The 144,179-nt window shown below is 38.7% G+C and overlaps 6 protein-coding genes and 1 pseudogene across 6 annotated transcripts; 2 read left to right on the forward strand and 5 right to left on the reverse strand.

The window, feature by feature from the left end:
• Positions 1–590: 590 nt before the first annotated feature.
• On the reverse strand, positions 591–45,113 carry LOC134802733 (angiotensin-converting enzyme). The gene is made up of 17 exons (XM_063775401.1): positions 44,797–45,113; positions 18,950–19,026; positions 18,484–18,703; positions 17,994–18,113; positions 17,028–17,247; positions 12,413–12,495; positions 11,298–11,406; positions 10,520–10,634; positions 10,007–10,159; positions 8,992–9,116; positions 8,026–8,110; positions 6,334–6,427; positions 5,580–5,654; positions 4,522–4,596; positions 3,678–3,811; positions 2,066–2,164; positions 591–772 (listed from the first exon to the last, which is right to left on the reverse strand). The coding sequence occupies exons 1-17, from the start codon at positions 44,866–44,868 to the stop codon at positions 595–597; spliced, it is 2,034 nt and encodes a 677-aa protein (XP_063631471.1). The 5' UTR covers positions 44,869–45,113; the 3' UTR covers positions 591–594.
• On the forward strand, positions 29,255–31,847 carry LOC134802614 (uncharacterized; annotated as a pseudogene).
• Positions 45,114–52,631: 7,518 nt separating the features above from the next.
• LOC134802615 (solute carrier family 22 member 1-like) lies at positions 52,632–62,018 on the forward strand. The gene is made up of 6 exons (XM_063775250.1): positions 52,632–52,773; positions 53,182–53,282; positions 53,387–53,538; positions 55,331–55,936; positions 56,687–56,868; positions 61,860–62,018. Exons 2-6 carry the CDS (start codon positions 53,227–53,229, stop codon positions 62,016–62,018), a joined length of 1,155 nt encoding a protein of 384 aa, XP_063631320.1. The 5' UTR covers positions 52,632–52,773; positions 53,182–53,226.
• Positions 62,019–62,971: 953 nt separating this feature from the next.
• On the reverse strand, positions 62,972–74,019 carry LOC134802616 (zinc finger protein 271-like). The gene is made up of 6 exons (XM_063775252.1): positions 73,920–74,019; positions 73,103–73,345; positions 68,727–68,843; positions 67,938–68,180; positions 66,750–67,073; positions 62,972–64,578 (listed from the first exon to the last, which is right to left on the reverse strand). Exons 1-6 carry the CDS (start codon positions 74,017–74,019, stop codon positions 63,344–63,346), a joined length of 2,262 nt encoding a protein of 753 aa, XP_063631322.1. The 3' UTR covers positions 62,972–63,343.
• A 29,650-nt stretch (positions 74,020–103,669) lies between these two features.
• On the reverse strand, positions 103,670–104,767 carry LOC134803007 (uncharacterized). The gene has a single exon (XM_063775734.1). The coding sequence runs from the start codon at positions 104,645–104,647 to the stop codon at positions 103,691–103,693; it is 957 nt and encodes a 318-aa protein (XP_063631804.1). The 5' UTR covers positions 104,648–104,767; the 3' UTR covers positions 103,670–103,690.
• Positions 104,768–107,151: 2,384 nt separating this feature from the next.
• LOC134802902 (uncharacterized) lies at positions 107,152–108,637 on the reverse strand. The gene has a single exon (XM_063775621.1). The coding sequence runs from the start codon at positions 108,602–108,604 to the stop codon at positions 107,486–107,488; it is 1,119 nt and encodes a 372-aa protein (XP_063631691.1). The 5' UTR covers positions 108,605–108,637; the 3' UTR covers positions 107,152–107,485.
• Positions 108,638–128,289: 19,652 nt separating this feature from the next.
• Positions 128,290–132,247, reverse strand: LOC134802617 (uncharacterized). The gene is made up of 3 exons (XM_063775253.1): positions 131,824–132,247; positions 130,398–131,406; positions 128,290–128,589 (listed from the first exon to the last, which is right to left on the reverse strand). Exons 1-2 carry the CDS (start codon positions 132,179–132,181, stop codon positions 130,409–130,411), a joined length of 1,356 nt encoding a protein of 451 aa, XP_063631323.1. The 5' UTR covers positions 132,182–132,247; the 3' UTR covers positions 128,290–128,589; positions 130,398–130,408.
• Between the last annotated feature and the right edge of the window lie 11,932 nt (positions 132,248–144,179).

The raw sequence follows: 144,179 nt of genomic DNA on the forward strand, positions 1-144,179 counted from the left end.
ACATAGAGTGCTCACTCCATACATCAGTTTTGGTAGCAAAAATATTAGTATTTTCATAGTCAACATCTAGCATCGAGTAGCGGAATTATCAGTACGTTAAGTAGCAGTAGTAGTACTGTCCAGTGACAATAGATGTAGCACCGGCCGGAAACTATAATCTCAACAACATAATTAAGACTTTCCGGTCGGTGCTACATCTATTGTCACTTGCCAGTACTACTACTACTACTACTTAAAGTACTGATAATTCCGCTACTCGATGCTAGATGTCGACTATGAAAATACTATTTTTTTGGGTACCAAAACTGATGTATGGAATGAGCACTCTTGTCTTACTATATTTCTCTATGATAGAGTGTTCACTCCATACATCAGTTTTTGTACCAAAACGACTATTATTTTCGCAGTCGACATCTAGTATCGAGTAGCGGAATTATCAGTACCGCTACTCGATACTAGATGTCTCTCGTGTCGTGGCGTGGCGACTCACGTTACATGAACAACAATTTAGGTACAACTAATATTAGAAGCAGAAGGAGTTGAACAAGGTATTTAGAGTATCCAAATAAAAATACAGTTTAATACAAACAGATTTTATTTAAAGAAACATAATATAACCACGAGCAACATTAACACATTCGACGCCCCGGTGCGTTCTGTGGCGTCTCGGAGCGGCGCGAAGAGCGCGACGTCGTGATAGTTGGAGCTCCAGCCAATGAGAGGCTCGTCCCGGTTTTGGACCCGCAGCCACAGCTCTAGAGGTCGGAAGTACCTGTGGAAAGAACCATTTGTTTAACCAGGCCCCGTAGACAACACGTCAATCGCTAACGCTTCGTAGCGAACGAAACGCAACTGTCACTGTCACGCTAATATAAAAGAGTGATCTTCTTCTTCTTCGTTACATTCTTAACAGAGTGATCGTGGCCATTATGTAGACTTTTGACCGACTTGTTTAACGACACGTCGCCATTCCTCCCGTAGAGCTGCTTTCCGTGAGCATTCGCTTACTGTGGATTTCGAGATAATCACAAGATCTTGAGACGATTTAGAGATCAACTAGATCTACATTCGATATCGACTAGATGTGACTTGGATATCTAAGTCATAACTTGTCGAAATCGTTCAAGAGGACCTCCGGAAATGCTCCGGAATCGCGGAAACGTCAATTTTGACATATATCTATCTTACAAATATCTTTAAATTATCCGTATCGTAACTTGTTGAAGTCTAGTTAAAATCTAATTAATTTTCCGAATCGAGCCGACTGGCTTTGATTTGGTCGGTCCAAAAGAGAGAGTCCGGAAAGAGTGATAGAGAGACACAAAGCGATTCGATGGCGAAGCGCTAGCGATCGTCACCTTGGCTATAGAGGATCATTTATTAGGGTTCCGTACCCAAAGGGTAAAACGGGATCCTATTACTAAGACTCCGCTGTCCGTCCGTCCGTCCGTCCGTCTGTCACCAGGCTGTATCTCACGAACCGTGATAGCTAGACAGTTGAAATTTTCACAGATGATGTATTTCTGTTGCCGCTATAACAACAAATACTAAAAAGTACGGAACCCTCGGTGGGCGAGTCCGACTCGCACTTGTCCGGTTTTTTTAACCTCTATCATCCCACGGTCCTAATATCAGTGCAAATTACCCCCGATGAAATTTGAATCATGAAGTAATGGAACAGAGTTGCTTTTGATTTGTTTAGTTCAATTTTAAAAGCCTGCAATGCAAAGTAACGCGCAAGTTACGAGATGCCCTAAATATTTTATTTATCTTATAATTCAAATATTTTATGTGTATAATATTTAAAACGTTCGCGTTTTGAACACATATTAACTCACATTTAGAGATAGATATAGATCTTTATTTGCATACCAGTACAGATTTTACATACATGGACCCTGGAAAATTTATAGACGGGTCTATTGCGAAACCTCTGTCTCCTCACCTGTCACCTGTGTGTGTGTCTGTGGGTCTGTGTCGAAACGTCAGTAAATAAACCTAACAAAATAAATTCGCGATAGACCCGTCTATAAATGTGAGTTAACATTTTAAGTGTAGTAATTACTTGACTAAAGACTCAGGTGATATCCTGTTGGTCTTCCCTCTAGTCATGGCTCTGATGACATCTGAAGTTGGCTTCGAGGCTCCAGGCTGCATCAGCTCACTGGTGACAAAAAAATACAAGCTTTTATTTAACTTGCCCTGTATGCTAGTAATGGGTCAAATCTTGGAAGCTAAATTTGACCCACTTACTGATTTCCGATTGAGCTGAAAAAATCGAATGAAAATGCAATATTATGATGACATGGGGCTGATCTAATGATGGAGACAGGAGGTGGCCATGGGAACTCTATGATAAAACAACGCGAACTAATTGGGTTTGGGGTTATTAGAATTGTCTCGATGTGTATTAGTCGCATGTGGAAAGAAAAGTACATTCAGCAATAAAAGTCTTTACCAAAAATGACATATTTGCCAAAAACTTATTCCAAAAGGAAAGCCGTTTCATCATGATCATTTCATCATCGATAAAACAGACTCTCGTAATCAGTATGATTATTGCTTTCATAGGTTATACAAGTATATTTTATTGGTTCAGCTATTTTTGATACAGAGCAGAATTTGATGGGTCAAACAGATCACTGTGTTATGTCTTTCCTGTAGACACACACAAGAGTTAAGGGCTATAAAGGTTAATTTTCTTATTTAACCCTTATCCACGTGAAAAGGTCCTCCTTTTATTTAAAGAACTATGATAAAATCATTACTTACATGCCCACAAGCTGTTAACTATTGCCCACAGGAGAGAAAACTAGTGTGTTATCGCGAACAGCACATTTTTCTCTCCTGTGGGCAATAGTTAACAGCTTGTGGGCATGTAAGCAATGATTTTATCATAGTTCTCTAAATAAAAGGAGGACCTTTTCACGTGGATAAGGGTTAAATAAGAAAATTAACCTTTATAGCCCTTAACTCTTGTGTATGTCTACAGGAAAGACATAACACAGTGATCTGTTTGACCCTGATATAGAGGCCAACGAACTAGAAATTCCGTCGCTGCTAGACGTCGACTACGAAAATAATAAGCGTTGTAACAAAACTGATGTATGGAATGAGCACTCTATGCTTACTTAATTCTCTATGCCCATGCACATCGCAACACCAGACGGGTTGTAACTTGTAAGCGGATAATATCGTCGGGTGACAAGCAAAACTCACTAAGTACTATCAAAAAATTAAAGTAACAATGCACTTTATTACACTTGTAACACGGTTTATTGTCCAATAATTTCAATGATGTTAGTTAGTGACTTTTGCTTCTCACCCGACAATATAAGTAGATGGTCAAGCAAATCTTGTCAGTAGAAAAAGGTGCGAAATTCAAATTTTCTATGAGACGACATCCCTTCGCGCTTACATTTTTCAAATGGGGTTGGCAACTGTCAAAGGTTTGCATAGATGGCGCCATCATAGCTTGCCCCTTTTTCTATGAGATTTGGCTTAAAGCGCTGGCATCCAGGGAATTAAAAAAACAAATATTTGACGCAATCCTAGGGATTGACAGGGCAAGCTATGATGGCGCCATCTGCCAAATACTATGACCGGCCGACCCCATTTGCCGACTTTTTCTACTGACAAGATCTGCTTGACCAACTTTATATGGTAACTGGACTCACCTGAGTACCCGGCCGGCCTCCCGGCTCCTATACACGTCACACTCGTGTAAATGCCCTGAATGGCCGGCGGCCACGCAGAGTTGCTCGAATATCTGGAACTCTAGGATCGTGGCTAGGAAGTATTTGATGTATTCCTGTAGGCAAATATACATTTTATACAACGTGTACCATCAATAAATTAGAATATTACAGAAACACCACGCTGCGCTCTAAAACCCGCATTGTTGACGTAGGCGAGAAAACCTCTAGGCTCAAATGGGACTGGGTCGGTCACGTCTACCGCATGCATCCGGAGAGGTGGGCTAGCTTAGCCACCAAGTGGATGCCGGTAGAGGGACGTGGACGCGGCAGGCCCAAATGGAGATGGCGAGATGACCTGGACAGCTTCCTGAACAACTGGCCGGAGGAAGCACCAAATCGGGAGTCATGGAAATTAAGGGGAGACGCCTTTGCCCAGCAGTGGGACGCTCAAATAGGCTAGGAAAAAACAAAATACAGATACTATTAAGATGACTCTACTAAGAGAATTGAATACGAATGGTAAGTACCTACCACACCATTTTCAATTTCTATATACCAGTTGCATTTCAAATTGCACCTTTTTTTATAGATTTTGGAGTGAGAGCGTCATTTATTTGTTAGACAATTGACAGGTGTGAGATAGTTTTAAATTGTTGCTCACGAAAGTAAACAATCGTAATAAAACAAATGCAGTGATATACACTCATCAGCTGCCATTAATGTATTAGACAAATTTTAATATAAAATTACTATAATTTTTACTTTTTTGCCAATTTCCATAACACGCACTGCACATAACGGTGTATATATAAACATGACTTACTTGGTCTGAAATGATGTGGTATTTAGATCCAGGGTCAAAATCGGCTTCTGATCTCGATATAGGAGGAACCACGCCCTGAAATATAAATAATAAAAAATCCGCAATGAATTTATCACGACATTAATCGTGCTTTCAAACTGTGGTCGTCGGTTCAAACTAGAGTTGTGCCCTTCTCGAGAACGTTCCCTGTTTTGTATGGGAAATGTTCTCACTCGAAAATATTACTCATAGGAAACGGAGAACGTTCTCGAGAACTTCACAACTGTAGTTCAAACCCTGGCATGAAACCAGATGAAGCGAATTCATGAATTGAATACATTTCATTTATTTCCTTTTCGACGTCGTGTCAAACACAAAAGCTGTCGGACGCCACGTCATCACCAAAGTGTCATAACTGAAATTGAACTTTATAAGTAACAGGTAGCAGGTAGGTCTATGTTGCTCTGTGGTTAGTGACGGATTAATCCGTCTATGGCGTTGGACCTACGGTGCGGATATCCGCCATTGGCGTCCAAAAAGTTAATGTTGAAATGTGCACCCAGTGGTAGTACGTATAACTAAAACCAGGTATTATTCAGTCAGTAGTGATTGTATTTACAAAAGTTTACTTAGCAAAAATCGAACAAGAGCATTGGTACTAGATGATACAGGGTGGCTAAAAAAAATTCTGCATTCCTGTTGCTAGGGAGGTTTTGGGATTATATACTGAGCAACTTTTACTATGGGACCAATACGCCCCGAATACGTGAAAAAAAATTTGGCTGTTTCATACATTTTGGCTATTCCATTTTCTATGGCAGAGTAATTTTTTTTACGCGATTTCGGAGTTGTCCCATAGTAAAAAGTTGCTCAGTATAATCCCAAAACCTCCCTGGCAACGGGAATGCAGTTATTTTTTAGCTACCCGGTATATTATTAGTAGTCATAGTCAATGAGGCACATTTCAAGATAAAAGAAAATTAATATAAATGTTAACTAATTAAACGTAGTAAAAGTAAAAATAACATCAATGCGGTATTTCTTTTTAATGTGTGAAAATTGTTGTAAGTCTTAGGTACCTGGTATCGTAGTTTCATTTGCCACCATCTTGAATTCATATTTTGCACACCATCTTCGAACACCGACCAGCGCCACTGCAAATAATAATTAGTCAGGTTATTCGAGTCCACCTTGTATAATTACTGATACCAATTTGTTAATAAAAAAAAAAGTATGTATATTTATTTCATAAATTAATATTACAAGAATTGTTATACATCATACAGTTCATCATATACTTAGTTGTGATTTAAAAGACATCGTGCATCTTAGTTTGCAGCTGAAATAGATGGCCCTATACTGCGCCTTGTGCTCACTGAATGTTCATACGTCAACTTTTGACACTCAGAGCTACCGCACAATGTCTATAGCGCCAACTACATCAGCTGCCTATTGGATGCACGAATTTCATTAAATGATTGAAATCAGTGTATACAGGGTGCTTCCCATAACACGAACAATAAATTAAATTACAGACTCCTTATTTATATACATACTTTAAGAATCATTTGTAATGAAACCCACGTACCAAGATATCCCGGTACCAAGACATTTAACCACAGAACCGCAATGTGAATATCCATTGCTTATAAAACTTTGATTTAAATTATTATTTTTTTCTAAACAAATAATCTTAAATCATCGGGACCACTTGGTGGTAACTTTGGATACTCCAAGGTATCTCCAGTTTGATTTATTGCTCGTGTTATATGAAACACTCTGTATAAGTACTTACATATTTACAATATTTACATAGGTATTATAAATGTTTACCTGGTCCACCATAAATGCGAAGGGTAGATACGCAACTTTTTCTAAAGCCATTGTCATTAGGAAGTTCATGCTCACTTCATAGGGGTCGTGGGACCTGTGGACATTACATTATAATACAACACAAGTAAGGCCCCATTCGCACGACAGCTTAAAAAGCGTTGCGTTAAAACCCGACGTTGGCGCTTTTTTACCGTTTCCAATATTTGTGTTCATATGAACGCTTAAAAATCACTTGTGAGTTGCACTGCCACGTACGCATCTCAGCAAAGCCATACTTTATTTGCTATTACGACGTATTATTTGAATATAGCTTGAATATTTCAGGAATTTGTAAGCAAAAGTTGACATTTTTAAGGTGAAACTAATAATAATCTTGACGATTGACACCAAAAATTGACACTTGACAGCCAACTGACAGCAGCGCCGGCGCTTTTTTAACGCTTGTGAGAACAGATACACGGAGTTCCGTATGCTCTATTCAATTTGACGTCAACGCTCAACGCCGAAAATCGAACAGTGCTCGATAAAAAAGCGCCGCGCTTAAAAACCGCCTTCGTGTGAATACATACATGGTTATCCATTTGCGTCATTCAAACGCTTTTTTAACGCGCGTTGAAAAAGCTGCCGTGCGAACGGGGCCTAACTGTCGGCAAAAAACCGGGCAAGTGCGAGTCGGACTCGCGCACGAAGGGTTCCGTACCATAATGCAAAAAACGGCAAAAAAAACGGTCACCCATCCAAGTACTGACCCCGCCCGACGTTGCTTAACTTCGGTCAAAAATCATGTTTGTTGTATGGGAGCCCCACTTAAATCTTTATTTTATCCTGTTTTTAGTATTTGTTGTTATAGCGGCAACAGAAATACATCATCTGTGAAAATTTCTGTCTAACTGTCTAGCTATCACGGTTCGTGAAATACAGCCTGGTGACAGACGGACGGACGGACGGACAGCGGAGTCTTAGTAATAGGGTCCCGTTTTACCCTTTGGGTACGGAACCCTAAAAATTAGCCACAATCTATCTAGAATTTAGCATTGCAACAAGGAGAACTTTTTGGAGTTGCCAAATTTCTGTAAAAAAGTTCTCAGAAGCAAACAATGAAAACATGACTAGACCTTACTAGATAAAGGCTTATATGTAATTAAATATTCCTCCTGCCGGTCTAATTAATAAATTAATAATAAAACAAATCATGGTCAAATTCAATAATGTTCACTAAAGTGTTTCGTAAAGGCTAGTCCAGACGGGATGATCAAATCGACCGATTTACTCAGAAAAAAAATGACAATCTCCAATTTAATCACCAATTTTAGATTAGGTGATAACTGAGCGCTCTAAATTAAAAGCAAATGCTCCAAACGCGAATACTAGCGTCACAAATTGGTATTCTTGCGTTCGCACCTGCATTTTATCTGTAATATTGGTCATAATCGGCGAGCCAAATTGGCGTTTGCGTCCACACCACCTGATTTGATCAGACAATTTAAGCAGATTTGTGAAAAATAGTTCCAGTCTGGAATGGCAAACGTGTAGAGTCAGACCAAAAAATGTATGCAGCGGATTTGATAGCCCCCGCAGTGCACGTGTTATTTTAAACGTCATACTTCTATGAATTTATGACGTATAAATAACACTTACACTGCGTGGTCCGCTGCAGAATTTTCTTGGTACTAGAAATTTTGTTTGTCTCACTTATTCTGGTACAGTCCGACGCGCTGTAAGTGAGGCAAGTTGTACACGGAGAGCGTGGCTGCGTTGGCCACCGCCTCGTGGAAAGCTGGAACAATAGCGTATATATACAGTAAACTACACAGATAACTGTAGTTTTAGTATTTGTTGTTATAGCGGCAACGCTGGAAATACATCATCTGTGAAAATTTCAACTGCCTAGCTATCACGGTTCATGAGATCCTGGTGACAGACAGACGGACAGTGGAGTTTTAGTATTAGGGTCCCGTTTTTACCCTTTGGGTACAGAACCCTAAAAATTGATTAAGAAGGAACCATTAAAATAAAACTAAGTTTAAGTAGTATAATATTTTTCTCAAAAATGGACGGCAAAGTCGACTTTGCCGTTTAAAAAATAGGTTGCGAAGCGCGTAGTTTATGGTCAGTCAAAAATTAAAAAGTTAAAAACATTGCAGTCTCGATTTTGGGACTGCAATGTTGCATACAAATTCCATTATTTGTCGAGTTCCAAACTTTTTAAAAGTTGAAATGGCCATATCAAATGAAGGCACAGGCCCATTAAACAGCCAAACAGATGATTAGTACCGCGACTATTTAGCTGTCTCAAATAGGTTGGCGTATTTTCGGCAGAAAAATACACTTCTATTTTTTTATTAAAAAAATAAAAAGGCGGCAAAGCTAATTTTTTCAATTGTTTCTACTTTTTTCTGTGAAAATATATAAGAACGTAAGAAAGTTGCTTTTGTAAAATATTTCTATGATATTTATATTTCTTGCACCATTTTTGAGAAAAGCACTATATATGACTCGGCTGGAAGGCTACTTGCTGGCTTCGGATTCAATTACTCCCAAGGTCGTCCGTTTAAAACGAATCCTCAGCCTGCAAGTAGCTACTTCCGAGCCTCGACAATAATGTACTATATACTACAGCGCAGTAATTTTATGAAACATGGCATTAGTATGACATACCAGGATTAGCGCCATCTCTGAATAATTGCGGCTGGTCGGCGTACTGAAGGTAGTATTGAATGTGCGCCATCTCGTGGTGCGTCGAGATCAGGTCTTGCATGGTTACCTCCGTACATTGTTTGATACTGTAACCAAAAATAAACAAAAAAATTTATTATTCATTTCATCTTAGTCACTTTAGTTATCACAGTCACTTAACTCACTTTAGTCATTTTAGTCACTTCAATGGCTTTAGTCACCTTAGCTATTTTAGACTCTATAGTCTGTATCTTTAGGTATTTAAATAAAAGTAAATAAAATCTACCCTCAAATTGCTCCTTAAGCCAGTTGAGGGTAGATAAAAACATTACATGATCAAATAATGTAGGTTAAAGTCAGGTCGTTCAGTGTCTGATCAAGGCGGTTTTGTATTTGGTTGGTTAACCAATCAATGTTATAACTACCCGAAAATGTACAAATTGTTTGTTTACTTTTATTTAAATACCTAAAGATACAGACTATAGTCACTTCTGACATTTGAGATACTTATGAGTAATTTCAGACATTAGTCATTTTAACTAATACCACCACTAATGTCACCATACACCTTATTCACTTATGTCACAATAGTTAACATCAGTCTGTCTGGTAGTTTGCCACAATTCAGCGGCGCTGGTTTCAGTCTCGACCTGTCTCTACTAACGTCACTCTAGTTACCTTAGGCCCACTTGCACCATTCCACTAACCCGGGATTAAGCGGTTAAACCGTTAACCTAATGTCAAATTGTACTGGTAACTATGGTAACGCCAGGCTTAACCGGTTAACCCCTGGTTAGTGGGATGGTGCTAGTGGCGCTATGGTTACTATGGTTACCATGGTTACCAGTACAATTTGACACTGGGTTAACGGTTTAAAAGGTTAACCCCGGGTTAGTGAGATGGTACAAGTCGCCCTTAGGCACTTTAGTAAACTTGGTCACTTTAGTCACTTCAGCCGCGCTAGTTACCTTACTCTGTGTGGTTATTTGCCACTCACCGATAATCTATCCTGTTACAAAAGTCCCAAGCACTAGCGGTGCACTGTACACTTCTTTGCGGTGGTCGCACCAGCATCGATCCACGCCAGAATTCAGGGGGTGCGGGTTTGAGTCCCATCGAGGTGTAGAACTCTTCGGCCATTTGGAACATCCTGTAATATACGAAAGTGTTTTCTAAGTACAAGCCTTGTTTAAGTAAATTGTGACATCCCACGGGTAAAGGTACCTTATGGCGGTTAGCGCTCACGCTATTACTAACGCCACTCCAATACTAATGCGGTACTATGCGACGTAAGCGCCACCCGCCATTAGGTACCTTTATACCATTTTAAATTCTTGCGTTTTGTACACATATTATTTATGTGGTCTTTCCGTGACCACAGCTGGTGCAACTCAGATGAAACGTCGGAATTTAAGGTAAAAACAATGAAATTATATCGCGGTAGACCCGTTTGTGTAATTAAATATGTGTACAAAACGCGAGAGTTTAAAGTAGTAAGTATTTAGCGAACCTTAGTGGAGTGAAGCCCTGTCTCAGCATCTCAGCTGTTACATCAATATTGGGAGATTGTGGAAACGGCATCACCAGGTCCATGATGGACTTCCAATTTTGCGCCCACATGTTGCCTGGAACACATAACAATTTCATTATATAAACTCCTGTATATAAAAAAAATTACAATGTAATTTTGCTTTTTGCCATGTTGCCATGTGCATAAGGGTCCTTCTCTGGTGGAAAGCCACATATGTTTACAACGAATCAATCTCACAATTTAATCGATTATCGCTCGACATGTTTTAAAATTCGATTTCGATTCGATTCGATTGCGAAATAATGGTCTGTTTGACAGCTGGAAATAATAGGGACCGTGCGCGTTGGAGGGTCTGCCACCTTGTGGCCTGAATCGGAAACATGTGCACATATACTACATTGCCAAAGCAAGTGCTACCATCTACCGTTCTCGTCGGTATGTTTCCTTGTGCGTAGTAGGTTCTGCCATCTTGTGGTCTACTTCGGAAGCATACTTAAACGACACATTTAAGCCTCGCGCCAAAAATCTGACGGCTCCTATGCTGCCCCCTATCGTTCATGCACGGGGCCTATTGGCATTGTACGGCTTGTTTTGTGGTCACCGGATTGTCAAACGCCAATGATGAAAACTGGAGTTAACAATGTAGTCGCGGAGTCGTACAGGGCCATCGACATCAGCTGTCAAAGTCTGTTACACGTCTAATATAATCAGTGTCATCTTCAGTAGAAGTGTTTTAAATGGTGGTATTATTATGTACCTAGTAGATGTGAAGGTATGGGCCCATCAGAGCGTACTGTGGTCTCCCCGTATCTCTGCACCAGTCGTCTGCGCACGTATGTGAACAGCTGCTTGTACAGTGGCGCTACCTGTGACGTATATTAGTTATTAGGATAGTTGTGACACTTGTGACCCTGCTTAAAATCCGGAATTTTTCGAATTTTTAGAAACACAACACTGATTTATTCACGATTTTTACACGTTATTAAATTGTACAACGGAACTTAATCGCATGTTTAAGATCTTCTCCGAGACCACGGGGACAACGCCGTCCTCGAAACGTCAGAGGTAAATCTTAAAACCTAAATATGCGATTAAGTCCCGTTGTACAATTTTAGAATCACGTTCGGTAAAATAAAATAAAAAAAATTACGTAACGTTACCATGGAGATCTGTCCACAACGTTCCCATGGAGATCTGTCCACAACGTGACATTTTTTCGTGCATGCTACCGGTGTTCATCGATTTATAAGACGTTATCACGTCAAAAAATGTTTCAAGGTAAAAAATAATGCGATTTTGACGTGATAACGTCTTATAAACCGACTTTACAGACAACCATTTTTTTAATGATGGAAAAGAGCAGCCGAATCCCCTGATGGTAAGCAATTACCGTTGCTCATAGGCACCTTGCGTCACCGGAGGGGTTGCAAGTACGTAGCTAGCCTTTGAGAAAGGAGTACGCTCATCTTGAAGGTTTGAATGTCGCATCAATAGGGAATATTACGCAAAACTCTGCGTAGGGGGCGCCACTACCACTATCCATCACAATCTGTGGGTCTACCGCGAAACAAGAACATCGAAATTCCGTTATCTAATCTCTCTATCACTCTTGCATATTCGAGCGATAAAGAGGCAGAGGAGAGAGAGGGAGAGAGGAGAGGGAGAGGGAGAGGAGGAATTTCGATTTTCCCGTTTCCCGGTCAGCCCTTGTTAACAAACCGCCTTGATGCATCAATGTCATATTTTATTGTCTGTGAAAACTTGTCAAAAAAAAAAACAGTTTAAGGCACAGTATGTATAAGTTACTAGATAGCTTAGTGCTGCACTCTGGCGGCAGTACATTGCAGTAATACTCCCTATAGAGAAGTATACCTGATTGTATGTTTCTTCTACGCTGGCTCTGAAAGATGGATCGTCGTATGCTGCTCTCATCTGCTCACCGGCGTCTCTGTATCCTGAAAAAGAAAATATAAATGTTATTTTCTTCAGAACTGGTTGTCGACTATAGTTAACAGCTATACTCTGTATCTTTAGGTATTTAAATAAAAGTAAATAAAATCTACCCTCAAATGGCTCCTTAAGCCAGTTGAGGGTAGATGAAAACATTACATGATCAAATAATGTAGGTTAAAGTCAGGTCGTTCAGTGACAGATCCAGGCGGTTTTGTATTTGGTTGGTTAACCTATAAATGTTATAACTACCCGAAAATTTACAAATAGTTTGTTTACTTTTATTTAAATGCCTAAAGTACAGAGTATAAGTTACAAGAACTTAAACACTGACATCGAAGACTGACTCTCACTTTAATCCGACACGCTGAAATGGTGTATTGATGTACCCATTTGTCCCCGCCCCACGTGACCGCTGCCATATATGAGGCGGGGAGCAGGAACAAATGGGATTGATTTATATGCAGCGCCTGTTCCCACTGTGCCCGGGCGGGGACAAATGGGAATACGCCGCAGAAATAACAAGAAACATATGGCATGACATTAAAGTAGTTAAACATACTTTATGTTTTATATGTGGGATTAACTAGTTTTCGTCGCAATTTCTAAATTGTAACAAGTACAAAGAAACGTTACACTTGTATAAGGTCGTTTTTCAAAAAGTTGGCACCGCCAGGTTAAAATTTATGTTTTTCAAAAATTTTGCATTTTCGCATTTTTTTTTATTGGGATCGTTAAAAGGCAACTTAAACTATTAGAAAATGTGGAAGGGAAGCAATTCCTTCAATTAGTTTAGAAGATATAGGCGTTTGAAATTCAGGTGAATGATATCAAGGACAGGTGAAAGATATTTTGTGTCCAGGTTATCGATAGTAGAAGCAGGTTATCGAGAAATAAGTACAAATTCCAATGAAAATATTGACAGGTTATCGAGAGGCGTCATTAACCTGTGTCCGTTGCCGTTAACCTGGTTTCTTGTCATCATTCACCTGAAATGAGTGTCATCCACCTGTCCACCACATCATTTTCAACGTCTTCTAAAAATAATCGAAAAATGTGTCATTTTCTATAAAAAGGGACCTTATAGTCCACTACGATGATTAAAATTTTGGATTCTGACCCACCTCACCTTCGATTCGATTCCCAATTTAACAACAAGTTTCTGTGCATAAGTAAACATTCAATCTTGCTGTCTATTCACCCTGGCAGTACCTAGTGGAACTCAGGTTTGGTGCAACATAGGCACATGCTGTTTTGGTCATTCGATAAGTCTTGATGAGGAATTGGGTGGGCGGTACCCAAGATAGAGCTGATGCTGAATCCTCGGAGTACCTAGTGGAACTCAGGTTTGGGGCAACACAGACACACACTGTTTTGGTCATCCAACACGTCTTGATGAGCACTTGGAAGAGCAGTACCCAAGATAGAGCTGATGCTGAACCCTCGCAGTACCTAGTGGAACTCAGGTTTGGTGCAACATAGACACACGCTGTTTTGGTCATTCGACACGTCTTGATGAGCACTTGGAAAAGTGGTACCCAAGATAGAGCTGATGCTGAACCCTCGCAGTACCTACTGGAACTCAGGTTTGATGCAACATAGACACACGCTGTTTTGGTCATTCGACACGTCTTGATGAGAACTTGGGAGGGCAGTACCCAAGATAGAGCTGATGCTGAACTCTCGTAGTACCTAGTGGAACTCAGGTTTGATGCAACATAGACACATGCTGTTTTGGTCATTCGACACGTCTTGATGAGCACTTGGGAGAGCAGTACCCAAGATAGAGCTGATGCTGAACCCTCGTAGTACCTAGTGGAATTCAGGTTTGGTGCAACATAGGCACACGCTGTTTTGGTCATCTGACACGTCTTGATGAGCACTTGGGAGAGCAGTACCCAAGATAGAGCTGATGATGAACCCTCGCAGTACCTAGTGGAACTCAGGTTTGATGCAACATAGACACATGCTGTTTTGGTCATTCGACACGTCTTGATGAGCACTTGGGAGAGCAGTACCCAAGATAGAGCTGATGCTGAACCCTCGCAGTACCTACTGGAACTCAGGTTTGATGCAACATAGACACACGCTGTTTTGGTCATTCGACACGTCTTGATGAGGACTTGGGAGGGCAGTACCCAAGATAGAGCTGATGCTGAACCCTGGCAGTACCTAGTGGAGCTCGGGTTTGGTGCAACATAGACACACGGTGTTTTGGCCATCCAACACGTCTTGATGAGCACTTGGAAAAGTGGTACCCAAGATAGAGCTGATGCTGAACCCTCGCAATACCTAGTGGAACTCAGGTTTGGTGCAACATAGACACACGCTGTTTTGGTCATTCGACACGTCTTGATGAGCACTTGGGAGAGCAGTACCCAAGATAGAGCTGATGATGAACCCTCGCAGTACCTACTGGAACTCAGGTTTGATGCAACATAGACACATGTTGTTTTGGTCATTCGACACGTCTTGATGAGCACTTGGGAAAGCAGTACCCAAGATAGAACTGAAGCTGAACCCTCGCAGTACCTAGTGGAATTCAGGTTTGGTGCATAGGCACACGCTGTTTTGGTCATCTGACACGTCTTGATGAGCACTTGGGAGAGCAGAACCCAAGATAGAGCTGATGATGAACCCTCGCAGTACCTAGTGGAACTCAGGTTTAGTGCAACATAGGCACACGCTGTTTTGGTCATCCAACACATCTTAACGAGCACTTGGGAGCGCAGTACCCAAGATAGAGCTGATGCTGAACCCTCGTAGTACGAGTGGAATAGACTTGGTTCATCATAGGCATACGCTGTTTTGGTCATCCAGCACGTGCTGGGAGAGCAGTAGGTACCCTAGATAGAGAAATCCTTGAAGAGTTCCGTTCTGATCTTCATCAGCAGTTCCACTTCATCAAATGTCACTTTTGTGTATGTATATGCTTGATTTGTAAATAAAAACACAAAAATCACTATATGTATGCCTTTAAGATTTGAGGAGTTCCCTCGATTCTTCATGGATCCCATCATCAGAGCTGGGTTTTGACAAAAACGGGACCAATCTGTATGCATATACATACAATCAAAAAAAGAATTTTCAAAATCGGTCAGGTAAACAAACGTTAAGCATTGAGGTTTCAGATTATCATCATCATTCACTTGCTCTTGCCCCATTCATTTGGGGTCGACGCAGCATGTCTTTTTCTTTTCATCCATCACAAATCTACTTACGACATTAGTGTAACAAAATTTTTTTTCAAAAAAAAATCCAGGGAGGAAAATGGGGTCTACGTTTGTATAGAGAAACAGTTATCCACTAACGACTTAATAAACATAATCACTGTTTGAGTATCTGTAACGTGGATTTCAAATAGTTATCGTTCACCTGTCATATGGCAGGTGAATGACGCTTCATTCACCTGCCAGTGCATCATTCACCTGACTTTTTTGGACAGGTTAACGAGACTTAAGACAAAAGTACACAAATTTGAATAATATACAGCTTTAACCGACAGAATAGTTTTTATTCCTAAATTAACACACAAAAGCGATATAACCGCTATATAATTATATAGTTACGAATATTAGTTGTGGTATCAGTGACATTAACCTGCCGCAAAATCTCATCCACCTGGCAGTTTTAGCCAGGTGGACGATATGCAGGTGATGGGGAAAATGGCAGTTATATCGTGAATATACAAAATGTATTAGCTTGATGAACTCCATACTTAGGAATATAAAACTAAACTATTGATTACGTTACATATCTTAATAGTAATGCGATAGGTTACACAATTAGCAAGATATCGACGCCAGGATAAAGAGTACTTATCCATTACAAACTCCAATTTCCGATACTTTGTCGTTTGTGTTTTATTTGCGAAGCACAATAACCACGTCTTCGTGCTACCAGGTGATAGCTGATGAGTGACGGCTTCGGCTCGTGCGGAGTGAGACGGGATAGGTGCGGTGGGGGTTATACAATCGTCGTGAACGTGACGCGCCAGGTGAATGTTAAAAATTGCCTTGGACAAACTTTGAAGCCGAATAACTTAAAATATAAGTATAATATTGTTATGCGATAGTAATACTTTAAAAGTTAAGGATATATGTTAATAAAATACGGTAATGACGTTAAATTAAGTTAATAATTTGTGTGGTTTTCATAGCTCGGAACATCAGTACCTCGCGTTAGGACACGGCAGGTTAACGGATAAACGTAGTTACAATATTTTTTTTTGTAATCAATTTTTATTAAATCCTTTTTAAAGTATTAGGCCTCTGTGTAAAAAGTCTCTCTAAATATGTGTTAAAATTTTATATATAAAAATTATACATAATGAAAAAAAGTTTTAACATTAACCTATTTACAGGTGGCGGTGCCAACTTTTTGAGAAATGACCATAAGTAACTTCGTAGCGTAATGTAGGAATATCACGTTCGGTACAGCGCCATCTAACGTTGTCTTTGGGAGTTTGGCAGCAGTGAGTAAAAGAGATAGTGAAACAGAGCAAACGTGACTAATAGTGTGCGAGAAAGAGACAGACCTGTGGCTATCGCAGCCTGGTTAGCCAACTGCACGTATCTCATGAACCGGTTCTTCAGCTTCGGGCCGGTTTTGTCCCGGAAGCTCCTCCACACGTACAGCAGTTCCGATTCGATCCGGGAATGCGCCAGGATCCGGGATATCTCAGGGTCTAGCTGCATGTCGCAGTAGGAGGGGGTCTCTTCGTAGTACGGTTGGGTGTAGGAGGATGTCATTTGATCCTGGAAGCCATGACATATTTTACTGAGGAAAAAGTGTCCCCAAATTTTTTGGTCCGTTTGGTTAGGGTTTTCAATACAATACAACCTTCTATGACCGTAACAAAATGAACAAAATTTGTTTTATGAAAAATTGGGGACACTTTTTCTTGATTCTAAGTGGAAATATTTAAAAAAATCCAAAATCTAAAGTCAAGTTGAGGGTAGGTAAAGTAAACGTACTGGTGCTCGACGCGGTCCCATGTCATGTCATCTTGAAACTTAAGTCATTGTAAATAGAGGTGACAGCAAGGTGTCAACTATTGGGCATTAGCATGTCGAGCATTAGTACGTTTACCTTAGGCCTTTTTAAAATAGAAATGCCCAATAGGTTCTCTAAGATCCCATCATTTCATTAGATCCCTACCCAATAATAATTTGACTAGCCTGCTAGCAATAGCACCTATTCGAGCAATAAGGACCGTGCGCGTTGGAGGGTCTGCCATCTTGTGGCCTGAATCGGAAACATATTTGCACATGTACATTTCCAAAGCAAGTGCTACCATCTACCGTTCTCGTCAGTACGTTTCTTTGTGCATAGTAAGTTCTGCCATCTTGTGGGCTACATCGGAAGCATAAACGACACATTTACGCCTCGCGCCAAAAATCTGACGGCTCCTATGCTGCCCTCTATGGTTCATGCACGGGGCCTATCCCAAAGATTAGAGAATCTGGTCTTTCGAAATCATTAAGTCTGGTAAATAATTTACCTGGTATCCTGTGCTTGGGTACTGTATCCTTGGCACGTGGGGGTCATAAGGTTTCTGGCCGTAAGGACAGATCTTGGCCGAGTTGTATATTTCCTTCATCTCTGCGATTAACTGTTGAATCTGGAACAGGCATTAGAAATTCAGAATCATTTATCTAACACACATTCTAGACAGGCAACGTTAAACAACCCCAACCAGTAGGGCTAATATGGTCGGCGCTTTATCATTTGTCACCATACCTGTCACGTTCAAACAAAACTCCTTAACTGGCTCCAGTTGAGGGTAGATGAAACCATTAGATGATCAAATAATGTAGGTAAAGTCAGGTCGTTCAGTGACTGATCCAGGCGGTTTTTGTATTTGGTAGGTTAACCAATAAATGTTATAAAAACCCGAAAATGTACAAATTATTTGGTTACTTTTTTTAAATACCTAAAGATACAGAGTATAGGTGTAGTAGGCTGGACTGGAAATGAGACAATCTGCTTACCTCAGCAAACTTATCATCTGGTAGCGCAGCTCTGCTACTCTGCACTATCTTGCTCAACTGCCGCCTGCCCTGAGCATCTGGCAGTCGACTGCCATCGAAGGCTGCAGCCTTCCTCCACGAAAGCCGTTCGAACTTGGAGCTGATTGCCAACTCTTCGAGCATACGCCGCCGGTTCATCTCCGTTATGTTGGTGACGAACTTCCATTGGGATATCGTTACTCTGAAATATAAAAAGTTTTTAATCATTTAATTTTTGTCGTCTTGGCTAAGCCTGCAGCTCGGGAAGGCTCCTTTTAAGAATATTTTTGACGGACCTCTTAGAGACTGTTTCTTAAATCCAACTTGTATACCTACTCCAAAATCAGGCAATCTTATCTATCCTGTATCTGGCCGGATATTAAAATAATGACTGGATAAGCCGGATACTGGATAGTAACCGAATATCCGGTGCATTTCTAGTTGTTACCTGTAGCACATCCCTGACGCTTCTCGGTCGTATTCTCTTAGGAACTGCTGGGCCTCTGCTGCGTTGCTGTTTGAACCCTGGAACAGAATTGTATTTGCTTTATTTTTAACAAAATCTTCCTCGCGTTGTCCCGGCATTTTGCCACGGCTCATGGGAGCCTGGGGTCCGCTTGGCAACTAATCCCAAGAATTGGTGTAGACACTAGTTTTTACGAAAGCGACTGCCATCTGACCTTTCAACCCAGAGGGTAAACTAGGCATATGGGGATTTGATGGTTTCCTTACGCTGTTTTCCTATACCGAAAAACGACTGGTGAATATCAAATGATATTTTGTACATGAGTTCCGAAAAACTAATTGGTGCGACCCGCGACCCGCGACCTCTGGATTGTAAGTCGTACGCTCTTACCGCTAGGCCACCATTCAAATATTATTCTGATTTCAGGTTACGTTCGAATTGGCCTGTTATGCCGGCTACATACGTAACGATAAATCGTTGCGATAAAACTGTGCAGTCCGACTGTGCAGATAAATCGAACCGTGTGTATGACAAATCGTTACGATAAATCGTTGATCGGTGGCAGTTGCAAATTATATCAGAAAAATCGTTGTCGAAGCGAACTGCACAGTTTTATCGTTGCGTGTGGATGGCGACCGTTCATTTCGGCAGTACTTCACGTCGCTCGCTTGTGTGCGCACGTGGGTTACCTATTATTCAAGTAAGTACATTAATGAAAAAAATAAACTTTAGAATTTGGAAAGTAAAGAAAGTGAATTAAACTAACATTTATTATGTGTAATCAAATATATGTCGGAGAATGGCTGAAATGTGCCATCTATCGCCTTCAAGAGGCGTTTTGTCATGCAAACCTTGACAAATAGAGCAAACTAGGGTGTTACGTACACTTGAGTGGCGTTCGACGCAGTTCCGCCAAGACGTCATAGAGTGCGCTCTTAAAACAATTGAAGTCCAGAACAATTGAAGTTATGCTGTCAATCAATCTTCAGAAGGAGAACGATGAGAACGAACGGGGGAAGATGACGTCTGTGGCGGCTCCTGGGTCTAATCCACTAGTTTGCTTAAGATAAGAAACGTAACGCGTGCTGTGATTTGTAATGAGTCTTGTGCAGTAAAGATTGTGAGTTGAACATCGTATTTCATTGAAGGCCCTCGTCATCCACGATTGAAGGTTCTGATGTGCTGCCGATAGTATGATACGCCCACAATTCCCGACATCAGAAGTGTGGCCGAACACAGGGAATTCGCTACGGAATTCCTCTTGAAAGCTCAAATTTGCCAAATGAAGGTGGACTGAAGGTCCCAAAAATCTACCCTGATTTTGAAAATCCCTGGCATTCTTAATTCAAGAATTTTAAAGGCCTTAGAAAATGAAGAAATCTCATGCTATCGCTGGTGGAAAATAAAGAAGTATCGTGATGGAAAATATTTGAAGTGAAATGACAGTTGACATATTTGATATTTTATAAATTGTGATCCAGTTTTTGCATTGCTTTTTATGTTATGTTGTGTGAAATTTTCGTGAATGTTGTTAATGTTGTAACTCTAAGTAATACGTTTACAGTCCTTTGCACCATGAAGAATGAAGATAGTTGCTGCGAGATCTCCCATCTCGCACGGGTTGGAGCTGCGGTTGCAGAAACGTGGGTGCCTTAGTTTGTTTACAGAAGCTGAGAGGAGCTGCATATTTACTGGTTGCCAGACTGTCGCTGGAAGTTGGAAATCGCGTGAGTTGCGTCCATTGTTTTATGATTTGTAACTGTGTTGAGTGTACCTCACAAAGCCGGCGTGATGGGTTCTAGTTAGGAAAATATGAGAACAGATACCTACCTACGAGATATCTACTCTAGCCTTTAATGGTCAGAATCAGAATGTATGTAAAAAAACTTTTGGTACGTGGACTTGTAATCTGCTGTTAAGACGATGTAAGGCTGTTTAACGATTTTCTGAGCACTATGGCATGTAATACCGTCACAACTTGAATAGCTTCTAGCAAAATGCACCTTAATTTTTTTTGTGTGGAGACGTACTATTTCAAATTGTGTCGTGGACCAAATAATATTATCGTGAGAAGCGTCACGAGTGGTTGATGCCATTATTCGATCAGACTGTGAATATACAATTCTCACCTTTAAGTATGATTTCTATTTTGCTAGCTTGTGCCTATGATGGTGGTAAGTATGTGCGTGATATTTTTTTGATATGAAAAGTAAACCGAGAACTTAGTGGTAAAGTTCATGACCGTTGACGGATAGTTCTGACTTAGTTTTAATCATGTGCAATTGTGCATTCCTTTGATTACTTAAAATGACTTCACATCCAAAATTAACTAGTCAAAACGAAACGTAAACGTAATGAGTGAAAATTGTGTGTTCCTATTTGAAGAACCTAAATGGTGATTATTTTAACCGCATCGAAGCCGAAGGAATCCTTTTGTGGTCATTTTTGCAGTCAGATTTTGGAGTTTACAGTACCTACAGAACAATTTTAAATTTGGACCCGACATTTAATTTTTCAATAATTCTGTGATTCAGTGATATGTTGTTTGCGATGTGTATCTGTCAAAGGGCCATTATGATTATCAAATTGAATTTGATGAACAATGATAAAATAATTTAAAATTAATTGATTAACTTTGGAGGATTCGATTTGACACTTGATTTGACTTTTATCACTCAATGGGTTAAGATAATTTTGCATATTGCATGAATAATAATAGCTGAGTAAGCAGTTTGAGAAGGATATTATTCATTGATTTATTAAAACACTACCTATTTAAAGGGACACATTTTGGGATTAGATTTCTCTACGTAGGTATACCACTTTCCGCGTTGGTTTTATGACATTGTCGTAAGAAACGAAACGTGAAGTTCATGCCTCTTTGAGGATAGTTTATTTGAGAGGTTCATCACTTGAGTTGGCGGTCGCAACCGGAACCTGAGTTGTCCAGAGGGCGTTTGAGGGCTGGGTGCTGGAGGGCACAGTCCTATTCGTAACTGCAATTCATGGGGGTTTCGGACCGGGCGATGAGGCTAGCTGTGTGTTGGAACCAAGCTGTTGTAAAGCCAAGGTGTTGGCACTGTTATTTGGAAGTTGGTGTTGACTTGTAGGCATTGGTTGATGTATGTGAAAAGAAAGTATTAATGATAAATTATGTGTGTATGCCAAAGAAAAAAAAAACGTGTCAATGATTATGTGCAGATAGACACATTTTTAGTTTTTCGCTCGACACTCAAAGCTGTGCGCGCGTGCGTCCATCAGGGACAAAACACACGCAACGTGATTTAAAACAAATTTTAAAATTCCTCATATTATGGTTAAAATTATTGTTCCCCTTTAATGTGAAGGCAAATGACAGAACGGTTTTGGCATGCTATTTTAGTATTTTTCGGTAGAAAGCAGCAAAAATGAGACTTGAAAAAAAAGGGAAAATAACGCTTTGTCTATTACACTTATTATCCAAAATTATTAAAGTATGTTACTACGTACGCTATTACGCACGTTATGGAACTAGTACAAAAAGTTGTTCGTACTCCTTACAGTAATTATAATGTTCCTTATGATCTTTTACGAAACTAGTAGTCGATGTTTAGCGAATAGAGTCGAACGCATTTATTTTCTGTTTGATCGATAAAGAAGTTAGCAAAATTTGAGTACCTACAGCGGTTTGATTTAGAATAGAAATTCTGCCACTAATACCTGTTACGCTAGATCGTTCGTTGTTAAACGAGTTGTGAACTTCTTTATTAATTTCATGCATGTTCAACCTTTTTGAACCTCTTTGAGAGCTATTTGGTTTTTGAAGTATTGTGTCAGTCAGCTAAAGACAAGTCGTGTCAGTGTGTAAATATCACATAATGATCAAGTTTTCTTGCCTTTTTCTTAATAAAAATTATGAAAGCGATAAAAAAAAATACAATTTGGTTTTCGTAGAAAGTATAATACTGGACTTACCTGATAATATATCAAGTTTTGAAAATTTCTCAAGCTGTCTTGTAAATGTGTTGTCCGTACAGAAGGAATAAAATAGAGAAGTCGGTTTAAACTGAACTGAACGCAATTTTGGTACGTGTTTAAACTATTTAATATGAGAATCGAATAAGTAAACTGTCGTAGTCCTATTCCGAAACTTAAAATTACGTGTCGATTAATTACAATATGCTTCTTTTTGTTTATGGAATTAATGATTGTGTTTAGGAATACACAAATAATTAATGGTGCCAAAATTTAATCAAAATATTCAGGGTATGGTAGAAAGCTGGTTTGAAATCAATTGACCTGGCTCAATCTTTTTATACTTAGGCGGGTGATCGAACGAGCGAGCGAAGCGAAGTGAAGTTCTTACATTCAACTTGGAACACACGGCTGGCTAGGGGCACGTCCCGGCATTTCGATGTTTTTAAGCTGAGCTATCAGAGGATAGTTTGATACACAATAACTTAAGTAAATTTGTTCTAATTTAAATGAAATTGGGTAAACGTGTAGTTGAGGGCATTGTATTTTAGTCATTAAATTATGAGCAGGCTCGATCAAGGTGTTATTGAGTTAGAAGAGCTTAAAAGGCTAGAAAGCTATTTGTGAGGGGTCTTGCTTTTCTGGTCATCTTATTTGCAAGAAAGTATGGTCGAGTTTGGTATCAAATGAAAGTGCTCGGAAATAGATATTTGACATTTGACAAGAAAGATAACGGCTTACCACAGATACAGTTTATTTTAATCTCTATGGTGTTGTGATGGGCTCCGCAGACCTTGCAATAAATCACATGCGGTTTTCGATCCTTTGCCGACTAAGTAGTAGGTTCATTAAATTGATCTAACTTTTTGGCGAACCGCGAGTTCTCAGTTCGGGGCGAACTACTAGTTTAAATCAAACTTACTAAACATTTTAACCATGAGATAACGGAGATGATACACGCGTCTTGGGTGAGAGGCCATTGTGTGCGTGCTGCCAAGTATCTTTCAAACGGATAAACTAATTTCATCGCTGTTTTCTGTGATCCTAGCTAACATTTTGAGGTAATGATTAAAATGGCAAATAGATCTGGATCAAGGTATCAATGAAATCAAATAAGAAAATCTATTAGTGGGAACACTAAACTTTTAGGGAATACTAAACGTTTAAGTAAAGAATAGGTGCGCAGATAATGTTCATAAAATCAGTTAAATATGGAAAACCATTTATTTTAGAGAACTCAATACAAGATGTGTTTCAACTGAGGGGAATCTCTGTGGTGAGGTTCATTTAAAAGCTAGTTTGTATTGTATCTTTATGGTGATATTATTTTCACGCTGTTTGGATTATGGTGATATTATTTTCACGCTGTTGCATTTTAAGTCTCTTAATGAATTGTTCGAAATGTATCTCTACCCCATTTCCGTTGAAATATGGCCTGATTGAATATCGTGATGCTACTGATGCTAAACTTGTTCATTCACAACAATGATCTATGTGCGTGTTATTGAAAGAGTTGAGTTGAGTTGCCTGTCAGTATCCAAAAGTTATGGAGGAACTTACTTTGGTCAGGTAGGCCGAGCAATGAGCTTAGATACCTCAGATTGTTGTATTCTGTCCGCAGATGTATGCAGTGATGCATACAATGTCAGGATGCCGTGGTGGTGCAGATGATCTGCTGCGCTCTACAGTCTCTTTTGGGAGAAGAAGATCTCATCTTCGCTCTAGTCTACCAGTGAAAATCATAAAGGGGGATGGATAACGTACGGAGGGACCCGTACAATGTCAGATTGGCCGTGTCGGAGAATGGCTGAAATGTGCCATCTATCGCCTTCAAGAGGCGTTTTGTCATGCAAACCTTGACAAATAGAGCAAACTAGGGTGTTACGTACACTTGAGTGGCGTTCGACGCAGTTCCGCCAAGACGTCATAGAGTGCGCTCTTAAAACAATTGAAGTCCAGAACAATTGAAGTTATGCTGTCAATCAATCTTCAGAAGGAGAACGATGAGAACGAACGGGGGAAGATGACGTCTGTGGCGGCTCCTGGGTCTAATCCACTAGTTTGCTTAAGATAAGAAACGTAACGCGTGCTGTGATTTGTAATGAGTCTTGTGCAGTAAAGATTGTGAGTTGAACATCGTATTTCATTGAAGGCCCTCGTCATCCACGATTGAAGGTTCTGATGTGCTGCCGATAGTATGATACGCCCACAATTCCCGACATATATATACTGTTACTGTCTATCCTTCGGGGCCCCCTGAGGAACGGGGCCCTGTGTGCACGGGCCCCGTGTGCCCTTATGGTCAAGACGGTACTGCATTTAGTGCCAGTGACCAGATAGTAGGGTTCTCTGTTCGTAGTCGCTGTTTTTACAAGCTTTTATTTAGTTTCACCTGACTGTTGTCTGTCTGTTTGTCGGTCTGTAATCAAATCTAGCAAGTTAAATTTGATCCACTTTCCGGTTTCCGATTGAGCTGATTTTTTTTTTGTATTTGCATTGTATTTGTAATTTGCATGTATAAATCGGATGACAATCCAATATTATGGCACCATTGAGCTGATCTGAGGATGGAGACAGGAGGTGGCCATAGGAACTCTGTGATGAAACAACGCAACCTAATAGTGTTAGGGGTTTTTATAATTGTCTTGATGAGTATTAGTTGTCTGTTGTAAGAAAAGTACAGTCAGCAATAAAAGCTTGTACCAAAAATGAAATTTTTGGCAAAAACTTATTTATGTACTTACGGGATTTTTCATGTTTTCCTACGCTCATACTATAATTTTATTTAATCGTATGGCTTTACCTACATTATACATCTGTATAATAGAGAAATCATAAATCTAACTCCAAAGCAGTGCCATTGTGGATATGTTGTTTCTGATGAGCTTTGCGGAGAACTGACGATCGGCTCCGATATCGGAGGCGTGTGGAGGCACTAGGAACGTTCGATTTATCGCACAGTCGGACTGCACAGTTTTATCGCAACGATTTATCGTTACGTATGTAGCCGGCAAGTCTCAAGTCTCAAACAACAATTTAAAACGTGATACACGTGATGAAAGTGTGAAATGCGTTTAATAAGCGCCGAAGCATAACTAATAGAGACAATAATTGTTTCTCATCCTGTATGCAAATCTATGACAGATTCAGACACAAGACACAAACCGGCCAAGTGCTTGTCGGACCATGCATACTTATGGGCCATTTTGTTTAATGGTATACTATTTTTTTTAAGAGCTCGTAGCCTAGCGGTAAGAGCGTGCGACTTGCAATCCGGAGGTCGCGGGTTCAATCCCCGGTTCGTACCAATGAGTTTTTTGGAACTTATGTACGGAATATCATTTGATATTTACCAGTCGCTTTTCGGTGAAGGAAAACATCGTAAGGAAACCGGACTAATCCCAACAAGGCCTAGTTTCCCCTCTGGGTTGGAAGGTCAGATGGGAGTCGTTTTCGTAAAAATAAGACTTAAACGCGTATGTTGCATATATATTTTAAATCGTCTTTCAAGGCTCTTCGTTTTGAGACCCCACTCGATAGGTTTGCAAGATTTTTTTTTTCTAAACGTGACGCAATTTTGTGTATTACGTCCGCCATATTGGTTTTATAATGACGTCACATAGCCTATGTCACCCGGGATGACGTAAGGATTCTAATGATTATCATACATCTAAATCGGTTAAGGCATTCAGAAGTTATGGTGGAATAAAGAAACTCACATAAATAAATAAATATATACATACAAACATGAACGCTGAAAACAATACACTCTTTTTTTTTTGGGCAGTCGTGTAAAAACTAGTGCCTACGTCATTTCTGGGGATTAGTTGGCAAGCGGACCCCAGGCTCCCATGAGCCGTGGCAAAAATGCCGGAATAACGCGAGGAAGATGATGATGACTATATACTTTTTTTATCATTTCGGAATTGGTTGTCCGTTCTTAGAACCACGAGCTCTCTCTATCGTAATAATAGAAAGAAGTATAAAAGATGTGTGCAACAGGTTGGCCAAATTTTAATAGGTACCTATTTATTTTTCGGGAATAAATAGGTTTACGACACGACCACGATACCACAATTTTGTCCTAAATATGAAATTAATTTTAGGCAAGTTTCGTGTTAAAACGACCCTATTCTTCAACGCATTTTTACTATGTTAGTAGCTCTAAAAAACAATGTCGAACATCACACTTGCTCATTTAAGTCGCTTTCAGTCACGCTATGTTCTTAAATGACAGGATGCGAATTAAAGAAATGACGCCTTTATTATAACGTAATTGAGTTGACGACCTTGCTGACATGATTTGTAAAGGACAAAATGGATCTGGGACAAACCATCAGCAGGCGTGGCTCACTCCGCGACTTCGTCGCTTTGCAACAGGTAGCTACAAGTACATTCGTTCCACACCCATTTTGGTGGCTAGCCATAAGCCGCGCGTGGCGCTGTCGCCACCTAGCGGTTATATCTGCCCTAATCGTAACAGACTCGTCTAGTTAGAGAGTGAATCTTCTGTACCTATTACTACTTGTATTATTTATTCTGTGCCATCAGTCAGTACACCTTTTAACACAAAGTCCCCCGCCGCGTCTGTCTGTTTGTGTGTATGTATGTTCGCGATAAAATCAAAAACTACTGATCGGATTTTCATGCAGTTTTCACCTGTCGATAGAGTGGTTTTTGAGGAAGGTTTATAGCTGTATAAAATGTTAACCCGTGTGAAGCCGGGGTGGGTCGCTAGTGATAAAATAAAAAGCATTTATATTTTGCCATTTCATATATAACCGCTTTATGACGATATTTTGTTTTCACACTAATAGCGCAATAGCCTTAGAAATCTTTAATAATTAAGTGTGTCCCAGCCATTATTCGGGGCCACTATGTATAAATTAATATTTCGTATTTATACTCTGTCAAGCCATTTCCGTGAGTAGAAAAAGCGGCAAATTTAAACAATATAGGCGCAAAGGGTTGTCTCATAGAAAATCAGAATTTCGCGCCTTTTTCTACAGACAAAGTTGTTTGACTGACTATATGACAAACTTTTACTTAATTTGCATTGTATGTACTATGTACCTATAATCCAGCCTATATACGTCCCACTGCTGGGCACAGGCCTCCTCTCAAGCGCGAGAGGGCTTGGGCTATAGTCCCCACGCTAGCCCAATGCGGATTGGGGACTTCACATACACCTTCACGATGCTGGCAACCCCAGGCTAGCATACACAAAGTACTAGGAGCTCTACGACTTTTTATTCGAAATCAATATGTAAAATCATATAATAAACAGTGTTGGTGTATTCAAAAGCTTCAATAGCCAAAGGACCTCAATTTAATAATGATTAAACATCTAGCTGAGACGGATTAACATCAAAATTATATCCCGGCGACACTCAGAACTTCCAACTGTCCCAACGGCGGTTTCAAAATTCCTGCATCATGACCAGCGACAGCTTAGAACAAATCGGCGCTCTATTAGATGTTAAGCTTAGAAATAACAACATTTCAATTATAAATGAACTGAAGGGGATAATTATATCAGAAATAAACACTACAATCAGTCAGCTCAAGCACGAATTCAACCAACAGAGCTCACAGCTTACTAGTCGCCAAGATCTTCTAGAACTGCAATTGCAAGAAACAACCGCTCAAATTGATATGTTAAAACAGGAAAATAAAGTAATTAAAACACAGCTACAAGATTTACAAACACGTCTGGATCAAACGATTAATGTAAATTATAATAAAAATCACAGGACAATCGTTTTATACGGCTTGGATGAGTTTTATAATGAAAACGAGGATGACATATGTTACCGACTCAATAACATGTTTTACGACTTCTTAAATGTTAACATAAACGGGTTTATTGAAAGTGTAAAGCGAATCGGAAAACGAGGAAGCCGTCGTCCTCTTGTCATCGAGCTGATTAGCAGACGCATGAAAAATTACATCATGAAAAATTCTAGCGCATTTAGAAATACAGGATATTCTATTTCGGAAGTCCTAGATGGACACGCCCTAAAGTATAGACAACAACTAAAAGACTGTCTCCGCAATGCCCGCGAAAGCGGAAAATACGCTGTCATCCGCAATAATAAACTATTTATTGATGGTAAAGAATTCATACCTCCAGTGCAATTAACAGCAACACCTACGACGCTCAACCACATAGTTCAACCTTCGTTAGTCAAACGCCCATCGGAAGAGGAAAATATCATAATTCATCAGACGTCTGAGCTAGAAGGAAACGTAGAACACACCACTATCACAGTTCACCACACACCTGTAGGAGAGGACAGCACAGAACACATTTCGGTCAACAATCAAGCAAACAATCAGGGCGCAACCGGCGGAAACGATAATCTTTTTCGTGTATAACACTGTATATATACTCCACCAAAATATAAACGGCCTTATAAATAAGGCGGATATGTTAACTGTTCATTTACAATCATTAATGGAATCGAAAAGGCTTGTAGACGTACTATGCATTACTGAACATAATATGAAATCTGGTGACGAGGTACATCTCGCTGTTTGTAATTATCAATTAGCTGCACATTACTCAAGACATAACAGGAATGGAGGGTCATGCATACTAGTTAGAAATACCCATAAATATGTAGTTTTACCAGATATTGCCCAAGCCTCCATCTCAAATATTATTGAATGTTCGGGTATAGAACTAGTAGAACATAAGATCATAGTAATTTGTGTATATAGAATACCTAATAATAATTTGTCAAGATTAGACGTTTTTCTGAATAAATTACATAATATTCTAACCAAAGTTTGTTACAAAAACAAAAAAGTAATCGTCTGTGGCGATTTTAATATAGATTTGTTACAAAGAACGAAACACTCTATTTTATTTAAAAGCCTCATAGAGAGCTTCAATCTTAAAATAGGAGTACTAGAGCCGACACGTCTTGGTAGTAACACCTGTATAGATAATATTCTACACAATGTACCCGGAAGTAAAACAGAGGTGTTAGAATTGGCTATTTCTGATCACACAGCACAGTTAATGCGATGCCCGGTCAAAAAAACATGTAGGTTTTCTCACTGGTATGTTGTGAAAAGAGATTATAGCGAGGAAAATATGTCTAAGTTTTGTAGACTGCTTAGAAAAACTCAGTTTTAATGACGTTTATATGACAGATGATCCCAACATAGCATTTAATTATTTCATGGACGAATTCACTCTATTTTATAATATGTGTTTTCCTTTCAAAAAAATTAAAGTAACTTCGCACAATCGCCCTAGATGGATAAGTAAAGGTATAAAAAAATGTTGTAAAAAAAAGCGAGATCTCCTCTGGAAATATAGATTGCAACCAGACATAAACAATAAAAATAACTTTCAGCGTTACTCCCGTCGTTTGAGGAACATCATATTGTTAACACAAAAATCGCAAAACGACCATTACATAAATAATTCTGCAAATAAATCAAAAGCAACCTGGCACATTATCAACAACCCTAAAACGAGACGCCCAAAAGAGACTATCGAAAAGATAAAAGTTGACGGCAAAGTTATCACAAATCCGAAAGATCTAGCTGAAGCGTTTAATAGTAATTTTATCAAGCAAACATCTTTGAATAGTAAATTAGTAATAATGACAATAATAAAGGCAGATGCAGAAGGCGGTGATCTTGGACACGGCGCGGATAGTCCGCCGGTTCCTCTCTCTGCGGCCCTGACCACCGGTAGCTTGGGCCTTGCCCCGCTGCTGGCGGCACCCTAGGTTAGGTTTTTTTATAATGTGTTTATATGTATTTTTTATCGTTTTGTAAGTGTTTTTATATTTTACTTTTATATTCATATTATAAATAACCTAACTTGAGATGAAAAATAAATAAAGAGCACAATAATAATAAATATAATAGCAAAATTAACAATACAATGACATTTAATTCAATTAATTCAATATTCATGGCACCAACAACATGCGATGACATCCGTATTATTATAGATTTATTAAAAAATACACATAGTACAGGAATCGATGGACTATCAACCAAGGTCATTAAAAGAGCAAAGCATATTATTTCGAAACCTTTGACTTTCATAATAAACTTATGCATTGAAAAGGGAGTATTTCCAGACCGGCTGAAAACATCTATCATTAAACCCCTCTATAAGACAGGTGATAAACTGGAAATGAATAATTATCGACCGATAGCGTTATTACCAATATTTTCAAAAGTTTTTGAAAAATTTATTTATAATAATATTAGCTCGTACTTTGAAAAGAATGACTTATTTGCCAAAGAACAGAAAGGGTTTCGTAAAAACAAATCAATAAATATGGCTATATATGAATTACTACAGACAATCATGGCAAAATTAGACAAAGTAATACCGGTATGCGCAGTATACATGGATATGACGAAGGCTTTTGACTTCGTCGACCATGAATTATTGTTAAATAAGCTATACAGATATGGTATACGAGGTAACACCCACGATTTGATTAAATCCTATTTAAGAAATCGGAAACAAATTACTCAAGTGAACAGGATATGCTTAGACAGTAAAACTGAATTCACGTTCTCATCTGGTATACAAGAAATAATACGCGGGGTACCACAGGGTAGCGTTTTAGGTCCTTTACTGTTCAACGTATATATTAATGACCTCCCACTTGCCGTTGAATATCCTATGATACTCTTTGCTGATGACAGCACAGTAATTATCTCAGGAGAAGATTCAGATTTAGAGACATACCAATTGAACATTAATAGAACGCTTGTACGAATAATTGAATGGATGGACAAAAACAATTTAAAAATTAATTTATCTAAAACAAAAATAATGAATTTTAGGCAAAGAGTTAATAAGACAAGTGATCTAAATATTAATTATAAGAATACACAGATTGACGAAACTGAAATGACGCGCTTCTTAGCAGGGCCGGATTAAGCATGTCGGGGCCCCTAGGCAGTGCGAGGCTCGGGGCCCCCTACAGTCAATTCTGCACACAGCATATTCAGTACAGGGAAATAATTAGTTTGCGTTTTTAATTTCAATCTTCAGGCGTCAGCCCAGCCGTCCAGCCGATCCGAATCGAACGATGTCTTTTTCGCTCTTATTGCGTGGACGTATAAAGCTTTATTCTATTGGTTTTTGCCGATTCCGTCGCGTCAAGTGTGGGGAGAACCATTTAGGCTTAAGGCCAATTCCCAGTGGAATACCAAAGATGTGAGCTTCAGCGTCACTTTCCTATCTACCTCTAATGGCAAATTTTAAGCTCAACTAGTGCCGCAAAGTTGATTTTCTCAATAGTTAATATTTTGCGAGGCTGAACAGCGATTGTCCGACCATAAGACCAAACGCCGAGCCACATGATTAGAATCAACTTAATAAGTAATAGTAAAGAATTTCCATATGTTAAAATTATTAAAATTACTAGAATTAGGCCAAGATAAGCCTGCAAAAATTTTGATAGCACTCGCAGTGCAAGTGTTATTTTAAACGTCAAAACTTCTATGAAATTATGACGTATAAATAACACTTGCACTGCGAGTGCTATCAAAATTGTTATGCCATAATTATAATTTATATATAATTAATTAATATATTGCGTATGCTATAAATATCATTGCAGACTTTTCTTGGTCTAACTCTATTCATTCACCAGTCAAGCTAATATGTAGATGATACAGGGTCAACTAAAGAATCAAAAATAAACGCGAGCGCAGCGAGCGCGAAATTTTTTGCTAACAATATCGCAAATTGTGAAAGCGTGTTAAAAGGCCGGGTACCTATCGATCTTCATCTGGGCCTAAAAGTCCGAAGTGCGCCAGTGAGGCGAGCTTTCATGCGAAGTCAAAGCCGTGCTTCATCAGGCTTCAGAATAAATAGTTGAGCACAGACACGAACCAATGTCCATTGTATTAAAAAGCGAGACCGCAGGCTGAGCTTGGCGCAGCGAGGCCAAAGGCTAAAGGTGGGATCAGACGGTTCACTCGGCACTCGGATGAATGTTCACTCGAGTGAATGTATAATTTTCCTTTCATTTCACGTTCACACGGCTGCTGGAAGGACTATTCATTTTTTTCTTTTCTTTCACTATGGCGTCGAATGAAGTTGTACGTCTTGGTATAAGAAAGTTTAATTTGTGATCATTTAATAAAGATTTTAACAAACAAGAAGCAAAGAAAACACTTTAATGAGAGACAGTCATGAGACAGACACCTAGCCGAATAAAACTCCAAATTGTACTGCGATATCTTACTACTGGCGATTGTTTTGGAACTCTGGAATATTTATACAGTACCTAGAAAAACTATATCCTATAGAAGTTTAAGTTTAAATCACTAATTAGAGATTTTATACAATTGATCTGTCTTTATACTATACTCATCAATTTTGTGGTTCCAGAGACATTTATTTTGTTCGTTCCACTTGAACGCCATTTTTTGCTGTTACGTTATCTTTGTCTAGATAACCACAGGATTCGAGAAAAATATGCAAAATCCGAATGAACGTTCATTTATGTGTTCACACTGTTCATTTTTTGTTCATTCGGAGTGCGAGTGAATGATGCCGAATGAAAATATCCAACATTGTTGGATTCTTTCACTAATGAATTCATTTTTCATTTTTGGTTCATTTTGTGTTTAGTCGTGTCACTTTGAGTGAAAGATGAATAATGAAACTAGAAAATGAACAAAACATGAACCGTCTGATCCCACCTTAAGCTGAAGTAGAGGAGATGTGGAACACAAACCAATGGTAAATTGAGGTCGAGCATTCCTATGAAAAACTAGGGACACTTTCGTCTTCTTCCCCCTTTCAATTTTGACCCTATGAAACAAGATTTTATTAGGTGCGCGCTGAGCCGCCGGGGCCCCCTAGCCGAGGCGGGGCCCCTAGGCAGTTGCCTACTTTGACTTAGGGTTAATCCGGCCCTGCTTCTTAGGATTACATTTAGACAGTAAATTGACATGGAAAAATCAAATCGATATAGTATGTAGTAAACTAGACCAATACTCCTACGCTTTATATAACTTAAGGAAAGTAGCTAATCAGGCAACTGTGCTTACAGCGTATCACGCATATGTAACGTCCACTTTACGGTATGGAGTTATATTCTGGGGAAACTCCACAGATAGAGAAAGAGCATTCAGATCACAAAAGAAATGTCTTCGAGCAGCATGTTATGAAAAATCTTTAGAGTCTTGTAAACCCCTGTACACAAAACATCAAATACTAACTTTGCCTTGCCATCATCTATGAAGTAGCTATGTTACACGTGAAACTAAACATAGGTCAATTTACAAAACTTAATAGCATTAGACATCAAGGAGAAATATACGCAAAACCATTCAAAACGGCCTTACTTTCCAAAAGTGTATTCGGAATGGCACCTAAATTATATAATAACCTCCCAAAACCCATTTTAAACTGTAATAATCTACAACATTTTAAGAAAATTTTGCATGACTTTTTATCAAAAAAAGCATACTACCCCATTCAAGAGTACCTCTGTAACAAATCTTAACATTATCGCCGTAATTAATATTAGATATGAGACCGCTTCTGTTAAATCATAAATTTGTAAATAATATTGTAATTTGCATTTGCGTGACTTATGTTTTAAGTAGTAGTAAGTAGTTATAAGTGTGACTGTTTGTACGCCTTTTGGCAAGACCATGGTGATTCCATATTAAATCATGTTCCATCATTGTATATACCCATGTTCTACAGACAATAAACGAATTATGAATTATGAACCTTTGAATTTCTTCGCAGATGTATGCAGGTTTCCTCACGATGTTTTTTCCTTCACCGAAAAGCTAGTGGTAAATATCAAATGATATTTCGTACATAAGTTCCTGTTGCATATGAGTTAAAAACTCATTGGTAAGAGCCAGGATTTGAACCCACGACCTCCGGATTGAAAGTCGGACGTCATATCCACTCGACCACCACCGCTTATTACTACCCAAGTAACACACAAGCAGGATAATAGAGTAAAATTATCATCTTATTCAAATTATGATAACATAAATTTTGTGTATAAGCGGTGGAAATTACTAAATTCGGAATAAAGAAATATGTGGGCCTAGTGGGGCCTATATACCAATTAATGCTGAATAAATTTTGCATAGTATCGGTTTTGCATATTAAAACTGAATATTACTTATTTCTTACACAGTTAGTCGGACATTATTCAGCTTAAAGCATTTGTGGTTACTAAAACCTGCATAATAGCGGCATTCGCAGCAATTAGCTGTATATATTCTGTGTTGTGAGATATTAAGCAGACACATATTAAGAAAAATGTGATAGTGGCTACTAAATGCTGAAAAGAAGCGTCGGTGGAGACTTTCAACTGTATAAAAGCGGTTGCAGTTTCTGTTTTAATGCTAGTTTTTGAATAAAGGTGGACGCTATTACTGGAAGCTGTAATGAAATCCAAATCTTATTTGTTATTCAGTAGCTGCATATATGGGTTAATTATGGCTTTTATAGACATAACGTCTGAATAATAAATACTAAAACAACACTTATACTTAAGTTATAGCGATTTTAGTACACATGTACTATCTTTTCTTGCTTAAAGCTGCAAATGAACGCAATGACAAACGCTATTCAAACTACTGCTTAGTATATCAACAAGTGCGCGGTGGAGAGGGTTCCGTAGCTTTATACACGGTCAACGGTGCTACTTGAGCCTGATTGCCTTGAGCTTGAGCTTGTTTTTATTTTATTTTGAACGCATCTTGCGTATTTATTCTTTAATCCAATCATTATTAAAAAAATCGAGGTTTAGTTTTCTTAACAATTCTTTTCGATTGGTTATTTTACGTAACAATTACTAGCTTCCATCGTAAATACTGTTAACGGACCATTTGCATACCTTACTGCAACGAGATAAGGTTTACCAATGGCCATTTAAGGTTGTTGCTAGTTGGCAAACAAGGTGTCAAATGCTAGTTATTGATATTGTTGCATTAAAAACTTGTAGACTGGACTGGGTATGTAAAAAATAAAATAATCACCCCCATTAAAATATAGCGAAATCGGTTCTTCTGTCGATTTTGAACGGACTGTTTTTAGGTTTCAAGTGGGTCTACTCGTCTAGCTACAAAAGTAGCTGAATATTGTTTGAATAATAGAGCATGCCGTACTGAATGCTGAATAAGGTAGCTGTATATCTTCTGTATAAGCGCTATTACAGACGTTATACAGAAGGTTTGGGCGCAAAGTGGGCATGCCCACGCCGCTTAATACTGAATATGTATAAGCTGTATAAGTGTGTGCCCACACATTGGATCGCTGAATAACACTTGTATAGAGGCTGTCAAAAGCTTCTATACCGCTTTTAAACCAAAGTTATCCAGCTTTGTATAGAATGACTCAGTTAGTCACACGTTATGCAGCTTTTGGTTCAAAAGTGCATTGTTATAGAAAATATATTCAGCTATTTGTGTATGATTTGTCTTCCATTTTAGTTTGTGAACTCGTGTCAAAGTGTAGTTTCTGAAGTGAATACAAAATAAGGAGGACATTACCCATATATTGATTTGATGTTTACATAACATCAATTTAATTGCGCATGCGACTTTACTGTAAATATATATATACATTTTATTAAAAATTTTAAAGCGCCGCGTAAATAATGCACTGTTTAGAAAGTAAATATAGAAAATTTAGTACTCCACTTTTAAATTTGTAATTTTTTTGCGGTGTTTAGATGTTTTAGTGATAGAAAATGTACTTTAACAAGTTATGCTACGATAAAACTAGTTTTATAAATGAATATAAATGGGTTTTTCAGTTCATTTTAAATTCCTATTTAATTGTAGAGGTTAGAATATGAGCAACCGTAATGGCGTCCGACTGTGCTGAATATAAGCTGCTGCCACAGCTATTATGTGCTAAATTTCTGAATAGGCATTAACATTATTCGCGTTACTAAGCTACATGTTAGATAATAATGGTTTTAGAACAACAAGTTTTGAATAACATCAGTATAATAGTAATCGTTTTCTCAATCTTAAAGCCTATTAGGGTTCTATACACAAATGGTAAAAACCACATAGATCCTCACTAGTTTGATGAGAAACATTATAGGTATGTAACACGGGCAATATTCAATCCTACTTCCTACTAATATTATAAACGCAATATAATATTTAAGTTATATGATAAATCTGGGGGCACGGCAGATTACACAGTTATTTTTTCCGTTATCAGTTCCGACAAATATGTAGTAGGTAAAGGTACACGCAAAGATGTACGACGTGAGTACGAAGATGTATATAGTATGAGTATGGTATGGTTACGAGTATGGTATGAATATAAATATGGTTTAGGTGCGAAGGTGCGGGTATATTAGTAGCGGGTATCACGGGTATGAGTACAAGTGTAGTTTGGTATGGGCAGTATTGTTTAGGTATGAGTACGAGTATAGTGTGGGATGGGTATGAGTAAACCCACTTGAAACCTAAAAACAGTCCGTTCAAAATCGACAGAAGAACCGATTTCGCTATATTGTAATGGGGGTGATTATTTTATTTTTCACATACCCAGTCCAGTCTACAAGTTTTTAATGCAACAATATCAATAACTAGCATTTGACACCTTGTTTGCCAACTAGCAACAACCTTAAATGGCCATTGGTAAACCTTATCTCGTTGCAGTAAGATATGCAAATGGTCCGTTAACAGTATTTACGATGGAAGCTAGTAATTGTTAACGTAAAATAACCAATCGAAAAGAATTGTTAAGAAAACTAAACCTTGATTTTTTTAATAATGATTGGATTAAAGAATAAATACGCAAGATGCGTTCAAAATAAAATAAAAACAAGCTCAAGCTCAAGGCAATCAGGTTCAAGTAGCACCGTTGACCGTGTATAAAGCTACGGAACCCTCTCCACCGCGCACTTGTTGATATACTAAGCAGTAGTTTGAATAGCGTTTGTCATTGCGTTCATTTTGCAGCTTTTAGCAAGAAAAGATAGTACTAAAATCGCTATAACTTAAGTATAAGTGTTGTTTTAGTATTTATTATTCAGACGTTATGTCTATAAAAGCCATAATTAACCCATATATGCAGCTACTGAATAACAAATAAGATTTGGATTTCATTACAGCTTCCAGTAATAGCGTCCACCTTTATTCAAAAACTAGCATTAAAACAGAAACTGCAACCGCTTTTATACAGTTGAAAGTCTCCACCGACGCTTCTTTTCAGCATTTAGTAGCCACTATCACATTTTTCTTAATATTGTCTGCTTAATATCTCACAACACAGAATATATACAGCTAATTGCTGCGAATGCCGCTATTATGCAGGTTTTAGTAACCACAAATGCTTTAAGCTGAATAATGTCCGACTAACTGTGTCAGAAATAAGTAATATTCAGTTTTAATATGCAAAACCGATACTATATGCAAAATTTATTCAGCATTAATTGGTATATAGGCCCCACTAGGCCAACATATTTCTTTATTCCGAATTTAGTCATTTCCACCGCTTATACACAAAATTTATGCAATCATAATTTGAATAAGATGACAATTTTACTCTATTATCCTGCTTGTGTGTTACTTGGGAAGTACAGTCAGCGATAAAAGCTTGTACCAAAAATATATTTTTTGCCAAAAACATATTTTTACAGTCAGTTAAATATGAAGACATGTCGTGACCGTGCAAGGTTGTACATATTTAATTCAGCTACGCAATTTGGCAAGTCGGTCAACTTACTTCTATCCACCTATATGTGCTTCGCTGCTCCACCAGCATAATTTAGGTCCGTAGCTGTGTAGAGCCCCTTTATTTTTAAAACTTTACGGGCCTGATTTAGTTAAATTGTTTTATCCCTTTCTTACAAATACATAAGTTAAAATGACAGATAAAGACAAACGATTATTAGCTAATTGAGGTTTGTAGCGCGTTTATGAATAAGAGCGTTTTCACGTTGTCCGATCCGATGTCGGATGTCGGAAGGAAGTAAAATGTAAGTAAACGTGTTTCTCTGTATTTATTTATGCATTTAATAAATCATTATTACTAAAAAACGATAAATAACGCAAAAAGGCGGTCTTAATGCCAATGGCACTCTACTGCAGCTGTTTTTGTAATAGGTGCCTTCCGACATCCGATATCGGTGCGGCGCTTCCGATAAATTCAGCTATGTCGGAGCCCCCCGTCAGCTGTCGGATCGATAATATTTGTTTGTGTGCGTATGTGTAGGCATAATGTTTATTGTAGTGTGTGTGACCGCGCCCCCGCGGCCTGACTACGCGTATGTAGGATCCTACATCCGATATCGGATCGGACAATGAGAAAACGCTCTAAAGGGGCCCACAGATTACCAGTTCGCCGGACGATATCAGCCTGTCAGTTGTTCGGAGCTGTCAAATTTTGCGTTTAACTGACAGGCTGATATCGTCCGGCGAACTGGTAATCAGTGGGCCCCTTAAGGGGGGCAGAGTGCAAGTAAGACTGGTCAAATGTTTGGTGGATGTATGATGTATGGCCGTACACCGTGAAGGTTGGAAACAGTGTCGTGTGACATTTAGTGGGTACAGTACCGTGACTTGAAACGTTATTGTTATTATAAGAGGCCATGGTACCTTTTGGCGAAGAATATTAAGTAGGTAGGTAGGTAGTCAGCATCCAATATATTATAGCTGCAAAAGTGGTCAAATTGTTCGTTAGTCACACCATACATAGGGTGGCCAAAAAATAACTGCATTTCCGTTGCCAGGGAGGTTTGGGATTATACTGAGCAACTTTTACTATGGGACCAACCCCGAATTAACGAAAAAAAAAATTGTATGCCATGACGTATGTATGCCATCAAAATCTTGCAGACTTTTCTTGGTCTAACTCTATGTACAGTCGCCATCAGATAAATCGGAGCGGCCAAGACGCTCACAAATATCTGAACACGCCTCTATTGTCAGGGCGTTAGAGTGCGTGTTCAGATATTTTTGAACACCTCAGCCGCTCCGATATATCTGATGGCGACTGTACATATCAAGCTAAAGGCAAATTAAGGTACTCCACCTTTACAGCGCTGGTGGCCTAGCGGTAAGAGCTTGCGACTTGCAATCCGGAGGTCGCGGGTTCAAACCCCGGCTCGTACCAATGAGTATTTCGGAACTTATGTACGGCTAAGGGAAATAGTAGTTTGTGTTACAAGGGATCAAAATGATATATTTCCGTCAAGGGCGTACATTGAATCCTGAGCGTGATGAGGGATTCAAGTGTTAACGCCCAAGACGAAATAATTTTGATACCGTGTGACACATACTGCTTTTCACATCAACTATGAGGACATTGTTATGTTTCAAAATATGTATTATTTGACAAAAAAAAATAGAGTACAAGAAAGAAAAAATCGTGTCCTAGAACAGAAAAGTACAACTTTGATCCCTCCTAGCAGGGAAGAAAAGTGCCACTTTGATCCCTCCTAGCGGGGATAAAAAAGCCCTTTTTACCCGACTACGGCAACGCAAAAGGAGGGTTATGATTTTGACCGGTATGTTTGTGGGTATGTATGTATGTTCACCTGTTCCCTCATAACTTCTAAAGTACTCATTGAAATTTGACAAACGACGTGTCGTTCGAATCGTCTTAATCGTCCGCTGGTTATAGGCTATATGACGTCACAAAAAAATTAACACGGCGCCCTCTAGTCACGAACCAAAAAAATAAAAATAAGTAATAATGACGTGTTGTATATCATTTGAAAGAGCTCAATTAGCACATTTCAAATATATACATATTGTTAGCTTTTGCACCCGGCTTTGCTTGCATGCACCCGATAAAACATTAATTTATCTGGTAGGTAATTCGAACTACGAATCCACAATCGCTCTGGATTCTATCTATCCCCGTGTTACGCGACTACGGCGATACAAGAAGGATTTTTCAAAAGAAATTAGTTTGGCCGCTATATACATGGTGTTTTTTAATGATCTGCAATATTCTATAACGTGAATAGGTATAGAAGTCCAGATCAGCAAATTTTTTTACGAGATCGGGTTTGGTCCCATGGTAAAAGTTGCTTAGTAATCTTAGTATATTCACCTCGTTAAAATTCGCAGTGGTCAGGCGAAGCATACTGAAACGTACCTATGTGACGCACCGGACTCGGTCCGAAAGGCGATACTAAAAGGGTCAGGCGTAGGCTTGTGCCTGCTCGGTCACTACAGAGAGCGCTCCGCTCTCGGTCAATCGGTCAAACGAACTAGTTCGGTCTTTTAGTTCCTTTAGTTCAGTTCGGTCTTTGAGAGCTGGGAATGTATGAATCGATTTTACAGTAGTTTTTTCCTAAATCTTTGGCAACTGAATTACGATTCAAGTTGTACGATACTAGGTATATGACGATTAAACATCAAAAAGCTAGACATAATAAAATAATATAAAAAATACAGAAAAAATATTTGATTTTTCTTCATACTTTTCAGGTTTAGGACTGTTTGTCACTCTTTTATCTCGTTCGCACTCGTGCCAGCGTCATTGTGAACCATTTCGTTCAGTCTATTTTCTGTTTCACTCATGTCAAGCGCTCACCAATCCCACTGAACTAAAGGACCTAAAGACCGATTAAGAGCGTACAAAAAGATTTAGTTCCTTTCGGTCCTTGATGGGATTTCATTCTTAACAGTTCTTAGTTCATGACCGACACAAGCCTAGTCAGGCGTAGCCCGATGTACGTGGCGCGCTGTTCGCGGTCCAAAGCCGGGCGCCTTCGGCGCCCTCATACTAAAAGAGTCGGGCGTAGCCCGACGTACGAGGCACGATGTACGCGTTCCAAAGCCGGGCGCCTTCGGCGCCCTCATACTAAAAGAGTCGGGCATAGCCCGACGTACGAGGCTCGCTGTACGCGTTCCAAAGCCGGGCGCCTTCGGCGCCCTCATACTAAAAGAGTCGGGCGTAGCCCGACGTACGAAGCTTCGCTGTATGCGTTCCAAAGCCGGGCGTAGCCCGACGTACGAAGGCTCGCTGTACGCGTTCCAAAGCCGGGCGCCTTCGGCACCTACATACTAAAAGAGTCGGCCGTAGCCCGACGTACGAAGCACGATGTACGCGTTCCAAAGCCGGGCGCCTTCGGCGCCCTCATACTAAAAGAGTCGGGCGTAGCCCGACGTACGAGGCTCGCTGTACGCGTTCCAAAGCCGAGCGCCTTCGGCGCCCACATACTAAAAGAGTCGGCCGTAGCCCGACGTACGAAGCACGATGTACGCGTTCCAAAGCCGGGCGCCTTCGGCGCCCTCATACTAAAAGAGTCGGGCGTAGCCCGACGTACTAGGCTCGCTGTACGCGTTCCAAAGCCGGGCGGGCGCCTTCGGCGCGCTCATACTAAAAGAGTCGGGCGTAGCCCGACGTACGAGGCACGATGTACGCCTTCCAAAGCCGGGCGCCTTCAAGGCGCCCTCATACTAAAAGAGTCGGGCGTAGCCCGACGTACGAGGCTCGCTGTACGCGTTCCAAAGCCAGGCGCCGAAGGCGCCTTCATGCCAAAGGTTGTCGGGCGTAGTCCGATATAAGCGGCGCTCTGCGTGCATTTCTGTACTGAGGACACCCTCGCAAAAGTAATATAAAGTGACTTCAAATATTATTAGTAAGTAACGAAATCCTGACCCCAAACTTAATTAAATAAAAAATAAGTTCAAAAACTAAAACCCGACTACTGCAAATCGCGCTCTAAAAAGTATGAAACAAGATAGAATTCTTATCTGAAATTATCATATAGGAAAATTATAAGAGTTATCATTTTTTATATATTTACAGAGATTCAGAGGATATCCGTGGTCGTATGCCACTTTACTTTTTTTCGAATAGGTGATGTGAAATATGTTTTTACAATATAAAAGAACATTTTGATATATGCTCCTAATTGCTCCTAAATAATAAAAGCAAAAGAAAGGTAAATTGATATTCTTTTTATTTTATAATACTGGTATTTTGCCACCGGTTTTTTTTAATTTTTTTTGATAATTATAATTACTATGTTACTACTATTTTATACTGTTTATATTTAATTATTTTTATTTTAATAGTTTCAAGCTTGACATGTTATATTTCTTTGACGGTTTTATGTCAATTAATATGCTCGTGTAAAAATGTAAATACCAATTTTAACTTAAGTATATAATATGTCTTGAGTTAACATTGTCATGTGGTATGTGAATTAAAATGTTCTAGATGTATGTATAGTGTAAATTTTTGAATGCCTATATAGGGGCTATTCATAAATTACGTCATTTCAAATTAGGGGGGGGGGGGTCTGGACATCGGATGACGGTAGCATGATGTAGGAGGAAACGGGGTCATTCGAAGCATGAGTTTTGGATGATTTTAGGGGGGGTCAAAAATCGTTAAAAAACGATGACGTAATTTATGGACAGCCCCATAGTGGTGAATTATGTTGAACTACCAAATCAATGTCCACCATCTACAATGTACCACAATTGGCACAATTCTAGCAAATAAATACTATGACTATGAAATACGAGTATCCTTTGATATTTACCAGTTGCTTTTCGGTGAAGGAAAACATCGTGAGGAAACCGGACTAATCCCAATAAGGCCTAGTTTACCCTCTGGGTTGGAAGGTCAGATGGCAGTCCCTTTCGTAAAAATTAGTGCCTACGCCAATTCTTGGGAATAGTTGTCAATCGAACCCCAGGCTCCCATGAGCCGTGGCAAAATGTTATTACTTTCATTTATTCGTTAACTTTGTACATTACATATTTAAAATACTTGAAACTGATCTACAATATCTAATCTAAGTACAAGTTTTCTGTTTGTCCCAATGGTTGATTGGTAGAGAATGCCTTAAGGCATCAAATCCGCCATTTGTACATTTTTCTATGGTTCAATAAAGTATAAATAATAAATAAATATCCTGAGTGAAACATGTCGAGCGTTTTTCGACTTAAAATACGTGAGTGACCCGTTCTTAATACAGTGAAACCTGGTTAAGTGGGACCTGGATAAGTGAGAAACCTCTATAGCTGGGACTCATGGTGCGGTCCCGACACTTTAGCACTGAATTACCTCTATTAGTGAGATAAGACGAACCTCTATAACTGGGATTAGTTGTTGTGATTTTATAGTCACATTTACCTCTATAATTGAGACAGAGAGTGTATTTTACCTCTTTTACTGAGACTATATTTATAAGATTACATTTTCCTAATTGCTTTTTAAGAAGTTTATAGGAATTGACCTCTGTATCTGAGATAACGTGAATCTATGACCTCTCTAACTTGGACTTTATTGATCAATTTCCGTCTTCTTACTAACTCTTGGTCTATCCACAAATTCTGCATTTGCTTAATTGTGTCTTTAATAGAAACGACTTCAAGTTTCATTTAGTTACTTAGTTAAAACTATCGACACGAAAGCTGAAATCTTGATAAGTAACACGAATAAACAAATTTTCATTTAATAAATGTCTAAGACGCAACGAAGTCCGTATCAAACTTAATTGAAAAAATATATCCTTTGGAGAATCATTCAAAATAAATTCAAAGAAATATTTAAACAGACTTAAAAAATGTTTAGGGACAAGGATTATTTTACCTTATTTATTTTTGAAGATAATTACAAAATACCTTATTAAACGCCTCTATAACTGAAATATCCTCTATTTTCACCTCTATTAATGGGACCCTCTGTAAATGAGACAGAAATTTATTTGTACCTGGCTAACTGAGAGCCTGGGTAAGTGGAATACCTCTTTAAGTGAGACAAATCTGCTCGTCCCTTGAAGTCTCACTTATCCAGGTTTCACTGTATATTTAATAAATATCCTGTGCGTGTAACTTCTCACGTGTAAAGAAACGCATTAACTTTTTAATCTAGATATCAAGATAAATTTCTCTATGCTCACCATCCTAAAGTACTCCTGTGCTCTCGCATGCCATGTGCAGAAAGCAAAAAGCAACACCACTCTGCCATCCATGATTGAAAAACTTCACAAATTACGACATTAACAACAACTTTCGTTCATAAATCATTTATGTTCATCAACACTTAATTTAAAACTTTAATCGTGTGCGCGCGGCAAATTTGACAGTTTAACTTTTTAATTCTCGACGCGGGCTATGATTTTCGCGCGTTCAGCCAAGTTTTGGAGCGGATGAGTTTTCGTAACGGGTTTTTGGTTAGAAAACTGTCTCGCATTATTTCTTGTCGTCGACTGGAGGCATATTTCCGTTGCTTTTGTTTTCTACATGGTTTGGTGAGCACGAGGGAGTGGCGGGGAGCGAATACGGCGGCGGACGAGTCTTAAGACATGACGAAGTGTTTTGTTAGTAGGTATCTAATCATTTTTAGGGTTCCGTACCCAAAGGATAAAATCGGGACCCTATTAATCACTGTCCGTCTGTCTGTCTGTCCGTCTGTCTGTCACCAGGCTGTATCTCATTAACCGTGATAGCTAGAGAGTTCAAATTTTCACTGTAGATGTATTTCTGTTGCCGCTATAACAAGTTAACAACATATACTAAAGAGTACGGAACCCTCGGTGGGCGAGTCCGACTCGCACTTGTCCGGTGTTTTTAATATTTTTATACAGAGTTATGAATGAAAGAGTTTATACAGGATAGTTTTGTTGTGAACTCTGAATAAATATTATCACCATTGCGAAAAAGATCCCTCGTTCGATAAACCATAACTAATAACATTATATACGATTCGTTAAAATATTTTTATCAAACAGCACATTTTTGAAGTTGGGATATAAAGGGTTCAGCTCATACAACAAATCTCGAATAAGTATATTAAGTATATTTAAATATACCTAAGTACCTAGAAAAACTTTGCAGTCCGCGGAAAAAAGTTTTTTCTTTTTACATTGGTATCCAAAGTAGTAGTAACATTTCACCGTAAATTTAAAAAAAGTGTATATTATGCCTACATCTCAAAAGATATCTCAAGACACATCCCTACTCTACAATGCGATGCGCGCGCGCCGGTCGTCGCGCCATCGCGTGCCTTACCGGCACGCGCCATAGAATAAACGCCATAGACTAGACAGCGCCAGTAGAGAATAAGCATTAAGTTGGAGTAACGTTGCCGCTCTTCTCAAACAGAGACGCTGGCTGTGGCTGGGGCATGTGCACCGGATGGAACCCTCTAGAATACCTCAACGTGTCTTGCTTGTTGCAGTTGCGTATACTAAAAGGAACGTGGGAAGACCGATGCTGCACTTTAAAGACTGTGTTAAGCGAGACATGTCTGCATTTGAAATCGACCACCATGCCTGGGAAGCCTTAGCAGAAGACCGTGATGGATGGAGCAAGCGTGTTGTGGAGGGGAGAAGGCTATGGGACCAAGCCTGGTTTAATGCTTTAGATAGCAGAAGGTGTCGCAGAAAGAACTGGGACTGGAACCTCAGGTGGCATGAGCTTTCTCTATAGCACTTTAAAAAACTCTCGCGTTTTGTACACATTTTTAATTACACAAACGGGTCGGGGTATGAGCTTTCTCTGCCAAAAATGTGGGAGGTCGTGCCGCTCACGCATCGGCCTCCACAGTCACCAAACCCGTTGTCTAAACAGCAATGCATACATCGTCTGATGATGATGATGTAGGCACCAGTTATTTAATGACACAATTTCTAATTAAAAAATCAAATAGAACTAAAAAAGACTTGACCGTGACGTCACTTGTTCTGTTTTCCTATAATATCCATAGTAGCTAATCTTTTTGACAGCTCAAATAAAGAAACTGACTTTTAATTTTTTTTAAAGTCTAACTTTAAAATGTAAAAGTTAATTTGAATTGACCACTCTACCGCGACTTTTCTTTAGCATTATTTAAATGACGTCTATCATGTATTTGACGCTGGCAGTGAAGAACTAAGATTTATATTAGAGCGATAGATTTTCTTTTTTACTTTAATTCCAATGTAATAAACCTTTAATTAGAGTTAGACCAAGAAAAGTCTGCAGCGATTTTGATAGCCGACGCAGTGCAAGTGTTATTTATATGTCATAATTCCATAGAAGTTTGACGTTTAAAATAACACTTGCAATGCGTGGGCTATCAAAATCGCTGCAGACTTTTCTTGGTCTAACTCTAATAGTACTTTATTACTACTTAATAATAACTTGTAAATGATCTAACAGTTGATATAAATAGGAGAAAGCCACAATTTCATATTATTTTTTATTGCAGGTAGTTGCGTAACTACAAGTGCCTACGCCAATTCTTGGGATTCCTTGTCAAGCGGAAGCCTAGGCTCCCATGAGCCGTGGCAAAAATGCCGTGATAACGCGAGCAAGATGATGATAAGGTACCTTGCAGGAGTTGCAAGTAACAACAGTCTATTTGTTTGTCATTTAATATTATTTCGATAGCTTTTATGCCCCATCACTCTGTAATTGATCCTAACAGCAAAACGACACATGTCCGGGTTGTTTTCGACGCAGGCGGTGTCATAAAAAAAAAAAAAGGTTTGTGCATAAATGGCATTTTATTAAATGGTCCGGTTGTTAAAATTCTGATTCCATTCTCGTTTCCTTTCACAAGCACTTGCCCTGTTAATTTGTTAGTGTGGGTCAAATCTTGGAAGCTTAATTAGACTCACTTCCCGTTTTCCGATTGAGCTGAAATTTTGCATACATGTGTGTAAATCGGATGACAATGCAACATTATGATGACATGGAGCTGATCTGATGATGGAGACAGGAGGTGGCTATGGGAACTCTGTGATAAAACATCGCAAACTAATTGTGTTTAGGATTGTAGGAATTGTCTCGATGAGTATTAGTTGTCTGTGATAAAAGCTTGTACCAAAAGTGAAATTTTTGCCAAAATTCTGTTTTCTTTGAGATTCTAAGGAATGTCCCCATTGGTGCTAGAAAGTAAAATTAAACAGTGGACTTGCTAAATTTTACAACTAAGGACCAAGTAGGAGGACTCGTACGCATCCTGGCCAGTGTAACATGAATATTGAGACAGGATTGGACAATAGTAACTCGAGCGTTCCGCTCCGAATACTGCGCATTGTCTCATCGTCGTGTGCGCAGCACAGATAAATACCGCAGCAGATATGCCACTTAAGGCACCTGACACACAGCCGTCCCCAAAAAGACGCGCGAACGACGAGGTGGGGCGCGACCAGATACAGCCTCCGCAGCTGGAAAGCGGAAGAGGCCACTCACACCCTCCCAAAAGAGGGTGTCGAATGACATCCACGGTCACTTAAGGCCAGTCGCCAGTTCAGACGAGACGGGATGATCAAATAGGCCGATTTGATCAATCAATTTAAATTTAACAATAAGCTTATTTTACACTAAAACCCTAAATCATTTAATTTTTTTAGAGTACCATTATTTGGTATATTTCATAATTCCTAGTTTATTATATGTATGCATTGTAACGTAATTTAAGTGGCATATCTGCAATAGAATCGTATAATCTATGTTGAGACTTGAGAAAGAACAATTATATAATGTAATTGTTAAAGTGTTTTAATAAACCGAATGGAATGTACTATTAAAAGTTCCAACCCATTCACTGGTAACAACTTGGTGGTAACAAGTGAGATTAACCCAAAATTACTACACCTTATAAAACTAAGTCCCCCGCCGCGTCTGTCTGTTTGTGTGTATGTATGTTCGCGATAAACTCAAAAACTTTTGAACGGATTTTGATGCAGTTTTCACCTAGGTATCAATAGAGTGATTCTAGAGGAAGGTTTAGGTGTATAATAGGGTATTTGACTGTATTTAAAATAAATTATTTTACACCATGCATGAAATAAAGCACCAGAAGATTAATATATAGAGAAACGTAGAGAGCAGTTATTTTTAGACACAATTTCTATTTTAAAACCCGTATAAAACTATAAAGAGTAGGTAATTTGATTGTGACGTCACGTGCTAGTGTTTCATATAAATTCCATAGTAACAATAATCGTTTTGCCAGTTCGAAAAAAGAAACTGATTTGATTGGTAGTCAAATACCCTATTTGTTAAAAGGTTTTGTGTAGGTATCCCGTCCGAAGACGGGGCGGATCGCTAGTTGTACGTATGACCAGGCGTGGCTCACTCCGCGATTTCGACGCTTTGCTACAGGTAGTTAAAAGTCCGTTCCACACCAATTTTGGTGGCTAGCCATAAGCCGCACGTGGCGCTGTCGCCACCTAGCGGCCATATCCGTCCTGATCGTAACAGACGCGTTTTGTTAGAGAGTGAGTCTTCTGTACCTAGCTAGTACTATTATTTATTCTGTGGTATGACTCAGAGAGCATATATGCTAAAACGTGTTTATCAACTAAGGATGAAGTAATGACCGATGGCCTACCGCGAACTACGTTCGACGTGTTGCCTCCCAGTCACACTTACGTGCGAATTTACAAGTGCGACAGAGAGGCAGCACGTCGAACTTGGTTCGCGGTAGGCCCTCTGCCTCTGGTATTCCCCGCTACATCTGTTATTTGTCTTATTTATTTACCTTTTAGTGATAGCTAATGGCTTGAATACAGCAGTCGCGTGGATATAACGTTTAGCCGCCCAGTGACCCATAAAAAGGCCTCCCGCTCCATTGTAATTTGAATCGTATTTCGATACAATTAAAATTGAATTTGTCTTGGCAAGTTTTGATATCTAAGCGGCTAGGGATCAAGATTTTTTGTCTAAACAAAAAACCCTATATTTTAATATTATAAGAATAGTGTCTAAAACCAACTTGAGCTGAAATGCGGCACGGATATTGTTTAGTTAAACATGTCTGTGTTGTGATTCTGAGTGTATTATTAAACCTAACGAGTGAATTGTAAAAAAATGTACATAATTTTAACCGTAGTTAAGAAACAGTGTTAATAACATAACATCCGTGAGACAGACAATATATTAAAGAGCGTTCGAGCGTTTTTCGACTTAAAATACGTGAGTGACCTGTTCTTAATATATTTAAGAAGCAGTGAGTAGTCTTAAGTTAATCGATTCATTTGTGTTACGAAATTTAACCATGTAAATTGTATTGTATTGTATTTATTTCATACACATCTAAGTCTATAGCATACGCTAACACACTTTCATGCATATAACTTAAATAGAAATGGCTTAATTGTCGTAACACAATGGAATCAATTAACTTTTGACTAATTAACTATATGCTATTATTTGGTAAAGGTCGCGGGAGTCCGCTGGATGCGGGTGGCGCAAGACCGGTCATTGTGGCACTCTTTGTGGGAGGCCTATATCCAGCAGTGGACGTCGTCTGGCTGATATGATGATGATGAATTAACTATGTACAATTTTTTGCAATTCACTTTAACGATTAATTATCACTTTGGCAGAAGCATGAGTAAAATACTTAGGGCATACTGAAAATTCTTGGAACTGGCCACTTAGAAAAAATAAGTTGTCTCATATATCAGAATCCAGAAAATTTCAGTATGGCCCACGTATCAGATCCAGTGCATCTAGACGATATTCTGCTTAAATTCAGTGTGTTCGGACGTTACCATGCTGTAGCGTCAGTATGTCTTACTCTTGTGAACGTGTTTGAAATCATAGCCTACAATAATTATGTGTTCATCACTGAGGAGGTCAAATACAGGTAAATATTACCACAAAGGTTGTCTAGAAAATACCACTTGTGCTTTAAATCACGCTTTAACCTCCTAAGGCACAGCCAAAATTTGTCAAACTACAAATGAAAAATCCAGAATTTGTCACTGAAATTTGAACCTGTAGTGCAGGGAATAGAGTTGATTTTGGTTTTGTTTGAAAATTGAACGAAACAAAACAAATGCGACTCTATTACAATTGAATATGATTTAAATTTCATCGAACTGAATTAGTACTATAGGTAGGACCTTGGGCCTTAGGAGGCTATAATAAGAGAGATTAAAGAAGTATTATAAGTACCATATACTTTGGGTTTCTGTTTAACGCAGTGGTGGGCAAACTTTCTTCATGTAGGGCCAGAAAGTTTAGGAAATTTAAGTGGAGGGCCAGAATTGTAGCCAATTTTTTTTATATTTGTGATAATCGTGAGCCAATGCCATATAGCCCATATACTAATTATTTCATAGGACCGGCGGCGGGCCGGATAAAATCCATTCGCGGGCCGCAGATGGCCCGCGGGCCGTACTTTGCCCACCACTGGTTTAAGGTATATGAACTGGTTAAGATTGGATCGGATGATAACATTTGCAATTTCCTTTAACGTATGAGCGTATGACGTAAGAACTCGGCGCTGCCGACTTTTTCCTCGTACAATGGCCCTAGGGTTGCCAGATAATCGGGATTTGGCGGGATTCTCCCGATTTTTTGCATGTGTTCCCGATTCCCAACAAAGTGAAAATCGTCCCGAAAAACAGCTTCAGGTTATAAAACAATAATTTCAAGTTCCAAACTGTCGTCGAGCGAGCGAGCGACTCGCGTTGATAATATAGGTAGATAATGAATGAGAAGACTTTTTGTTTGTTCAAGATCTCAAAGAATGTTATACTATTTTTATATAAAAACGTCTATTGGGCAGAGCAGCTGACGTGCCAATAATGTAAAATATCGTTGTTTTTAATACAATTACTTTAATTTGAATGTTTTTTTTCCCGACTTAAGTCCCAAAATCCCGAAAAATTGATATTTTTTCCCGATAATAGCGCCATTCGATCTGGCAACCCTAAATGGCCCACACTGTTAACTGACCATCGATCGGTAAACCTTATTACAAATTCAATTCAAATTCAAATTCAAATTCAAACAGAAGAGTAAGAGTGTTCCTGTTGTACGATTGTGTTATCCGATTTCTAAAAAGCATCTTCACATATTTTATGTAGTCTCAAGTACATAGGTAGGTAAAAAAAACAACGGGTTGCACTCCGGCAGTGCCGGCAGAAGTGAAAACTCAATGACATTGTAGCAGTTTTTCGATCAGGTCACGTGTCCGTCTTACGAAGCGTCTTACGTCTTACGCCGTCGCGAGTTTAACATTTTTTTCCCATCACAAAAAGTGCACAGCGCCGCTAAAGAAGTTTTCACTTTCAAAAATTATCCCGCTTGTAAGAGTCGAGCTCTAGAATTAGCTGTTTGCTTCTCCTTACTGCAATGTCTACAAAAAAACCGGGCAAGTGCGAGTCGGACTCGCGCACGAAGGGTTCCGTACCATAATGCAAAAAACGGCATAAAAAAAAACGGTCACCTATCCAAGTACTGACCCCGCCCGACGTTGCTTAACTTCGGTCAAAAATCACGTTTGTTGTATGGGAGCCCCACTTAAATCTTTATTTTATTCGGTTTTTAGTATTTGTTGTTATAGCGGCAACAGAAATACATCTGTGAAAATTTCAACTGTCAGCTAGCTATCACGGTTCGTGAGATACAGCCTGGTGACGGACGGACGGACGGACAGACGGACGGACGGACGGACAGCGAAGTCTTAGTAATAGGGTCCCGTTTTACCCTTTGGGTACGGAACCCTAAAAAGACGCAAACGAGTTAACCATACCTACTAAATAAAAGGTCATTGACCTACTCGTGCAATATCAATGACTTTGTAATGTCTACAGAAAAGACGCAAACGAATTAAAACCCGTACAATATAAATGTGTATGAACTGGTTAAAACTTTGACAGATTTTTTGACGTGATAACGTCTTATAAATCGATGAACACCGGTAGCATGCACGAAAAAGTGTCACGTTCTGGACAGATCTCCATGGTAACGTTGTGCGTAAACCGACTTTACAGACAACCATTTTTTTTTATTGCAGATGTGTTTCTAATTCATACGAGTATAATGGGTCAAATAGAAGCCAACTCAACAGCTCAGTGCTTGCTGGAGACTGCACCGCAGACTCTTGCGCCCAGTGGGTTTATGATGACCCCCATAGTTTTGTTGCAGAGGTAGGTAATCGTTCACATTGAAAGAGATTAAGGCCCGTTTTAATTTAGGTTACTTCCGTGACCACAGCTGGTGTAAAGGACGACTCACGTTAGACCGGGCGGTGTTGCGATGCGCCGGAAACTCCGGCCCGGACACGGCCCGGTCTAACGTGAGTCATCCCAGTTGAAAGGTCGGACAAGGTAAAAATAATGAAATTATATCGCGTTAAAATCATTAAATATAATATGTGACTTTCAGCTAATTTTACGGTTTCACTCACGTATTTTTAGTCACTCGCGCGACTTGTTTCGGAGAGCCTGGGTCTCCATTTTCAAGCACTAACATTGCAAAAGTAGTGGTCACTACGGGCGGGCGTCTCGACCGTACTGCAGCGCGCAGCGCGCTTATAATATGTGTTTTTTTTACAGTTTGAGCTGGCGTGCCAGGAATGGAAGCGGACTCTAGTGGGCAGCATGCACAGCTTCGGATGCATGCTGGGGCTGGTCATCGTGGGGCCGCTGTCAGATAGGTAAATAATTAATAAATACACTCAAATAGGTAAGTAGTAGAAAAAGGCGCGAAATTCAATTTTTCTATGGGAGGATATGCTCATCTTAACCTCATTGATTCCAGGTTAGGACGGAAGACGCTAACGGTGGCGACATGCGTGCTGGGCAGCGTGCTCGGTCTGGCGCGGAGTTTCACGACAAGCTATTGGCTGTACGTGGCCCTCGAGTTTCTGGAGGCCGTGGTAGGAGATCCTACCTCTTCCTCCTTTACTCTATGTATGTACTCTATACCTAGGTAACTAGCTATGTGTGATGGGATACGTCGTTACCATGAGTTTCACTACGAGCTATTGGCTGTACGCGGCCCTCGAGTTTTGTGGAGACCGTGGAGATCCTACCTCTTCCTCCTTTACTCTATGTATGTACTCTATACCTAGGACCTAGGTAACTATGTGTGATGGGATGCGTCATTACCATGAGTTTCACGAAAAGCTATTGGCTGTACGTGGCCCTCGAGTTTCTGGAGGCTGTGGTAGGAGATCCTACTTCAACGTCATTCACTCTGTGTATGTTGATGGCTAATAAATTGGATAAGGATGCAAATTTTCTTGTTGCATTTAAGCGGTTAGTTATACTGGGCATTTTCCGCAAGTCGACAACCATTGTGCGTATTTTGCGTGATAACGAGGTAGCGCTACTCTAGCCACCCCAGGTTGCTACTGCCTCCTTCAGTGTGCACGGATTCGGGATTCCCTAGGTATTGGTTCCTGTATACTTCTACCTGTTTTGCATTTAAGCGGTTATTAGATCCACACTTGCGAAAGGGGTCCGATATCGGATCCGATGACTTCTTGCAAGAGCGAGTCATCGGGATCCGTGCGGAAGTGCCCCTGCAACCGTGTGAATTTAACCTTTTCATCGGCGGAAAACCTTGCCAAGGTCGCCAACGACGGCTACAGCCGTCAGCTTCGGATCTATATCTGAATCCCTAAAATCTTTTCTCCTATCTTTGCATTCCCTCCCTAATATTGTTTGTCATAATGATTAGATGTCCTAACACGCGTATATATACCCTAATTTTGGTTTCCCTATTATCGAATGGCCGATTTTTTTTTGTCCTAATATGTTTTTCCCTAATGACACTTTCCATATTGAGTATTTATCCTAATGTTATGTAGAATAATTATTTTTTTGCCTAATTATTGTTAGGCCTAAAAATTATATATCCTAACCATCACGTTAACTAATTTTACTTATCCTATCGTTGCTTGACCTAACACTAGTATGCCCTAATTTTGATTTCCCTATTGCGTTTCGTTTTTACAATGGTCGCAGTTCTAACCTAACCTAACCCACTTTTGTGGCAACAGTTCGTTTTTACAATGGTCGCAGTTCTAACGTAACCTAACCCACTTTTGTGGCAGCAGTTCGTTTTGCGAGGGTCACGGTTCTAACCTAACCTAACCCACATTTGTGGCAACAGTTCGTTACCATTCATTATGGAAAGTAATTGTTATGATAATTGATCAATAGGAAAAGTAACTGTTATGTCAATTGATCATTAGGGCAATAGCCATTGGGTCAAAACAGTTAGAACATGTTATTTTATGCCAAACATTGTTAGGGATTTCGAAGAATATGGTAAAAAACATTAGGGATCTTGATAGTTATGGTACAAATGTTTAGGGAAAATGAGTCTTAGGCTAACCATTACATTGTGGAAAATAATCGTTATGACAATTGATCGTTAGGGCATGTGCCCATTAGGACAAACCAGTTAGGGCAACTGACTTTAGGACAAACGTTGTTAGGGATTCAGAAGGACACCCGTCAGCTTCGCCAATGCAATAGGGACTTCCGCGGGACTCCGTAAAGTTCAATTTCGCTTAAATAATCGCGATCGCCTGGTGTCTGGGACACGGCATGTTATTTCGCCGTTTGGCGTTCAAAAGGTTAATAATAAGCCCTTACCTTACATGTACCGTTCCGTTCTTCATATCCTAAATACTTAAAGTCTTGAAAGAAGGTATATGTAATCCTCACATTCATTATATCTTTATTATTCCAGGTATAGAAATGGTGGCTACAGAAAAACGCGTTCTGTACACATCCATCAGCGGTTTTGGCTACACAATCGGCGGGATCTTATACCCTTTACTATACTGGCTTGTACCTTATTGGAGAAATTTCCTTCGAACGGTCTACACACCTGGTCTTCTCTTCATTTTCTACATTTATCTCATAGACGAAAGCCCTAGGTGGCTATTGACTAAAAGAAAGAAGAAGAAAGCAGTGACCATTATAGATAACGCTGCTAAATCGAATAAGATGCAGTTAGAAATGGATCTAAATAAGATTTCGTATGAAGAAGACAAAGGAGCAAAATTCTCTAAAGCCCTGCTTGATACCTTTAAATCTAAATCTCTATTGCTGCGGTTCTTCGTCTGCTCCGTATGGTGGATAGCTTCGACGTTCGTGTATCATGGACTGACGATCAATTCCATCTTTTTACAAGGGAATAAGTATGTGAACTATGGTCTGATGTATATAGTTGATGTACCTGTGCTTATCGCTGTGGTGTTTATCTTGAAAAGATTCAGGAGGAAGATGCCGCTGATAATTACTTTCGTCGCGTGCGCTGTTCTGTGTGTTGCTCAACCATTTGTTCCACGCGGTAAGCTTTTTTTACCCTTTAAAATAATTATTGCAGGCATTTAAGGGGTCGGCCAACCGCAGTAGTACGCGGCCCGCATGCGGCTTTTTGAAAATACCATATACTCAAAATAAAAAGACTTAATGATGACTCACGTTAGACCGGGCCGTGTCCGGGCCGGAGCTTCCGGCGCTTACTTTTCTATGACATGACAGGCGCTCACGTGATGCTTTCCATAGAAAACGATGCGCCGGAAGCTCCGGCCCGAATACGGCCTGGTCTAACGTGACATCCTTAAATGATGACTCACGCTAGACCGGGCCGAGCCTGGGTTGAGGCGTCCGTCTCATTTTCTATGACAGCTGACCGGGATCATGTGGTGCGTCCATAGAAATCGATGCAGAAAAGAACAGTTACGGCTCTTTTAGACACCTTAAATTAAACTGGAGATTTCTACTACGATTGGCTCTTACTCTCAAGAGTTTTCCGGTCCATAGCTAGCTAGTCCTATCCCTTATTGTTAGATTAAACAATTTTGGTATTCATGTGCAACTTTCTTTAAAACTATACTGACAAGGTCGAAGATAGGAGAGGAAGAGGCAAACCAGGAGGAGCAAGCTATACACAACAACTAAAAGCAAAAGCAAATGTCGTGGCTTACAGGGATCTAACGAACCTGGCCAAGAACCGCGAAAACTGGCGCATACTCCACCGACAAGAGCCATGCTCTTAAATTATGATGACAATGATAATGTGCAACTTTATTTTCAGAACATCCCTGGCTCTCAATAACCGTGTACTTATCCGGCAAGCTAATGTCCTCCTTCTACTTATCCATCACTTACATCTTCACGTCCGAGCTGTTCCCTACCAGCACCAGGAACTCCATGCACGCTCTGTGTTCGTCTGTGGGAAGGCTAGGCTCCGTCGTAGCCCCGCAGATGCCTTTACTGGTGAGTCCAACTTGCCCATGAGGTACATTTGCGTCGGGTTTACCAGCACCCCAAAGTCTCTGTTCCTCGGTAGAGAGGATAGGCTCCGTCGTAGCCCCGCAGATGCCTTTACTGGTGAGTCCTACTTGCCCATGCGGTACATTTGCGTCGGGTTTCCCACCAGCACCCCAAAGTCTCTCTGTTCCTCGGTATAGGATAGGCTCCGTCGTAGCCCCGCAGATGCCTTTACTTGTGTGTCCTACTTGCTCATGACACAGAATTAATAATAGTACTACCGTACAGAAAGGAAACTTCCTACAAACCGAAGTTTGACAGCGGTTCAGGGTCCAATCATGCTGTCCCTTTTTAGGGTTCCGTACCCAAAGGGTAAAACGGGACCCTATTACTAAGACTTCGCTGTCCGTCCGTCCGTCCGTCCGTCCTTCCGTCCGTCCGTCCGTCTGTCACCAGGCTGTATCTCACGAACCGTGATAGCTAGACAGTTGAAATTTTCACAGATGATGTATTTCTGTTGCCGCTATAACAACAAATACTAAAAACAGAATAAAATAAAGATTTAAATGGGGCTCCCATACAACAAACGTGATTTTTGACCAAAGTTAATTAAGCAACGTCGGGAGTGGTCAGTACTTGGATGGGTGACCGTTTTTTTTTTTTGCTTTTTTTTTTTCGTTTCTTTTTTATTATTTATTTTGATTTATTTACATCGATACAGCTTGAATAAAGAATAACGTTCGTAAGCGACATCAGTAGGAAAGTAGTCGATTCAGCAACTATAGGCCTTTTGGATTATAGCTGCTTTGTTACTGCACACCGTTGTATGGGGACCTTGCACTTTGAGACTATGCGCTGAAACTTGGCACAGTTGATTCTTAGCTGGTCTTGAGCAGATACAGACCGGGAGCCGTCGAGAGCCACCTCTCATTTAGTGAGGGGGGATGGGGAAAGTTCGACGCTGCCGCGCTTCACTTGGAGCAACATTTCTCTAAAACTATACCTATAAGGGAATGTAATATATCATTTTCGGATAAATTAAGGATGAGGAATTTTTTTTTGGAACCAAAACAATGCACTTTCTAACAAAAAAAAAACGCGGCGGCGTCGAACTTCCCCCCCTCCCCCCCACTAAATGAGACGTGGCTCTCGAGGTCTCCCGGTCTGTATCTGCTCATGACCAGCTAAGAATCAACTGTGCCAAGTTTCAGCGCATAGTCACAAAGTGCAAGGTGTCGTGCACTAACAAACTAGCTATTAGAAAGGAAACGTTCCGAATAAACGACCGTTTTTTAGGGTTCCGTACCCAAAGGTTAAAACGGGACCCTATTACTAAGACTTCGCTGTCCGTCCGTCCGTCCGTCCGTCCGTCCGTCCGTCCGTCTGTCTGTCACCAGGCTGTATCTCACGAACCGTGATAGACAGTTGAAATTTTCACAGATGATGTATTTCTGTTGCCGCTATAACAACAAATACTAAAAACAGAATAAAATAAAGATTTAAGTGGGGCTCCCAAACAAGGGGCCGGTATATGAGGTTTTCGATTTAGATCTCACTTTGTAACCATAATTCGTTCAATAAATGTTTAATAATTGCATTAAATTACACGTAAATTTGTTCACGAAGAAACCGAGTACCGACTCTTCATGCCATTATATTATTAATTTGCTGTTATTCTCTACAATTACAGTCGAATTTAAGTATTATGTTCCTTCAAAACTCGCTTAAAATGAAAAAAGTTTAAAGACTCATCTTTAGTTATGTATACCTATGTATCAAATGTTTTATAAATTAAAATTAAAATGTTTTATTTCGATTAGGTCTACATTTTGTGCATATTGCATATCTGAAGTATTTTCGTACTAAACTTGAAACTTTCGTTGAAACTAAATAAAATAATTATTCCAAATGTACAGTCGCCTGCAATTTATGTTACACAACGAAGGCCGCAAAAATATCTGACACGATCTTATTTGTAGAACCATAAGACCATGTCACATATTTTTGCGGCCTTCGAAGAGTAATAGGTACCGTCATTACCACCAACTTTGCCCGCTTTTTTTTTAAAACGAATTTCTCAAAAAACTTCACATCATATGACTTTTTTTGCTCAGCACGTCCATTGTGATTAAACGCATCAGTTTATTTGAAAAAAAAAATGTTATCTTGTTTTTACCCATTTTTTTGCGTTTTAGAGGGCGGGCAAAGATATCCGGGGTTTTTGCCAACATTGCCCACGTCAATTTGGTATTCAAATACAGCTCGTATGATGATGATGTCTAAGGATCACTTAAAGGTTTTGGGCAATCCTACCATTCCCTGTTAATAACTTAGCACATAAGTGTAAAAACTTTTAAATAAATTTGCTGGGCAATGTTGCCTACCCGTTTTTGCCCATTTCCAAATAAGGCTCGCCTAAGCATTTTACAAAGGCTAGGGTTGTCACTTTTGAGAAAATCTGTTACAATAGTTTAATAATATGATTTTTGTTGTGTTTTTCATTCGTTAACGGGATAAAACATCTAAATAAAGGATAATAAGACAAATAAATACAGTATATATTTATAAACTTATTTTAGTGTACAAACATAACCTTCTTTTACTTGCGAAGTTGGGTAAATTAGATGAAAGTGACAACCCTAATCCGTTTTTGGTGGTGGGCAATGTTGGTATGGATGCCAAATTACCGGATTAATTTGCCCACCGCGAAAACTTTTGTGTATTTAGGCCTTTTTAGTTTAAATCTCAATAGACATAATGTATGCTTCATGTGTTATAACTCAAACCCGGAAATATTTGTCAAAGGGTTCTCAATTTTTTCTACTTGCATTCATTATTTATAAATTTTTTGCCCGCCGAAATATACCCTATATTAGGCAACTCGCTCAAACTCAAAATTCCCAAGTCAAGTTATGCACAAGTTTGGTATATAGTTTTGTCAGAAATATAACCTATTTTCTACTAAAAATAGCAGGGTGGCCATAACTATTATAATTTTTTCTACATTAACGAATTTGATAAAAATTGTCGTTTTGGGCAAAGTTTCCCTGGAGGCAAAGTTGGCGCTAATGACGTAACATATTATTGCAGGTGACTGTACATAAATGTTTCGGTGATTTTGAGATTATTTTCCAGGTTAGTTTACTAACAATCAAGTTATGCAGATACCGCCGATTTCGTGAACGTATAAGTAGTTTAGTACCGCTATTGTTTAGCGATACCGATTATTTTTGAAGGTAAAACTGTACCGGTTGAAATATAAAGATATTAAAATTACAGCAGGGACAACCATTTTTTATAGGTGTACCTAAACCATAATTGGCCGAGCGTTAGCAAAGGTCTCCGTTTCAGCTTGGGCAAAAATGCTTTTGTATGTTCTCCTTTGCAGATCACATTTCTCAACTGATTCTCGTGAAAATTTGTAAGCAGGTTCGATAGAACTATTCTGTTTCGCTTTATCCGCCAAAATGGAATTGCCACCCTGCTGAAACTTTATTTATTTAAATTCCTATTGAATGGATTTTGCACCTTATGAAAAACCGTATAGAGTAGTAAATAACATTTTACATCTGACTTAATGACATCTTGTTTTATTCGCTTTAATTGTACAAAACGCGTATCTCGACAAAGCAATATTAGGTAATAAAACAGTCAACAATCAAATGAATTAAATAGGTACGTCACGTGTGACATGAACAGACAAGGAAAGCAAGATTAAATGCATTGTTTCTCTTTCATCTTTCAATGGGACGCTTTTACCCTCAAAGGAGGCTAGTGGTCAATACTAAACTAAAACCCAATCTTAAAAAAACGTGATGGGTCACTGACCTGTCCCAGTAAAGTGAGGTAGTGTGCGTGTATTGCGCTTGTGTGTGAAATGGGGTAAATTGACAGAATCTGAAATTTTACCCACCGCTACCGTCGCCTTAAGCAACGTCGGGCGGGGTCAGTACTTGGATGGGTGACCGTTTTTATAGATAATGGTACGGAACCCTTCGTTCGCGAGTCCGACTCGCACTTGGCCGGTTTTTTAATATAGGGCACTATACCATTCGGCTATTTAGGGTTGTAAAAACTGAAGTCATTATCTGTGGTCGTGCACGCAAAGGTAGGTCAAGTTGTGCCAACCCTAATAATTGATCGGAGCAATGCTGAGGCGAACGGAGTCGAGTTTGCCCGAAGCGAGGAGTTTCGCATCCCTGCTCATGACGTAGGGGAGGTACGGGACCATAAAGTCGAGAGGCTCGGGCACCCCTTTGTAAATCGTCCTGATTTCCCGTCCCCTGCATTTGCGTTGGGGTCTCCAATACCAAATGTCATTTGTGGTATTCTAGAGGCCAAGACGCGAAGGCCGATTTTGATGATTCTTAACATGAATGAATATGACTTGGGCCACTTGCACCATCCCACTAACCCGGGGTTAAACGGTTAAACCGTTAACCCAGTGTCAGAATTGTACTGTTAACCATGGTAACTCCAGGTTTAACCGGTTAACCCCGATTTATTTAGTGAATGGTGTTAAGTGGCCCTAAACAATTATGTCTTCAATTATCCAGGATATCTTTTTTACATGGATTTGTAAATCATTTTTATAGTTTTCATTGATCGTATTTATTTTATTGATCATTTTTAATGACCATTTAATATCTAAACTTCTAAAGTTGATAAGCAACAATTAATACTCACCCTACCTATACTCTGTATCTTTAGGTATTTAAATAAAAGTAAACAAAATCTACCCTCAAATGGCTCCTTAAGCCAACTGGCTCAACTGAGGGTAGATGAAAACATTTAATCATGTAATGTATAATCTAGGTTAAAGTCAGGTCGTTCAGTGACTGATCCAGGCGGTTTTGTATTTGGTTGGTTAACCAATAAATGTTATAGCTACCCGAGAATGTCCAAATCGTTTGTTTACTTTTATTTAAATACCTAAAGATACATACTATAAATAGTACACTACCTACATAGTTTTCTGTATACAGTGTGTTTGTCAGATGGCGTACTGGTCCGGGCTCCCTGCGGTCATCTTCGGCCTGGTGTCTCTGACGGCCGGCATACTCACGCTGCTGGTGCCCGACACGGCGGAGGACTCATTACCAGACACCGTACGGCAGGCAGAGAACATTGGAAAACTTGACGAAAACGAACTATGATATAGGGTATTTGACTGTATTTAAAACAAATTATTTTACACCATGCAACAAATAAAGCACCAGAAGATTAATAGAGAAACGTAGACAGTAGTTATTTTTAAACACAGTTTCTAGTTAAAAACCCGTATAAAACTATAAAGAGTAGGTAATTTGATCGTGACGTCACTTGCTAGTAGTTTATATAAATTCCATAGTAGTAAATCGTTTTGACAGTTCGAAAAAAGAAACTGATTTGACTAGTAATCAAGTACCCTATACAAAACATATCAAAATTCATGAAATAAAAAAACCGGGCAAGTGCGTGTCGGACTCGCGCACGAAGGGTAAAAAAAAGCAAAAAAAAAAACGGTCACCCATCCAAGTACTGACCACTCCCGACGTTGCTTAACTTTGGTCAAAAATCACGTTTGTTGTATGGGAGCCCCATTTAAATCTTTATTTTATTCTGTTTTTAGTATTTGTTGTTATAGCGGCAACAGAAATACATCATCTGTGAAAATTTCAACTGTCTAGCTATCACGGTTCGGGAGATACAGCCTGGTGACAGACAGACAGACGGACGGACGGACGGAAGGACGGACGGACGGACGGACGGACGGACGGACAGCGAAGTCTTAGTAATAGGGTCCCGTTTTACCCTTTGGGTACGGAACCCTAAAAAACTATTGAAACGGATTATATCGCGTATATTGAATTCATACTGCATCCCAATGCGGTTTACTTTACTACCGTTTCAGTAACGCAGAACCGCGATTTTCATTCCTATAACTGGTACCCGAAAATTCGCGTATTCAATATTCGCGATATAATCCGTTTCAATCGTTTTATTTATTTAGTATATTTATTTCGGATAACAAGATCCATACAATAATTACATTAAATACATAATTAATACAATAAATTATATTATTTCATGAGTATCTGACTAACTATCGCGGTAACCATAGACAATATCAAATCAAAATTCTTTATTTACTTCAAAACCAGTACAAAATCTTACAATGGCTGATGTCTCCTTGAAAGTTACTTACAAATAAACCTGTGCCGGGAGGCACCACTCTTCTATACCTACAATTTATATTCCATATTTACAATCATCTTCCTTGCGCTATCTTGGCTTTTTGCCACGGCGCCTGGGGTCCGCATGGTAACCATTCCCAAGAATTGAAAACGCTTTTTAAATATGTCACAGGAAAACAGCTTTTCTTCAGTATTTGTTAATTCATGCGGGTGAAGCTTGACAGATGCGTGAAACGTTTGTTGCATATTTTGCATGTGTATGGTTTTTCGCCTCTTTGAACCCCTGCATGATCTATAAAATGTTTTCAAGTTCTAATTCGTTTATCAGATACGTCACGCGAATATGGTCCGATGTCCGTGTGAGTCCGTAAATGACTATTCAACCCGCCTCTAGTTGGGAAACGCTTTCCACATGTTTCACAATAGTATGGTCTTATGGCGGTGTGAGTTCGTATATGTGCATTCAGTCCACTATTAGATGCGAAACTCTTTCCACATATCTTGCATGTGTATGGTTTTTCCCCAGTATGAATCCGTGTATGTTTTTTTAAATCACACCCAGTTCTAAATAGTTTTTTACATACGTGACACAAATATGGTCTTATGTCACCATGAATCCGTATATGACGTTTTAAATGATTCGAATATCTAAATCGTTTTTTACATACGTCACACGAATATGGTCTTATGTCACCATGAATCTGTGTATGACTTTTTAAATAAGTCGAACACCTAAATCGTTTTTTACATAAGTCACACGAATATGGTCTTAAGTCACTATGAATCCGTGTATGACGTTTTAAATTAGTCGAATATCTGAATCGTTTTTTACATACGTCACACGAATATGGTCTTAAGTCACTATGAATCCGTGTATGTCCTTTTAAGCACTTCACAGTTTTAAATCGTTTTTTACATACGTCACAAGAATATGCTCTTATGTCGGTGTGAATTCGTATATGTGCATTCAACCGATATCCAGCTGGGAAACGCTTTCCACATGTTTCGCAGCAGTATGATTTCTCTCCTATGTTATTGCATTTAAAAACCTTAGACTTTGACAGGATCGAGTGCGTTTTAATATGATGTTTTAAGCTATTTTTTCGCTGAAATATTTTACCGCAAATGTCACACTCATAAGCATGAATTTCTGAATGTTCATACATTTGTTTAGTGCGACCTACGTACATATTCTCACAGTCAATATCGATGTTTTTCTCTTCAGTATCTGATTCCCTATCAGTACGCGCTTGTGGATGGTGTGTGGTAGGTACATGGATATGAATCATGATATGTTTCTTCAAATCGGATTTCAGTGCAAAACTTTCTCCGCAAAGATCACGTGTCGGTTTCTCATAGTCAAATCTAGTGTGTACTTCCTCTGTATCTGATTCCGTGTCAGTTTGAGTTATGTATTGTGTATCGTTGGTGGCGAGAGCCTCGTGGTGTTGGAGGCGTCCGAGGCGCACGCAGCAGTCCCGAATATCGTGTTTGCGGCACAGGGCGCGCTCCTGCTCCTGCGTCCATTGACCATCAAATGCTGAAACATTGTTACACTGTCTTAACAAGAGGCTAAAGAAATCACTCATGGACAGAGTCGAGCAGAATAACTGACTCAAACATAAATACCTATGCTGTAAACAATGTTCACTTACCTATTATAATGTAATTTAAAAGAAAATAAAATAAAAAAAAACGTAAGTAGTTAGCTAAAATGTGAATTTGTTGCTTCAATTTACCGATATAATAGCACAATACTAGGTGTATGTAGGTACTATCGAGCAGCTGGATTCCCGTCCCAGTGTGGAACTTTTTCACATTAACTACGTAGATTTAAAAAGTAAAATTATTATGACACTTTCTGTGAGAACATTCTATGGTGGGCCCACGGACCGGTTTGCTTGGTTGTACTTATAGTGTTAGGTTATTGTTAACCTGAAATATATGTAATACAATGACCTGTGTTCAATAACAGACCCCACTCGTATGTAAGTTAAGGTACATAAAAAAGACTTCTGTATTAATATTTATAATACTAGCAAAAACAATCCTCAAATACTACCAATATTAAAAAAAACTATTCCCATAACGAATGAAACGCAAATGAACTTAATGCCAAAATGACCCGTTCTCGATTTGCACTTTCCCCAATATGGGCCAATTCCAAATGGACTGAAGCTCATAAAAACCGATACACAGAAGGCTCTTTTCCCAAAATACCCTAAATTTGAAATGCGGGAAAGTATCAGAACACCTAATTTCGATAATGATTGATTCACAAAACGGCCTGTTCCCAAAATACACCAAATCCTCGATTGTCATACTGTATACACGGTACGTTGCTTTTTAGGATTCCGTACAAAATATGTATCTTATACCTTTAAACGACTTATACTTTTACTCTTATACTTTTAAATTATTTTTATACGAGCAATTCTTGTATATTTATTTATTTATATTATATATTTCGGGGATCTTGGAAACGGCTCTGACGATTTCGATTAAATTTGCTATATGGGGGTTTTCGGGGGCGAAAAACCGATCTAGCTAGGTCTTAAAACAATACCTGTACCTAAAGGGTTAAAAACAATGCCTGTATAAATGTAGTATATTTACATATGTAAGTACAATTAACCTAGTTTATAAGTAACAGACTAACAAATGTGGACTGTATTTGTCTGAATAAAGAAATTATTTATTTATTTATTTATTTATCTCTGGGAAAACGCACATTTTCGAGTTTTTATATGTTTCAATAAAAATAATTTCTCTGCTAGAACTCCTCTCGGCCATTGCGAATCTCAAGAAACAATAAATGATGACATCGATTCCTTTTACGTCTAATATTGACACTTCATTTTTAAGTGGCCAATGTTAAGACAGCATCTGTAGTGGCAGTTTACACGAGGTTTTATTATATTAAAACATGACATCAAGAATTTGGTGTATTTTGGGAAAAGGCCGTTTTGTGAATCAATCATTATGGAAATCGGGTGTTCTGCGATTAAGATTTAGGGTATTTTGGGAAAAGAGCCTTCTGTCAATCGTTTTTTATGAGCTTCAGTCCATTTGGAATTGGCCCATATTGGGGAAAGTGCAAATCGAGAACGGGTCATTTTGGCATTAAGTTCATTTGCGTTTCATTTGTTATGGGAATAGTTTTTTTTTAATATTGGTAGTATTTTAGGATTGGTGTATTTTGAGTTTAGTGTCGCATGCACCGGAAAGGTGTACGTATGGTGGAGGGTAAACTTAGTTTTTCTGCCAACAAACTGTTCTGCAGTTTGGCAGATAAGTGCGATAATTACATTGTAATTTTTTTATGGATTAAATAAAACAAAAAAAAAACATGTTATAAGACCACACAGATGGTTTCAACGAATTATCACGTTGACTAGGTAGACTAAAAATACTTCCAAAGTCATTAAATTGCTTGTAAATTAAACCTTTCTTTGCTATACCGCCTAGTAACATGTACGGGACATCGGCGACAGATGTTAAAGTTGTTGGTGGATGCACCAAAAGTAGAAAATAAGGAAATAAGAAGAATGAGTTTTTATTCTAGTCCGGTCTAGCCTTTTAAATAAGTATAGATGCACTTATACATGTCAAACTCTTAATGTATTCGTGTGTCTATAGGTACTACGTTGCTATTTATTGCTGCGTCCTCAGATTTTGACCGCGACTATACAAATAACTGAATAAACTCACCATAACTGTGCCCTCTCCCTTCCTGCTCCGCGCTTGAAGGGCTGTGGATATGATCCATGACGTGTTTCAATAAATCTGACTTTAGACTGAAGCTTTCACCACAAAGATCACATATCGGTTCTTTCTCTCTAGCGTATAGTTCGTCAGTATCAGACTCTGTGTCAGTATATGTTGTGTCGTGGGTCTGGCGATTGGCGCCGTATATTTTTTTGTCATCAGATTCCGTATCAGTATGAGTTGTGTCTTGGCGCTTGGCGAGCGTCTCGACGTGTGGGAGGCGTTCGAGTGTCACGCAGCAATCTCGGAGCACAGAGCCAACGCGACCTGGTCACAATGGACATTAAACTATGGACAATAAACTATAGTCTTACAAACCAATTAGTCAGTAGATACGGCGCTAAATTCGACCTTACGCTTTTACATTTTTCAAATATGTGGACATTTTCTATCGAAATTCAAACAAGTAGGCCTCAAGGACTCTCTTTATCGTTTTTTTTTTAATAAATAAATAAATAATAAATATTATAGGACATTTTTACACAAATTGACTAAGCCCCACGGTAAGCTCAAGAAGGCTTGTGTTGTGGGTACTCAGACAACGATATATATAATATATAAATACTTAAATACATAGAAATACTTAAACAACCATGACTCAGGAACAAATATCTGTATCATCATACAAATAACTGCCCTTACCAGGATTCGAACCCGGGACCCGGGTCACTACCCGCTAGGCCAGACCGGTCGTCAAGAATCGATTATAGGCCTTCCGCGTGCTGTCCCGTACAAACTCATTTTATTTTGTGTACTTATTAGAATTTCTGCGTTTGTTTCTTTTTCTGGGTTTATTTTTGATCATTTGTCACAGGAAAATAAACTCTTATGCCTGCAAATCCTCAGAAAATTTGCGTTTGTGCGGGACAACAGTAGGCAACCTCATGGAATGCTGCAAATTAGTTTGTCAGATGGTATTCATTTTTATTTCAGGGCTTAGTGGCTAAGTACACTTGTATCCAAAATTAACAAGAGTCCGACAGTTGCGAGCATGTATTTCGTGAGAATACCACGTTACAATATAAATCTTATACTTTTAATGACTTAAAGTTACATTTATTTCACTTTTCTTTTGCTAATCATGGTTATTAATATAGTGAGCCCTTCATTATATAACACTTCAGAACTTACCATTAACTACTAGAGTGACGTCAGGTCGATATGGACACTCCTGTCCCAGAACAAGCTCATCTTTTACTTCATGGTCTGTGTACAGGCCGGCCAGCATGGCTGCCTCGCTCACACCACACCCACTGTCGGAGCATGAGAGGTCTTCCTTGACTTCATTTTCACACTCTGTCTCTTGCTTGACACACTCTGCCTCCTTCAGACTGTCTGAATGATGCCCATTTCGTAATTCCTCTTTGATGTGCACTGCTAAATAAAAAACTGGTTAGTAAAATGTGCAATAATCAATACTTAAGTAACAATAGCTAGGGAAAATAACAATAACCTCACATGTTATAGTGAAATTTTTGCATGACTCAATTGGGGAGACTAGGATATACTGGGCAACTTGGAAATTCATTGTGTCTGGATTGTAACGATAATTGATACTCCTTTATGACTCTAACAGCTTTAAAAACCTAGTCTGGATTCTGGATTCTAAATCTGGTCCAAACTTGTACATATCTGGGTCCAAACTTGTACATATCTGGGGAGACACAGATGGATAGCAGGAGCCTCCACACCGCAGCGAACTTTTGTGGAGCAACACTGAGCAACAGTAAGTAAATAGGTAAGTTACCTAATGTTACCGTGTCGCTCCACATAATTTAACTGCAGTGTGCATACATCTTACAGAGATGGACAAAATGCGGTAACATTAGGTAACTTAACTAGATTAGTACTGTTGCGCAGTGCTCCACATAAGGTAACTGCAGTGTAGATGCACCTTACCATCAACGTTCGCCGACTCACCTGGCGCCGCGTGGGGCGGCGGGTGCTCGGGCTCCGCTTCTGGCTCGGCGGGCTCCTCCTTCACGCGCACACACTCAGACAGTCCGCTGGAACCTTCCATTCTAGACAACAGGACAACTTTAAATAGTAACAACAACAACGAACTAATGCGATGATCAAATTAATAATATATATTTTGTGAAAAGTATGAACTAATTATAAAATCAACAGTCTTCTGGAAAATTACTATTGTATTAAATACAAGATATCATGATTTTACTTCATATTTTGCTGCATGTAAGTATATTATCAACATAACCTCAAACACAAAATGTCATCTTCACTTCACTGTCACTGCTGTCACTAAAGGCTTCTACAGACCCTGCAACAAATTGCATGCGATTGATGTCGATTACGTTTGCAGCGGCCTTAAGAGATGATTGTCAACATGCGATAGGTAAACATTAAAGGCTGCTTCAAGGCTCCAATCTGATTGTAGTGTATGGAATGCGGCCTTATACAATCGTTTGCTTTCCATAACTTTATTTTCTGTGGTATTTTCATTTGTAAAAAAGCATAGCTGTCATCTTACATAGTCTGTCAAACTACTTTGTCAGTAGCAAAAGGCCCGAAATTCAAATTTTCTATGGGACTATAACCTCAGGGTTTATGATTGCTTCTGATTAGATTGAAACGAAGTGTAGATTATAATATAATGCACATTAGGCAGTACAAGGTAGAGAAATGAAACACAAGCAAGAATTTTTAAATTGCTTTATTCTATTTTATATTATTTTACCATTGTTGGCGACAAACCCGCCGCCGCATCAAATTAACTCCACAGCAGCCACGATGACGTCCACCGTCACGTCACTGGACCGGTTAGCCGTTTGTATGGCGGAACAAAAAGGAAAGTTTTTAAAATGTATGGAGATTTTGCGACACTTTTTTTCTCCAATCCTGTCCTATGAAAAGGGCTCACGATCCTGACAAGAAATAACACAAAAGTGGCAGAAAAGGTTACAATATACAAAAATGGCAAAAAATAAAAGGAACGCTCCTTTAAACTTTGAAAATCTTTTAGTGACTTCGTGTTTACGTGCACTGTGACAGTAGTAAAATATCATGCAGTTTTCAATAATAAACAAATTGATCTAAATAGTTTTATCAACACACTTGCTCGTAACGTGGAACTTATTGAACCGCTTTTAGTCTCATAACACTAGATATTACGCACGCGTGCTTTTTTATTATACTATCGCACTCGTGTGGTAATGTATGGTAACCGATCGAGTTAAGATTGTAGCTATTTTTATTGAAATAATATGTATGGTGAGGGAGTCTTCTTAAATTGGTCAAGTAGATTTTACAACGCGGACTCGGGGCGCCGGGGCCCGGGCAGCCGCGGCAAGCAAGAGGGGGCGCCGGCATGGCAGGCAGTATGACAGATGCAGGGCTAAAGGGGCCCACTGATTAACAGTTCGCCGGACGGTATCGGCCTGTCAGTTAGAACAAAATTTTGACAGTTCTTAACAACTGACAGGCCGATACCGTCCGGCGGACTGTTAATCAGTGGGCCCCTTAACAATTAAAATTTGATTAATATGTTTTAAGTTTCTTTTTTTCCTCGCAAGTGTGTTGAAATCGTCGTATGTAACACGTGTAAAATTGGTACACACATCGGCTTTCTAAATGCACAATATCGCCTCGTGTGTAATGACACTTTTATCACAATGGACTATGACACATTTATGTATTTTACATAACTTCATCACTTTAAGGAGTTAGTACTGATTGATTTTGAAAAGATTGTATGAATTTTGCAATGACATGTGTAAATTCGTGCTGTAGGCTTAATAATAGTAGGCTTACTTACCAAAACGCGAGTTATTTCGTAGTCGACATCTAGCGTAAGTAGCGGAATTTATCAGTACTGCTAGTTAACAATAGATGTCGCGGCGAACAAAAACTCTAATGCTCATAAATTTTCAGCTAATATTATAAACAGATTAACTGGAAGTCTATTTTTAACTCCATCTGCTTATAATATTAGTTGTAAATTGTTTTAGTAGTACATTTTTCGTCACTTGTGAGATCTGGTGTCAAGTAGCGGTACTGATAGTTCCGCTACTTGACGTTAGACGTCGACTATGAAATAACTCGCGTTTTGGTAAGAAAACTGACGTATGGAGCTGCCACTCTTTCTTTACTTACAATACTCTATGGCTTAACACAGGAGCGGCGCGACAGCACGTCGCCCGCGAGATAGACTACCCATCTTTTTGAAACTGATAAGAGGAAGGGGCACGAGACGACCGCTTCTCCATACAAACGCCTTCCTCATTTTCCTCTCTGGATATTAACATTATAGAAAATATGTTTACACAATTTGATGTGTATTGACCGTTTTTTATTACAAATTATATGAAATATCTGGGTGCCCGAGCTTTGCTAGGAAAACATAATAACTCAAAAACCCAGCCCCCCTACCTAAATAGTCTTACGTAATAAATGAATGGTGCCAATGTGTCTCTCTACATCTCTTTTACGCACAAACCGGTTGTTACATTTGTCATTGGATAACCGCTTTTCTCCAGTATGTGTTATTCATGTCGCCCTAAGGTTGACAGTTGTGTGAACCGTTTGTTGCTATGAATCCGTGTATGTTTTTTTAAATCACTCCCAGTTCTAAATCGTTTTTTACATACGTCACACAAATATGGTCTTATGTCACCATGAATCAGCGTATGAGTTTTTAAATTACTCCCAGATCCAAATCGTTTTTTGCATAGGGGCTATTCATAAATTACGTCATTTCAAATTAGGGGGGGGGGGGGGTCTGGACATCGGATGACGGTAGCATGAAGTAGGAGGAAATGGGGTCATTTGAAGCATGATTTTTGGATGATTATAGGGGGGGGGGGGTCCAAAATCGTCAAAAATCGATGACGTAATTTATGTACAGCCCCATACGTCACACAAATATGGTCTTGTGTCACCATGAATCCGTGTATGTTTTTTTAAATCACCCCTAGTTCTAAATCGCTTTTTACATACGTCACACAAATATGGTCTTATGTCACCATGAATCAGTGTATGTTTTTTTAAATCAGTCCCAGTTCTAAATCGTTTTTTGCATACGTCACACAAATATGGTCTTATGTCACCATTAGGGTTTGCAATCCGGATCCGAAATGTATGAAATTATCCGGATCTGGATCCGGATCCGCGGATATTCCCATACATTTCGGATCCGTCGTGCAAACCCTAGTCACCATGAATCCGTGTATGACGTTCTAAATGACTCAAATATCTAAACCGCTTCTTACATACGTCACACAAATATGGTCTTATGTCACCATGAATCAGTGTATGCTTTTTTAAATTAATCCCAGTTCTAAATCGTTTTTCACATACGTCACACGAATATGGTCTTGAGTCCGTGTGAATTAGTAGATGTCTTATCAACCGAGTTCTAACTCGGAAACTCTTGCCACATGTTTCGCAGTTGTATGATTTCTCTCCTATGTTATTGCATTTAAAGTCCTTAGATTTTGACTGTGTTGAGTGCGTTTTAATATGATGCTTTAAGCTATTTTTTCGCTGAAATATTTTACCGCAAATGTCACACCCATAAGTATGAATTTCTGAATGTTCATACATTTGTTTAGTGCGACCTACGTACATATTCTCACAGTCAATATCGATGTTTTTCTCTTCAGTATCTGATTCCCTATCAGTACCCGCTTGTGGATGGTGTGGGGTAGGTACATGGATATCCATGATAAGATTTATACATATAAATCTTATACTTTTAATGAGTTGAGTTACTATTATTACACAACTGCCCAAAAAAAGAGTGTTTTGTTTTCAGCATTCATGTTTGTATGTATATACACCGTGTTTTTTTTGATTTCCGTTAATTTCAAGGGTGCATTCCTGAGCTTAAATCAAGTAACTTTCTCAAAGACACCGATGTTCTAATTAAGTCCATTTCGGAGATAATCCATAATTTATTTTTTTACTATAAGGCCTCTACAAGCGTGTACACTTGCCTTAGGGCCGGCTTACATATTGATTAGTGTTTAGAATGAGTTCATACATTTGCTACTAAACTTAAGTACAATCTCGGTCGATTGATGTACGAAATGACATTGATATGTCACAGATTTCAATTGTTTGGTTGAGTTAAATGTAATGCCCGTGTTACAACAACGCTATATGCTACATTTAATTACTTTTTAAACAAAAAAAAACAAAAAAGAAAACAAAAAAAAATTTTTTTTTTAAATTAACTTTGCCATTTAGTTCTTATAAACGTACTTAACTATACCCCAAAGTTAACGGAATTCAATAAAAACACGGTGTATATTAATATATTTCAATTCAGAACTTACCATTAACTACTAGAGTTACATCAGGTCTATATGGACACTCCTGTCCCAGAACAAGCTCATCTTTAACTTCATGGTCTGTGTACAGGCCGGCCAGCATGGCTGCCTCGCTCACACCACACTCACTGTCGGAGCATGAGAGGTCTTCCTTGACTTCATTTTCACACTCCGTCTCTTGCTTGACACACTCTGCCTCCTTCAGACTGTCTGAATGATGCCCATTTTGTAATTCCTCTTTGATGTGCACTGCTAAATAAAAAACTGGTTAATAAAATGTGCAATTATCAATACTTAAGTAACAATAGCTAGGGAAAATAACAATAGCCTCACATGTTATAGTGAAATTTTTGCATGACTCAATTGGGGAGACTAGGGTATACTGGGCAACTTGGAAATTCATTGTGTCTGGATTGTAACGATAATTTATACTCCTTTATGACTCTAACGGCTTTAAAAACCTAGTCTGGATTCTGGATTCTAAATCTGGTCCTGGATTCTAAATCTGGTCCAAACTTGTACATATCTGGGTCCAAACTTGTACTTATCTGGGGAGACACAGATGGATAGCACTGATAGCAGGTGCCTCCACACCGCAGCGAACCTATGTGGAGCAACACTGAGCAACAGTAAGTAAATAGGTAAGTTACCTAATGTTACCGTGTTGCTCCACATAATTTAACTGCAGTGTGTATGCATCTTACAGAGATGGACAAAATGCGGTAACATTAGGTAACTTAACTAGATTAGTACTGTGGCGCAGTGCTCCACATAAGGTAACTGCAGTGTAGATGCACCTTACCATCAACGTTCGCCGACTCACCTGGCGCCGCGCCGGGCGGCGGGTGCTCGGGCTCCGCTTCTGGCTCGGCGGGCTCCTCCTTCACGCGCACATACTCAGACAGTCCGCTGGAACCTTCCATTCTAGATGCATGTAACAGGTCAACTCTTAATAGTAACAACAACAACGAACTAATGCGATGATCAAATTAATAATATATATTTTGTGAAAAGTATGAACTAATTATAAAATGAACAGCATTCTGGAAAATTACTATTGTATTAAATACAAGATATCATGAATTTACTTCATATTTTGCTGCATGTAAGTATATTATCAACATAACCTCAAACACAAAATGTCATCTTCACTGTCACTGTTGTCACTAAAGGCTTCTACAGATCCTGCAACAAATTGCATGCGATTGTCGATTACGTTTGGAGAGGCCTTAAGAGATGATTGTCAACATGCGATAGGTAAACATTAAAGGCTGCTTCAAGGCTTCAATCTAATTGAAGTGTATGGCAGGCGGCCTTATACAATCGTTTGATTCCATAATTTTCTTATCTGTGGTATTTACATTTGTAAAAAAGCATAGCTGTCATCTTGCACAGTCTGTCAAACCACTCGGTAAGTAGAAAAAGGCCCGAAATTAAAATTTTCTATGGGACTATAACCTCGGGGTTTATGATTGGTTCTAATTAGATTGAAACGTGGTGTACATTTATAATGCACATTAGGATGGTAGAGGAATGAAACACAAGTAATATTTTTTTAATTGCTCTATTCTATTTTATATTATTTTACCATATTCTTGATTTCATGAATTATTTCATTGCATAATGTGTTTGCAGTATGTAAAGCCCCCTACACCCTCGTGCGGGTATCGCGTTGCGAAGCCGAGTGTGGAATCGATTTCGCAGATCTGCGCAAACGACTTCATACTCGCGTTCGCGGCGATTCGCGCACGAGTGCGGAGTGGGCTTTATGTACTTTACGTCGCTGATTTGACTTGAAATCTTGCAAAGTTCTTCAACCTAACTATAAAGGCCCCTGAACACAATGGGCCAGCGCCGGCCAATCCAAGGGACGTAGCCATGCGGTAGAATGAGATAGCAAGATAGCAATATCATTTGCTCCCTCTAACGCATAAATGCGTCCCCCAGACTGGCCCACGCTGGCCCATTGTGTACAGGGGCCTTCATATTACTATTGGGTCGGAGCGATGCCGAGACTCTCGGCGCTCTCGACGAGTGTGTATAGCCCGCATTATATCTATGTGGACAAGTGACAGCTCTCTCATCTTGTTTAAAAAAGTTATCATTAAACAGTTAATGCATACATACATACATATAATCACGCCTATTTCCCGGAAGGGTAGGCAGAGACCACGAATTTCCACTTGCTACGATTCTGACATGCATCTTTCGCTTCCTTCACTTTCATGCCTAGTGTAGTAAAAAACCCGGACTGTTTGCTCTTTGCTGATGACCTGAAACTGGTGCGTCAAATCGAGGATGTATCGGACTGCGTCGAGTTGCAAAATGACATTGATCGAGTGGTCCAATGGAGTCACGACAATAAATTGCACTTTAATGTGGCTAAATGCTCGTCGATGTCCTTCAGCAGATCCTACAGCCCGATACATCATCAATACCTAGTAGAAGGGGCGCCGATGGAGCGTTTGACGGAAGTGCGAGATTTGGGGGTGCACTTTACCGCAGATCTTTCCTTTAGGCACCACATTAGCACTATTTGCAAGAAGGCTTATAGGAACTTGGGATTCGTTCTGCGGCAGTGTCACGGGTTTTCCAACATAAGAGCTATACGCGCACTGTACGAAGCCCTGGTCAGAAGCCACATGGAGAGCAGTTCTTGTGTTTGGAGCCCAAATGAGGCGAAATACAAGTTTATGCTAGAACGAATCCAAAATAAATTCATCAGGTTCTTGTACCTAAAGTTGTATAGAGTGTATCCCTTCTATCCTCGAATGTATCCAACCCTGTTTGTGCTCGGAATGGTGGGATATGACCAGCTAGAGGTTAGAAGGGAATTGGCACTAGCCTCTTATATATTTAAGCTAGTGCGAGGAAAAATCAGTAACCCAGAGTTACTAGAGACGATAGGTGTTTATGCGCCGCCACGGTACGTGTGGCGGAGGCGCAGACCGCCTCTACTAGTTGAGCCGCACGCGCGCACCGGATTGATGCGCACGGCCCCTTGGACGAGAGCCCTGCGCACATTTAACCAAGTTGCCAATCGAACTGACGTATTTAACTGTTCTGAAAGTGAATTTGTAAAGGTTACATTGTTTGTGTTGTGTTATTCTTAGCTTAGTTATAGTACTTATAGTATATACCTAATAATAGCCTGCCTACACTATCGCATTGGGAAACTGTTATGATAGCTGTAAGATTGATTAATTAAATAATGACATTCCTCATACACGCTCGCCGGTTTAGGGTGCTCTTGACCCGGCCTTTCTTCAGGATTTCCCCCATCTGATCAGAGAAAGTCCGCCGAGGTGTACCCCTTCCAAATTCCACTTCTCCCTTATATACACTCTCTTTGTTAGCCTTCTTTCACTCACCCCACTTATAATGGTTTTACTTGTTTGCTCTGCCGGACTCTGGACTCTGTATATAATGTGTATTTGCAAAAGTAAAAAGTAATGGCTATGTCTGAGTTATATCGAAATCTAAATTGTTCAATATCGTAAACCGTTTCCTCATAACCCGCGTGGCTCAATTTATGTTCGTTTAAATCGCGCAAATCAGTAAAATATTCATTGCCATTCATTTATAAGACGATTTTGGCTAAATTTTGACCCCTTTCCACCCCTACGTAAGAAAAAAATTGAATAGGGTGCCTCTCCCCCGTTATGTATTTATCAATATTAACCCCGACCGATAGTAGACCCGTTTGTGTAATTAAATGTGACGTCCCACGGTCAAAGGTACCTTATGGCGGGTATGGAGTTATGCATACCCCAGTAATCTACAATAAATAAGCTATCGATAACACAAAAGATCAACCTTCTAGGTTGCGTAGTTACAGAGATATGATTTTTTGAAAATAATGTTGTGAAATGAGCAACTTTACGATAGAGAAGTTTTAAGTTTAGCCGCCTAAAAAACTATGTTCCTGAAGTAAGTTACATAGTTGACTACAAATAATAATGCCTTACATATCTGAGATTAAAAAAATATTGCGACTTGTTCTGTAATGCAAATAGAAACTTTTGATATCGACTGATTTATGTGTATACTAACCAATCTCTTGAAAATAAAGTTTTATTTCATTTTCACGATTGATTGCAATGAGCTCTCAAGATTTAAATTTTATCTATTAGAAAACGACACTGACAGACAGTTTAAGCAAAAAACAATACCGATTTAGAGGTGAAAATGTATTTTCTGACTTTTTCATATAAAATCACAAAATTGAATATTTTTACTTTTAATGTGACACACAATCAATTTTTCTGAGCACATATGAAAGAAATTCTGTCATTCAAATGAAATAAATCCTAAAACCCCAACTAAATACTATATTTAACCCCTTATGCCACTTTAAACTTACATAACAATAACAGTATTTGCTCCATACATTTACGAAAAGGTACCTTATGGAAATAAATCTAATAATACATCACTACAAAATATCAATCATATTATAGTTTATCTTTTATGAATAGAAAATATTAATTTACATTAAACTGCCCCCAATTTAATTAGTTCTTCGTCATAATAATCTTAAAAAAGACCAATAATGTGTATGTAATGAAAAGGTACCTTGTGGTCAAGTTACATGATGAGGCATGATGATGATGGAACAGTTAGGATAAACTAATAATATTTTGGGGTTAAGATGGTATAAATCGTCTATTTCTTATCAATAATATATTTCGGTTGCTATTGAAGATAAGCGGCATTGAGGTTCTATGACCTCAGATATTCCATAAGGTAATGCGTCGGGTATTGGCATTTTTCAGCAAACCAATGGCTGATTTACTGCATGCGACCAAACCAAATGAAGATTATTCTAGTTAAGAAAGACTTGACGAGAGTAACTTTGGTATAATAGCAGTCTACTTGGATTTGTGATGTCGGTCTATGTACGGTTATAATATTTGCGAGGCGCCCCAACCAGAACTGAAATTATCAAATTAGTTTTGCAGAATGCTAATACAGTTCTCTACCAAACTTCTTTTCCCGTATTGACTAGTTTTTTTGGGAATTTTCAATCTTTTTTCCATAAGGTACCTTTTCTACTAAACTCTGAGACGACATTACTAGGCTTATAACTAACTTATAACAAAAATAAAAACAGGTAAACAAACGTTACGCATTAAGGTTTCAGATCACACAATAAAAAAAAAATGAGCATTTTTTCACCTCTTTACAAAACATTTAATATCTCCGAAACTAGAAACCCTCATAAGGTACCTTTTCCCGTGGAACGTCACAAATATGTGTACAAAACGCGAGAGTTTTAAGTGTTATATATCAATATTATTTCATTTTAGACAGGCAGCTGATGCTGGTACATCTAAACCATAGTTCGCTTAGCCAGACTTCACTGTTTAGATAGTTAGTCAAGTTTATTTTTAAATTGATTCACACACGCGGAGTTAACATCTTTGAAGGATATTTTTGATACAAGTCTTTACTATTCGGTTTGCAATAAACATTTGCGAATATTTGTTTAATGCATGTGGTTAATATAAAGACTTTAAACTCTCGCGTTTTGTACACATATTTAATTACACAAACGGGTCCACCGCGATATAATTTCATTGTTTTTATGGTAGAGCCGTTTGTGTAATTGAATATTGCATGGTTGTTACTAGTTTCAGGTAATGCCCTCTTGTTTGAGTTTTTGAGTGAACAGGTCGCTCAGCTCCGCACACTCGTAATATCCGTGAATGATTTTGAACGTAATCGCCACGTTCGTATTACGTAAGAATCTAAAAGAAAACTAATACGCGTTCGTTTTGTTTTAAGTTTTATTTTTCAAAGAAACAATATTCAGGGATGTTTGTTTACAAAGCTACAAAGGTACTAATAATTTTTAGTTTTTGGTAATAACTTTATTTTAAAGTTTTTCTTCATCTTTAATTTCTAAATCTTATTATTTTGATCAGTCCGCGCTTGATCTTGATCAATGTTTAAACTTAACTTTGTGCAATATTTTGATCTTACTTAAGAACTATCAAGACTCATCCCTATTGTAAGAAAAAAGTAGAGTGGGTCTACCCTAAATTACTTATGTAGTACATGAATGCCGAATTTGTGTTTCTCTAAATTATTTATATGCGTATACCGCTTATTACATGTCTCGCAGGCAAACGGCTTTTCTCCAGTATGTGTTAATCCATGTACCCTGAGGCCGTACAAATGCGTGAACCATTTGTCGCATGTTTATGATTTATCCCCACTATGAATCAGTGTATGTCTTTTTAAATCCCTCGCAGTTCTAAATCGTTTTTTACATACGTCACACAAATATGGTCTTATGTCACCATGAATCCGTGTATGTTTTTTTAAATCACTCCCAGTTCTAAATCGTTTTTTACATACGTCACACAAATATGGTCTTATATCACCATGAATCCGTGTATGTTTTTTTAAATCACTCCCACATCTAAATCGTTTTTTACATACGTCACACAAATATGGTCTTATGTCACCATGAAACCGTGTATGCTTTTTTAAATCACTCCCAGTTCTAAATCCTTTTTTACATACGTCACACAAATATGCTCTTATGTCACCATGAATCAGTGTATGAGTTTTTAAGTGACTCCCAGTTCTAAATCGTTTTTTACATACGTCACATGAATATGGTCTTATGTCACCATGAATCAGTGTATGAGTTTTTAAGTGACTCCCAGTTCTAAACCGTTTTTCACATACGTCACACGAATATGGTCTTATGTCCGTGTGGATTAGTAAATGTCTTTTTAACCGATATTGTTCGCAGTTGTATGATTTCTCTCCTATGTTATTGGATTTAAAGTCCTTAGACTTTGATTGTGTTGAGTGTGTTATTATAATATGTTGCATTAAGCTATTTTTTCGCAGAAATAATTTACCGCAAATGTCACAAGTATAAATTTCTGAATTTTCATACAATTGTTTAGTGCGAGTTACGTACATATGGATCATAACATGTTTCATTAAATATGAGTCTAGAGCAAATTTCTCGCCACAAAATTCACATGTAGGTTCATTCGCACAGTCAATATCGATGTTTTTCTCTTCAGTATCCGATTCCCTATCAGTACCCGCTTGTGGATGGTGTGTGCGTACATGGATATGGATCATGATATGTTTCTTCAAATCGGATTTCAGTGCAAAACTTTCTCCGCAAAGATCACATGTTGGTTTCTCATAGTCAACTCTAGTGTGTACTTCCTCTGTATCAGATTCCGTGTCAGTTTGAGTTATGTATTGGGTATCGGTTCCGGCGAAAGCCTCGTGGTGTTGGAGGCTTTTGAGAAGCACGCAGCAGTCCCGAATATCGTGTTTGCGGCACAGGGCGCGCTCCTGCTCCTGCGTCCATTGACCATCAAATGCTGAAACATTGTTACACTGTCTTTACATGTTATAAGACCACATAGATGGTTTCAACGAATTATCACGTTGACTAAGCAGTCTAAAAATACTTCCAAAGTCATTAAATTACTTGTAAATTAAAATAACTAAAGAAACCTTTCTTTGCTATACCGCCTAGTAACACGTACGAGGCATCGGCTAAAGAAGTAAAAAGTTGTTGGTGGACGCACCAAAAGTAGAAAATAAAGAAATAAGAAGAACGAGTTATTGGTCTAGTCCGGTTGGTTATCTACTATAAAATTGCAACCCGTTCCGACAACACCCGCCTTTTAAACAGATATAGTATGCACTTATAGATGTCAAACTGTCAATGTATCTATTTGTGTTTCTATAGGTACTATGTTGCTTCTTATTATTGCGTCCTCAGATTTTGATCACGACTACACAATTAAATGAATAAACTCACCATAACTGTGTCCACTCCCTTCCTCCTCCGCGCTTGAAGGGCTGTGGATATGATCCATGACGTGTTTCAATAAATCTGACTTTAGACTGAAGCTTTCACCACACAGATCACATATCGGTACTTTCTCTCTAGCGTGTAATTCGTCAGTATCAGATTCCGCGTCAGTATGAGTTGTGTCTTGGCGCTTGGCGAGCGTCTCGACGTGTGGGAGGCTTTCGAGTGTCACGCAGCAATCTCGGAGCACAGAGCCAACGCGACCTGTTCACAATGGACATTAATATAGTCTTACAAACCAATTAGTCAGTAGATACGGTGCTAAATTCGACCTTACGGTTTTACATATTTCAAATATGTGGATATTTTCTATCGAAATTCAAAATAATATTCTACAAGTAGGCCTCAACGACTCTCTTTGTCGATTATAGGCCTTCCGCGTGCTGTCCCGTACAAACTAATTTCATTTTGTGTACTTATTAGAATTTCTGTGTTTAAGGCGATGTTTCTTTTTCTGGGTTTATTTTTGATCATTTCTCACAGGAAAATAAACTCTTATGCCTGCAAATCTTCAGAAAATTTGCGTTTGGGCGGGACAACAGTAGACAACTTCATGGAATGCTCCAAATTAGGTATTAATAATTTATATTTCAGTGCTTGATGGCTAAATACACTTGTATTCAAAATTAAAAAGAGTCCAACAGTTGCGAGCATGTATAAATCTTATACTTTTAATGACTTGAGTTATTATTATTTCTCTTTACTTTTCCAAATCATCGATATTAATATAGCAATTCAGATATTCATTATATAACAATTCAGAACTTACCATTAACTACTACAGTGACGTCAGGTCGATATGGACACTCCTGTCCCAGAACCAGCTCATCTTTGACTTCATGGTCTGTGTACAGGCCTGCCAGCATGGCTGCCTCGCTCACACCACACTCACTGCCGGAGCATGAGAGGTCTTCCTTGGCTTCATTTTCACACTCCGCCTCTTGCTTGACACACTCTGCCTCCTTCAGACTGTCTGAATGATGCCCATTTTGTAATTCCTCTTTGATGTGCACTGCTAAATAAAAAACTGGTTAATAAAATGTGCAATTATCAATACTTAAGTAACAATAGCTAGGGAAAATAACAATAGCCTCACATGTTATAGTGAAATTTTTGCATGACTCAATTGGGGAGACTAGGGTATACTGGGCAACTTGGAAATTCATTGTGTCTGGATTGTAATGATAATTGATACTCCTTTATGACTCTAACGGCTTTAAAAACCTAGTCTGGATTCTGGATTCTAAATCTGGTCCAAACTTGTACATATCTGGGTCCAAACTTGTACATATCTGGGGAGACACAGATGGATAGCAGGAGCCTCCACACCGCAGCGAACTTTTGTGGAGCAACACTGAGCAACAGTAAGTAAATAGGTAAGTTACCTAATGTTACCGTGTTGCTCCACATAATTTAACTGCAGTGTGTATGCATGCATCTTACAGAGATGGACAAAATGCGGTAACATTAGGTAACTTAACTAGATTAGTACTGTGGCGCAGTGCTCCACATAAGGTAACTGCAGTGTAGATGCACCTTACCATCAACGTTCGCCGACTCACCTGGCGCCGCGCCGGGCGGCGGGTGCTCGGGCTCCGCTTCTGGCTCGGCGGGCTCCTCCTTCACGCGCACATACTCAGACAGTCCGCTGGAACCTTCCATTCTAGACAACAGGACAACTTTTAATAGTAACAACAACAACGAACTAATGCGATGATCAAATTAATAATATATATTTTGTGAACAGTATGAACTAATTATAAAATGAACAGCATTCTGTAAAATTACTATTGTATTAAATACAAGATATCATGAATTTACTTCATATTTTGCTGCATGTAAGTATTTATATTATCAACATAACCTCAAACACAAAATGTCATCTTCACTGTCACTGTTGTCACTAAAGGCTTCTACAGACCCTGCAACAATTTGCATGCGATTGTCGATTACGTTTGGAGAGGCCTTAAGAGATGATTGTCAACATGCGATAGGTAAACATTAAAGGCTGCTTCAAGGCTCCAATCTAATTGTAGTGTATGGAATGCGGCCTTATACAATCGTTTGCTTTCCATAAATTTATTTTCTGTGGTATTTTCATTTGTAAAAAAGCATAGCTGTCATCTTACATCGTCTGTCAAACTACTTTGTCAGTAGCAAAAGGCCCGAAATTCAAATTTTCTATGGAACTATACCCTCAGGGTTTATGATTGCTTCTGATTAGATTGAAACGGCGTGTAGATTATAATATAATGCACATTAGGGAGTACAAGGTAGAGAAATGAAAAACAAGCAAGTATTTTTAAATTGCTTTATTCTATTTTATATTATTTTACCATTGTTGGCGACAAACCCGCCGTCGCATCAAATTAACTCCACAGCAGCCACGACGACGTCCACCGTCACGTCACCGGACCGGTTAGCCGTTTGTATGGCGGAACAAAAAGGAAAGTTTTTAAAATGTATGGAGATTTTGCGACACTTTTTTTCTCCAATCCTGTCCTATGAAAAGGGCTCACGATCCTGACAAGAAATAACACAAAAGTGGCAGAAAAGGTTACAATATATAAAAATGGCAAAAAATAAAAGGAACGCTCGTTTAAACTTTGAAAATCTTTTAGTGACTTCGTGTTTACGTGCACTGTGACAGTAGTAAAATATCATGCAGTTTTCAATAATAAACAAATTGATCTAAATAGTTTTATCAACACACTTGCGCGTAACGTGGAACTTATTTAACCGCTTTTAGTCTCATAACATACTACCGATCGAGTTAAGATTGTAGCTATTTTTATTGCTAATAATATGTATGGAGAGGGAGTCTTCTTAAATTGGTCAAGTAGATTTTACAACGCGGACTCGGGGCGCCGGGACCCGGGCAGCCGCGGCAAGCAAGAGGGGGCGCCGGCATGGCAGGCAGTATGACAGATGCAGGACTTGGCTGTTTTAAAGGGGCCCACTGATTAACAGTCCGCCGGACGGTATCGGCCTGTCAGTTGTTAAGACTGTCAAAATTTTGTTCTAACTGACAGGCCGATACCGTCCGGCGGACTGTTAATCAGTGGGCCCCTTAACAATTAAAATTTGATTAATATGTTTTAAGTTTCTTTTTTTCCTCGCAAGTGTGTTGAAATCGTCGTATGTAACACGTGTGAAATTGGTACACACATCGGCTTTCTAAATGCACAATATCGCCTCGTGTGTAATGTAATGACACTTATCACAATGGACTATGACACATTTATGTATTTTACATAACTTCATCACTTTAAGGAGTTAGTACTGATTGATTTTGAAAAGATTGTGTGAATTTTGCAATGACATGTGTAAATTCGTGTTGTAGGCTTAACCATAGAGTAATATAAGTAAAGAAACAGTGGTAACTCCACACATCAGTTTACTTACCAAAACGCGAGTTATTTCGTAGTCGACATCTAGCGTATGTAGCGGAATTTATCAGTACTGCTAGTTGACAATAGATGTCGCGGCGAACAAAAACTCTAATGCTCATCAATTTTCAGCTAATATTATAAACAGATTAACTGGAAGTCTATTTTCAACTCCTTCTTCTTATAGGTAACTGTGTGTTAGATTAACTGGAAGAGATCCCATACAGGGATAAGTTCGCCTTTGTTGTATTTAAATCACTCTGTAACTGTGTTTCTCGTGTTTTTATTTCTATGTACAATAAGGTAGGTATATATATACATACATACATAATATTAGTTGTAAATTGTTTTAGTAGTACATTTTTCGGCAGTAGCGACACTTGTGAGATCTGGTGTCAAGTAGCGGTACTGATAGTTCCGCTACCTGACGTTAGACGTCGACTACGAAATAACTCGTGTTTTGGTAAGAAAACTGATGTATGGAGCTGCCACTCTTTCTTTACTTACATTACTCTATGGCTTAACACAGGAGCGGCGCGACAGTACCTCGCCCGCGAGATAGACTACCCATCTTTTTGAAACAGATAAGAGGAAAGGGGACGAGACGACCGCTTCTCCATACAAACGCCTTCCTCATTTTCCTCTCTGGATATTAACATTATAGAAAATATGTTTACGCAATTTGATGTGTATTGACCGTTTTTTATTACAAATTATATGAAATATCTGGGAGACCGAGATTTGCTAGGAAAACATAAAAACTCAAAAACCCAGTCGCCCCCCTCCCTAAATATTCTTACGTAATAAATGAATGGTGCCAATGTGTCTCTCTACATCTCTTTTACGCAAAAACCGGTTGTTACATGTCATTGGAAAACCACTTTTCTCCAGTATGTGTTAATTCATGTCGCCCTAAGGTTGACAGTTGTGTGAACCGTTTGTTGCTATGAATCCGTGTATGTTTTTTTAAATCACTCCCAGTTCTAAATCGTTTTTTACATACGTCACACAAATATGGTCTTATGTCACCATGAATCAGCGTATGAGTTTTTAAATTACTCCCAGATCCAAATCGTTTTTTGCATACGTCACACAAATATGGTCTCGTGTCACCATGAATCAGTGTATGTTTTTTTAAATCACCCCTAGTTCTAAATCGCTTTTTACATACGTCACACAAATATGGTCTTATGTCACCATGAATCAGTGTATGTTTTTTTAAATCAGTCCCAGTTCTAAATCGTTTTTTGCATACGTCACACAAATATGGTCTTATGTCACCATGAATCCGTGTATGACGTTCTAAATGACTCAAATATCTAAACCGCTTCTTACATACGTCACACAAATATGGTTTTATGTCACCATGAATCAGTGTATGCTTTTTTAAATTAATCCCAGTTCTAAATCGTTTTTCACATACGTCACACGAATATGGTCTTGAGTCCGTGTGAATAAGTAGATGTCTTATCAACCGAGTTCTAACTCGGAAACTCTTGCCACATGTTTCGCAGTTGTATGATTTCTCTCCTATGTTATTGCATTTAAAGTCCTTAGATTTTGACTGTGTTGAGTGCGTTTTAATATGATGCTTTAAGCTATTTTTTCGCTGAAATATTTTACCGCAAATGTCACACCCATAAGTATGAATTTCTGAATGTTCATACATTTGTTTAGTGCGACCTGCGTACATATTCTCACAGTCAATATCGATGTTTTTCTCTTCAGTATCCGATTCCCTATCAGTACCCGCTTGTGGATGGTGTGGGGTAGGTACATGGATATGAATCATGATATGTTTCTTCAAATCGGATTTCAGTGCAAAACTTTCTCCGCAAAGATCACATGTTGGTTTCTCATAGTCAACTCTAGTGTGTACTTCCTCTGTATCAGATTCCGTGTCAGTTTGAGTTATGTATTGGGTATCGTTACCGGCGAGAGCCTCGTGGTGTTGGAGGCTTTTGAGAAGCACGCAGCAGTCCCGAATATCGTGTTTGCGGCACAGGGCGCGCTCCTGCTCCTTCGTCCATTGACCATCAAATGCTGAAACATTGTTACACTGTCTTTACATGTTATAAGACCACATACATGGTTTCAACGAATTATCACGTTGACAAGGCAGACTAAAAATACTTCCAAAGTCATTAAATTACATCGGTATATTAAAATAACTAAAGAAACCTTTCTTTGTGTACACAGCCTAGTAACATGTACGAGGCATCGGCGAAAGGAGTAAAAAGTTGTTGGTGGACGCACCAAAAATAGAAAATAAGGAAATAAGAAGAACGAGTTTTTGGTCTAGTCCGGTTGGTTACCTACTGTAAAATTGCAACCCGTTCCGACAACACCCGCCTTTTAAACAGATATAGTATGCACTTATAGATGTCAAACTGTCAATGTATTTGTGTTTCTATACGTACTACGTTGCTACTTATTACTGCGTCCTCAGATTTTGGCCACGACTATACAAATAACTGAATAAACTCACCATAACTGTGTCCACTCCCTTCCTGCTCCGCGCTTGAAGGGCTGTGGATATGATCCATGACGTGTTTCAATAAATCTGACTTTAGACTGAAGCTTTCACCACACAGATCACATATCGGTACTTTCTCTCTAGCGTATAATTCGTCAGTATCGGATTCCGTGTCTGAGGGCCTACCGCGAACCACGTTCGACGTGTTGCCTCTGTATCGCACTTGTAAATTAGTACGTAAGTGTGACAGGGAGGCAACACGTCGAACGTGGTTCGCGGTAGGCCCTCAGTATAAGTTGTGTCTTGGCGCTTGGCGAGCGTCTCGACGTGTGGGAGGCGTTCGAGTGTCACGCAGCAATCTCGGAGCACAGAGCCAACGCGACCTGTTCACAATGGACATTAATATAGTCTTACAAACCAATTAGTCAGTAGATACGGTGCTAAATTCGACCTTACGCTTTTACATATTTCAAATATGTGGACATTTTCTATCGAAATTCAAAATAATATTCTACAAGTAGGCCTCAAGGACTCTCTTTATCGATTATAGGCCTTCCGCGTGCTGTCCCGTACAAACTCATTTCATTTTGTGTACTTATTAGAATTTCTGTGTTTAAGGCGATGTTTCTTTTTCTGGGTTTATTTTTGATCATTTCTCACAGGAAAATAAACTCTTATGCCTGCAAATCTTCAGAAAATTTGCGTTTGGGCGGGACAACAGTAGACAACTTCATGGAATGCTCCAAATTAGGTATTAATAATTTATATTTCAGTGCTTGATGGCTAAATACACTTGTATTCAAAATTAAAAAGAGTCCAACAGTTGCGAGCATGTATAAATCTTATACTTTTAATGACTTAAGTTATTATTATTTCTCTTTACTTTTCCAAATCATCGATATTAATATAGCAATTCAGATATTCATTATATAACAATTCAGAACTTACCATTAACTACTAGAGTGACGTCAGGTCGATATGGACACTCCTGTCCCAGAACAAGCTCATCTTTGACTTCATGGTCTGTGTACAGGCCGGCCGGCATGGCTGCCTCGGTCACACCACACCCACTGTCGGAGCATGAGAGATCTTCCTTTATTTCATTTTCACACTCTGTCTCTTGCTTGACACACTCTGCCTCCTTCAGACTGTCTGAATGATGTCCATTTTGTAATTCCTCTTTGATGTGCCCTGTCAATAAAAAACTGGTTAATAAAATGTGCAATTATCAATACCTAAGTAACTGTAGCTACTAGAGAAAATAACATTAACCTCACATATAAATGCATTTGTATTTGTACATGTTTTAGTGAAATTTTTACATGACTCAACTGGGGAGACTAGGGTATACTGGGCAACCTGGAATTTCATTGTGTCTGGATTGTAACGATAGTTGATACTCCCTTTTGACTCTGACGCTTTAAAACCCCGTTTGTTAGAAATATGAGGAGCGAGAGCACAGGGAACCAGGCGATGGACTACAACCGAGATCACGGTAAATGAATAACGCAATGGCATATATATGAGTGCGTATATTAATCACATATTAATAACGTACTAAGTATATCAGTTTACAAATATGGGTTAAAAGTGTTTGTTGTAAAAGTAGTAAATTGTTAATAAAATATAAATGTATAAAAGGGGACGACACAATCTTACACGGCTGCTTGATCTGGGAGCCATAAGCCCCCTCCAGACTATGCGCGTGAATCGCGGCTTCACCCGCGATTCACGCGGATAGTCTGGAGGGGGCTATAGACAAAGAGATACGGACCACAGATAGAATATTCACAGATTATGTACGGCATAGACAATATATTTCCAACACCGTTCCGTATTCCAAAACCGGTCCAATCATGTACATATCTGGGGAGACACAGATGGATAGCAGGAGCCTCCACACCGCAGCGAACTTTTGTGGAGCAACACTGAGTAACAGTAAGTAAATAGATAAGTTACCTAATGTTACCGTGTTGCTCTACATAATTTAACTGCAGTGTGTATGCATCTTACAGAGATGGACAAAATGCGGTAACATTAGGTAACTTAACTAGATTAGTACTGTTGCGCAGTGCTCCACATAAGGTAACTGCAGTGTAGATGCATCTTACCGTCAACACTCAGCGACTCACCTGGCGCCGCGCCGGGCGGCGGGTGCTCGGGCTCCGCTTCAGGCTCGGCGGGCTCCTCCTTCACGCGCACACACTCAGACAGTCCGCTGGAACCGTCCATTCTGGATTCATGCAACAGGTCAACTCTTAAATGCTCTTACTAGTAACAATAACAACGAACTAATGTGATGATCAAATCTTGGGTGCCATTGGGCTAAGTGTGGAGTAAACAAAATGGAATTTCTTGTATGTTCCAAAAGCCAGTATAGAAAAGTATAGATTTGTCATCAAGTTTGTACCTGTTTATTGAACAATATACATGCTCATGATCTACTTGAGTGCTTTTTGACAATTCCGGACTTGTGTATGTATTTTTAACCGGTACTTTAATGTCCTCAGTATATAGTACATATTTCTTCCTCTCGCCCTACACCTAGATTAATATGGCTCGCTATTGCTTCAGCGCTTGTTCCAAGTTCTTTTGCTTCTGTGCTCGTTTCGGGTTCTGTCCGTTTGTCATCTTTAAACAGTTTTCTGTGACCTAATATTTTTCTAACGCTCCTGCCGTTTAAGCGCTTCTGGTGTTACTTGTTTTATTTTAGTGAAACAGAATATGGTTGGTACTGCAGTTTTTTTTAAGAACTTTGCGAGTGGTTCATTGTCTGAAAATTAAAAAATAAAGTTTAGAAAGTACAAATAGTACTAATACTGAGCCAGGTATGTAACTATGTATTAACTAGGACACATCACCTCATATCAGTATAGATATTATGGTGATATTGATATTTGAGCGTCCTTATATATAAAAATGTCATTAAACGCGAATACGAGCATCACAAATTGGTATTGTTGCATCCGCACCTCCATATTATTGTCAGTAATATCGGTCATAATCGAACGAAGGCGAACATGCGGCGAAACAAATTGCGTCAACACTGGTCAACACCACTAGATTTGATCAGTCATAAATTTCACATTTAGAACCCGTTCCCACGGCAGCTTTTTCAACGCGCGTTAAAAAAGCGTTTGAATGACACAAATGGATAACCATGTACTTATGTATTCACACGACAGCGGTGGCGCTTTTTATCAAAGGTTGTTGGATTTTCGACTTTAAGCCTTGGTCGTTAAATCGAATTTAGAGTGCAGACAGATTCAAGCGCTTTTTTAACGCGCGTCGAAAAAGCTGCCGTGCGAACGGGGCCTTAATCTGATTGGAGGAAAATCGTTCCTGTCTAGACTGCTGAGGGCCTACCGCGAACCACGTTGGACGTGCTGCCTCCCTGTCACACTTACGTACGAATTTACACGCGCGACAGAGGGGCAACACGTCGAACGTGGTTCGCGGTAGGCCCTCTGAGCCTAGTGAGCAAAGAATATAATACTCACTAGCTAGTGCTGCTGAGTAATTTATCTCAATCGCATGCAATTTGTTGCAAGGTCTGTAGACGCCTTTAGTGACAGCAGTGACAGTGAAGATGACATTTTGTGTTTGAGGTTATGTTGATAATATAGGTACTATTACCCATGGTTACTACCAGTAAATATGAAGTAAATATATGATATCTTGTATTTAATACAATAGTAATTTTCCAGAAATCTGTACATTTTATAATTTGTTCACACTTTTCACAAAATGTATATTATTAATTTGATCATCGCATTAGTTCGTTGTTGTTGTTACTATTAAAAGTTGTCCTGTTGTATGAGTCTAGAATGGAAGGTTCCAGCGGACTGTCCGAGTGTGTGCGCGTGAAGGAGGAGCCCGCCGAGCCAGAAGCAGAGCCCGAGCACCCGCTGCCCGGCGCGGCGCCAGGTGAGTCGCCGAGTGTTGGTATATAGTAGGGTGCATCTACACTGCAGTTACCTTATATGGAGCACTGTGCAACAGTACTAATCTAGTTAAGTTACCTAATGTTACCGCATTTAGTTCATCTCTGTAAGATGCATACACACTGCAGTTAAATTATGTGAAGCAACACTTTAACATTAGGTAGCTTACCTATTTACCTACTGTTGCTCGGTGTTGCTCCACAAAAGTTCGCTGCGGTGTGGAGGCACCTGCTGTCCATCTGTGTCTCCCCAGATATGTACAAGTTAGACCGGATTTGGAATGCAGACTGGGTTTTTAAAGCTGTTAGAGTCATAAAGGAGTATCAATTATCATTACAATCTATACTGCAAAACGTAATTCAAGACCAAAAAAAGTAGGACAATGTTGCCATTGCAATAATTTGTTTGTAAAATAGTAAATTTCTCTTGATAAATAATCACGCTAAGATAATTTATTCATTAGTAATTTTACTCCTACTATTTAAAAAAGTACTTTTATTTACTTATTTGTACATAAATACAAGACGCGCTAGTAAAAAAGTGGCAACATTTCTTACTTTTTTTGGTCTTGAATTACGTTTTGCAGTATAGACACAATGAATTTCCAAGTTGCCCAGTATACCCTAGTCTCCCCAATTGAGTCATGCAAAAATTTCACTATAACATGTGAGGTTATTGTTATTTTCCCTAGCTATTGTTACTTAAGTTTTGATAATGGCACATTTTACAAACCAGTTTTTTATTAAGCAGTGCACATCAAAGAAGAATCACAAAATGGGCATCATTCAGACAGTCTAAAGGAGGCAGAGTGTGTTAAGCAAGAGACGGAGTGTGAAAATGAAGTCAAGGAAGATCCCTCATGCTCCGGCAGTGAGTGTGGTGTGAGCGAGGCAGCCATGCTGGCCGGCCTGTACACAGACCATGAAGTCAAAGATGAGCTTGTTCTGGGACAGGAGTGTCCATATCGACCTGACGTCACTCTCGTAGTTAGTGGTAAGTTCTGTTTGCTTTTCATTGGCATTAGTACCTATTGGATATTTTCTATGTATATTAGTAAATGAAATAATAAATATTTATTTACATACAATATATATACAGTGGTACTACTAAACGAAATTAATAACTAGCTTAAATCTAAAATAGGCCCTTGAGGCATTGTACCATTATTAGTAATATAAGTATTTAGTATATATCACTACACTTTATAAAAAAAGTCCCCCGCGCGTCTGTCTGTGTGTTTGTATGTTCGCGATAAACTCAAAAACAACTGAATGTATTGTCATGCGGTTTACACCTATCAATAGAGGGATTTTTGAGGAAGGGTTAGGTGTATAATTTGTTAGCAAAACCGGGGCAGGTCGTCAGTAAAAATATATACTAATAGACCGGGAGATAGTGACACATTTTACTGGGTCATTTGTACCAGTGTGGCGGTTCGTCAGGGGTCTAAGTACGTAATGAAGGAAAGAAAAATGATGGTCATAGCGCTGGTACCGGCGGCCCAATCGCGTGGGCGTTAGTCGAACGTGTCGGATAAAATACGAGTGTCGAACGATTTGTTCCACAAAAATCCTCGTATTTTCCGATAGTCCATAAAAAAGAAGTAGGCGGTAGCGTAATGCCATACTTCTCCGGTGTGACTTACAGCCCGCCATACTGAGGCGAACACATTAATTAAAAAAAAAACAATTCAACCATTTAGCAAAAAAAAAATTTAACTCCCTTGCGGCGGTATGGTGGCCATTTGAAACCATCCGAAAAGTATAGCATGGTGATGTCCATGAATGGCTGCTCGACGATGATCACCTGTGCAAAAATTAGCTTGGCACAAATTATTGAATTGTTTTTTTTTTTAATTAATGTGTTCGCCTCAGTATGGCGGGCTGTAAGTCACACCGGAGAAGTATGGCATTACGCTACCGCCTACTTCTTTTTTATGGACTATCGGAAAATACGAGGATTTTTGTGGAACAAATCGTTCGACACTCGTATTTTATCCGACACGTTCGACTAACGCCCACGCGATTGGGCCGCCGGTACCAGCGCTATGACCATCATTTTTCTTTCCTTCATTACGTACTTAGACCCCTGACGAACCGCCATACTGGTACAAATGACCCAGTAAAATGTGTCACTATCTCCCGGTCTATAAAGAGAATTTCTATATTTAGAAATGGAAAATTGTAATTTGTAAATAAATATTTTGTTAGCTTTAGATATATGACCTAACATTTTTACTAAATTGTATTCATTGCTAGTTTATAGTGTACGATTTTTTTAAATAATAAATAAGGGAAGTAGATTAAAATAAAAAATAATAAAATATTTTTTTCTATTATTCACACGCAATTTAACTAGGCAACTGATTTGCGATGTGTCAATATGAAGATTAGGTATCGATCGACTTATCATTCATTTCTTATGACTAATAACTGATGAGGGTATATATTTCTTATACTGGATCTAGCACTAATATTTTGATGTCCATTGTGACCAGGTCGCGTTAGCTCTGTGCTACGAGATTGCTGCGTGACACTCGAACGCCTTTCACACGTCGAGGCGCTCTCCAAGCGCCAAGACACAACTTACACTGATACGGAATCTGATACTGAGGAATTATATGCTAGAGAGAAAGAACAGATATGTGATCTTTGTGGTGAAAGCTTCAGTCTAAAGTCAGATTTATTGAAACATGCCATGGATCATATCCACAGCCCTTCAAGCGCGGAGCAGGAAGAGAGTGGATACAGTTTTGGTGAGTTTATTCGGTTATTTGTATAATCAGGGTCAAAATCTGAGGATGCAGTAATAAGAATTAGCAACATAGTACCTATAGAAACACGAGTACATTGACAATTTGACATGTATAAGTGCATACTATACTTATTACAAGCTTTTATTTACTTTCACCTGACCGTTGTCTGTCTGTCTGTCTGTAATCAAATCTTGCAAGTTAAATTTGATCCACTTCCCGGTTTCCGATTGAGCTGAAATTTTGCATGCATGTATAAATCGGATGACAATGCAATATTATGGTACCATCGAGCTGATCTGATGACGGAGATAGGAGGTGGCCGTAGGAACTCTGTGATGAAACAACGAAACCTAATTGTGTTAGGGGTTTTTAGAATTGTCTCGATGAGTATTAGTTGTCTGTCGTAAGAAAAGTACAGTCCGCGATAAAAGCTTGTACCAAAAATGAAATTTTTGCCAAAAACTTGTTTTAAAGGCGGGTGTTGGCGGAACAGGTTGCAATGTTGTAGTAGTCCTTATTTTCTACTTTTGGTGCGTCCACCAACAACTTCAACATCTGTCCCGTCATCATCCCGGTCTCCTTCAGATCTCTCTGTACCGTCGTCAGCCAGGCCATATAGCAAAGAAATGTTTCTTTAGTTTTTTTAATTTACAAATATTTTAATGACTTTGGAGGTATTTTTAGACTGCCTAGTCAACGTGATAATTCGTTGAAACCATCTATGTGGTCTTATAACATGTAAAGACAGTGTAACAATGTTTCAGCATTTGATGGTCAATGGACGCAGGAGCAGGAGCGCGCCCTGTGCCGCAAACGCGATATTCGGGACTGCTGCGTGCTTCTCAAACGCCTCCAACACCACGAGGCTCTCCCCAGCAACAATACCCAATACATAACTCAAACTGACACGGAATCTGATACAGAGGAAGTACACACTAGAGTTGACTATGAGAAACCGACATGTGATCTTTGCGGAGAAAGTTTTGCACTGAAATCCGATTTGAAGAAACATATCATGATTCATATCCATGTACCTACCACACACCATCCACAAGCGAGTCCTGATAGGGAATCAGATACTGAAGAGAAAAACATCGATATTGACTGTGAGAATGAACCTACATGTGAATTTTGTAGCGAGAAATTTGCTCTAGACTCAAATTTAATGAAACATGTTATGATCCATATGTACGTAGCTCGCACAAAACAAATGTATAAACATTCAGAAATTAATACTTATGAGTGTGACATTTGCGGTAAAATATTTCAGCAAAAAAATAGCTTAAAGCACCATATTAAAATACACTCAACACAGTCAAAATCTAAGGACTTTAAATGCAATACCATAGGAGAGAAATCATACAACTGCGAAACGAGTGACAAGCGCTTCCTAGATAGAAATCGGTTGAAAAGACATTTACTAATTCACACGGACATAAGACCATATTCTTGTGACGTATGTGAAAAACGATTTAGAACCGGGAAATATTTAAAAATGCATACACGGATTCATAGTGACATAAGACCATATTCATGTGATGTATGTAAAAAACGATTTATATATTCGAGTCATTTAAAAAGTCATACACGGATTCATAGTGACGTAAAACCATATTCGTGTGACGTATGTGAAAAACGATTTAGATATTTGAGTCAATTTAAACGTCATACGATGCATGGTGACATAAGACCATATTTGTGTGACGTATGTAAAAAAGGATTTAGAACTGCGACTGATTTAAAAATTCATACACGGATTCATACTGGCGAAAAATCATACTCATGTAAGGTATGTGGAAAGAGTTTCGCATCTTATAGTGGGTTGTATTCACATATACGAATTCACACCGGCTTGACATCATACCACTGCGAAACATGTGGAAAGCGTTTCCCAACTAGAGCCCGGTTGAATAGACATTTAATAATTCACACGGACATAAGAGCTTATTCGTGTGGCGTATGTGAACAACGATTTAGAACTGGGAGTAATTTAAAAGAGCATACACGGATTCATAGTGGGGAAAAACCATACACATGCAAAGTATGTAACAAACGGTTCACGCAGCGGTCAACCTTAAGGCAACATTACTTAACACATACTGGAGAAAAGCGGTTTTTCAATGGCATATGTAACAAGCGGTTTGTGCGAGAAGAGATGTAGAGAGACATATTGGCACCATTCATTTATTACGTAAGACTATTTAGGGACGGAGGGAGGCGACCACGAGAGCAATTATCTGAAATCGCATGACATAGTGTGTGAGTGTTAGAACTGTCAAGAACGACAACGTCAAATATTTTATTTTCTCCGAAAATATTTTTAAAATATTTTTATTTAATAATCTAATTCTTTTATTCTAAATTTATGTCTACAAATTCAACAAAATGCAGCCTTTATGTGGGAAATGTGGCGGTAAAGCAGCCCCCAGGAAGTTTTTAGAGTGCTCGGGTTGCAATGTTCGGTTCTGTCTGGAATGTTTGGAAGAAATGGGAGTAGCTTACAAGCGTTATTCCTTGATGACAATCGAAAACCGCATGAGCTGGAAGTGCCGCTTTTGCTGCGTTAAATCGGTCAAGCCACCCACTATGAACAAACAAAAGAAATCGATGAGCCCGGCGAATAAATCTACCTCATCCAACACTCCATCCGTCAGTTCCCCCCGATCTTGCACTGCCGACACTGGTAAAGAAAATGTATCTTTCAACTCTAATTGCTTCACCCTAGTGCCACATAATCCGCCAATTACTGAGAGTACTGACATCGACGCCATCGCACGGCTCACTTCGGAAATAAAGCTATTGCGTAACGACTTAAACACACAGCTAACCAAGCTCTCTGAGACCGTCACAAAGTGCACGGATAAACTAGCTCTGTTCGAAAACAGGCTAACAACGGCTGAAACTAAAATTAAACTGCTGGAAGAGCAGAAACTTGTTAATCACTTTCTTCAACAGAGAGTCAGTGAGCTTGAAGAGCAACTCAACAACCAGGAGCAAATTTCTACCCAAAACGAGATCGAGATTATGGGTGTCAATGAATCACCCCAAGAAAATCCGGTGCATCTAGCGTTATGTGTTGCAGCAAAGATTGGATTAGCTCTGAAAGAAGAGGACGTAGATTCCGTGACCAGAGTTGGCTTCCGCCGTAAACCCAACGACTCACACGATTCGGGCAATACCAGACCTCGGCCTCTGGTAGTTCGCCTGCTACGACGTACCAAACGCAACGCATTTCTACAAGCTGGCAAATCTAGGCACAACATAACGTCCGCTGACATCCAGGTAGCTGGTCCTCCACAAAAGCTTTTCTTCAATGAAAGGCTTACAAAGTCTAACCGGCTGTTATTTCGTGCCGCCCGTACCCGATCTAGACAATCCGGGTACAAATTCTGCTGGACCAAACACGGTTCCATATTTATTAGAAAGCAAGAAGGCAATGCTGCGATCCGGATTCGTCGCGTCGCAGACCTTGACCGTTGTTTGGATTGCTACACGAGCTCTGCTGCCGAGAAGTCTCAGGATGTCTCCTGGTCAGAAGCAGAAAATATGCAGCCTGAATATCCCTGACTTCCACCTTCTTACACATTTTTGCGCTATTTTATTTACTATTACTCACTTCTAATGTTATTTTTCATATGTTCTTCTCTTAATCATGTTATATATTTATACACTTCATATACACTTCACAAATTTTACACCACACTAAAACAAGGAGCAGCGAGTAAAATCCAGGTAAGCTACTTAGGAGCGATGTCTGTATGGTATTTCATTATTTTTGTTTTTCGTTTCTATTTGAACTCCATAGATGGCGTTACTTGAGTTAGACAATGTTCTGGACAACGACCTGGCTATTGATTGTCACGCACTCGAAGTCCTTGAAAACTGTCAACAGTATCTCACCCCTAATTATAGTTTTAAATTGGCAGCCCTAAACATAAGAAGTCTCCAACGTAACTTCGATTCCTTCTTTGTGACATTAAATAGAATAAATATTGAGTTCGACATTATCATTCTTACCGAATGTTGGTTAAATGATTCTACGGTTATAGATTTACTTCCTAACTACCAAATGTTCCATACTACAAGGGTAATAAATAAAAGTGGTGGAGTCGTTGCGTATGTAAACAACCGTCTATCGGTAACCTGCACCGAACCACCTATCGACGACGCAAACTGTCTTGCTTTAAATATCGAGGGTCAAACTTCAGTTTTTGGCATTTACCGGTCTCCTTCCTTTTCTGATTCAAGCTTATTTTTGAACTCCTTAGACGCTTTTCTCAATATTACAAACTCACGCCAAATTATCATAGCTGGCGATTTAAATATTGACATCTCCGATAACGCTATGCCCTCCCATCATAACCTACCAGATTATCTGAACCTTATGTCGGCCCACGGGCTTTTACCTGCGATTACTAAACCCACGAGGGACAATGCGTGTCTGGACCATATTTTTATTAAGGCCGCGGTTGATTCGATAGGTATTGTTTGTAAATGCTCCGTAACTGATCATGATATTGTTATGGCTGGCCTCAAGTGTCCTACACAAAATTCTCATAACAGAAATCGCTGGGTGCTAAAAACGGACTACAAATTAATCGCTCAAGAGCTGTCGGAGGTCGACTGGAGTCCTATTTCTAATAGTAGCGATGTTAACACTGCAGCTAACTACTTCAACACTATCATATGCTCTGCAACTAAAAATAACACGAAAAAGATAAAACTTAGCCGTGCCAAATTCAATATTAAGCCTTGGGTGACACCTGGGGTAATTAGGTGCTTAAAACACAGAGATAAACTCCATAGGGACTCAAGAGCCTCTCCTAACAATCCGATCACACATAAAATATACACCCGCTACAGAAACTTCTGTAACAACTTATTATGAATGAATGAATGAATGAATGAATGAATGAATGAATAATATTTATTTCAGGACTAGTCCCATATTATGTTAGTAACAAGTTTATACTACTTAAATTTAGTGTTAGTGCAAAACAACATAAATAAAATTTAACAAATAAAACTTATAACCTACCTACGTGGAGCGCGATACATGGAGCTGTGTCCATCTCCGCATCAGCGCGGAATCCCAGCGGTCCGCGAACGCGCTCAGGAGCCCGTTGGTGCTGCAGCGAACTCGGGCTAGCAGGGAGGCGCACCGCTTGCGCATTATGGCAGCAAAATCGTCGGTCCGCGCCTCCGCAAACATGCCCGACGCACTACAGTGCCGCGGCAACCCCAACAGAACCCTAAACGCGTTGTTATATTGGACTCGCAAGTCGCTATATGCCCGCTGCGTAAAGTTGACCCACAGACCGCATGTATAAAAAGATTGGCAATATGCCTTGAACAATGTAATTTTCACAGGCTGTGAAAATATAGGCTGTGATTATATAATTTAAAGACTGAATTTCAGAACAAGCAAATACAAGAAAATAGAGATAAACCTAAAAAACTATGGAAAACAATTAAGACTATATGCCAATTTTCAAACAATATAAACGATGCCACCTACTTAACCAAATCTGGAAACTCCGCTCAAGAATCCCTTGATTTGTGTAATACTCACTTTACAACGGTAGGTAGTAATTTAGCTGATCAGATATTGTTCAAACTCGCGGAATCTCAACATAGTCTAGCTGACAAGTTTGTTCGCTCACATAGCACCCCACACTCATTTTTCATGCAGCCAACCGATATTTTTGAGGTAGATAACCTTATTAGGCAACTTAAGTCTGACAGAGCTCCTGGATACGATGGCATTAAACCTTTACTAATTAAGGAAATAAAAGAGGTAATCCTTGAGCCTTTTGTCTGTCTCTGCAACCTTAGTCTAGAAAAAGGATACTTCCCTGACTGCTGGAAATTAGCTATAGTCTCCCCGATTCACAAATCCGGCTCAAAAGATCTACCCACTAACTACAGACCCATCTCTCTCTTATGCATTTTCACTAAAATTTTAGAAGAAATTGTAAATATTCGTCTCGTGAACTATTTAGAGAAACACTCACTGTTGTCAGAACATCAGTTTGGTTTCAGACGCGGCAAGTCGACTGAAGATGCCGTTCTTACTCTCACAAACATGATCTCTGGTCATCCAGATGCCGGTAAATGCTGTATAGGGGACAATAGGGGTATTCCTTGACCTGGCGAAGGCCTTCGACACCGTCTCAATTCCCATTCTTCTCAAGAAATTAGAAGCTCTCGGAATACGAGGCTCTGCACATGACTGGTTTTCCAGCTACCTAACAAATAGACAGCAATCAGTTAAGATTGGGGAATCAACAAGCAGCAGATCTGACATCTACTTCGGCGTCCCACAGGGCAGTATTCTCGGTCCCTCGCTTTTCATTACATACATTAATGACCTTCTTCAAACCACTATCCCAAACTCTGAATTCATCTGCTATGCTGATGACACCGTAGCTCTTTTTAGTGGTAATACTTGGGAGGAAACATACTTGTCAGCTGAGACAGGACTATCATTAGTATCGAAATGGTTGGATCATAATCTTCTCACTGAACAAAAGCTATCACATCCCATTCTTAAAGACATCAGTCTCCTCTGCTCCACTCACATACCACCTAAAGTTACATTCCTGTGATACAAATAACTTAATCTGCTCATGTGGGTCCATAATTAGATGCAGCACCGTCAAGTATCTGGGCCTTATCGTTGATGAACACCTTTCTTTTAAACAACACTTGACTGGTCTATCCAAAAAAGTTAGAAAAATGATTTATTTAGTGAAACGGCTGCGGGACTGTTCACCTCTAAGTGTCCTTCGCGTTGTCTACCATGCCCTGTGCCAATTTGTTATACAATATTGTATTGCAGTTTGGGGCAGCGCAGGTAAGACGGCACTCCTCGAACTAGAGCGTGCGCAGCGTGCTGTCATCAAAGTCATGCTAAGAAAACCTTTTAGATTTCTTACCGACTTGCTGTAGAATGAAACGGGCATCCTCAGAGTCAGACAATTATTTATTTTCAGCGCAGTATGTAGAGTTCATAAAAGTATTACAAATTTACCGATAAGAGACCTCATAATGAGCAGACGTATATACAGAGTCCCGGTACCTGCTGTCCATACATCTCACGCCAAGAGGTCTGCTTCCCATATGCACCCATTTATTATATATAACTCTGTTTGCAAAATTATCGATCTAAAAACATGTACCTTATCAAATGTTAAATCTAAGCTCAAAAAATGGTTTGTGGGTCTATCCTACAATGATACGGAAAATATAATATGTTCTTATGTTTAGGTCTGTCATCTTCTAGTCCTGACTTACTCGCTCTCCTACACCTTTCACTCACACACACCCACACACACACACACACACATATACACACCCTAAAAGCATAAGCCTTATCACCCTCTCTCACACATAATTTTAACTAGGTTTAGTTACTGTTACCTACTCTTTTGTAAGCCCCAAGATACAGGCTCAGCCTAGTTTGGGGCTTACCGGACACCTTTGTGCATGTGTATTTTATTATAAATAAAAATTATTCTATTCTATTCTATATATTGCAACGTCTGTATAAAGCCTTGAGGGGAAAGTGGTCGACCGCGCAAAATTACCTTTTTACACAAACGTACCTATTCCTCATTTTCTTCCCTGGATATTAACATTATTGGAAATATTTTGATCCAATTTGCCCTTGCAGCTCTGCCCTTACGTTTTTTTGTATTTGTAAGTATTATAAGTATACGATTTAAAAAAACGTTAGGAATTTGTTATTCGCTTCTAATTCTTATAATGCATATTAATATTGATAAAAATATGTATTTTTTTTCTTACAAAGGGGTCAAAATTTAGCCAAAATCGCCTTATAAATGAATGGTAATGAATATTTCACTGATTTGCGCGATTTTAACGAACATAAATTGACCCACGCGGGTTATGAGGAAACGGTTTACGATATTGAACAATTTAGATGTAGATATAACTCGGAGATAGCCAACTGTTTAATGCGTAGACCTAGTATTACATAGATGAGCTATACGCGTGCCTCCGTGAGGGACAAAACATACGCAAAGTGACAATATTAAAAACACGTTTTAACATTCCTGACAACATACCAAAAACAATCTATGTAATTCGGTCGGGTTATTTGTTGCCCACCATAAACCATACTAAATTTTTGGTGGGGAACAAACAAAAAGTGAGACTGTGACAAGGACACGCAATAATACCGCTTTCTCTGCTACTCCTACTGAAATTTCCATAAGTGCATCTCGTTCCGTCGTTTGGCCCCTCCCCCGTGTCATCTCTATGTTATTGTACCTCTATGGTTTAATGATAACTTTTTTTAAACAAAATGAGAGAGCTGTCACTTGTCCACATAGATATAATGCTGGCTGTACACACTCGTCGAGAGCGCCGAGTCTCGGCACCGCTCCGATCCAATCGGAGAGGCGCGAGACGAGACGAGTAAGTGCGAGACGAGTAGGGAGCGGTATGAACACATACGTTCTCGGCCTGTCTCGGGGTGTCTCGAGAGTGGAGTCGATTGCGTAGATATGCGAAATCGACTGCACACTCGCGTTCGCGGCTTCGCGTCGTGATTCTCGCACGAGTGTGAAGGGGGTTTTACATATTGCAAATACATTACGCCATGAAATCATTCATGAAATCTATAACATGGTAAAATAATATAAAATAAAATAGAGCAATTAAAACTCCTTGCTTGTGTTTCATTCCTCTACCATCCCAATGTGCCTCGGAGTAATTAACAATGGAGCCGCCATTAACAGGCGTTCCCCTCTGTCGAAAATAGGCGGCCAATGGTCAACCACATGTCAACCATATGTATGGACTGACGTTTATCTGACATGACGTACCTATACATTTGATGTGCCCCTCCCCCGCAAAAAACGGCAGACTATTTTGTACCGAAAATTTTAGACATGGCGTCTCCGTTGGTTATATCCTCTAAGCAATGTGCATTAGAAATGTACACCCCTTTTCATTCTAATCAGAATCAATCATAAACCCTGAGGTTATAGTCCCATAGAAAATTTAAATTTCGGAAAATATAAATTTAAATTTTTCTACAGACAAAGTGGTTTGACAGACTGCAAGTTGACAGCTATGCTTTTTTACAAATGAAAATACCACAGAATAGAAAATTATGGAAACCATACGATTATAGGTATAAGTCCGCCTGCCATACACTATTGATTGGAGCCTTGAACAAAGAGTAGTATCCTTGAAGCAGCCATTAAAGTGGTAACACACTATCGCACCGCACCGCGATTTTGGTGCGTAGCACCCATAAGTGAGAGCGGGAAAGAGATATCTGTTTCTTTTCTTTATCTATCGCGTGTTCACAATCATCTCTTAAGGCCTCACCAAACGTAATCGACAATCGCATGCGATTATTTGTTGCAAGGTCTGTAGAAGCCTTTAGTGATAGTGAAGATCAGTGCTGCCAACTTGGCATAAATGATGCCAGATCTGGCATATTTTCACTCGTTTTGGCACCTAAATTTTCCATTTAGCATCTGGCATATTTTTTATCATAATTTAGTCTAAGCCAAGTTTGCACCAACTTGGCAGCAACAATATGCGCCATCGCCTTATGTGGTTCATATTTTAATATGAATTTTGACTTTTGTGGACGGATAGATGTCGACGAACTATATAAAGTTGGTCGAGCAGATCTTGTCAGTAGAAAAAGGCGGCAAATTTGAAAAATGTTTGTGTTTTAAGTGTCTAATTTCAAGTGACATTTTAGTATTTTTTTAGCATTTTTCAAAATCTTTGGCATAATCTAGACATAAGTCTAGCATTTTTTTCAAAATCCGAGTTGGCAACACTGGTGAAGATGACAGTTTGTGATTTTTTTTTTTTTTTTTTTTAATTTATTATGAGCATTGGCAACTAGGCCATCAGCTCAAACACAAAACAAAAATAATTACAATGCATAGCTTATACCTAAAATCTAACTACTAATACACAATACAATATGATATGAATTTAAAAGTTACATTAGACATAAACTTAAAACATAAAACACAAAAATGCACAAAAATAATTACAATGCACAGCTTGTACCTAAAATCTAACAACTAATTACAAAATACAATGTGATAATATGAATCTAAAAGTTACATTAGACATAAACTTTATGGTTATTTCAATCACTTATAAAATATTTACAAACTGCCAATAGTGTGAAGAACAAATTCATAGATTACAGGATATAATTGTTTATATTTCAAAAGACCCTGTACGGACTTTGGCAGAACTTGCAAACCTGTATCCATACACATGGCAACAAACAATAGCCTTTGTAAATTAAATGCAGGACAATGGAAAAAAATATGATTGAGATCACATACATTAAAATTACAATGAGCACAAACAGCAGAATCACTAAGCTCTAATCTAAAGAGATGTGCAGGAAAACGAGCATGACCAATACGCAATCTACACATAGTTGTAATAAATGCCCTTTCTACATATTTTCTTTGGTATTCAAACCACGACTTGGTGCTAGGTGCTGGGACTATTTCAGCTAGCCATTTCCCTTTGACTTCTTTGGATTTAGACCACGCGTTGTTCCACCGTCTAACCATAAGTTCTTTTACAAAAGGCACTAAATCAGACTGAGGTACTTTTAAATCACAAACTTGGATATTTTCTGTGGATTTGGCAAGCTTGTCTACAAGTTCGTTACCAAAAATTCCTGAATGTCCCGGAACCCAGCAAAATTCAACAGTAATATTTCTATATAATAAAGAACTTAAACAACTTCTTAACTTATAAATTAAGTAATTTACAGATGCACTCACACATTTATTTTTAAGTGCTTGCAAAGCGCTCATGGAATCAGATAGAATTAAAAACTTATTCTCAGTTATATAATTATCATGAATATGTTCTAAAGCGTAAATTATGCCTAATACTTCAGCTGAAAATATTGAAAAGTAACTACTACATTCGAAAACTTTTCCTATGTTCAAAAAAGAGTCGAAAAATGCAAAACTGGTCCTATCTTTAGTTTTAGAGCCATCAGTATATAATTTAACAAAATCAGTCTTATCATCAAGATACTCCAAAAAGTCATATTTCGATTCAAATTTAACCAGTTCGACAACCACGTCTCGCATAATATCATTGTATTCATGTTCAAAACAGGGAAGCAAATTAGACCAATGCACTATATCTTGAAATTCAAAGTTTAAATAAGTTATAACATCTTTTATGGAAGAAGAATTGGGATACGGTATTAAATTATAATTTGGAATATTTACATTATTTAAGTATCTACAAGTAACTTCGTTATCACGACTAACTAACTTAAGGCCATACTTGTCAGTGATATAACATCTGCGTACAAATAAAGGAACAATGCCAGCCTCTATTTCCAAAGAATTAATTGGAGATGACATCATAGCTCCAGTAATAATTCGTAGCGCCCTATTTTGGAGAATATCTAGCTTCCTTAAAAGATGGGTATTCGCATCAGCAAAAAACATACAACCATAGTCGAAATGACTTCTAATTGTAGCAATATATATCGTTTTAAGGACCTTAGGGTCTGCTCCCCATTTTACTCCAGTTAACGACTTCAATATGTTTAAACCCAGTTCGGCTCTTTTAGAAATTGTATCAATATGAGTTTTCCAAGAAAGATCATAATCAAGAAATAGGCCAACGTATTTGACAAAAGACTGAGCAGGAATAACGTTAAAATTGTATAAAACTTGAGGATAATATAAGCCATTTTGAGAAAAAAGAATTACAGAACTTTTGGAAACATTAACCTCGAGTTTTAGGGAATTAGTTAATATGCTATGAATATTACGCAGACAACTGTTCATAATAGATTCACCAATTTTTATTTCTTTACAATTTACATATAAAACCAAATCATCAGCGTAAAATAAGTGCTTAACAGAAGACGGAATTTGTTTCATGAAACAAACCAAACTTAGAATGAATATAAGAGGAGATAATACAGAACCTTGAGGAGTACCCTTTGTAGAAACTTTAGAACCAATTAACGTAGATCTAACTTTAAGACTTAGATAACGATTGTTAAGAAAATTGAATAACCAACGTAAAATATGACCAGGAAACCCTAATAAAGATAAACTTTTAACAAGGTATGAGTGATCTATGTTATCAAACGCCCCTTTAATGTCTAAGAAAACCGCCAAAGTATATTGATTAGAACGAAAACTATTCTTAATATCTCCAATCAAGCAACTTAAGTTATCTATTGTGCTTTTACCTTTCCGAAAACCATATTGAGTACTTGGAATGACTTTGCTATTTTCTGTAAACCACTCAAGCCTATTTTTTAACATGGTTTCAAAAACTTTCGCAAAGCAAGATGTTAAGGAAATAGGCCTATATGACTCAACACAATTTGAATCCTTATAGGGTTTTAATATCGGAACGACATGTTGCGTTTTCCACGTTGGGGGAATACAATTACTTTGCCACACATCATTAAATATTTTACACAGTATTTCCTTGGCATGAAGAGGTAAGTTTTTAATTACTTTGTAAGAAATTAAATCAGGACCAGGTGAAGTGTCTTTTTTATTTTCTAATGCAGCTAAAAACTCACTAATAGAAAATGGTTTGACCATCCATCGAGCTTCCGGACAGCCACGACTCTCAAAGTACTCATTAAGGTCACAATTTGATATATGATTATTGTCGGAAGCAATTTTGTCTAAAAACGATGTCGCATTGTCAGGATTTTGAAAAAAATTAGGAGATGAAGAAACAGAATTAAGTTTTGCATGTTTAAATCTACGTATATAATCCCAAATAATTTTACTCGATGTCATGCGATTAAATGAGGAACAAAGATTCAACCAACTCATGCGTTTAATTTCAAATAATGTTCTTTTCTTTAAAGCATCTAGTTTTTTGTATATAATGTAATTCTCCATAGAAGGATATTGTTTGTAAGATCTTAAGGCAATTTTAGCTTGTAAAACTACACGGTCACATTCATCATTCCACCACGGGGTAGCTTTTAAGCATTTATTTTTATGATGGTAACATTTTTTAGTAAATGTCATTAATATGTCATGTAAAATACTCAAATACTTTGTATAGTTTACTAGAGGGTTATCAACAAATTGAAAAACTTCAAATTTATCATCACATAATTTGTTAAACTTAGACCAGTCTATTTTTTTTAAATTTACCTTGGCTAGCGAATTATCATCTTGTTGAAGATTAACAGCTGGACCCTTATATAAGTTATTAGAATAACATGTAGGAGTGGGCGAGTCAAAAACCATACTAATGAGCAAAGGGAAGTGATTACTACTAAGAAGGTCATCAAGAACAGATACTGAACAACTAGAACTAAGAGTTCGGGATGCGAATACCAAATCCAGAACATTACCTTGTTGGCCAAACGGAGCGAAAGTGGTGATAGTGCCATCATTTAAACATACTAAGTCAGAATTCTCCACATAAGCATGAAGAGCTTTACCCCTTCCATCATTGACTCTTGAACTCCAAGATGAGTGATGTGCGTTGAAGTCACCTATTATCAGACGATTATTACTTACAAATTTTGAACATGAATCTTTCAATGAATCTATAGTAAACTTACCATTAGGAGGTGGAGGAGCATATACACATAACAAATCTAGAGAAAAATTATGAATGTTAATATTTATTAATATATTTTGAAAATGGTACTGTGATAAAGTGTTGACAATACTGAACTTGTATTTGGAACGAATTGCAATTGCAACACCACCATGGGGATGGTTAGAGTCTCTTCTAATTACAGTAAACCCAGGCAATTTAATAATTTTGCTAGGGGTCAGCCAAGTTTCATTAAATAGTATGATGTCAACACTCTCATCACAGCCCTGCAAAAAATTTATAAGTTGACCCAGTTTTGGAAATAAACTTCTGGAGTTCCAATGAAGTATTTTTAATTGTTTGATACCCAACCTGTCCATAATTTAAGTAGTAAAACTTGTTACCAGCAGCTCTTTTATAGTTTGGGAGGAGATTGCCAAAGGACCGGAGGTGGAGGAGGAAGTATTTTTGACATCTTTTCTTTTCATCAATTCTATTATTGTTTTTGTGATTGCATTCATGACAATATCTGAGTTAATAATTTCAGCAATCACAGCTCGTCCGTGAGGTGTTTTTGCTGGTGATTTTGAAATCTTACTGTTTAGATTATTACTGCTATTAGGTGTTACAGCTACTGCAGCTGCAGTTGCATAAGAGAATTTTCCATTTATCTTGTTCTTAATTTGTGCATTTTTTTCTGCCTTAACTGGACAGGTATAAGAAACTGCCGAATGGGGTCCACTACAGTTTGAGCACTTGAAGTCAGATGGTGTGGTACATTCCTTGTAAAAATGTCCCGCCGAACAAATGGAACATACTTGAGTGCTTTTGCAAGCTCCGCTGCCATGTCCAAACTTATAACACTTGAAGCACTGAAGCAGGGGTCTGATATATTCCTGTACTGGCATCCAGATATGATCGTAGATTACATGGTCGGGTCTAGACGAGGCCATAAATGTAACCAGGACGGTTGGGAGTGGTTTGTATTGCCCATTGTCCTGTTTTTTGGTAAAGCGCTTTACACCAAGAATCATACAACTCGCTTTCAAGTCCTCGAGCAATGTCTCTTCACTTAGATCCACAGGAGCACGAATAATTCCTTGGCACTCTATGCTGTCATATGGGATTGTTGCCTTCCAAGTATTTGCTTGTAGTACTGGTTTGTTTAGCAAAAATGCATTTGCATCCTTGGCACATCCGAAATAAACTTTGACAAAAAAGTTACCCGCCGCCTTTACATATTGCACCCCAGTAATCTCTTTTAATATTCCATTGACTTTGAGGATGTCCATGGGGACCTTATGAGTCAGATCATTAGAAGCAGATTGTAGCAGTACAGGGTACTCCTTTTTAGTCAAATCTTCATATATAGGGTTGTGGTCTCTGAAGAGACCGCGACGACTTTGTATGTATGTCATTTTTTGCTTACATGATGTGACTTCTGTATCGGAAACATCTTTATTTCTCCTTTTTGTTGTAGTTTTGGCGGTGTCTGTCTCCATGGGGGAGGGGCCGCCGCCCGCACCCCCGCGTCCTGGGCTCATTAAATGAATATAATCACAAATTCAATTACCAGCAATTATTTATAGTTAATAACGAAAAATATCTTGGTTTTATCAATAAAAAAGGACTTTAAACACTATAATTGAAATATTTTCAAAAAATCCGCCTTGTCTTTTCGGTTTCCCGCCCTTTTTTTTCTGACAGTTTGTGAATCAAGGGCATAGACCTATATAATAGGGACAAGACATATTGTTCTATACGTACAATTGCTTATAGAAATAGCACCCATTTTGACGGCACACACATAAATATATATCTATCTATATATATAAGTACATACTTACCTAAAATTATAATTCGATTAATTTGGCTGTGCATCTCTAGATATTTAATGTGGTTTTTTACCTTTTCCTTTGTTGACTTTAATTAATGTCCCTCCCAGTAAGTTTGGACTGGTTGCAATACATACAGTAAAATTGTAACTAACCACTTACTTTTCTTAACTTACTTTCTTTCTTTGTTTTTCATAGTTATGGATATGCTTCTTTAGACATGCCCTATTTTTATTATCAAAATGTTAACAGAATTAGGTCAAAGCTGCCAGAATTTTATGTCTCTATATTAAATTCTAACTATGACTTTGTATGTCTTTCTGAGACAAACTTAAATAAAGGTGTCTTTGATGCTGAAGTATTTGATATGCGCTATAAGCTGTACAGGAGAGACCGTGATAGTACTTGTATAAATAAAACAGAAGGTGGAGGTGTCTTAATAGCTGTTAAAAAACATTATAATGTCATCCGTCAGGTTTCTTGGGAGAGTAGGGTGGAGGATGTTTGGCTAAGTATTTTACCAAATGATGCCAGGGGGGACTATTGGCATGTGTGTGTCTGCTATTTGCCACCTGACCTGCCCATTAATGAACTACAACTTTTTTACCATAACATTCAAAATATTTTCTTAAATGCTAAGGCCGGTGACAAATTTATTTTTATAGGCGATTTCAATACTCCCTGCATCACATGGGTACGATCAAACAACTCTAGTAATTTTATACCACAAGATCCATTAGATGCTAAAGCAAAACTACTTTTTGAAACTATATCACTGTGCTGTTTGTCACAATATAACAATGTGCCTAATCATAATAATAGATTTTTGGATCTTGTTTTATCCAATGTTGATTTAGTCAAGGTTTATGGTGCTGCACCAATGAGTAGGCTGGATGTGCATCATCCTTCTATTGTGATTGATGTAAATTTCACTGCACATGGAAAGGTTATGGATACTTGTCATGTTGAGCGCCTTAACTTTAATAAATGCAATTTTAGGGAGATCAAGATGGAGCTAGGTTCGACTGACTGGTCAGCATTATTGTGCTCAGACGACGTCAATGAGTGTGTTCGTGTATTCTATAAAAAATTAAATCTAATTATAAAGAAGCATACGCCACTGCTAAGAATAAAAAATGTTGCAAAATTTCCTTCGTGGTACACTAAATCATTAAAGCGTAGTCTTAAAGAAAAAAACAAATATCATAAACTATACAAGTTGTATGGTAATCCTAGAGATTATGATTCCTTCTCCCTGTTACGTGCTAGATGTAAGAGCCTTATCGAACAATGTCATAAATCGTTTTTGTTATCAGTTGACAATGGTCTTAAGGTTGATATTAAATCATTTTGGCGTCTTGTTAAATCTAAAAAGGGTAGTACATCTATTCCGCAGACCATGAAATATGGCCATAGTACGTCCTCCGATGGTCAGGGCATTTGTAATCTTTTTTCTGAGTACTTTGGTTCTGTCTTCGAACATCACAGCCCTGCTGACTTAGCCGGTTTGACTTCTCTTCCCCTTGATTTGAATAGACCCATCCTGTCAGACATCTCTATTAGCCGAACTGACATATTGAAAAAAATTAAATCTCTAGATGTTGGTAAGGGAGCCGGTCCGGACGGGATACCTGCCTCGTTTATCAGGGAGTGTGGTGAGGAGTTGAGTGCTCCTCTCTATATTTTATTTAATAAATCCCTTTGCACTGGTGTATTCCCTAATCCATGGAAGATCGCGCATATAGTGCCGATATTCAAATCTGGTGACAATTCGTCTTGTGAAAACTACAGGCCTATAAGCATATTGTCCTGTATAGCTAAACTACTTGAATCTATGGTACACACATTCCTGTTTAACCATGTCAAGCCATTCTTAGCTGATCAGCAGCATGGTTTCGTTAGTAGTAGGTCCACAGTTACTAACCTTTTAGAGTATAAGCACTATTTGTGCAACGTTTTCGCAACACGAGGTCAGGTAGACTCCATATACACAGACTTTTCGAAGGCGTTTGATAAGGTTGATCATAATATTCTCTGTCACAAGATTGAGGCCTATTATGGCATTCATGGTAGCCTTCTTCGCTGGGTTCATTCTTACCTTCAAAACAGAAGTCAGCTAGTCGCCATCAACGGGTTCCTTTCTCCTGAGCTCCCCATAACTTCGGGCGTTCCTCAAGGGTCTCACCTGGGCCCGTTGTTGTTTGTCCTATTTATAAACGATCTTGCTGATTGTTTAACATGCCCCTGCTTACTGTATGCAGACGATCTTAAAATTTTTAAATCTATTAATGATATGAGCGACTGTTTAATGTTACAAAAAGATCTTACACAGATATCAGACTGGTGTCATCGAAATCATATGTATCTAAATGTTAGCAAATGTCATGTAATCTCATTCTCGAATAAGAAGTGTAAACTCATTTATGACTATGAGCTATCGGGACAGAGTCTTGACAGGAAATCAGTCGTCAAGGATCTTGGAATACTGTTTGATGATCAACTAAGTTTTCGGCCACACTATGATTATATAGCTAGTAGGGGCAGGCAATTGTTGGGTTTTATCTGCAGAATAACCAAGGGCTTCAGGAACCCAGATAGTATGCTTGTATTGTTTTTCAGCCTGGTGAGGAGTGTACTGGAGTATGGTTCCCCTATATGGACCCCGCATTACTCTGTACATAGCATCGCTATAGAAGCGGTACAGAAGCAATTTTTGAAAGTTCTTGCGTGTAGATTTAAACTGGGACGTACATACAGATCGTATACTAGTCGACTAATCAAGTTCAATATCCCCACACTAGAGGCTCGTCGTAAGATGTTTGACTTTTTGAATTTATATAAAATTGTACACTCAAAAATTGACTCTCCTGCACTATTATCATCCATTACCTTTAACACGCCTAGATTTAGAGGTCGTAACACTAAACTTTTCGCACTTAGAGTGTACAAAAACAACACTTCATTCTATAATCCAATCACAAGAATGTGCCGCCAATATAACGATTTAATAGCCGGGGATCATCGCGGTAGGGGCACTGATACTGATATTGATATTTTTGACCCTCACATCGCTAGGTTTAGGAAGTGCTTGGCTGGCGTCCTCTTCCCCTCTTCTCCCACTTAACTGATGACATCTGCCTTAATCCTCTAAGTTTGTTTCAGTGATGTTTAATAGTCTTTATAATGTAAAGTTCGTTACTCGTTATATTGTAATGTTTAGATAGTTATTTCTTCTCTGATATTTTTCACTGTAGCTATAGGAATATGGTGTTAATTAGTTTGTAATATTTCCGCTCAATTGTAAAACATGCTGTGTACACTTGTTTTGGATCTCGTGCTAGATTTAAGCCATAATGTGCAATTGTATTACTTACCCATGATATTGTACGATGTCTGTTTAGTGTACCTAATAAAGTAAAATAAAAAATAAAATATCTCGTTTTTACTCAGCACTGTAACCCTTAGCAAAAAAAGATGACAGTATTTCAGTAAGTACATAAAGTGTTCCATGAAAATACGTAAATACCTAATGCGGCCGAAAATCCGCCATGTTTAGTTCCCCAAATGTCATTATCTGTCAGTTCAGCCGGTACTTGTCCTGTCAAAAAGTCGTGGTGAAAATTAAAATTATTAATTATCTTTCAATATTTTGCTTGTGATTGAAAATAATTGAAGCCAAATGTGAATAATTACGTCGCGAATATGCCAATGTGTAGTGTATTAGGGTGCGGCATAAGAAAACCACCAAATCAGCCATCTTTATCCTTGCACAGGTACGGTATAATTTACATGAAAAATATTGGTTATTGTTAATGTTCCTGGGAAATTTAACGGATGTTTCACATTATAAATAGCAAGGTTCTTCTGTGCAGTTATAGATCATGAAGTGATTGGATTTATTTAACTATATTTTTACGCTTAAATAATGTAAACATTTCAGCTAGGGTTGTACTTTATTTATCGACTTTGATATCGATATATTATGATTGCCTATTTATATTTTCTTATTTTATTATGCTACCCCGCTTCAAACCAACTAAATTATCTTAATTTAATAATTAAATCATTTTTTATAGGTTACCAAGAAATGAACATAAAAAGAAAGACTGGCTGGAGATGGAGACCCTGACCGACTCTCGGGAGCACTCGGGTAACTCGGGTCCGTGGGGTCGTTACTCCACAAGCTGCCCTGCGGGCTTTTTTATATCATTATTATAGTTTTTAGGGTTCCGTACCCAAAGGGTAAAACGGGACCCTATTACTAAGACTTCGCTGTCCGTCCGTCCGTCCGTCCGTCCGTCCGTCCGTCTGTCACCAGGCTGTATCTCACGAACCGTGATAGCTAGACAGTTGAAATTTTCACAGATGATGTATTTCTGTTGCCGCTATAACAACAAATACTAAAAACAGAATAAAATAAAGATTTAAATGGGGCTCCCATACAACAAACGTGATTTTTGACCAAAGTTAAGCAACGTCGGGAGTGGTCAGTGTCAGTACTTGGATGGGTGACCGTTTTTTTTTTTGCTTTTTTTCGTTTTTTTTTTTTGCATTATGGTACGGAACCCTTCGTGCGCGAGTCCGACTCGCACTTGCCCGGTTTTTTTTATAGTTTTATAGTTATTCGACATTAAGAGACCATATACATATAGTTGTAATTTATAAAATGGTTAATGTATTGTTATTATTTTTGCTTGTATGTAAATTCAATGTTGACGTATAAAAATGCCCTTGTGGCCTATTTGCTGAATAAATGTTGAAGAAGTTGAAGAGCGGAAGTCATTCCTTATTTTTGTAATAAAAAAAATGTTCTGAAGGTGTTTTGTTTTTTTTCACCCGTCGCTTAATAAGCTTGAATTTTGTATCGCTCTCACTTATAGATATGGCGCACCAAGGTCGAGGTGCAGTGCGGTAGTGTGTTACAGACTTTAGGGTTAACAACACAACGAAATTGATTGTAATAAAGAGGTAAAGTTCAAGAAAAACACGTACACTTATTCTGACATCCAAAACAGATGGCGCTGTACTGCGCCATGTGTTTTGCGGTCACTAAGTTGTCAAACGTCAACTTTTGAAAATCAGAGTTACCGCAAAAATCGCAATATGTATTGAGTAGTACAGCGTCATCTGGTTTACCTGTCAAATTTGAAGCACGAAATTGTCCTAGACTCCACACATCTTACTCAATCAAAGTATCTTTTCACATAACAATATACTAATAAAGATTTTTTATTTATTTACTTACTTGCTATTAAAACATAAACTCCACGAATAATACATACATTTAGTATTTTAAATAAAATGAGCCGAACACGTTAAAAAGTTATCGATGTATCGATAAAACCTAGTAGCAGTAAAAATCTTCTGGGCAGCACTAAAACCGCCATGTTTAGTTCCCGGATGACGTCACACTGGCACGCATTTTTCGTTGACGTTTCACTTCCATAGGTTTCATATTTCAGTGATCAAGGGCCCAACGTTTTCTGTTCTCTTTCACGTCGCAGCAACTAGTATCATTTCTCTCTCCTCGCTCTTTTAAAAATGCCGTTTGTCAAAAAAGGACAACCATACTGTTGACAAGGTGGACTTCAAATCAAGTGTTGCCTTTCTTGATGCGCCCAGGCTGTGTATGTGTGCGTAAAATCGTATATGTGTGCTCTTTTAGGGATGTGAAAAGTCGATTTTAATCATGTTATATATCGATAAACGCTACACAGCGGAACGAAATAGCGATTAATTGAAGCTTCAATATCTTCGTTAAACATAAACATAATTGAAATGCTAATGGATAATGAATATATTATAATATAATAATATAATTCAATTATTGCGGAACACCTATTTTAGGACGTATTCATGTATTTTAATTAAATATCTGAACTTTCCCTTGGTTCCCTGCTGGGGCGTGACTATAAAATTGTGATCTGATAACCACAATAAAGAATAAAAGCGTTTTTGGTAATTTTAGGTATCGCTAAGCCTTTGAAGTAAAATTAAAATTGCAAGAAATGTCGATAGTTTATCGATATGACTTTATCGACATGGCTACAGCAACGTGGGCCTCATTGTTAATCGTACACTAAACAAAAGTGGCAACAGTGACAGCTCGCTGAGACACCGTCTCTATATATTATAAGTCTATGTTGTGAATGGTTTGTGACGAATTACGACTGAAGGACTTGTATCCATCCATGGTCATAAAATTAATTAAAAAAAAAATGACAGTTTGTGTTTGAGGTTATGTTGATAATATATTTACATCCAGCAAAATATTAAGTAAATTCATGATATCTTGTATTAAATACAATAGTAATTTTCCAGAAAGCTGTTCATTTTATAATTTGTTCATACTTTTCAGAAAATATAATTATATTATTAATTTTATCATCGCATTATAAGTGTAAACAACTTTATTTACGGTATTTGACACATTATGACTGACGTATATAGAGATGTAACTAACGCAAATCGATTGTCACAGCAAGCGATTACGATTGGATGGCACGTAGACTGAGGTATCGAATTGTGACGTATAATGAATTTTTATTTGAGATTTAAATAAAGCTAGAATTATATGGTTTTCCCGCAAGCTACCGGTCGGTCGGTGTATTTAATACACCGACCGAGTAGGTCGCACCCATTGTCAAAATTGAAACTAACTGGGGATCTATTTTAAAGTTTATTTATGTTATTTCTGTGTCAAATTTGTTGTCTGTTAAGTGACGATAAATATATCCATATTTACAGTTAATTATTCACCTTTTCCTTATTTTTATTAAAAGAAAAATGAAAAATTCATATCGATTTACTTAGACGACTACCGATTCATAACGATGGTGTTCGGCCAACCCTAAAATTAAAAAAAAAAAAGACGTAGAACGTAAACGATCGCAGTGCAGTTGTTTTCCTTTGTGATTTCGATGTGCAAAACATTTTACGTAGTGTTGCTGTAGTGAGTGACAGACGTCAAATACCGTAAATAACGTTGTTTACACTTATAGTTCGTTGTTGTTGTTACTATTAAAAGTTGTCCTTGTTGAAGTACAATGTCTGTACATCCCCTTTAGTTTATTTACTCTATACTATATGTTGTCTGTGGCACTTGAGATTACATCACAATTACAAGCTGTGGAAATTGTTTAGGCTTTATAATAAAAGTAAAGATACTGTGTGTGAGAGAAGATATAATAAAACTATATAAAAGAAGATGCTGTTTATATTTAATAACAAATAAATCAATAGTGGTAGCACGGCGTGGTTTCAACGCGTGTTTCAACGGAGTTCGAGATAGGAAAAAGCCGGCAAAATGGCGTCATCGGAAACAAGTTTCAACTCAATTAAAATTAAACAATTTGCGGGGGAAGACTTCGCCATATGGAAGTTCAGGATATATAGCATTTTAAGGGCTTATGACTGCATAAAGGCTATAGAGACAGCGGGTTTCGCAAGCGTGCCTGAGAATAAGAGTGCAGAGGCGAAAGCACAAACGATAATTATAAATGGCGTGGCCGACAGTCACATCGATTACATTCAAGATGAAGATACGGCGTATAATATGATCCAAAAATTAGAAAAGCAATTCATGAAAAAAGGTACTCGAAGTAAACTCTTTTTAAGACGTCAACTAAATGACATTAAATACAAGGAAGGGACACCATTGTCAGAACATTTTGTGACGCTATCAAAAATATTTGGACAATTAAAGGATGCAGGGAGTGCGCTGTCAGACGAGGAAAAGATAAACTTTATTTTGTTATCCATGCCAGACACTTATGAAATTATAGTGACAGCGATCGAGTCGATACCTAACCTCACAGTTGATATAGTCAAGGATAGACTGCTGGGTGAAGAAGAGAAGAGAAATAAGAGTATGCCACGCGCACCTGAGTACAACAAATCAGCTTTTCTATGTTTTAGTTGTGGCAAAGAGGGACATAAAAAATATGAATGTAAAGAAAGACAAAATTATCATAGCGCTCGACCTGCCCACCAGCTGCAGCACAGCTCATCAAATGGAAGAGGATATCAAGGACAGACAGGTTACTCAGAACGAGGTTCTTCATCGAGTGAACGAGGTTTTTCATCGAGTGGACGAGGTTTTTCATCTAGAGGACGGAGTTTTTCATCAAGAGGACGAGGTTTTACTAACAGAGGACGAGGCTTTTCAAACCGAGGACGAGGATCTTATGGGAACGATTATGGACGTGGACATTCGTATGTGGCGTCAATTGGCAGTGAAGTTGAGCATGCTTTTCTTGCAGAGACTGAAACCCAAGGATATGACAAAGAAGATAAGTGTGACTTAATGTGGTATATAGACTCAGGGTGTTCGGACCATTATGTTAATGATAAAAGATATTTCTCAGAATACATTGAACTCAGCCAGCCTAAGCCCATCTCGGTAGCGAAGAAAGGAGTGAATTTAATGGCAATAGGTGTTGGCAACATTCGGGCAAGGGCATTCATAGGTAAGCGGCCAGTTATTTTAAACATAAAAAATGTATTCTATGTGCCTGATTTAAAGAACAATTTATTGTCAGTTTCAAAGATTGAAGAAAATGGTTACAAAATTGAATTTAATACAGGAAAAGTCAGAATCTACAAACACAATTGTTTGACCATGATAGGCAATCGTGTAGGGTCATTATATACAATTAAAATGGAAACATTATTTGAAAAGGAATGTAATTATAGTAATAACTGTGACAAAAATGTGAGACAGCTGTGGCATCGTAGATATGCTCACCTAGGTATAAAAAATTTGACCTTATTATCAACACAACAAATGGTTAATGGTATGGATGACTTAACTAAATGTAAAAATAATATTCCTGTTTGTGAGCCATGCTTGTTAGGTAAGATGACAAGACAACCTTTTAACAGACCTGGACGTAGAGCGACTAGACCCCTTGAATTAGTACACACAGACGTCTGCGGACCAATTACCCCGGTGACTGAAGAAGGATATAAATACTTTGTGACGTTTATTGACGACTATACTCATTTTGTATGGGTATACCTACTATCCAACAAGAGTGAAGTGTTTGACAAATTTAAACAATACTATTTCTATGTGACAAACCATTATAATGCTAACATATTGAAGTTAAGATCAGATAACGGTGGAGAGTATATTTCTAAAGAATTTCAGAGCTTTTGTTACAGTAAAGGGATACAGATGCAGTATACAGTGCCGTATAACCCCGAAATGAACGGAGTATCGGAGCGTATGAATCGGACATTGATGGAGAAGGCTAAGACTGTTTTGATTGACTCACAACTTAAGAAGGAGTTTTGGGGCCATGCAGTATTATTTTCAGCTTATGTCACAAATAGGAGCCCGACTGAAGGGAAAAAGCAAACGCCAGCAGAGCTATGGGAAGGTAGGAAACCAAATGTATCTAATATGCGAGTATTCGGATGTACAGCGTACAATCATGTACCCAAAGAATTAAGACAAAAACTGGACAACTCCGGTAAAAAACTGATTTTCATTGGATATTATACTACAGGATATAAACTGTATGATCCCGACACAAAGAAAATTATATTGGCACGGAACGTGATCTTTGATGAGACAAAACCAGATTGTGACAAATATACAAAATATGTACTGGACAAGACAGCAGAGACAGAGAATGAAATGAGTAAAGATGAACAAGAAATTGAAAAGGAAACCGAAGAGGAAAATGAAGAAAATTATGAGGATATGGAAATAGAGAAGATAAAGAATAAAGATAATGAAGAAAGTAAAAATAAAGATGAAAAAAACCAGATGAAGACTGTGACAGAGAAGACGGAAAGCTCAGAAAGAGGGAGAGAAAAAAGAGAAGTAAGAAAACCAGTATGGCAACGGGACTACGACATGGACCTTGACAAGGATGATTCAGCATTATATGCGTTACTAACAGGTTATCAGGATGCTCCTACAAATTATGATGACATTAAAGGAAGAAGAGATGAAAATGAATGGAAGAAGGCAATAAATGAAGAATTAAAGACTTTAAAAGAAAATGAAACATGGAAATTTGTACATGTACCGAAGAATGAAAAATTACTGGATAGCAGATGGGTCCTTACAAAGAAGAATATAGGAGAAGAAGAAATATATAAAGCAAGATTAGTTGTGAAAGGTTACCAACAAAAAGAAAAATTAGAAAATATATACTCACCGGTTTTGAAGTTACAAACATTAAGAGCTCTTTTATCAGTTGCAGCTCAAAAGGATTATGAAATACACCAAATGGATGTCAAAGGTGCTTTCTTGTATGGAAGAATTGATGAAGCGGTATACTTAAAACCCCCACAGGGTCTGACAGTTCCTGATGGTCATATTTTAAAACTACAAAAATCCTTATATGGTTTAAAAAAGAGTCCTAAGTATTGGTATGAGAAATTCACAGAAGTTATCACTGAATATGGATTTACCCGTTCGAAAAATGACTACTGTCTTTATAATAAAGGGGAGTTATACTTGATTTTGTATGTTGATGACATGTTGATTGTAGGGCCTAGTGTGTCTGAAATAGAGAGTGTTAAGAAATTTCTAAACTCAAAATTTCATATGAAAGACTTAGGTAATGAAAAGCTAATGTATTTAGGCATTAATATTCAAAGGAAACATGATGGTATTTATCTTAACCAGACAAACTATTTGCAGAAGGTAGTTCAATCTTATAAGATGGAGAATTGCAGAGGTGTCAATTCACCTATGGACCCTAATTTTAAACTGGACTTTGACTCGAGTGAAATTGACTTGACATTAGAACACAAGTGTAGATCACTTATTGGCTCTTTAATGTATGCTATGGTAAGCACCAGACCAGACTTAGCAACAGCTGTGTCATATTTGAGCAGATTTCAAACACAACCAACTTTAAAGTTATGGCAAGCATTAAAGCGTGTATTGAGATATGTTAAACAAACTGTTAATTATAATTTAATATATTGTAAATGTAAAAATGAAAGCCTAATAGGTTTTGCAGATGCAGATTTTGCACGTGATAGTGACAGGAAATCCACAAGTGGATATTTGTTTAAATTGTTTGGTAATACTGTGACATGGAAGTCAAAGAAGCAAAGTACAGTCGCTTTGAGTACCACGGAGGCCGAACTAGTTGCCTTATGTGAAGCATCTGTAGAAGCCTGTTGGCTAATAAAGTTAATGTCAGATTTTAACATTCAAATTAATAATGTTGTTATTTTTGAAGATAATCAGAGTACTATAAGAGTTGTTCAAAATCCTGATCAAAAACGCTTGAAACATGTTGATGTAAAGTATAATTTTATAAAAGAAAAGGTTGAAGAAGGCTTAATTACCATTGAATATGTAACTACAACAGACCAGATAGCTGATATACTAACTAAACCTTTATCAGGTGAAAAATTTGTAAAACTGTGTAATTTACTTAATTTGTTCAAATGTTAAAAGGATGTACAAACATTGAGGGAGAGTGTTGAAGTACAATGTCTGTACATCCCCTTTAGTTTATTTACTCTATACTATATGTTGTCTGTGGCACTTGAGATTACATCACAATTACAAGCTGTGGAAATTGTTTAGGCTTTATAATAAAAGTAAAGATACTGTGTGTGAGAGAAGATATAATAAAACTATATAAAAGAAGATGCTGTTTATATTTAATAACAAATAAATCAATAGTCCTGTTGTATGAGTCTAGAATGGAAGGTTCCAGCGGACTGTCTGAGTCTGTGCGCGTGAAGGACGAGCCCGCCGAGACAGAAGCGGAGCCCGAGCACCCGCCGCCCGGCCCGGCGCCAGGTGAGTCACCGAGTGTTGGTATATAGTAGGATGCATCTACACTGCAGTTACCTTATGTGGAGCACTGTGCAACAGTACGAAACTAGTTAAGTTGCTTAATGTTACCGCATTTTGTCTATCTCTGTAAGATATATGCACACTGCAGTTAAATTATGTGGAGCAACACATTAACATTAGGTAACTTATCTATTTACTTACTGTTACTCAGTGTTGCTCCACCAAAGTTTACTGCGGTGTGGAGGCACCTGCTATCCAACTTTGTCTCCCCAGATATGTACAAGTCTAGACCAGATTTGGAATCCGGACTGGGTTTTTAAAGTGTCAGAGTCAAAAGGGAGTATCAACTATAGTTACAATCCAGACACAATGAAATTCCAGGTTGCCCAGTATACCCTAGTCTCCCCAATTGAGTCATGTAAAAATTTCACTAAAACATGTGAGGTTATTGTTATTTTTCCTAGCTACAGTTACTTAAGTATTGATAATTGCACATTTTACTAACCCGGTTTTTATTTAGCAGTGCACATCAAAGAGGAATTAACAAATGGGCATCACTCAGACAGTCTGAAGGAGGCAGAGTGTGTTAAGCAAGAGACGGAGTGTGAAAATGAAGTCAAGGAAGATCTCTCATGCTCCGGCAGTGAGTGTGGTGTGAGCGAGGCAGCCATGCTGGCCGGCCTGTACACAGACCATGAAGTCAAAGATGAGCTTGTTCTGGGACAGGAGTGTCCATATCGACCTGACGTCACTCTAGCAGTTAATGGTAAGTTCTGAATTGTTATATAATGAAGGGCTAGCTGTATTAACCTCTAGCCGCCCATATGTCAGACCTTGCCAAGCAAAATGAAATTTTAATTTGTCAACACAAAGTTCAAATTAGAATGGAACTGGAGACCTTTTTATAGGTCTCTGGGCGGCTAGAGGTTAATATCCACGATTTGCAAAAGTAAAGTGAAATAAAAGTAACTTTAAGTCATTAAAAGTAGAAGTTTATACTGTAACGCGCTATTCTCACGATATACATGCTCGGAACTGGAACTGACACTCTTGTTAATTTTGGATACAAGTGTAGGGAATTAGCCACTAAGCACTGAAAAAAAAATTTATACTATCTGACAATAGTAGTTTGTGTTACAAGGGATCAAAATGATATATTTCCGTCAAGGACGTACTTTTAATCCTGAATGAAGCGATGGATTCTACAATAGAATCCCTCACTACGTTCGGGATCCTAAAATCCTGAGCGTAATGAGGGATTGAAGTGTTAACGCCCAAGACGAAATAATTTTGATACAGTGTGACACATACTGCTTTTCACATCAACTATGAGGAAAATAAAAAAATCTTAGTGTTGACACAATCTGATGCTTAAACAGATTATTTAAGCTAAAAAAATAATGTACAAAAAATGTAAACATAGTGTACTTGAACAGAAAAGTGTCACTTTGATCCCTCCTAGCAGGGAGGAAAAGTGCCACTTTGATCCCTCCTAGCAGGGAAGAAATAGTTATTTGTACAACAAGAGATCAAAGTTTGATATTTCTTCGAGTGCTTATTTTGAGTCCCGTGCAAGCGAAAGATTCTATAATTTAGAATCTTGAGAGTAGTAAGGGATTCAAAAGCGCACGAGATGTAAATAACTTTGATCTCGTGTAGTACACAAAATTTTTCACCCTAAGCAGTGAGAACATACCTAGAGGGGACACAGATAATAGAACCCAAGTATATCGAACTTGTATTAGACCCCGCATGTTGAAATGACATTTGACTATAAAGGTCACTTGAATGACATTTTGTCTCACTCAGTGAGCAAAATGCGATTTTGCTCACTCTATTTGTCCCACTCAGTGAGCAAAATGCAATTTTGCTCACTGAGTGAGACAAAATGACTTAGTGAGCAAAATCGCATTTTGCTCACTGTTTTTAAGAAGCAAAGTACCCTTGTTCGAGCTGCTGAGGTGAAAAAGCTCTTTTCCGAATAGGTGGTGTGAAAACGAATTTGCAGCATTCCATGAAATTGTCTACTGTTGTCTCGTCGTAATACACGAAATAAAATGCACTTGTACGGGGCAGACCGTGGAATGCCACATTTATCGTAATATTTGAAAAATGTAAAATCGTCAAATCAAATAGCGCGCCATATCTACTGACTGATTAGTTTGTAAGACTATATTTGAATGTCCATTCTGACCAGGTCGCGTTAGCTCTGTGCTTCGAGATTGCTGCGTGACACTCGAACGTCTTCCACACGCCGAGGCTCTCGTCCAGCGCCAAGACACAACTTATACTGACACGGAATCCGATACTGACGAATTATACGCTAGAGAGAAAGTACCGATATGTGATCTTTGTGGTGAAAGCTTCAGTCTAAAGTCAGATTTATTGAAACACGTCATGGATCATATTCACAGGCCTTCGAGCGCGGAGCAGGAAGGGAGTGGACACAGTTTTGGTGAGTTTATTCAGTTACTTGTATTATCGGGGTCAAAATCTGAGGATGCAGTAATAAGTACATAAGTAGCAACATAGTACCTATATAGAAACACGAATACATTAATAGTTTGACACGTGCATACTCAGAGATGTGACTTATTTGAAATACTTGTATTTAAAATGCAAATACAAAATGCAAAATACCTATTTTGTATTTAAATACCTTTTGAAGAAAATTATTTTGTATTTTATTTGAAATAGTTTTTTGGGACCTATTTTCTATTTTCAAAATACAAAATACTTTATAGTATAGTTGAATCATCGAGAGCGTGGAATTGCATATGTAGTAGTATTGTTTGTTTACAGGCATTCTATATTTGAATTTTCTATTTTCTTGTACTATCAGCATACAACCACTACAAATGCAATTCCATCTTCTCGATAATTCAACTATAGGTAATTTAGGTAGGAGTTACAATCTCTTCTGATGTTACAATCCTGGCAACTCTCTCATTCTTTTAACATGGAACTATTGAATATGTTTAGTAACGTCGCACATGACCACAAGAGTAGCGAGTGGTTAAAAAAGAAGAATCTTGAGTGTTGCGAGGGTTTCAAAGCAGGAGAGGAGAACAAACTTTTCTGCCCTGGTGAAACACAAACGTGACGTTTACATTACACTAACGAGAGGTATTACCTATGCTAGCTGTAAAACATTACATATCTAAATTAATGCTTTTAAAAATTGGCCGTTAAAAACCATCATAAAAATTGGCCGTTAAAAACCATCATCCATCCATCCTTCCGGTTAATATGAGCAAACAACTAGAAATTTGCACTTAGATAGAGGACTGATTGACACACTGTTTTCAAAGAATAAAGAGAGTCTTTTCAACTCGGAAATTCCGAGTAATACTTTTTAATTCAGACTAGGTATTCACTATTCAGAGTACCTTTTATCGCAAAAGTATTTGTATTTTAAAAATACCTATTTCGTATTTTGTATTTTAAATATAAATTCAAAAACTATTTTGAATTTTGCATTTGAAATAGTATATCAAGGAAGTATTTGCATTTTGTATTTAAATACTTTTTATAAAGTATTTTTCACATCTCTGTGCATACTATACTTATTTAAAAGGCGGGTGTTGTCGGAACGGGTTGCAATTTTATAGTAGATACCGGACTAGACCAAAATCTCGTTCTTCTTATTCCCTTGTTTTCTACTTTTGGTGCGTCCACCAACAACTTCAACATCTGTCGCCGATGCCTCGTACATGTTACTAGGCGGTAAAGCAAGAAAAGGTTTCTTTAGTTATTTTAATATACCGATGTAATTTAATGACTTTGGAAGTATTTTTAGACTGCCTAGTCAACGTGATAATTTGTTGAAACCATCTATGTGGTCTTATAACATGTTGAGACAGTGTAACAATGTTTCAGCATTTGATGGTCAATGAGTCATAGAGTTGACTATGAGAAACCGACATGTGATCTTTGCGGAGAAAGTTTTGCACTGAAATCCGATTTGAAGAAACATATCATGATTCATATACATGTACCAACCACACACCATCCACAAGCGGGTCCTGATAGGGAATCAGATACTGAAGAGAAAAACATCGATATTGACTGCGAGAATGAACCTACATGTGAATTTTGTGGCGAGAAATTTGCTCTAGACTCAAATTTAATGAAACATGTTATGGTCCATATGTACGTAGGTCGCACTAAACAATTGTATGAAAATTCAGAAATTCATACTTATGGGCGTGACACTTGCGGTAAAATATTTCAGCGAAAAAATAGCTTGAAGCATCATATTAAAACGCACTCGACCCAGTCAAAGTCTAAGGACTTTAAATGGAATAACGTGGGAGAGAAATCATACTACTGCGAAGCATGTGGAAAGCGTTTCCTAGCTAGAAATCGGTTGAAAAGACATTTACTAATTCACAAGGACATAAGACCATATTCGTGTGACGTATGTAAAAAACGATTTAGATATTCGAGTCAATTAAAACGTCATACACTGATTCACGGTGACACAAGACCATATTTGTGTGATGTTTGTAAAAAACGATTTAGAACTGTGACTGATTTAAAAATTCATACACAGATTCATACTGGCGAAAAATCATACTCATGCAAGATATGTGGAAAGAGTTTCACATCTTATAGTGGGCTGTATTCACATATACGAATTCACACCGGCTTGACATCTTACTACTGCGGAACATGTGGAAAGCGTTTCCCAACTAGAGGCGGGTTGAATAGACATTTAATAATTCACACGGACATAAGACCATATTCGTGTGACGTATGTAAAAAACGATTTAGAACTGGGAGTGGTTTAAAACAACATACACGGATTCATAGTGGGGAAAAACCATACACATGCAAAGTATGTAACAAACGGTTCACGCAACTGTCAAGCTTAGGGCGACATGAATTAACACATACCGGAGAAAAGCGGTTTTCCAATGACATATGTTTCCAATAACAAGCGGTTTGTACGAAAAGAGATGTAGAGAGACACATTCGCACCATTCATTTATTACGTAAGACTATTTAGGGACGGAGGGAGGCGACCACGAGAGCAATTATCTGAAATCGCATGACATATATTGCAACGTCTGTATAATTAAGCCTTGAGGGGAAAGTGGTCGACCGCGCAAAATTACCTTTTTACACAAACGTACCTAGTCCTCATTTTCTTCCCTGGATATTAACATTATTGGAAATATTTTGATCCAATTTGCCCTTGCAGCTCTGCCCTTACGTTTTTTTCGTATTTGTAAGTATTATAAGTATAAGATTTAAAAAAACGTTAGGAATTTGTTATTCGCTCCTAATTCTTATAATGCATATTAATATTGATAAATATATGTATTTTTTTTTCTTACAAAGGGGTCAAAATTTAGCCAAAATCGCCTTATAAATGAATGGTAATGAATATTTCACTGATTTGCGCGATTTTAACGAACATAAATTGACCCACGCGGGTTATGAGGAAACGGTTTACGATATTGAACAATTTAGATGTAGATATAACTCGGAGACAGCCAACTGTTTAATGCGTAGACCTAGTATTACATAGATGAGCTATACGCGTGCCTCCGTGAGGGACAAAACATACGCAAAGGGACTGTTAGGAATATAAGGAGCACACGGGAAGCAGACGAGGGACTAGCCGAGATTACGAATGAGCAACACCAAGTTATGATATGAGTCTGTATTAATCGTAACAAATTAACACACCACTATATCTAGTTTTTTTAAATCATTGAAGACATTAAAATATATTTGTAAAAGTTGTATAGGCTGAGTAAAACATAAAATAAATGTAAAAAGGGGACGACACAATCTTACGGCTGCATGGGCTGAGAGCAGCGATCAAAGAGAAAGCCACAGATACAAAATATTTGACACCTAATGTACGGCATAGACTACACAGACAATTTTTAACACGCCTCCTTATGCTGTACATTGGATAATCTTACAACATGATAGAATATTGAACAAGTATACTGAACAACATGAAATAGAACCTAACTAGTATGGTGACTCTAAAACATAACAAGTAACAACAGCTATGGATGCGACTTTTCAGTTATGCATTTCAGTTTCAGACCTTTTACAAATTTTAAATGCTTTTGCACACACAATGGTTTTGTAAGCACATCGGCTATCATTTCATCAGTACACAAGTATTTAACACTAATATTGCCTTCATGTATCAAATATTTAACAAAATGGTACCGCAAGTCTATATGTTTAGTTTTTCTATGGGAATACTTAAGAATCAAACAAACTTACCTTGTGTTGTGATGTTTGATTCCAATTATGCGAGGGTGTCGACCGAAGACGATTACATATATTTACTTGCAGCAGTACGAGAGTATGTGCCGTCTCTGTCACACATTTAAAGTAAGCCTAGAAAGCGAAAAGCAACCTATCCCCTCTCACTCCCGCACGACCGGATCCCAGTCACGTGGTAACCTCATTATTTAAGAGAGACCAGATTTTGTGTTATAGGTTTGAACATTTTATTGAGGTATTTTGGGGCTGGGAGGGTTGGGACGATGTAATCGTCTTCGGTCGACACCCTCGCATAATTGGAATCAAACATCACAACACAAGGTAAGTTTGTTTGATTCTTAATTATACTTCGGGTGTCGACCGAAGACGATTACATATATTTACTTGCAGATGTTTAGAGTAGTTTAAGTTGATTTAAACGACAGAATAGGTAAGTACCAAATCGTTAACGAATTGAAGAAATAAAAAGATAAAATGTTCAAATCAACAAGTTAACTTTAATTTCCAAATTCCCAACTAAACAAAACAAGGGAAATTAATCGTACGTAAACTAAAACGTAAACGCAAGGGTTATTGTACATTTATCGCTCGCTTAACTTTACGTTAATACATATAAATGCAAATAGCCTGTGAACTAACTAAGTATTGCATTAATGAACACATCTTGATTTGTCTGTACAACATCTCTATAATAGTACTTAAGGAATACATTGGAGGTGTCACTCCATCCTGCGGCCTTGCGAACCACCTCCAGATTGACCCCTGATCTGTACGCGGCGGATGTCGATGCTGACCTGGTGCTATGAGCACCAAATATTGATATATCGATGCCGCTATCGTGCAGCACCTTCTTTACCCAACGCGCTAGAGTCTGGGTTCCAACTTTTTTATGCGGTTTGCGAATTCCTAAAAACAGATGTCCATCTAGTGAATTTTGACGTAAGTGTTGGGTTTTTTCTATGTAGGTTTTTAGTGCTAAAGCTGGACAAATGCTAGGGTTTTCACGTATGAAGGGCAATCTTATGAGTGGTTGGCAAGCTCCAGGCCTAGACGTCTTAATTAATTCGGTAATTCTAATAATAATCGCATCATCTTGTAATGTTATATTTTGTAATTTAATAAAACTAATGGTTTGCATTCGTTGGGCAGATGCTATACATAAAAGAGTGCTGGTTTTATAAGTCAGATTAGGCAGTGAAATAGCATCATACGGGTAGGGATACGTATTAGAGAGATAATTTAGCACGATGTTAGTATCCCATGTTGAATTATATTTGGGCCGAGGTGGATTAAGCCTATGTGTCACTTCCGTACCCAAAATAATTGATAAGGCTGATCTGTGTGTATTTAAGGAACTATAGCTAGCACCTTCATTAAATTTTTGTGTAAGAAAAGAAATTACATTACTGCTATCGACATTCAATATGTTTAAGTTATTGTTTGTACAATAGGAAGCCCAAGATGTAATTGTGCTACTATATTGTTTTAACGTTTGTGGTGAAAATGAAGCCATTACTATATCTAAAGAATCCAATGGTACGCCCCGCGTTATCAATGAGTCCCTGATAACTTGGCTGCCACCAGAACAAGGTCCGCGTGAAGTGGATGGCAGGTTCTGAAAGGGGAGTACAACAATGTTTTGTCAGGACCGAAAAAATATTTCTTTGATATAATGAGCCTAGACCACAAAGGGTACCATGGCTGTGAAGGCCAGTCAGGTACAATTAAAATTCCTTCTGCTTGGTCTGTAATAATTTTTTCCAGGACTCTAGTGATCAGACTAAATGGAGGGAAGGCATAAAAGTTTATGCCATGCCAATTAAATGTAAACGAGTCAACTACCTCCGAAAAAGGGTCTAGTTTCCAAGACGCATATCTAGTGCATTTATTATTCTGGGCACTAGCAAATAGATCAAACTCTGGTTTACCTAATAGGTTGGTTATTTGTACGAAAACTGGTTGACAGATTTCCCATTCCGTGTCGATATTGATTCGGCGAGATTCCCTATCGGCAATTACATTTTCGCAGGATTTTATATAAGAGGCGAATATATGGATATTCTTGTCTTCACACCACTGCCATATTTTACGAGCTAAATCGTTCAAATGGGGGTGTTGCACACCTCCCATCCTGTTTATGTAGCTAATGGCAGTGGTGTTGTCGATCCTCAACAATATATCACAGTCTTGTACGTTTTCGGTAAATATTTTTAGTCCGTAATAAGCTGCTTTTAATTCGAGAGTATTTATGTGAAGATGTAATTCTGAATCAGTCCAATTACCGTTTGCACTTTGACCCCCGCATGCTGCGCCCCAGCCAGTATTAGAAGCGTCGCTAAATATTTCCATAAGGTAATTGTTTTTTCTAATAGGGCCAAAAGATGAACCGATTTTATCTATCCACCATAAAAAATCATTTTTTAGAAACGACCCTATTGCCATTCGCCTATTATAGTCCTCACTATTATTGAGAGCGAGGAATTTTTCTCGTTCGAATAGTTTGGTGTACATCCAACCATAACTCACGGCTGGGCATGCGGAGGTTAGTAAACCTATGAATTCTGCAAATTGTCTAATAGTGCAGCTACTTTTTCTCATCAATTCTATAGCTTTATTCCTAATACGTGTTTTTTTCTCTTCTGGCAAAGTAATAATCATATGTTTAGTGTCAAATTTGAAGCCCAAAAACGTACAAGTCTTATTAGGTACCATTACACTCTTCTTAGTATTTATCACGAACCCCAAAGATTCCAAAATATCTTTCGTTATGCTAATGTTTTTCAAACACTCATCATAAGTTTGGCTGATGCATAAAAAATCATCAAGATAAGCTACTGACATTAAACCCGATGAGCGTAAGTATTGCAAAACAGGTTTTAACAGCTTAGTGAATACATATGGAGCACTGCATAGGCCAAACGGGAGTACATTAAACTCGTATATTTGTGATTTCCATTCGAAGCGCAAGAACTTTTTATCATTTTCATCTATTGGGATTAGAAAATACGCATCTTGTAAATCAATAGAACCCATATAATAATTACATTGTAAAAGCTTAAGGGCAGTGCGGTAGTCCTCCATCTTAAAGTGGTCCACCTCAATATACTTATTTAACATTTTTAAATTTAATATGAACCTGTTTTTCCCGTTTGGCTTAGGCACTGTAAAGATCGGGGAAATGAATTGACCTTCACAAGGTGTGCAAGGTGAGATGAATTTAGACGTCAAAAGTTCGGTAATGCAATCATCGATAATGGTCATTTGAGAATGAGAAATACAAGCATTATTTTTTGGTTGTATTGTCTGTATGGGCTGTTCTTTGAACGGTATTTTATAACCTTTGACCCAATTTAGGATAGTATGATCATCGGTAAGTTCGGTCCATTTATTGTAAAAATATTTTAAGCGTCCTGCTACCAGTACCTGTGGTTCCATTAATGTCTCCTCTGATGTCTCGAGTAGCCAGAAGCGCGATGACGGCCCCGCGTGGCAGGCTGGCGGCGATCTCGCGGCGGCGGGGGATGCGGCGGCCGGCGGGACGCAGGGGCTGTCCGCGGCTCGGTCGCTGCTGCGCGCGAGTTCCCCCTCGAGTTTAAAGCTCCTCTTTGTGGCTGGAAAGCTGATGGCGCCCTGTATGGTGCTCGGGGCGCAGGCTTCATTTCTGAGCCAGTCTTCGTTATTGCTTTTGATGATTTCAAGTGGTCAGATAAGTTGGATCCAAAGAGATTTTCGTCAATCTTTGTATCTTTAACAGTATCTCTGATGTTTCTGTTAAGTGTGTTTAGTATCGCATATCTACGCGATAAGGATTCCCTGTAGTGGTTGTCGCAGATAAGCCTCCCGGCGTCAATTAAAGCTTTAACTATATCTGGGGGGATAATATCTTTGGCTGTAACAACCCAATTTAAAGCTTGTCCTAGAGCTGCGAGACCACTTCCAATTTGATTTTGTTTGCCCTGGCTATATTGATCTTGTTTGATATTTAACTCAGAGAGCGCGGCTTTTATCTCAGGATTCAATTTTGGGGATGATAAATTGGTGCAGTTTTCGGGTAACCGATATTGTTTTATTAGATCCGCTTGAGATTCTTTCGTCAGACCATTAGTGAAGATATGAGCCCACCTCGGGGCAATATCTTTATGTAAACTTGCACCATAACTCTTTTTAGTAGAAGGGTCCTCTCCTAAAAGATCTAGAATGACAGGATCTAAGTTTACCGTAGCGTCTGTCTCTTGCCCTTCAGGTAAGATAGCCGATGATGATGTGCCTGGCACGGCCTCGGTCGGCGGTAACGATGGCGGCGGTACCGATGGCGGCGGCTGCTGTATGGCCGGTGCCGGGGGAGCGGGAGGCGGGGAATCGAATTGTGCGGGACGCTCCTCGTCACCCATTTCATCATCCAAGTTGGTCGCTGGATCATACGCGTCTTCATCTAAAAACCACCAGCAATACCTATTTAATGATTTGGGTATGTGCATAAATAGGTATAAGTACCTATTTTTTTTTTTTTTTTTTTGTGGGTAGGTACAAGATAATAACCCATAACGTAATGCGCGCATACCAAGCGGGTCCAAGGTAGGTACCCTCAAGCAGACCGGGTCCAAGATAGGTACCCATGCACAGCGGGGTCCAAGGTAGGTACCCGTGCGGATTACATTTTTTCGAGGTTTTGTGAAAATACACTTAACCGGTTAAAAATTATAACATAATAGTTGGTAAACATATTAGCGATTATGATTTGCCGCGTAGGTACATGTAGATAAGCGTGTATTTACCTACTGACTACGTCATGCAGAAAACTTGAAACATAATTACCTACTCAACTTCAAATGTTTTTAAGATAACTTACCTGGATAAACATCGTAATATCGGTCATAGTCATAATTATCACCGCGGTAGTTCAAACTCGATGCATTTGAACTCACTGATAACGACCGTTCTCGTCTTTCCTTTAACTTGCGTTCTAATTTTTTCATTTTTCTTAAGATATCATTATAATCACTTTCCTTTGACCTAGACCTCTTCCTTTTTCCCATAATTATCACGAATCTAGTCCCGGTCAGAAGTATAACGTGTGAACTTGACGACACAAAATCACGTAATGAGGTTACCACGTGACTGGGATCCGGTCGTGCGGGAGTGAGAGAGGGGATAGGTTGCTTTTCGCTTTCTAGGCTTACTTTAAATGTGTGACAGAGACGGCACATACTCTCGTACTGCTGCAAGTAAATATATGTAATCGTCTTCGGTCGACACCCGAAGTATAATCCTTGACTAACAACAATTTCTATGCACTTTGATTGTCATTGAATACATTGACATTAAATTGTTTATCAATAATTTCCGACAAGAAATTCTTAATAAAACATATGTCCTTGCAAACATCAGAAATACAAAGAAACTCACTTTCTGTACTAGAAAGAGCGACACATCGCTGTTTTCTGGCTTCCCAGTTGATGACACAATTACCAAGTTTAACTACAAAACCAGTATACGACTTGCGGTCAGTCATGTCATTAGCCCAATCAGCGTCCGCAAAAGCGTTTATTTCAAAGTTCTTATCTTTTTCGAAATAAAGGCCATAATTGATAGTACCGGCTAAGTACCTTAATACCCGCTTTGCAGTCCGCCAATGGCTTTCATCAAAACATGTACTGAATTGACTTAACTGGCTACATGCGTATGAAATGTCTGGGCGAGTACAAACGGACAAAAACATAAGCGAGCCTAGTAGTTGCCTACACTGATAAACATTGTCATCTAAATGCTTGTTGGACTTTTCTAATTTATAATTTACAGGTAATGGAGTTGACACTGGTTTACAGTCAGACATGTTGTAGCGCTCAAGCAGCCTCTTAATATAATCATGCTGATCTAAAACAGTTACATTATTGTACTTAGTAACATTCATGCCTAAACAATTATTTAAAGTACCAAGATGGCGTATTTCAAAGTGCTGTTTTAGCAATGATGTAACTGTCTCGATACAATTATTGTGAAAAACATAAAAATCATCTACAAATAAGGCTATAATTATGTACTCAGTCTCATTTTTCTTAACATACACACATGGTTCGCATACATACTTTGCAAGAATCCGTTTTTAGCAAGCAATGTGTGTATTTTAATGTTCCACATCCGGCTTGCTTGTTTCAAGCCATATATACATTTTTTAAGCAAACATACCTTATTATTATTAGATTGGAAACCAGTTGGCTGCTCCATGTAGATTTTTTCAGTTAACTCACCATTTAGAAAAGCTGTGGTGACGTCAATATGGTCCATGCACAGATCCAACTGATTTGCAATTGCAAATAAAATTCTTAGGGTGGAATGCCTAACCACAGGCGAATAAGTATCCGAGTAATCTATTCCTTCTTTTTGACTATACCCACATGCAACAAGTCTTGCTTTATACCTATTTAAATTACCTGTGGAGTCGTATTTTTTCTTAAAAACCCATTTGTTTTTCACAATGTTAACATTCTTTGGACGATCTACCAACTCCCACACATTATTTTTGACCATCGAGCCTAACTCAACCTCCATGGCACCATAGCACTCGTCTTTTTCAGCTGAATTCATGGCGTCGCGGAAAGTAAGTGGCTCTTGCGATGAACTTGCTGTAGCCATCAGAGAATCAATATGGAAATCATTATACCTTTCAGGAAATATACCTCGCGTACTCTGCACTGGCCTAGAGTTGGTTGGAACAGCAGACTCTTCCACTTCCGCCAACATTGGCTCATAATCTGAAGATGCAGAGGGTTGCAGTGGTGAGGTGACAGGGCTAGACAGCACCATAGCCTCGCCGCTATCCTCAGTGGCGTCTTCAGTTGTGCGATACAGCTCAGACAGGGGTGATTGCACTGGTGTGCTTGCCGCCTCCTCTGAAACAGTTATAGAGTCCTGATTAGGTGAATTATAATTTACATGATCCTCATGGCTGTTTAGAGGGTTAAGATTATTATCACAATCATTATTACCTACACTAATATCACAGTTATTGTTTAAAATATTATTGCAGCAAGTATTATTCCCTCTATTATCATTTTTAAAATTATCAAAAATAATAAAATTTGCTCTTTTCGCCTCAGCATTTGCATGCAATAGATTGTTTCCTATAAATTTGTCCTCAAGGAACACAACACTTCTAGAATAAATAACCCTTTTAGGGTTAACTGGATCTATTAAGCGATATCCCTTGCACGTTTCACCATATCCTACAAAAATATGCTGTTTTGCCTTTGCATCCAGCTTACGTCTCTTTTGATTAGGCACATGAGAGTATGCTACACAGCCAAAAACGCGTAAATGACTAAGATCTAACTTATCAGATCCAGTCCATTCGCATTCAGGAATTCCACCCGATAATGCACTGGTAGGCGACCTATTTTTTAAATAAATGGCCGTCATAACAGCCTCGCCCCAGTAGCGATCAGGTAACTGAGAATCCTGTAACATAGCTCGAGCTTTTTCAAAAATCGTACGATTTGCTCTCTCACTGACACCATTTTGAGAAGGAGAATAAGGACAAGTAGTTTGGTGAATTATTCCTGCCTTTTTAAGGTAATCGGACAAAGTTTTATTGCAATATTCAGTACCCTGGTCAGTACGTAATACTTTAATACGCAATCCAGTTTGATTTTCAACTAAAGTTTTAAAATTTACAAAATGAGAACTCACCTCAGACTTGTTCTTCAGTAGATAGCCAAAGGTGCGTCTTGACTTGTCGTCGGTGAATGTTAGCAAATACCGAGCTCCGCCCCAGCTGGGTACATGAACCGGTCCGGCGATGTCACTATGCACCAGGTCCAGAAGGTTAGCAGCACGCCCCGCACTTGACCGCGGAAACGATGTTTCACACATCTTCCCGGTAAGGCAGGCGATGCACTGTGCAGGAAAGCCGTCTTCAGCCTGAAATACGGCACTACACTTATTCCCTCCACCTAATACCGACATACCTTGCTGGTTCAAATGACCAAGACGCTTATGCATAATAGAGTAAGGCACAGCGTCAGCAGCATTGGCACTCATGGATCCTTGCCTATGCAGGGACATAGAGTTGCCTAATTGGGGGTCAGGTCGAGTTTGCTCATCCACTTTCAACTTATAGAGCCCATCTTGCTTATTAATAGTTAAAACCTTATTGCCTGTGATTTGACAAGAGCTATAGATATTGCAATAATTATTTGAAAACACTACAACATAACCATTTTTTGTAATTTCACTGACAGACATTAAATTTTTCGCTAAATTAGGCACATATAGCACATTATTTAGAGTCAATTCAGGTGATATAAAAGTCTTACCAATAACTTCACTATTAAGTTGCTGTCCATTGGCTACTGTGATCACACATTTCTTGCTTTTAGTTTCATGAAGAAGAGACAAGTCACCAGCCATGTGACTGGACGCTCCACTGTCGAGCACATATTCATTAGAATGTGTTGCCGAGTATGCAGAAGCAAACATGGTGTGTTCCTGTCCAGTTTTCCTTGCTTCTTCTCGTTTCTTCTTAAAACAGCGGTTTGCGGAGTGGCCCTTTTTCTGACAGTAAGTACATAAGTTATTGTTGCTTTTCTTCTTCCTATTAGCCATGAAGGCTAGGTTGTCTGTAGTGTTACTTTGGCTTCGTCTGTGATCTTCTTGAAGTAGTCTGGTCCGGACCACCTCACTTGATAAGGTGCCGCTGAGGTTAGCCGCCTCAAGGCTGGACACTAGTATGTTAAATTCTTCTGGCAAGCCCGACAGCAGGATTTCAGCTGTCTCTGCATCGTCGATAACCTTCCCGATATCGGCTAGCTGCGTGACGAGCTTAAGGACACCTTCGATGTAATCCGACATGCCCGCAAAGTGACCGTATTCTACTCTATGTAATTTGCGTAATAAAAGTACTCGCCTGTACAGTCCTTTGTCTTCGAAAGTATCGGATAATGACTTCCACGCATCCTTAGCGGTCGTCGCATTCCGCACGATTTGGTAAAGGTGTGGCTCACATGACAGGCAAATTTTTGCTAAAGCCCGTCCGTCTTTGGTAGTGTCCGTGTCTGTGCCATCGACGCAGCCCCATAAACCATCAAGAGTAAGCACCATCTTCACAGCGAATTTCCAATTGATCCAATTGTCCAAGCCTTTCAGTTTCTCTAAGGTGGACATTGAGGTTATGTTACATGTGCTCGTCCCTGGTTGCGCCATTGTCGTAACTCGGGTAATCTAGGAATATCTCAACGCCTTTTAGCTTTTCTGCAGCTTTTGTGCCTAGGCCCTGAACCTGTTAGGAATATAAGGAGCACACGGGAAGCAGACGAGGGACTAGCCGAGATTACGAATGAGCAACACCAAGTTATGATATGAGTCTGTATTAATCGTAACAAATTAACACACCACTATATCTAGTTTTTTTAAATCATTGAAGACATTAAAATATATTTGTAAAAGTTGTATAGGCTGAGTAAAACATAAAATAAATGTAAAAAGGGGACGACACAATCTTACGGCTGCATGGGCTGAGAGCAGCGATCAAAGAGAAAGCCACAGATACAAAATATTTGACACCTAATGTACGGCATAGACTACACAGACAATTTTTAACAGGGACAATATTAAAAACACGTTTTAACATTCCTGACAACATACCAAAAACAATCTATAGTAGCTAACACACTACCGCACCGCACCAAGGTCATTGTGGGACGCACCCATAAGTAAGAGGGAGAAAGAGATATCGCTTTCTCCCTCTTACTTATGGGTGCGTCTCACAATGACCTTGGTGCGGTGCGATAGTGTGTTAGCTACTTAAGTAATTCGGTCGGGTTATTTGTTGCCCACCATAAACCATACTAAATTTTTGGTGGGGACCAAACAAAAAGTGAGACTGTGACAAGGACACGCAATAATACCGCTTTCTCTGCTACTCCTACTGCAATTTCCATAAGGGCATCTCGTTCCGTCGTTTGGCCCCTCCCCCGTGTCATCTCTATGTTATTGTTCCTCTATGGTTTAATGATAACTTTTTTTAAACAAAATGAGAGAGCTGTCACTTGTCCACATAGATATAATGCTGGCTGTACACTCTCGTCGAGAGCGCCGAGTCTCGGCACCGCTCCGATCCAATCGGAGAGGCGCGAGACGAGACGAGTAAGTGCGAGACGAGTAGGGAGCAGTATGAACACATACGTTCTCGGCCTGTCTCGGGGTGTATCGAGGGTGGAGTCGATTGCGCAGATATGCGAAATCGACTTCACACTCGCGTTCGCGGCTTCGCGTCGTGATTCTCGCACTATTGTGAAGGGGGTTTTACATATTGCAAATACATTACGCCATGAAATCATTCATGAAATCTATAACATGGTAAAATAATATAAAATAAAATAGAGCAATTAAAAATCCTTGCTTGTGTTTTATTCCTCTACCATCCCAATGTGCATTAAGCCCCCTCCAGACTATGCGCGTGAATCGCGGACAAGCCGCGAACCATCCGCGAACGCGAGTGTGGAGTCGATTTCGCTGTCTGCGAAAATCGACTCCACACTCGCATTCGCGGCTTTGCGCCGCGATTCGCGCACGAGTGTGGAGGACCTATTTGAAATGTACACCCCTTTTCATTCTAATCAGAATCAATCATAAACCCTGAGGTTATACTCGTAGTCCCATAGAAAATTTAAATTTCGGAAAATAAAAATTTAATTTTTTCTACAGACAAAGTGGTTTGACAGACTGCAAGTTGACAGCTATGCTTTTTTACAAATGAAAATACCACAGAAAAGAAAATTATGGAAACCATACGATTATAGGTATAAGTCCGCCTGCCATACACTATTGATTGGAGCCTTGAACAAAGAGTAGTATCCTTGAAGCAGCCATTAAAGTGGTAACACACTATCGCACCGCACCGTGATTTTGGTGAGCCTCACTCTCTCTCACCCATAAGTGAGAGCGAGAAAGAGATCTGTTTCTTTTCTTTATCTATCGCGTGTTGACAATCATCTCTTAAGGCCTCACCAAACGTAATCGACAATCGCATGCGATTATTTGTTGCAAGGTCTGTAGAAGCCTTTAGTGACTGAAGATCAGTGTTGCCAACTTGGCATAAATGATGCCAGAGGGGCTACCGCGAAAACCGAAATTCGCAAATTGCGGGGATCTTTCTCTTTTACTCCAATGAAGGCGTAATTAGAGTGACAGAGAAAAATGCCCGCAATTTGCGAACTTCGATTTTCGCGGTTATAGCCCAGATCTGGCATATTCTCACTCGTTTTGGCACCTAAATTTTCCATTTAGCATCTGGCATATTTTTTATCATAATTTAGTCCAAGCCAAGTTTGCACCAACTTGGCAGCAACAATATGCGCCATCGCCTTATGTGGTTCATATTTTAATATGAATTTTGACTTTTGTGGACGGATAGATGTCGACGAACTATATAAAGTTGGTCAAGCAGATCTTGTCAGTAGAAAAGGGCGGCAAATTTGAAAAATGGTTGTGTTTTAAGTGTCTAATTTCAAGTGACATTTTAGTATTATTTTGCGTTTTTCAAAATCTTTGGCATAATCTAGACATAAGTCTAGCATTTTTTTCAAAATCCGAGTTGGCAACACTGGTGAAGATGACAGTTTGTGAATGGTTTGTGACGAATTACGACCAATGAGGGCCTACCGCGAACCACGTGCGACGTGTTGCCTCCTTGTCACACATACGTACGAATTTACAAGTGCGAAAGAGAGGCAAGACTTCGAACGTGGTTCGCGGTAGGCACTCTGAAATATGATGATTACGACTGAAGGACTTGTATCCATCCATGGTCATGAAATAAATAAAAAAAAAAATGACAGTTTGTGTTTGAGGTTATGTTGATAATACAGTGTGAGTCTTTTTAATGTGCACATCGGAAAATCCGAGAAACTACAACAAAATTTATCGACGAAAAAAAGCTTAAAAAATTTTTTTGCTATTACAATTTTTTTATGATTTTTTAAAGTTTTTTTTTCGCAATTCCATACTGCATGGAAATAAAACGTAACTGCTCTTAAACTACATGGCCTATCGACACGAAACAAAAACAATAATGATCAAGGATAACAGGCTAAGGACATAAGATAATAATTCTAAAAAAAAAATTCACCGTCAATTTATTATTACAAGATTTTTACGGAAATTTTGTTTATTTTTCCTACTTTTTTTTAGAAAATGTATGTTATCTCAATAAAATGTCCCATTTATGTAACATTTTTATTAATTCACGTTATTCTACACCGTATTAGCTTTCAAACAGTAAAATTACCACGTTTATGACTTAGATAAAACATTTGTTATCAGTGGTCAAACAATGGCCTTACCAAGTGCGCAATGGGCGCGTGCAACAAAGGCGCAGGTAGAGACCGTAACCTGACAGTTACTGTAAATGCTACCGAGGGTTTGAAAGTGGGAAGTTTTTTTTGGTTTATTAAAACACAAGACATTGTAACATAAATCAAATTTTAATACATCAAAATGTCCACCACGTTGTTGAAGACACAAAGCCGCCCGTTGAGAAATCTGATGTGTGGCTCTCCGTATCATTGCGGGATCATTTTTAATGTCATTCGCACAGTTCATAATGCGTTCTTGTAAATCCACCTCATTGTGAATAGGGGTGCTGTAGACGCGCTGTTTCATTGTGCCCCACAAAAAGTAATCAAGGGGCGTCATATCGGGCGACCGTGGCGGCCAACCTACAGGCCCTTGCCGACCAATCCATCGATGAGGATAGGTATTGTTCAAGAATGCCCTCACATCTAGCGCGTAATGGGCAGGGCAACCATCCATCTGCAGAAACATCCTTCGGCGTAATGCGAGTGGCACATCTTCCAGCAGGTCCGGCAAATCATCCCTTAAGAGTTCTAAAAATCTTGCTCCGTTCAAGATTCTCGGCAGTATTATTGGCCCAACCAAAATGTCGTCAATGAGAGCCGCCCAAACATTAACTGAGAACCTCACTTGAAAACCAGAGGGTCGTTTTAATTTTGGATTCTCGCCCTTGGGACATCATCGGTGCAAATTACGATAATTTGTAATGCCGTCTCTCGTAAATGTAGCTTCATCCATCCACAGTATTGTTCTCATGAATTCAGGATTTTCTCTTATTTTAGCCAGGATCCAAGTTGACATGACGCACCTTGGACGCCAGTCTACGTCGTCATGAAGATGTTGCACTCTTCGGTAATGGTAAGGATGCAAACCTTCTTTTCTTAAAATCCGCCACACCGATTTCTGTGATAATCCGAATTGCAGGGCCAGACGCCTAGTACTAATGCTCGGATTTGCGAATAAAGCATTTAGTACTGTTTCTTCGACAGCGACATCGATGATTTGTTGCGGCTCGCGGCGATCTCTGCCGTTTCCGAGACCAATGCGGGCGAATTTTCTGTGAATTTCTTGGAAGTTGCGTTCAGACGGCACCGGTATCCGGTTTGGAAATGCAGCAATGTAAAGCACGCGTGCTCTTCTAGCAATTCCATAATAAAAATGGATGTCGGATATGTGTCTCGCAGGAATCTCACTTAAACGCGGCATCGTAAGAGCACTCGAAAACACCCGTACGTAATTACGACACGAATGAAAGAAAACTGCAAAGAGTAGGAAAAGGGTAGTAGCAGCGGTGAAAACTTCAGAGCGACTGTTAGTAGATTAGCCTTAGCCTACCCTTATGTAGTCTTAGCCTTATCTCAAAACCCTGTGGTGTTTTTAGGTACAGCGCCAATTCTACTTGCACCTTTGTTGCACGCGCCCATTGCGCACTTGGTAAGGCCATTGTTTGACCGCTGATAACAAATGTTTTATCTAAGTCATAAACGTGGTAATTTTACTGTTTAAAAGCTAATACGGTGTAGAATAACGTGAATTAATAAAAATGTTAGATAAATGGGATATTTTATTGAGATAACTTACATTTTCTAAAAAAAAAGGAGGAAAAATAAAAAAAAAATCCGTAAAAATCTTGTAATAATAAATTGAGGGTGAATTTTTTTTTAGAATTATTATCTTATGTCCTTAGCCTGTTATCCTTGATCATTATTGTTTTTGTTTCGTGTCGATAGGCCATGTAGTTTAAGAGCAGTTACGTTTTATTTACATGTAGTATGGAATTGCAAAAAAAAAACTTTAAAGAATCATAAAAAAATTGTAACAGCAAAAAAAAAAATTTTAACCTTTTTTTCGTCGATAAAATTTGACGTAGTTTCTCGGATTTTCCAATGTGCACATTAAAAAGACTCACACTGTATATTTACATCCAGCAAAATATTAAGTAAATTCATGATATCTTGTATTAAATACAATAGTAATTTTCCAGAAAGCTGTTCATTTTATAATTTGTTTATACTTTTCAGAAAATATAATTATATTATTAATTTTATCATCGCATTAGTTCGTTGTTGTTGTTACTATTAAAAGTTGTCCTGTTGCATGAGTCTAGAATGGAAGGTTCCAGCGGACTGTCTGAGTGTGTGCGCGTGAAGGAGGAGCCCGCCGAGCCAGAAGCGGAGCCCGAGCACCCGCCGCCCGGCGCGGAGCCAGGTAAGTCGCCGAGTGTTGGTATATAGTAGGATGCATCTACACTGCAGTTACCTTATGTGGAGCACTGTGCAACAGTATGAAACTAGTTAAGTTGCTTAATGTTACCGCATTTTGTCTATCTTTGTAAGATATATGCACACTGCAGTTAAATTATGTGGAGCAACACGTTAACATTAGGTAACTTATCTATTTACTTACTGTTACTCAGTGTTGCTCCACCAAAGTTTACTGCGGTGTGGAGGCACCTGCTATCCAACTTTGTCTCCCCAGATATGTACAAGTCTAGACCAGATTTGGAATCCGGACTGGGTTTTTAAAGCGTCAGAGTCAAAAGGGAGTATCAACTATAGTTACAATCCAGACACAATGAAATTCCAGGTTGCCCAGTATACCCTAGTCTCCCCAATTGAGTCATGTAAAAATTTCACTAAAACATGTGAGGTTATTGTTATTTTTCCTAGCTACAGTTACTTAAGTATTGATAATTGCACATTTTACTAACCCGGTTTTTATTTAGCAGTGCACATCAAAGAGGAATTAACAAATGGGCATCATTCAGACAGTCTGAAGGAGGCAGAGTGTGTTAAGCAAGAGACGGAGTGTGAAAATGAAGTCAAGGAAGATCTCTCATGCTCCGGCAGTGAGTGTGGTGTGAGCGAGGCAGCCATGCTGGCCGGCCTGTACACAGACCATGAAGTAAAAGATGAGCTTGTTCTGGGACAGGAGTGTCCATATCGACCTGACGTCACTCTAGTAGTTAATGGTAAGTTCTGAATTGTTATATAATGAAGGGTAGCTGTATTAACCTCTAGCCGCCCATATGTCAGACCTTGCCAAGCAAAATGAAATTTTATTTTGTCAACACAAAGTTCAAATTAGAATGGAACTGGAGACCTTTTTATAGGTCTCTGGGCGGCTAGAGGTTAATATCCACGATTTGCAAAAGTAAAGTGAAATAAAAGTAACTTTAAGTCATTAAAAGTAGAAGTTTATACTGTAACGCGCTATTCTCACGATATACATGCTCGGAACTGGAACTGACACTCTTGTTAATTTTGGATACAAGTGTAGGGAATTAGCCACTAAGCACTGAAATAAAAATTTATACTATCTGACAATAGTAGTTTGTGTTACAAGGGATCAAAATGATATACTTCCATCAAGGACGTACTTTTAATCCTGAATGAAGCGATGGATTCTACAATAGAATCCCTCACTACGTTCGGGATCCTAAAATCCTGAGCGTAATGAGGGATTCAAGTGTTAACGCCCAAGACGAAATAATTTTGATACAGTGTGACACATACTGCTTTTCACATCAACTATGAGGAAAATAAAAAAATCTTAGTGTTGACACAATCTGATGCTTAAACAGATTATTTAAGTTAAAAAAATAATGTACAAAAAATGTAAACATAGTGTACTTGAACTAGCAGGGAGGAAAAGTGCCACTTTGATCCCTCCTAGTAGGGAAGAAAAAGCTCATTTCCGAATAGGTGGTGTGAAAACGAATTTGCAGCATTCCATGAAATTGTCTACTGTTGTCTCGTCGTAATACACGAAATAAAATGCACTTGTACGGGGCAGACCGTGGAATGCCACATTTATCGTAATATTTGAAAAATGTAAAATCGTCAAATCAAATAGCGCGCCATATCTACTGACTGATTAGTTTGTAAGACTATATTTGAATGTCCATTCTGAACAGGTCGCGTTAGCTCTGTGCTTCGAGATTGCTGCGTGACACTCGAACGTCTCCCACACATCGAGGCTCTCGTCCAGCGCCAAGACACAACTTATACTGACACGGAATCCGATACTGACGAATTATACGCTAGAGAGAAAGTACCGATATGTGATCTTTGTGGTGAAAGCTTCAGTCTAAAGTCAGATTTATTGAAACACGTCATGGATCATATTCACAGGCCTTCGAGCGCGGAGCAGGAAGGGAGTGGACACAGTTTTGGTGAGTTTATTCAGTTACTTGTATTATGGGGGTCAAAATCTGAGGATGCAGTAATAAGTACATAAGTAGCAACATAGTACCTATATAGAAACACGAATACATTAATAGTTTGACACGTGCATACTCAGAGATGTGACTTATTTGAAATACTTGTATTTAAAATGCAAATACAAAATGCAAAATACCTATTTTGTATTTAAATACCTTTTGAAGAAAATTATTTTGTATTTTATTTGAAATAGTTTTTTGGGACCTATTTTCTATTTTCAAAATACAAAATACTTTATAGTAGGTAATTTAGGTAGGAGTTACAATCTCTTCTGATGTTACAATCCTGGCAACTCTCTCATTCTTTTAACATGGAACTATTGAATATGTTTAGTAACGTCGCACATGACCACAAGAGTAGCGAGTGGTTAAAAAAGAAGAATCTTGAGTGTTGCGAGGGTTTCAAAGCAGGAGAGGAGAACAAACTTTTCTGCCCTGGTGAAACACAAACGTGACGTTTACATTACACTAACGAGAGGTATTACCTATGCTAGCTGTAAAACATTACATATCTAAATTAACGCTTTTAAAAATTGGCCGTTAAAAACCATCATAAAAATTGGCCGTTAAAAACCATCATCCATCCATCCTTCCGGTTAATATGAGCAAACAACTAGAAATTTGCACTTTAGATA

This window comes from Cydia splendana, chromosome 25 (genome assembly GCF_910591565.1).
Source record: "Cydia splendana chromosome 25, ilCydSple1.2, whole genome shotgun sequence".
Classification (NCBI taxonomy): domain Eukaryota; kingdom Metazoa; phylum Arthropoda; class Insecta; order Lepidoptera; family Tortricidae; genus Cydia; species Cydia splendana.

Coding starts and splice junctions, on each gene's coding strand:
- LOC134802733 (XM_063775401.1), bottom strand. CDS start 44,868: ATGGATGGCAGAGTGGTGTTGCTTTTTGCTTTCTGCACATGGCATGCG. Junction 10,160..10,519: donor CAGGGCTTCACTCCACTAAG/GTTCGCTAAATA, acceptor CGTATATTACAG/GATGTTCCAAATGGCCGAAG. Junction 4,597..5,579: donor AAATGAAACTACGATACCAG/GTACCTAAGACT, acceptor TTTATATTTCAG/GGCGTGGTTCCTCCTATATC.
- LOC134802616 (XM_063775252.1), bottom strand. CDS start 74,019: ATGGAAGGTTCCAGCGGACTGTCTGAGTATGTGCGCGTGAAGGAGGAG. Junction 68,181..68,726: donor GCCGCCCCACGCGGCGCCAG/GTGAGTCGGCGA, acceptor TTTATTTAGCAG/TGCACATCAAAGAGGAATTA. Junction 67,074..67,937: donor CGTCACTCTAGTAGTTAATG/GTAAGTTCTGAA, acceptor CATTGTGACCAG/GTCGCGTTGGCTCTGTGCTC.
- LOC134802617 (XM_063775253.1), bottom strand. CDS start 132,181: ATGTGCCGTCTCTGTCACACATTTAAAGTAAGCCTAGAAAGCGAAAAG. Junction 131,407..131,823: donor ATATTACGATGTTTATCCAG/GTAAGTTATCTT, acceptor GGTGGTTTTTAG/ATGAAGACGCGTATGATCCA.
- LOC134802615 (XM_063775250.1), top strand. CDS start 53,227: ATGCACAGCTTCGGATGCATGCTGGGGCTGGTCATCGTGGGGCCGCTG. Junction 53,539..55,330: donor CTCTTCCTCCTTTACTCTAT/GTATGTACTCTA, acceptor TTATTATTCCAG/GTATAGAAATGGTGGCTACA. Junction 55,937..56,686: donor TCAACCATTTGTTCCACGCG/GTAAGCTTTTTT, acceptor CTTTATTTTCAG/AACATCCCTGGCTCTCAATA.
- LOC134803007 (XM_063775734.1), bottom strand. CDS start 104,647: ATGCGAGACGTGGTTGTCGAACTGGTTAAATTTGAATCGAAATATGAC.
- LOC134802902 (XM_063775621.1), bottom strand. CDS start 108,604: ATGGAGACAGACACCGCCAAAACTACAACAAAAAGGAGAAATAAAGAT.